Source organism: Pituophis catenifer, unplaced genomic scaffold, assembly GCF_029215685.1.
Source record: "Pituophis catenifer annectens isolate HBS135680 unplaced genomic scaffold, rPitCat1.0.hap2 SCAF_1, whole genome shotgun sequence".
Classification (NCBI taxonomy): domain Eukaryota; kingdom Metazoa; phylum Chordata; class Lepidosauria; order Squamata; family Colubridae; genus Pituophis; species Pituophis catenifer.
Genome location: NW_027256881.1, coordinates 21,854,566 through 21,965,635, shown reverse-complemented (window position 1 = coordinate 21,965,635; position 111,070 = coordinate 21,854,566). Strand labels below are relative to the sequence as shown.

Here is a 111,070-nt window from a genome sequence, read left to right as displayed (position 1 = left end):
TACTCATTCTGTGGGCGTGGCATGGCTTGGTGGGTGTGGCTTGGTGGGTGTGGCAGGGGAAGGATACTGCAAAATCTCCATTCCCACCCCATTCCAGGGGAAAGATACTGTAAAATCCCCATTCCCTCCTCACTCCTCAGGGAAGGGTATTGCAAAATCTCCATTCCCACCCCACTCTGGGGCCAGCTAGAGGTGGTATTTGCCGGTTCCCCGAACTACTCAAAATTTCCACTACCGTTTCTTTGAACTGCTCAAAAGTTCTGCTACCGGTTCTCCAGAACCTGTTAGAACCTGCTGGATTCACCCCTGCTGTATCAGCATAGATTTTAAACTTGGAAGGAAGTTCAAAACCTTGGGGGCTTAGTTGGCATCCATCCTTCAATCCATAGGGAAAGGAAAAGAAGAATACTGCAAGTCAATGATTTATGATGTTAATGGAGAAATTTAATTTTTGGGTCCCTGGTCTGAGTTAGTTAGATGAAAGACTGCTGGGAATGAGAACCATATAGCTAATTTGGCTAGGAGAGACATTTCCAAGAATTTACTTAATATTGTAACACTAGGCAATTTAAATCACAACAAATACAATGCTAAATCTGAATACTTCTACAAGATTATGGTAATGATTCTTTTGAAAAATTAAAAAGGTGCATCAAAGTTGAAATTTTTCAATAGCAAGATTGTTTAATTTAGATAAAAATGCTAATTTCAGATGACCTTTCTGAGCAATAAATATTATTTCATAGTTTCTAAACAACCCATCAACTGAATTTTAGTTATATTCTCCACATATTCCACTAAACCACATTCATAAACAAATCAGGCGTTTCAGAAGATTTAGTGATGGCAACAGTGCAATAGGAATTACGTACTACTTCTACAAGCAACCTTTAAGGATGTGGATTTCAACTCCCAGAGTTCCTCAGCCGTCTTACATTCTAAGGTTGAGAAAGACTGCTTTATAGGAACATATTTCCCATTATTTATCAAGGAATTTTATTTGTTTTTATTTATTTGCCCAAATCTATTTGCCCAAAGTCATCCAGCTGGCTTGCATGCTTAAGCCAGGACTAGAACACTGGTTTCTAGCTTGCTGCCTTAGATCAAATTGGTCAAAAATCCTAATGATTCTTGCAGACAGATGGTAATCTGCATCCTTTCAGAGGGTCGCTGAAGCACTTGGAGGTTTATCTGTGTCCTCAGGCTCACCTGAGTAGTACTCCTGGTTCCTGCAGTCTGCAATTTTTCCTGTGGAAATCCATTCCTACTCCCACACCACTCCAAGGGTGTTCATCCCAAATTGTATAGCTAAAAGTCTACAACCATCACCCGAAGGTGCTTTTTCAGGAGGCAACTAGAATTCCTTGTTTTTTGTTTTGAAGACGTTTTGCTTCTCCTGGATGCAAATTACCAGCTGTCTTCAAGAAATATAAATCCTTCCATTCCCCAGTATCCTGCCAGAGCTGAAGAAGCTTCTTGGATGAGAAGCGAAACGTCTTCAAAACAAAAAACAAAGTCCGGTTGCCTCCTGAAAAAGCATCTTTGGGACAACCATAACCTGGATCAGGGATCTCCAACCTTGACAACTTTGAGACTGGTGGACTTCAACTCCCAGAGTTCCTCAGCCAGCAAAGCTGCATGAGGAACTCTGGGAGTTGAAGTCCACCAATCTGAAAGTTGTCAAGGTTGGAGACCCCTGACCTGGATGACTGAGAAGCTCTAGAGGTCTCTTTAATTCGTAGTTCTACTCGGGTTGCGAGGTTGTGTATATTCTTCCCTCCGCCCCTCTGTTTCTTTCTACCAATAGGCGCTTCAGGAACGTTGTGCGTCATCTCTTGCCGCCTTGAGGTCGGTGGAGCCACGTGCCTTCCCGTACTGGGATTATTCAAAGCCGGGAAGGCGTGCGAAAAGTCTCTTTAAGTAATACGTGCGTGAGGTTGGGAAATATATATATATATATCCGGTGTCTGTGCGGCCTCCGGCGGCTGATTTTGCGAGGTGCGGAGTGGATGTTTTCCTTTGCCTAGCCGTCGCGGGTGGGTTTGTAGTCTGCCTTGTGATGGGTTAACTTTCTGAGCGGCGTAATGAAACTGGAAGGGAAATTAGAAGAGGCGATTGTGCACAGAAAAAAAGCATCCTAGTTGGCATGTTTCGGTGCAATGTATTAAAATAAGAATGGCGTGAGATGCTTTCTTTATTTTTTAAAGCCTGTTTGTGGGGTCCTTGGAGTTTGTTTTCTTGCCGACGTTTCACTACCCAACTAGGCACCTAGTATCAACATACCATCAACATGATTCCTGAGAACTAGTAACTAGGTACTTAGTCGGGTAGTGAAACATCGGCAATCAAACTCCGAGAGCACCAAAGGACCAGTGGTGAAATCCAATTTTTTTTTACTACTGGTTCTGTGGGCGTGGCAGGGGAAGGATACTGCAAAATCCCCATTCCCACCCCAATCCAGAGGAAGGATACTGCAAAATCCCCATTCCCTCCCCAATCCAGAGGAAGGATACTGCAAAATCCCCATTCCCTCCCCACTTCTGGGGGAAGGATATTGCAAAATCCCCATTCCCTCCCCACTCCTGGGGGAAGGATACTGCAAAATCCCCATTCCCACCCCAATCCAGAGGAAGGATACTGCAAAATCCCCATTCCCTCCCCACTCCTGGGGGAAGGATATTGCAAAATCCCCATTCCCTCCCCACTCCTGGGGGAAGGATACTGCAAAATCCCCATTCCCACCCCACTCCTGGGGAAGGATATTGCAAAATCTCCATTCCCTCCCCACTCCTGGGGAAAGGATACTGCAAAATCCCCATTCCCACCCCAATCCAGAGGAAGGATACTGCAAAATCCCCATTCCCTCCCCACTCCTGGGGGAAGGATATTGCAAAATCTCCATTCCCACCCCACTCTGGGACCAGCCAGAGGTGGTATTTGCCGGTTCTCTGAACTACTCAAAATTTCTGCTGCTGGTTCTCCAAACTACTCAAAATTTCCGCTACCGGTTCTCCAGAACCTGTCAGAACCTGCTGGATTTCACCTCTGCAAAGGACCCCAACAATTCTACTCTAAGCTACAACTAGTCTCTTCTATTGGTAAAGCCTGTTTGACAGCATGCAAAGGCAGAGCTGAGTTACTGAGGCAAGCCTGATGGAGAATCAGTGACAGGGTCGGTCAGCTGTTGCATGTTATAATTGTCTTTTTCCTATGGTAATTTATTTTCTAATAAACATATAATTATTCCCAGGAAAATACACATACCATCAACACGCTTCCTAAGAACAAGAATAACACTTTTTATGTATGCAGGCATGATAATCGTGCTCTTTAAACACATTTAATGTATGGAAAGTGGAGACACTCATAATATTTGAACTAGTGTAACTATTAGATAAATGTAAACCGCAACAGCATGGCATTACAGACAGAAGAAAAGCATTTCATAGAATCCTAGAGTTGGAAGGAGCCATTTGAGTCATTATAACAAATGTCATACTCAGTGAAGAATCAGAGTGAAGCTGTTTGGCTTCTGCTTGGGTCCTGCTTCATTGGTTGTGCTTGTTAGTTCCACTGTCATTTTACTGCTCCAACAATATGAAGTAAAATATATGACCTTCTGAAAAAAAGGCAGCTTTTTTAGGCCATTTTGATCATCTAATATTTCTTCAGTGCTATAGAGAATGGTACTGCTAATCATAATGCATTGTTGGGCAGAACTTGTGCTCCAATATCTTTTTCACTTCTCTGTACTACAGAAGCTGTGTTAGGTGATATGGCAACCTTTTGGAGAGCCTACCAGAGATTGATGGTCCAGCACCCCTGGAAGGTGCAAATCATCACAGCTGGTAAGGAGCTAAGGCATATTAGCCCTGGGAAAGGAATAGGGTGCTTCCCTACTTCTCTGGCTGCTTGCTGTCTTCCTTTGTTCCTCCAGTTGTTCACTACTGCTGGCTGATCACAGTCACTTCCTTTTGTGGTAGTTCTCATAACAAGAATCTAACATACATAAATGTGCCTCCAATGTATCAACTGAAAAGTTTGTATGCTTCTGTCTTCTAGAGGGTGACAGCAGCATAAACAACATTTTTGTTAGTTTCTACATTTATATTCAGTTTCGGAATGTCTTTCTCGCTAAATAAGTTACATAAGACACGTAATGTCTATGGAGGTTTTCAGCCATTCAGGTCATGGTTGTCCCATGTCTCATCCAAGAAGTGAAACGTCTTAAAAGAAAAAACAAAGTCCAGTTGCCTTTTGAAAAAAAGCACCTTTGGGTAAGACACATAAATGATTTAACAATTGCTAAAATGAAAAGCAGGCAATCATAATACAATAAAACAGTAACTGGTATATAATTAACCATTACATCAATAAACTGGGATCACAAACATAATATAACAGGAGGCAAATAAAATTCTTACAATTGTAAGCCAATAAAATGAACAATTTTCAAAAGTCATCTAATGACATCTACTGCAAAATATAGAAGAGGCTCGCAAACTATGAAGAGCCAGGAAAAAGACATTGCTATTGCAAAAACCTAAATAGTTTTTCCTCAGCCTTTTCTAAGGATGGGATCTCACTTCACTGCTTATTCAAGAGTTTAAAGATTGGCAGGGTTTGAAACTTGGAAATTAGGATCTTGAAATTGAGAAGGGTTCTCTAATTATTATACTGATTTTCTGCCATTCCTCTGAGGAATCATTCCTCTGAGGAGTCATTTTGTTACTACCACTTCAGGCATTTGCTAAAGTAAAATAATAATTATTTTTAAGATTATCCTACAATCCTGAAACTAAGATAACCCAAGAGGAATTTATTGTGGCTTCCGAAAGACTGATGTTAAGATTTTGCTGATTGTGCCTAAGAACATACTTAATCAGGTCATTTAAATCCTAGCAGATTTTTGTAAATAGCATGGAAGGCTTGGTTAGTTTTAACACTCTCCTTCTTTCGCATGCTGTGCTTCATAGGCTCATCATTCTTTAGTTTATGATTGCATGTATTGTATGAACACAGAAAATGAAAATTGCTGAATCATTAGGATTTGTCTCCTGAAAGAGTTTCTGATGCCTTTTGTTGGGGCTACATTTCTACAGTACATTGCATAAATGGCTTTGACCTATGTCAAGGATGCTGTTCTTCATATTCCTCTTGCAAAATCCCTTGCTACTCCTAGCAGAAAACGAACTGAGAGAAATATCCCCAATATGGATAATTTTTCAGAGACTTTCGTAATTCAGCATCCAAAGACCAAGTTCAGTGGCCTTCTCTGTCACATTCTGGACAGAGAAGGCCACTGGTTTGAAAGGGGAGTCATAGAGGCCATCTATATTAATATCCTCCCTCAACAGAGAGGGAAAAATACAATACTACCCGTCTCCTGTTTACCCATCTCCTGTTTACAACACAGTCCTTTCAGCAGTCCCAAAAAAATTCCACACTTGTTTGCACTCTGATTCAGGTGACCCTGAACCCCCAAGTGGCCTCAACAACTCTCAGAATGCTAATAACTGGATGATTGAAAAAAATATAAAACCATTTCCATTCCCCATCAATTAGTTAGAATGAAGAAGCTTCTTGGATGAGAAGTGAAATGTTTTCAAAGAGAAAAAAAAAGACAGTTCAGTTGCCCTTTGAAGAAAAACACCTGTGGGACGGATTTGGAGTTCCTTACAAAGCAGGGTCAGTCCTCAATACTAGTTTATTGCATTTGTTGGGCCCCAGTGGCTACGTACATGCAAACCTGGTTAATAAATTAATCCATTTTCTGAGTTGTATAATTCACTAAACTATAAACTAACCAGTGAACTGATTTCACACAGTATGCTAAGCAAAAAACAAGTAACCAAGGTTAACATTAACTTAAAAAATTAGCATTTTATAAAGCTATGTGCTTGGTCTTTTCCTACTCTGATTAGGTCTGAATTTGCACATTTAATTTACTACATTTAATTTCATTAAATTAGGTCTTTTCCTGATCTGATTAGCTTTGAATTTGCACATTTAATTTACTACATTTAATTTCATTAAATGTGAACATACCCAGCCATTGTGGATTTGCTTTTACTAAACAAGTTCTGGAAGCATTGTGCTAATGCTTGTGTTCCTGCATCTTTCCCCTCCCTAATTTTTCTTGCTGACAACTCCGTCCCAGAGCCATCCATCAGGTGTAATGGAATCTGCCTGTTTGTTGTAGGGGTGACTAGCAAGCAGAGTTGGCAGACCCCCAAAGTTCCATGTAGGTGAAGTCATCGCCCAGAGAGTCGTCAATCTCTGTGATATAGCTGGCGTTGAGAGAGACTCATCCCATTACACTCAGCAAGCTTGCCAACTGCATCATTCAGGTGCCAACCCCACCTTGTATAGAGGAATGAATGAATGGATCAGGGAAAGTGCATTTGCTTCCAGTAGCTGTGTATTTATCAATGAGTGAGTTAGAAGCTGAGCCAGCGCTATGATGTTTCTGATACTTCAGCCAGAGAAAGTGGTTCCTATCTTTTAGGGTGGAATATCTCAACCAAGGAAATTTGCGCACCTGAACAAGAGAATCTTAAATACCAAGAGTTAGTCCTTCATGTGGTCAATATTTGAAATACTGGTCGTTAGTTTCCTAGCAATAATCAAATTACCTTGTCTTCATTTTTTTTCACCCAACAGTATATGGCTTCTTCGTTAACTTAACTCCACTTCTTCATATGTTTCTACTGTGCAGGAGGAAACTTGCCCTGACTGTCTTGAATGGTTTCATAGCCATATGCATGGTGTTACTTCCCTGTGTGGTATAAATTGTGTGTGATGTTACATCCTCTGGACAAGGCTTTCTGAAGTATTACCCCAGCACCTAACAATTTTTCTCTGGGTTTGTTTTTCTGCAGTATGATGGCTCTCATTTAATGGAGCTGATCAGTAACTGAAACAGATGCATTCATCTGGAAAGCCAAGAAGTCACTTTGTATTTTTGGCAGATTCCTGAGAGTCTGGAAACTCATAGACGAAACTGAGACAGCTTCTGTACAAGTGGTACTCTAGCTGGATCTCCTCTTTTGCCCTTGACTCTTAGCACTTGCTGCACCTTTTCAGTCAGTTCCAAGGGAAGGAGAGACTGACAGCTCTTCCAAGCATTGTGGCTTATTTCTCTGCCAGCTGGCTGAGTCTTACCCAAGGAGGGAGGCTTGACGTCAAGAGTTGTTGGCAGAGACTTTTGGAAGTCAGTGGACCAAATGCTCTGCCCCCTTCCCCAGACTAGACTTCAGTAAAAAAAAAAAAAAAAGACGTGATTTGGACTCATGTTGTCTGTTGTCTTAATTTTTGCAATGAGTAGCTTCCCATATTTAGTTCTGGGTGTTAGCAAGAGCCTTTTAGTATCTCTTAGGTAAATCAAAAGGAGAGTTGCTTTAATCAGATACTCCTGCACATTTTTTGTGATAGGATCTCAAAACTCCCCCTGTCTCCAACTGACTGTCAAAGAGGAATTGCTTGAGCTACTCATTCCCATTTTCTTATTTAGACATAAGAATTCAGCTGTATCTGGGACTTAGAAACAGAGAGAGTAAAATATAGTTAGGAACTCACAAGAGTACTATTAGGAATCTTCTGTTAGGATTCAGGTTAGAAAGTTACTGGCAAATTCTGGTTTCCCTGAACAAGTAGCAACTAATTGAATTAGAGTACATGAAATGAGAAGACGGCAGAGATAATATAGATAAAGGAAAGGTCAGAGCCAATTTGGTGCAGTGACCCAGTTTGGTGTAGTGAAGGCAACAGGGCCAGTTGGGTGACTGTGGACCAGTCACTTCTTCTCAACCCTAGGAAGGAGGCAATGATAAACCATGTCCAAAATCTTGCCAAGAAAACTGCAGGAACTTGGCCAAGCAGTTGCCAGGAGTCAACACTGATTCAAAAGCATAGACACATGCATGCACTCACACATGCGTGGATGCACACACATTTAAAAAATGAAATCAGATATTACCTTAAGCTTTAAGGTTCTCTGGCATTCAGAATATTGATTGGATCAATACTGAATTAATGCTGTATTATAGGGACTCTCATGGGTGCTGGAGATGTGATTTCACAGCAGGTGATTGAAAGAAGAGGGCTGTCTGGGCACAGTGGCCTGCGGACCCTAAAAATGATGAGCATTGGTTTTTGCTTTGTGGTAAGTGAAAATTATGAGTACTGAGAGGGAGGGGCACTCATCTTAGAGCTCAGTTGGAAACATCTGCTCCAGCTGTTTTGATATACGTGCAATGACCAGACCTATTCCTTGAGCCAATAAAGTTGATTCTTCTGAGACATATGGAAAACAGAAATCGGATACTTACGCTCAGGATGGGAGCAGAAGCTGCTTTAATATCGTCTCTGATGGCTATCCATCAAACCTTTTCAGGGCCCAGTCATTGGAAGATGGTACCAGATCCTGGATCGTCTAGTGCTAGGCAAAACCAGAGTGGCTGCACTCCAGAAGATGCTGCTGGATCAGGTTAGGGAAACCCTCGTGAATTCAAGTGATGGGAGGGGCGTTCACAAGCATCCCTCAAAAAAATGGCTGCCTAACTGCTTGTTAATTCTTTTTCTGTAGATTTTGAGAATCGAAAGAGCAAACCATGACTGAATTGCAATCTCTGCATTTTTGCAACTTACCTTTTGCAGAATTTCCCTTCTTGCTTGATACGTGCACACGTAGCTCCATCCCCTATATTACAGTGTTTGTTTACTAAATGCTGTATGTCAAGCCAAACAATGTAGGCTGGTGACCCCCAGGGGGAGGGCCTTCTCTGTGGGGGCACCTACCCTCTGGAATCAGCTGCCCCCAGAGATAAGGAGAATCCAAGACCTCAGTGCCTTCCACTGTGCCCTTAAAAACCACTTTTTCCAGCAAGCCGGGCTGGCTTAGGAAGAAATTTTTTAAATTTTTAAATGTTTAATTGGTTTGTGGTTTTTTGTTTTTTTTTTTTATTTTGGGCCAAATTTATATAGATTTTAATTGTTTTTAATATTTGTATTTCATGTTTTTAATTCTGGCTGTGCACCGCTCTGAGTCCTCAGGGAGAAGGGCGGTATATAAATTGAAAAAAAAAAAATTAAGCTGCAGGTTCTCAGCTATCCATCATTCTGGGTCTGGTTTTCTTGTATTAAGTGGGGAAGACCAAGATCTACTGGAGCCCCATGGTATCTATATCTTCCACCTTGAGAGATCTTTTTTCCACTCCTTTTCTGTTTTATAGGCCAAGAATACTTCACTTATTTTCCTGAATCTCTCTTGTATTCCTATCTATATTTCACACAGGTTGGATTTGCACCCTGCTTCCTGGCCTGTTTTCTGACTCTGGCGGGAACACTCAACGGCCTGTCCTTGCAAGAGAACTGGAGCAAGCTCAAGGAGGTAAGTTCCAAATTTAGCATCAAGATAGATGTGTGGGTACGGAGATTTCAAAGAAGCAGAAGAAGCATTGCTTACTAGGTTTAAAACCTTTGCCATTTCTTCAGCCAATTTGCCTTAAAGAAACAGTGCAAAACATGCATGTTTATCCATTACACTGTTCCACTGCAAATAGACAGCATTACACAAAGTGCAGGAAAGGAGTAAGAAGTATGCAAAAGAAACTAAAGACTGGAGGTAAGAGGAAAGAAAAGAAAATATACTATAATTAAATCTAACCTTATACAAGCATTCCTTATGCATTTATCTGTATCTATAAATACATTCCAGCCAAGGTGTTATCACATATCTTTATCTTATGCTAAATGTACTTAGTGAATAGTTTTACTTATTTATTCATACATACATATTTATTTATCCAAGTTATTTGCTGCCCATCTCAAGTTCAAGGCATACATACATATTTTGGCACGACCTGACTCCAGGCCAACTCTGGCAGAGTCACAATATAAAACACAACAAATGCTAACACAACAAAATGACTAGCAATACAATATGGTAAAGGAATAAACAAATGACATATCCAGACAACTTATTTATTTTTATGCATGGTTTACTCACATTATATACTAATCTTACGTATTTAGCAACCAACCATCTGTTTTTGTGCAAAACATTCTATAATTCAAGCCTATTTATTTTCTCCAAATCAACAAACCTACAGTAGGCATCTGTGTCATATTCATACATTTTTCAGTGACTCTGAAAAGCAAAAATCTGATTTTCATAGTGTCCCTGTTGCAAAGCTACTTTGCAATTCCACAATGTTGTCTCATTGTCACTTTTCAGCTTCCCAAGAACATGTAATGTTCTTGGGAAGCTGAAAAGCTGTAGTTGTGTATTCACTTGGCTGAATGAATTAATTGGCCATCCATGCAAATTATTCTTTGAACGTAGCACAAAGTCAAAGTAGGACCCGGTTTGTGTGGGCAATAAGCTGACTTTGTATAAAATATACAAAAGTATGAAGGCTATTGCTTAACACATTGTAAGCCGCCCTGAGTCTCTGGAGAAGGGCGGCATATTAAAAATAAATAAAAATTTTAAAAAATAAAATAAAATAAAAAGTAAAGAAAGCTGCTGCTCTTAAATTTGCTACAAGAGCAGGTAAGCATTCTTGATCTGGAATATAGAAGAAATTCTCTTAAGCTGTGTGGATTTCGACTTCCAGAATTTCTCAGCTAGAAGTTGTCAAGTTTTTTTGTTTGTTTTTTTTTAAACTGTTCTAGGCCAATCTCCTTTTCAAAGACAACACTACCCAACATTTTGCAGAGTAGTCGCAAACAGAAATGTAGCAAGAAGAGGAAAACTGGGCCACCAGCTAGGCTTTTATGCACTCTCTCTCATAATATAGTACTTTATTATCCCATGTCATTGAATGGGGGAGATTTCAAATAGACAAAAGAAACTACTAATGAAATAGAGTATGATTAAATTATGGAATTCAATTCATAGAAAAGTAATTTAATTTTCCTCTACAACCATCAAATTGCTTTCTCCTTTATGAATTTCCAAATTCATAGTCAATAGTAACACATTCATCTCTTCATGATCTTTACCCTCTCATTCTAAAGTTGTTTAATTCATTAGTATGTAGAAGCAGAATGTTAGAGAAATATTTTGGTTTACATTGAAAATCTTTCTGGAGAATTTAAAAAAATATTGTTGCCAGTAATCACCATGTACTAACAGCCACAAAAAAAAAAAAGGTCACTTATGTACAATATTCTTTATATCTGATGGATAAAAATTCAAAAAAGACAGAGATGCACAGCTTCCATAGCAGCTTTCATTCCCACAAGGCTGCCCTCAGATACAAGATTCTGTCTTTTGAACTGTGCCAACTTCTGTCATACTCTTGAATGGCTTTTTTAATGTCTATTTTTGTTCCTTGGTTAGTGGTCCGTCATATTCTGCAGTGTGAGATGCCTGCCTGCCCCTCTCAGGGTGGCTGAGTCACACAGTGCAGGTTTGGTTAAGGGGCCACGCATCTTCCAGCATGTTATGACGATGCCTTAGCAAGATGCTTTCTGTTTGCTCTTCCTTGTTCATCAAAGAATTCTCATGTCTTATGTTTGCATGTACTATAACACTTTGTTTGCTAAGCAATGATGAGTCATGAAGAATACATTGTCAAGAAGTTTGATGGAACCCATTCTTAGAAAATAAAAGAGCTGATTGAGAAAGACCACCTATAGCTTAGAAATATTGAATCAAGGCAGGATCTTAAAGGAGTAATTACCCCCGATACATCTCTTACTTCTACTTTCCTGAATTCACTCCCAGTCACACAGGAATCTGTCTGAGATGTTTTGGATGATGGTGGAAAAGTGATAGGTAGAAACTCCAGCCATTGTAGTCTGTGGACATGTGGGTGGGGTTTTGTTTTTGTTGTTGTGAACACATTTGCATGGATTAGCGGTTATTTCTTCAAGACCATTTCATTTTGTAAAATAAAAATAGTAAAATAGTAAAAAAAAATACATAATGTGAGAATGAAAAAGTCCAGAAAAAAAAAACAATGTTATTTAAGCCACCAAACATCCCACGAAGGGGCATTATCTATTCTGGCCCAAAGACTGCGGTTGAATCAAGTTTTAAAGGCTTGTTTATGTTAGGGTGGAAACCATGTGAATTTCAGGGTGTTTTTTTCTAGAGAACAGGCACCATGACAAGAGAACAGGGCACATTCCTGGGGCCCATCAGATGACACAGTTTTATTGACGGGATACAATACATGCCTTGTCAGTATGTTGTATGAGTAAGGCCAGTGATTCCTTAAATCAAAGGAAACCCCAGCTTAACAAAGTGTGGGAATGCAATGCAATGTTTGAACTCAGGCAGTGAGAAACTAGATGGTTCAGGGAGGCAGATTTAGACTTGACTTTAGGAAGAACTATCATCTGGCCTTAGAGCAGGGATGTCAAACTCATGTCATCACGGCATCGTCATGTGATGTATTGGGACTTTTTCCCCCTTCACTAAACCGGGCATGGGTGTGGCCAGCGCATGACGCATTCAATGCCTTCCATTGAGGACCTGTATACTGCACGAGTCAAAAGGAGGGCTGTGAAAATATATACAGACCCCTCGCATCCTGGACATAAACTGTTTCAACTCCTACCCTCAAAACGACGCTATAGAGCACTGCACACCAGAACAACTAGACATAAGAACAGTTTTTCCCCGAACACCATCACTCTGCTAAACAAATAATTCCTTCAACACTGTCAAACTAGTTACTAAATCTGCATTACTATTAATCTTCTCATTGTTCCTATCACCCATCTCCTCCCACTTATGACTGTATGACTGTAACCTTGTTGTTGGTATCCTTAAGATTTATATTGACTGTTTCCCTATGACTATCATTAAGTGTTGTACCGTATGATTCTTGACGAATGTATCTTTTCTTTCATGTACTCCGAGAGCGTATGCACCAAGACAAATTCCTTGTGTGTCCAATCACACTTGGCCAATAAAGAATCTAGTCTAGTCTAGTCTAGTCTAGTCTACCCATGGGCCAGGAGTTTAACAGCCCTGCCTTAGAACTTCAAAAAACTTCTCCCTGGGATTTTTTTTCTCTTTCAGGACTGTCAGTATAAGGCCTTCAAAGCTGGACACATACAACAACCCTACCTACCTGTCTCTCCTCTGCTTTCTTGCAGGACTACCCTGATGCCCTGATCACCAACTACTATGTGAGTGGCCATCAGATACTATTGCTGGGACTTGACACCCTTCCTCTGGATAGCCTTGCAGAGAGATTGTCTAGGCAGATTGGTGGAAGAAAAGATTACCTCCATATTTTCCAGAGACCCTATAGACTTGTTTCGCCATACAGTTGATCCAGCCCTGTTAATGTTGCTTCAAACATCAGATTCTCCTTTCCTATTTGGTGGGTGGGATGAAGCAGATGTGGCTTCCTATTGGGTGGCTGTTCTTCATCAAACTTTTTTCCAATGGTGCTGTCTCTGTCTTTCAGATTTGGCCAGCAGTGCAGGTTGCCAACTTCTATTTCATCCCCTTGAACTACAGGTATAAACTGCCTTTCTTCCCTAAATTCCTTTACTTCTGACACCGCCTACATGCATATGCGCCAACAATCAAATCCATAATTGGCAATGTTGTTGTCCTTGACTTTTTCTTCTTTCTCCATCTCCAGACTTCCTGTGGTCCAGTGTGTTGCCATTATCTGGAACAGTTATCTTTCCTGGAAAGCCAATAAACTATAACCTGGCATGGGAAGACGTGAGAACTATGCTTAATCCTATTAGAACACCTGCAGCTTCTCTTTACTCTCTGTTCTTCATGAAATGCAAACAGATGAACAACCCAGAATGCATACCATATACCAACCACAAGGATGCCCAATCAACCAGCATATGCAACTGCACAAAGACATATTCGTGAAAAAGCTCCAAGTGTTTTCTGAAAAGGAGAATTGGGCAAAATAAACCTCTGCCCTGCATACTCTGCTATTAGCAGTTAAAGAATCAGACCAGCTATCACAGCTGCTTGATGGAACTGTAGATATACTGTGTTATAGAACACAAGAAATGCTGCAATCATCTAGGTACTTGACTGTAGAGTGTTTGGTAGGGCCTTGTAGGAAAACTACTAATTTCTCTGAGCTATGTTTACTATTCTTTAGGAACGTAAGAAGCTCATTTATACTTGCAGGCCCGGATACACTTGGCTCTAATGGATACACTTAGCATATGTAAACGTCAATGTTCTCTTTTCCAGTAGTTCTCGTTTAACAACTGCCTTATACAGTAACCATTAGCCATTATAACAATGATGAAAAAGTAACTTTGCAACCAATCCTTGAATTTATGAACTTCGCAGGTCTATAAAGCAAAGGAAAGCTGAAATAAGATCATAACTACAATTGCAGTTTCACTACCAACTGCTTTGCTTAATGATCAAATTGCCAGTCTCAGGTGTGGGACCAAATGAAAACTTTAGGTCTTTGGTAGCTTACTGTGTCATATAACTCAATTTTCAATTAGTTTATGGCTTAATGCATTATTTTAACTCAGTGAGAATTCAGTAACCAGGCCAAGCATCCTGTGTAACTGAGCCATGGAATAAGACATTTGGTCCATTTTGCCTATTACTGTGTAGTGGCTTTTTAGTGTTTTAAGGCTACTTTTCTGCTCTTGCTTTGGCATATCAAGAACTAGAACTGAGGCCACCTGAATGCAAAGCATGGGGTCTATTGCTGAACTAACTTTTGAAATATTGGGATGCTGGGAGCCCAACTGATACACAGCTAAGTTAATTTTTGGAAACAATTTGGAAAATTGTTCAAGGAGAGATCTATTAGTGGCAATTTGCTATGATAACTAGAGGGTATCTCCATATATTGAACCAGTCTCTTAGGAAGCTTCTATTGTTGATTTATTTATTTGTAATAGATGTGTATGGCATCTACAGAGATCATCAATCACCAATATATACAAATTAATTTATATATATATATATATATATATATATATATATATATATATATATATATATATATATATATGATATATGGACAGTGTTTTTTATTTAACAAGTTTTTTTAAGAACTCACTGATTAAATATATTGGACTCCAGATCCATATTTTGCAACTAAACATAGAAGGCTTAAGGAGAAGTAAATGTGAGTACTTAAGCAGACTGGCCATAGATAATAGGATTGATGTTATGACACTACAAGAGACTCATATGGCTGACAAGGAACAAATTAAAGCTCAAGGGAAAATCCAGGGACCACAGTTGTAGCCAAAATAATGTCCATTGTTGATGAGTAACATGTAAGAATGATTGACTTTTAGGTTCTGGTTGATTCTAAGGAATCAAAATGACTACTATGAAAAATAGGATGCTTGGTCCAATCCAACTGGAATTAGTTCTTACAAAGTAGGCAATCATATAGAATGCATATATGGTGCAGTAGTTAAGGTTTTGGACTAGGATCAAGGAGACCCATTTCTAATCTGATATCAGCCATGGAAGCTCACTAAGCGATATTTAGGTTGGTTACTTTCATTCAAGCCAATCTACTGATCAGGGTTGTGGTTATGGGAGAAAAGAGGAGGGAATACTATGTATGCTATAATGAGCTTCTGTACAAAAAGTGATATATAAATCAAATGAATAAACATAAAAGTTTGAATTTAAGTGAAGTCAGATCTAGTAAGCCCTGAGTATTATTGTTCCTCAAGAAGCAAAGACTGTTTGCAAGCTATGGAGCACTGAGTTACAAGCCTAAATTGGTGCATCTGCACTGGTAGCATAATGACAATTGCACTCCTAATTATTCAGTGTGAGAGATTCAAAACTGGTTCAGAATGAATTAATTTAATGTACTGTTGGTGTGGAAGTCCCTATCCTGCTGACAACAGGCTTTTAAAGAGAATGCAACAAATGCATGGAGAAAACCATATGACCAATGGCCGTTCACTTTTCATTCTGATAGATCAATATTTCTCAACCTCAGCAATTTCAAGATGGGTAGATATGAAGGCTGGGGGATTCTGGGAGTTGAAGCCCACAGGTTTTGAAGTGGCTGCGATTGAGAAACACTGCTGGCTGTACAGGTAGCCCTCAACTTACGACAATTGAGCCCAAGATTTATGTTGTTAAGTGAGAAGTGTATAAGCTTTGTCCCATTTTACGACTTTTCTTGCCACATTTGTTAAGTGAATCACTGCAATGGTTAAATTAATAACATGGTTGTTAAGTGAATCTGGTTTCCCTTTGACTTTGCTTGCTCAGAAGGTTGCAAAAGGGGATCACATGACTCCCGGACACTGCAACTCTGTCATAAATGTGAGTCAGTTTTCAAGCACCCAAATGTAAATCATGTGACCATGGGGATGCTACAATGGTTGTAAGTGTGAAAAAGGGTCATAAATCACTTTTGTCAGTGACGTAACTTTGAATGGTCACTAAGTGAACTATTGTAAGTCGAGGACTACCTGTATTTGGGGATAATAAAGGAAAGCCATATCTCTGCTGCTGGAACACTGGCCCTTTGCAAACTACTACATGGTGCTCGAACAGACCAAAATTCCAGAGGGCCTGCATTTAAACCATAATTGCCCAACTCAGCATTGAGGAGACCTTGACGCCCTCCCATGCAGCCCCTCTGCTTTGCCTGGTCTCCACAAGAGAGGAACAGGCTGCCTCCATGTTCTTGCACCATTGAGAGTGTCCTGACATATGGCATTCTTGCATGGTATGGGAGCAGCTCTGTAGTGGACAAAAAAGCTCTACAGAGAATCATTAAAACTGCCCAGAATATCATCGGACTCCAGCTACCAGCCCTGGACGATATCTTCGAATCTCACTGTTTGAGAAAACTGCATAACATTCTCAGAGACTCTTCCCATCCTGCTTGCAATCTTTTTGGACTGTCGTCTTCTGGCAGAAGATACAGAACAATTAAAACTTGGACCACACTTTTTCTGAATAGTTTTTATCCCAGAGCTATAATTGCATTCAACAATGAACTAAAGGGCCACCATCAGTGAGCTGTTGGATGGTATTACTTGGTCTGTTGTGTGGATGTTTGGGTGGTTTAGTGGGGAATTTGTCGTGGGTGGGGGTGTGTTTGGGGATTGTTATGTGTGTTGGACCTGGTCTTTGGGTGTTAAGTGAATTTCGTTGTATGGGTATACTGTGTATACATGTACAATGACAATAAAGTTATTATTATTCTTGAAATAACCGGCCTCTTCTGCTTTAGCGTCCAGAAAAAATAGGCTTCTCACTCCCCCCTTTTTTTTTTGCGGGGGGTGGATAGGTGGGTGCCAGGCTGCGCTTTACCCTCCGAGGATGAGGGGAAAGGCTGCTCAGCAGAGCCCCGTCTCTCCTCACAGAGCTGGAGTTTTAAGTCACAAGCGCGCTCTTTCTTATGCCCGCTATTTACGCAGGCTCAGAACACCGGACGCTCGCTCGTTCGCTCGCCCTCCCGCCGTCGAGCCTCTCTGCAGGGCCGCCCCGCCAGCCAATCATCGCCGCTTCCTCGCTTCGCGGCGGCGGACCTGGCCGGTGTTTGCCCAAAGAATGGCATTCGCTAGCGGATGTTTGTCTTCCTATTGGGGCCAAGTAGCACGAGGAGATGAATGGGAAGCGGAGAGGGGAAAGTAGAGAGAAGCTAATTCAGCTCGGATCGTCGGCTACCAAATCAGCCGTCTGTGTGCCCCAGCCAATGGAAGGCAGCCCGAAATAATAACTGGGGGTTGAAAATAAAATGTACAGGACCTGCCAATTTCTATAGCAGGACGGAGGCAATGGGTGCCTACTGTTGCAAGGCGATCACATCCGAGAATTGGGTCGCTTGTCAGATTTAACACAAAGTGTTAAAGTTCAAGCACAACAGCCTAACAAAATATAATTTTATTTTTAAAATGTTGAGATTCTAGAAAAAGTGCAGAGGAGAGCAACCAGGATGATTAGGGGACTGGAGACTAAAACATATGAAGAACAGGAACTGGGCATGGCTAGTCTAGTGAAGAGAAGGACCAGGGGAGACATGATAGCAGTCTTCCAATATTTGAGGGGCTACCACAGAGAGGAGGGGATCAAGCTGTTTTCCAAAGCACCTGAAGACCAGACATGGAATAATGGATGGAAACTGCCCAAGAAGAGATTCAACCTAGAAATGAGGAGGAACTCATTGAGAACAATCAATCAATGGAACAGAAGTTGCCTTCGGAAGTTGCGGGAGCTTCATCACTTGAGACTTTCAAGAAAAGATTGGACTGCCATTTGTCAGAAATGGTGTAGGGTCTTCTGCTTGAACAGGGGGTTGGACTAGATGACCTATAAGATCCCTTCCAACTCTGTTAATTGTTGTGTATGCATAACCAATATCCAAGCAAATAAACTATATTGTTGCTCAATTGTGTTAAGACATAATGACTAGATTCCCACAATATGCCCAACCACAATTTTGTGCACTTAAGGTGGTGTCAGCTCTTAGTGACATCAATAGATATTCTCCATGATATTCTGTCCCTAAACTGGTCCTTCAGCATTTCCAAAGGCATCCCCATCACTGTTGTAACTGAGTTTACCCACCTTGTTGTTTTTCATCCTCTTCTCTTTTCTTCCACCTTTGCCAGTATTAGAGCCTTCTAGTTATCTTCTAGATAACTAGAAGATCTAGTTATGTGAAACTAGATCTTCACATAAAGTGTCCACGGAAGGATAATTTGAGCTTCTGGACATGTATCTAGGTGGAATCCTTGGTGCTTTCTGAGCTTGGTTGTTTTCTTGCAGACATTTTATCACCAAACTAGATAATGTCATCAGTAATAGTAGACAGTGGGGTTTACTCTCATTTTATATACTAGTGGGTTGCCCTGTCAATGTTGGTGGAAGTAGTTTTAGTGGTTCCTTGATTGGACTGTTGTTTACTGTTAGCTTGTTTGGATAAATTGTCCGACTCACTGGACAATTGTTCTTGTACTTCCAAATCCTGATCAAGAAATGGGTAGCATTTATAGTCCAGGAGTGGTTTTGCCTTTAATCTTCAATTGATGTGTCAAATGATATGTCAATGATATCTGCCCCTGGATCAGGTATCTCTGCTCCTGATCATTTAGATCTTAGTACCTTCTGGTTAAATGACTGCAATGCACTTTAAATGGGGCTGCCCTAGAAGAATATCCAGAAACTAACTGGTTCAGAATGCAGTGGGTCAGATGTGTGCACCACGATATGCCGATTTAATATTACTATTTTGTGCACTGCACTATCTCTTAATAAGCTTCAATAATAATAATAACTTTATTGTCATTGTACATGTATACACAGTATACCCATACAATGAAATTCACTTAACACCCAAAGACCAGGTCCAACACACATAACAATCCCCAAACACACTTCCACCCACCACAGTTCCCCACCCCTAAACCACCCAAACATCCACACAACAGACAAGTAATGCTGTCCAACAGCTCACTGATAGTGGCCCTTTAGTTCATTGTTGAGTGCAATTATAGTTCCGGGATAAAAACTATTCAGAAAACGTGTGGTCCGAGTTTTAATTGTTCTATATCTTCTGCCAGAAGGCAACAGTCCAAAAAGATTGTAAGCAGGATGGGAAGAGTCTCTGAGAATGTTATGCAACTTCCTCAAACAGCGAGATTCGAAGATGTCATCCAGGGCTGGTAGCTGGAGCCCGATTTAATGATGAATGTTTTAATGATTCTCTGTAGAGCTTTTTTGTCTGCTACAGAGCTGCTCTCATACCATGCAAAATGCAATTCAAGGTCGTGGATGTACATTTTCCATAATAGTTCTTTTCTTCTGAAATAATCTCCCCTCTCCATCCTTATTACCTTCCATAAGATATTAAAAACGTTTTTTTCCTTTATAAATTTGGGGTGAGATGTTAGATGTGACTGTTTTGAAAAAACATGAAGTGGTTGATAACTGGATTGTATGTCTGTTTTTTTATTAGCTACCCAGAGTCACTCTGGCAAATGGATAGCCATATACATTTATTAATACATTTATTAAATAATTAAAATTTCAGACATAATTTGGAGTCTTTTTGTGTGTTTGTTTTCCTTCACCTCTTGCCCATTCCTATCTTACTGTCCCTCAAGAGATTTCAACTGGCTGGCCAAGTCTGCCCAGTTCTTCAGATCTGCTTACCAGTCACAACCTCTTCCTCCCTTGTATGGGCTGTGGTTGGTATATTAAGATCCTGTTTTTCAAAGATGCTGGACAGATTACCAGCTAAAGCTGACACATTCACCTCCATTCCTACCTATTGCTTCCTGATCCTTTCCTATGGAATTTTCTCAGTCTAATCAGAATTACTTGTCTGACAGTTTTGAACTTCATCGCAACTTCGGCTTATATTAATTCATTTAAGTGATAGAGACAGCATCTTCTAAACTCATCGAACCCAAGGTTGGGATTCATGCATGTTTGAAGACAGAGGCTTTGTATTAAGACTGATTATATGAAGAGAAAAAAAAACCATGAAAATATATTAAAAACCTGGTCTATATAATAGAGCTCACACACGGAGGGGGTAAGGAATCACAAACACTTTCAGGGATCTTGAGAATAATGGCTCCAGCATTCTTAGGACCAGAGTCTGAGAACCTGGGAAGCAGGTGAGAAAAACTAGGTCCTTAAAGAGTGAATTTACTCTGAGACGACTTGCAGGAGTGCTGAAATAATCCGGAGGTGGGGGGAAGCAGGAGGCCCCCAGTAACAAAGCACAAGGACACCTTCTCCCACCCAGACTCAGGTCCCAAGAGGGTCTATCGGGGGACACCGCCCGCACCATCAGCAATCAGTCCATGTTCCTCACTGACGTCAATGGATCTCCCGGCTTGCTATATATAAAGAACCCGCCAGCTACTCCGAGCACCCTTTTCCCGGCTCCGCAAGGACACATCGCGGTAAGTTGCTTCCCTTCCCACCTGAGGCTGAGGCAGGAGGGGAGCGGGTGGAAAGAGAAAAAGAAGCGGAGGCTAAGCCGATCCTCTAGGCAACCCCGTCAGCCCTCGGCTGCTGCGGCTACCAGCTCAGTGTCACCCCCTACTGTCACTGGATCGCCAAGAGAGGGCTGGAGATGTCCTGGGGATGCTGTCCTCCGTCCGGTTGCTTAGGAGAGCATCTCTCAAGTAGACCTTTTTTTTTCTTCTTTAATTTATATGCCACCCTTCTCCGGAGACTCAGGGCGGCTTACAATGCGTCAAGCAATAGCCTTCATACTTTTGTATATTTATACAAAGTCAGCTTATTGCCCCCACAATCTGGGTCCTCATTTCACCTACCTCGAAAAGATGGAAGGCTGAGTCAACCTTGAGCCTGGTGAGATTTAAACTTGCAGTAATTGCAAGCAGCAGATGTTAATAACAGTGCTTAGTCCACTGTACTACAGGCTCTTCCTTAGCCAGGTTAGACCTTAGCCAGGTTCCCCAGGTTCTCCTCAACTTTAGTGGGAAGGTCGGTGGCTTTATTTGCTCCCTTTCCTGGGTGACCCTGGCAGTACCAGCTGTCCGGGTCTCGCTCTCTCCAAGACCTCCCTGTCTCCTTTACCAGGCCCGGACCGCCTCAGCATGAGGCGGGCGCAGCTGCCCAGCCTCCTGGCCTCGCTGCTCCTTCTGGTCTTGCAAGTGTCCCTCGGAGCCAGACCAGCGGTCGACCTCGAGGGCAGCGCAGAAAGCGACCTGCGGCTGTGGTTCCCCGAGGAAAACCGCGCCGGATCCCGCCAGCCACTGCAACCTGTTCCCGAGCCAGACGTGGCGAGCCTGTTGCTGCGATCTCTGCACCGGCTCTCTCCGGAGGGAGAGCTGCGTCGACGCCTCGCCGAACTGAGCGACCGGCTCAAACGCCACGAGCCGCCGCTCTCCATCGACCTCACCTTCCACCTCCTCCGCCACATGATGGAGATCTCCCGGGCGCAGAGCCAGCAAGCCCAGGCAGAGTTGAACCGTCAACTCTTGGACTCGGTAGGCAAGTGAAGCCGACAGCGAGGGCGCGCAAGAGATCCTCGCTTTTCTGAGCCAAATCCAGCAACTGAATCGCCCCGCGTCGCTCGCCCCAATTCCGGCGCCTTCGCAGAAGACATTTGTTTATGAAATAAAACTTCTTGGGCGTCAAACGGTTTCCGAGTGCGGGCTGTTGATTTAGAGTGGGGAAGGGGTGAGGTTGCGTCCTGGGCTGCACTGGTGGTCCTACCTGAGCTGTGAGGTGTCAGGGGTTTGTCAGGGGTCTCGATATAAACTGTTGGATTCACTAGAGGGTCCCAAAGGTGCTTTTCCAAAAAGCAACTAGACTTTCTTGGTTCTTTTCCTTGAAAACCTTTCGCTTCTCATCCAAGAAGCTTCTTTAGTTCAGTAGAAGGGTTTACACTATAGTACTTTGCACTGATTTATTGAATTAAGGTGCTATCTGCGGACCGCACATTACATAACCGATGTAAATGAATCATCTGGGTTTGAATATGGCAAACCCAGCAATTAATCAAACCAAAATTAAATGAGCATGTATTATGAAGTTTAATTGATCTCCCGATACTGTAGGTCAACTCTACTAAAAGTTAATCAACTTTGGAGAAGTAAAGGAATGCTGATAAAGTAAAATGCTAGTCTTGCTAATGAAACTTCCCGCAGGTCTACAAATTCAGATGGGTCTCTATTTCAATCTGCTTTACAGGAAAGCAGGCAGAACTTGGGTGTTGAGGCCAAAGGAAGCCTGAATCGGATCGTTGATTCTCCAGGTCAACTTTGGTCAGACTCTATGCAAAGCTAAACTCAAGTAAAATCCAAATGCTTTCAGAACCAGGGTACTCTTTCCATCTAAGGGAACACTGTATTGCACCCCGAAATATAGGCTAGAATTGAGCATTTTCATGTCAACTAGACTGGGAGATTGAAGCACCATATATATTAGCTATAGGGGGTGTCTCAATTCCCCATTGATCTTCCCGCTCCACAAATTTCCTTGATTCCTTTGCTGTGGAGCACTCGTTGTACAGTACTAGAACTTCAAGAGTAGCACCATGGACAGCGACACTGCCCAGACCCGCTAAAAAGATCCAGTGCAAAAGATGGCTTCCAGGCCTGACACTTAAGCGCCTTCCAAACCAATTTTTTCACTGATGCTGTTGAGCTGGTTGCTGGTACTAACAATGAGTAATGTTTTAGTTGGAGGGTGCTCTGATTAGTTGAAAACAGCAGGTTAGAAAGGCAGATTAGACTTCCTAGTTTTTTTTTTAAATGTAAATAATGTAAATGGTCACTCATCTCACTAAAGTTGTATCTACAGAAGATGGAGTTCCACTTTTGATTTTTTCCTGCTCCAATGTACCTCCCATTCATGGAAGAATTGGACTTTTCCACCAATTCCTTCTGTCTAAAGCCAGGTAGAAGACATTTCAAGCAGAGCAGGACTTCTCTAGCAAAATGAGGTCTTTTTTCCCTTTGGCAGACTGCCAACTCCTTCTTCTTATGTTTGTTTTTTTATACTCCATCACTGTTTCCTTAGTCAGTTCCAGCCCAGTTACACAAGGAATTCTGTTGCTCTTCTGGTGTCCTAATTCTTTGTTTCTAGTTCTGTCCTCCCACCTCCAGTACATGCAGCCTAGAGTCAGTGCTCAAAATGTAGGGATGCCACTTTTCCTCACTCAGTGTAAATTTGCAACTGGTCAAAGTAATATTTAGATTCATCCAAGTTCAAAGGATGGGACAAGTTACCCCTTCCTTAACCCAGGAATAGGATGGGAGGGTTGAGAATGAAGTGTTTCTAAACCAGGCTAAAACCATGCCTATGGCTGACCCTCTTTTTCCCAACACGAGAAAACATTTTAGCCAGCCCTTGATGAATTGGGAAAAAGCTGCTGTTTGTGGTTTTTAAAAACAGTGAAGAACTAGTGCAGGTAGCCTCTGTGAATGATAAATGCAGAAGCTTATGAATGAGCACTCTATGGAAAATTTCACCAACCATGCCTATGGATCTCATTTTTTTTCCTCCAAAGAAAGGGGTCCAACAGAATCTCTTACCCAATGAACCTTGCCAGAATTGCTGTTAGCAAATAACTCACAACTTTATTATCTCCATAAATTAAAAAGCCAAATGGTACTATAGGAAGAAGAGGAGTGTAGAAGGAAGCAAGAAAAAGATGCACAGAGAAAGAAAACTTAGTGGGAAGCAAGAAAAACTTCTGCTGGAGAGGATGAAGCAGCACAGGATGAGGCTGACCAGAACATTCTCCAGTTGCTTCTGTCTTCAAAGTGACTTTTCAGTGTTGTCCTGATGAAAGAAATAAAGATACACATCTAGTGGGAAATAAAATGTGCCAGTGCTCCCCAGCTGATCCAGGTCTTGTGAATGTCTCAGTCAAAGCAGGAAAGCTCACTAATGGGCACACTATCCTTTCCTGGTAACAAATCCTCTTCTTTTAATTCCTTTATACACTCTGAAAGCTAAGAGTTGGGGGAGAGAACAAGAGGGTGAATGCTGGGAGAAACTTTGCCAGAGAAAACCCAGAAGCTCAGGAGGAAGAAAGAAGATCCAAAATAGCCAAAGATCAACATTCATAAGTTACCAGAATTCTGCCCACTTTTTCTGGGTTGGGAAGCTAAATTATTTCCTGCTGCTTTGGAAACAGTAGAACCTGCTCTATTCCCTTCCTCCAATTCTGGCTGACGGGTGTATTTCTTTTCATTGTGTTTCCACCTCACCCTTTTTCATGTCATTGAAAAAGATTGTGATAAAAGAAGCTAGGCTATTGTCTTCTCTATAGCACAGTGCCAGGTAAAGTGCACAAAAGAATCAACAGCATGGCAGAAAATTCCATTGAGATCATCCCTAGAAACTTTCAATGTAAGCATCCCATCAAGAGAACATCTGGTTGTTGGGACTCATTCCTGAAGATCCCTTTTCATATTCCTCCTGGTCCTCTCATTCTCTGCCAATTAAAGAAACTGTCCAGGAGAAGGGGGACTTACCCCGAGATGGTATATTAGGTGGCTTTGGTCTGAATCGAGACAGATTCTCTCCATCTAGAGAGAAAGAGATACATGACATTAGGATTCTACATTTCACAGCTAAGGCTGAAGTTAGCTCAATAGGAAAAGATAGAAGTAGGTACTCAGAACTGTGATTATAAAATCACGGGCAAAAATAACCCCACTTCCATTATATGTGACTCCATCCCTCAGGCATTATTTTAATCTATTAGCTCACTTGTGCTTAAGTGAGCTAAATATATTAAAATAATTTCTGAGGATGTTTTCTTCTGCAAGTTCTTAATATTGAGTAGATTGTAAGGAGGACATTTCTAAGAAAACTGTGGCTCAAACAGAGCAGGTGGGAAGAAAAAAATATTTGGACGTTCTGTTCAAGGTCTCGCAGTGGCAAAATCTCAATGCATCCCCAGCCAGGTCAGAGCTACTCATTACAACTCTACCCATCTCTCATTTCAGCTTTTCAACTCACCTTCTGCTCCTTCAGGCCCCTCCGATCCTTCTGGATGGTCTTCCTCTCCAGCTTCACCACTTCCTTCTGGGATAATTCCTTCAGACTCAGTTTCCTCTCCAGAAATATCTGAGAGGGAAGCAGAGTGGGTGGGTGGGAAGCAGGTATATGTGAAAATGACAAGTTTGTGTTATTCATCTATCTTGAATCTCTAAACACAGATTTTCCAACATACTTTCTGAATGTTATCATTATGTAGACAGACCTTTCAAAAATATGCTGCAGTTCCCCACACATGATGCATAATTCCTGTATAGGTTTTGTATTATTTCCTTCCTAAATCATACATGTTCTAAATACATTTTTCAGAAAACAACTCTAAGCTACAAGCAAAAGGGAAACCAAATCCTTTAATCTTTCTGAGTAAAGAAAGTCCTTGTTCTCCAAATTAATATTCTAACTAGCTCAATAATATCCTTTCACAACATGCAGGAATTCACTTTTAAGAGAGACTGGGGTACAAATTTCCCCCCAAAAAAGTTTAAAGTAAAATATTTTTTTTATATTTTTCCCAAATACACCAGCACTAAGGATTTAAACTGCATATATTACCTGGTTACTGATCCATTTTCTGGATTTGCATAATATGCTAGCTTCATATCTTGTGCAAATACTGTATAGACATTAGGCTTTTAGCTGACTCAGGTATGTTGTCTGAACAAGTCACAAAATTCTTTATTGGGCGGTGTGGTTGTTGATTTTTGCACCATGAGGCAAATATATATTTCCTTCAAACCCCAAACTATATAAATGTTGTGGATCTGCAGAATTACCTGATTACACATCAGTCTTGCTTTCAAATGCCTGCTATTTAACCACTGAATAGTCCAGACAATGACTTGTAATTTTATGCTATTTCTACTTAGGAGGCTGAGGGATTTTGTTGAGTCAAGTTCAGAATAGTTTGGGTCATTCTCTTTGAGATAATCTAAATAATTCCATCTATCCCCATCCACCAATAATATTATGGCTTCTTCTTCTCCACTCTTCAAATACCCTTCATTGCAATGCCCCCTTACAAGCTTTTCCACCCTACATAATTAAGTGTTAGGATTTCAGCTCCTCAGTGTCAAATTCCTTCTTAGACAGGGGACGTGTAAGTTAATGAAAAAAATTAAAGAGAATGGCACCCAAGAGCCTTGATAGTACAAGGGTTTAGTGCACCCTGTTATTAACACAGCTGCCTGCAATTTCTGCTGGTTCGAATCTCTCCAAGGCTCAAGGTTGACTCAGCCTTCCATCCTTTCTAAGGTAGGTGAAATGAGGACCCAGTTTGTGGGGGCAATAAGCTGACTTTGTATAAAATATACAAAAGAATGAAGGCTATTGCTTAAAGCATTGTAAGCCGCCCTGAGTCTCCGGAGAAGGGCGGCATATAAATCAAATTAAAAAAAAAAAAAAAATGGAGGAACAGCAGTGGATGCATCCTCTCCCTTCATTCCAGCAAGATGTTTCAGTCCAGCCACTCCTCACCTGTCTGAAATTCAATAGTTCTCAGCATTTCAGCAACGTGATCTACATTGAGAGAGAAATGGTCCATGTTTTCATAACCAGACTCAGGCCGGCTACTCATGGATACCTTGGACATGTCTGTGATCCTGCAGAAAATAAGATGCATGATGAAATCTATCTGATGCATGTCTCTTTTCACCAAAAAAAAAAAAATAGAGATGGGAACCGGCAGTCAGCAGGAGAAGATTCCTCTCTCTCCAAAATGAAACAACAGTGTGAATGTGTTTGGCTATTTTTGTCTCCTCCCTTCTTTGTCCATTCTGCTTCCAGCAAATAATGAATTAAAGACTGTCAGCTGAAATGGCTTCCAAAACTGTCCCCACCAAGATTCTGGAAAGTATGCATCCCAGCTGTGCATAGCATTTTTGGGGAATTGGGGAAAAGGCCAGGTATCATGGCTTACTGCTGCCAATTGTGACTTCCATCAAAATGTTCTATAAATCCAAGTAAAGTTAAACTGAGGTAGGGAAGAAGCACAAGCAAGAGCTCTCTATTATTTCAAAACATATATGTATATGTATATGTTTATGTGTTTGCGTAGGATACAAATATTTGAAAGCTGTAAGAAAATGTGTTTTCTGCTGTTGTTTTCATTGCTCTGTCCTATAGAGAAATTGTGTGGTTTGATCTAAATACTAACTTACAGTAGCATTTTACTGAAAGCAAACGAAGTTGTCTCTTCAGTTTTAGTTGACAAAATCTATGTTGAGAAAGACTCCTGTGTGACTCAGAAACTGGCTTCCACAATTCTAAGCATGGATATTATTTGGAATAACATTAACACATCAACCTGAAAAATCTACAGCATTGACAGTAATCCTAAATCCAGAAGGAATGCCACTGCTGTGGTTGCTTAAGAAGGAGAAGATCCTGTGAGCCTAAATAATAAATCACAAATTTGTGGGTTTTGGAGAAACAGACACCAGCCTAACTGGGTTAAAGAACCGAGTGAGAATAAATCAGAAGTGAATCTCTGTTTAACTTTGCTGTTGATTAACCTGTTAACTATTTTTTCTTCACGTACATAATGTATGACACATCAGATTGGGTTGCAAATAGATGCGGAAGTGTATAAATCTTCAACCTGTTTCACAAGAGGGAAAACTATTTCTGTTGCAATATATTTGTCAGGAAGGGATAATATGTAGTTTTGTTTTTCTGTCCATCTAACTCCCATTTTTAAAATGCTTTTGTCTAGTTTTGTTTTGACTTGGTTAATTTTGGGGGGGATTTTGTATTTTAATCTTCTGAATAAAATAAAAAATATGCAAGAAAAAGTGGATCGCTGATATCTCGAGTGCTGCTGTTGAATGCCGGTTGGGCCACTGAAGGCTGATATTAAGGCTCAAGGCCTGGACCTTTGCTCCTGTTGCTTCTACTCACTTTTTGATCAGCTCCTTTGACTGCTGCAGGAAAGAAAGAGAGAATCTTCAGCATCAACGAAGCAGAAAACAACTATATCCCCAAGTTTTAAACCACTGAATCTTCCATGTTGCAAGCAGGGTCCTGCTTCTCTCCTCTCCTTACTTATCCATCCTTAAGAAAGCTGACAGTATATCCTGCTTCTTGCTGATCGATTTAAACTGGTTCCAGGCTTACCCTGCTCCCCCACCCTGTCTTGTCACACCTGTATGCACCTGCAGATAGAGAGCCATCTGAGGTTCCTCCATGGACTGGATGGCTGACTCAACCAGCTTAGAGGAAACCTCAAGGTGGTCTCCATATTGCCGGATGAGCCCCCGCACCCTTTGGACTTTTTCTTCCTGCTCTCGTCCGATTTCTTGCAACAGCTCTTTTTTGCGTTCCTCCAGGATGCTGTACAAAGAGTCAAAGCGCAGGCAAAGATGCTGCTTCTGTCGCCGAGCATTATCCTGCCAGGGAGGGAATAGATGAGCTATTATTTTAAAAGTACTATTTCCATCAGAGATTAAAGTTAACTAAATGGCATAATGAGATCAATAAGTACTGCAGGTGTATGTTTCCATGTTTTTCCTCTTATTTGCTCTCAGAAGGCTCCAACTTTTCTCCAACTTTCATGTGGGAGAAAGAAGGAAGCTAGTAGTAGTCCTCAACTTATGACCACTGTTAGAAAATGGCTATTGTCTAATTAGTTGGTCAGGCAATATATAAACTATCAATACATGTTTGTCAAAAGGTATTATATTGCTTTAAGACTGTATTGCATCATTCTGTATCCTGATTGGCTAAGTTCTGTAGCCAATGTACTTAAGGGGAAACCTGAATCATGGCTTGCGGACACTACACCATTTTATCTGCTTATTTGCTGTTACTCTCTACCTGTTCTCTCTGTATGATCACTGTTTGATCATTGCTACTTGTTGCTTTCTACTATTTATTGAATGTTTTAATACTGACCTTGTTCCTGTTTGAAACTCAAGAAGAACTGTTTTATTGTGTAATGACAACAACTGGTAAGAAGACTTTGTACTTGGAATATCCCTGAACTGATATTTTAACTATCGCCTTATCTGTGTATGACTTGGATTGTTATTGGACTTTGCTTTACTTTTTTCTAAAAAGTAAAAGACTACCACACCTCAGTGTGTCAGTATATTAACTGTGGTTATTCACTCTCAGCCATTTTCATGTGCATACTCAAGGGGTTCTCTGCTCAATAACCCATAACATTGGTTATGAGCCAAGAATATCCTTAACAACCACAATTGAGTCCAACATTTTCATTGCTAAGCAAGGCTCTTGTTAAGTAAGCTGCACTCCATTTTTCAACCTTTTTTGCTAAAGTGAATCACGGCAGTTGTTAAGTGAATAAATAATACCAGTTGCCAAGCTCCTGAATTTTGACCATGTGGCCGTGGGGATGCTCCATAACCAATTGTAAGTCACTTTTTCAGTGCCATTGTAACTTTGAACAGTCACTAAATAAATAGTTGTAAGTCAAAGATTACCTGTATTGGCATATCCTGCAGAAATAAACATCGCTTGAGAGCATCCCCCCCAAAAAATTGAATGATTTTATGCTCACCTCAATAGTTTTACAGATTTCTTCCATCTGGGTGATGATGGCTTGGATACGGTCATTCCCTGCCACTAACATGGCAATGCCATCACTCAGCTCCCCCTGCAGAAATAGGAAGGCGAAACGTAATGGCTGGGCTCGCATTACTTAAGTCAATGCAATGGTGAAAACAGGTATTCATAAAGCCTGTCATGCCTTAGCAAATATACATTACACAGTATTACTCCACTACTCCAAACCACAAACTACTCAAATTCATTTGAGACTTGAAATGTCTCACTGGAAGATATACATAGAGGCTAGACTCTGAGGCTAAAGCTTGATGAGCCATAGACTCATATGCTGCATGAAATTATCTTATGGCTCATCAGGGCTTAGTCTCAAAATCCATTTCCTCCAAAGTCTAGCCTCTATGCAGGTCTTCAAGAAGAGAGGAAGGCTACAGTGCAGTGCCTGTGGACATGTTTCTGCTTCTATTGCATGATTGTGCAGCCAACATAATGACTAACCGGTCAGATGGAGTAATTCTAGGGAATCTAGATCAAGGAAGAGGATAATGCAAGTCATAAGGCAACTGAAAGCCCCACCCTGGATGGGCTCTTGTCCAAGAAAACAAGGAAGTAGCATGGAAGGGAAGCAGCAGAGAAGAGGAAAAACCCCAATCAATGCTACCTGGGTGCTCATGATCCAAGCATTTTCTTCCAGACCCATAAACACACCTGATACATGAATAGGTCAGTTGTGGTGCGGCAATTCCCCTGTGTGACAGCTGACTTGGAAACCAACATTCTAAGCTGTAATATCAGGCCAGGATCACAATGCTGTTGTTAAATTGGGCACCAGCATCTAACATGTGTAATGGTGTCTCCCCCACAAGATTCTGCACAACTCAAGTTTTTGCTCTAGTTGTCCAAAACAGAAACTATGAGTAGAAAGAAGACAGGATCTTCTTTCATTTCCATTTTTCCTCTCCCACCACCACTCCTTGTACCTTTTGGCGCTTATAAATGTTGGTCAGAGGAGCCACTTCACAGTCTTTGTGGGCTCCAAAGACTTTGCACATAGAGCAGGTTGGAACCTCACAGTTCAAGCAGTATATGTTGATTTTTTCCTCTTCATGTTCTTCACACATCAGCTGTTGCTCTGCCTTGGCATGGAGAGGCCTGGCCACAGCATAAACAAGAGATTGAGAAAGATGTTGAATTCCCCAGAAAATGATCCACCCTGGCTCAAAAACCTTTCTATTTTTCTTAAGGTCATCATGTCAAATGAGAACAGATGTGCTCTTTTTTGAAATATAGTGCAGCCTGCCAAGAGGCCCAATTTTTATTTCCAAAGGAAAATATTTTAGCTCCTTGTGTTCCAAACAGAAGTTTAGGTAAAGGTGGGCAGCAAGGAAGCCTTAGGATTTGAGATGGAGATGGATTCCAGCTTGGTTCCATGAAAGACTTGCAGTGACCAAGAGACAACCAAGCCTTTGGTTATACCATCAACACCTAGCTATCATGATCCTTCCTTTGGTTAATGATAGCAATGCAACATTAGTGTAACCAGCATATTTAATACCGTGTTTCCCTGAAAATAAAACCCTGTCTTATATTTTTTGAACCCTGAAATAAGCGCTTGGCCTTATTTTTGGGGATGTCTTATTATTTTGGGGTGTGTGGAGCAAGACGGGGCTCCTCTTGCTGTCCTTACCTGATTTCCAGCTCTGTCTCCCTAACCCTAGCCAGAGGAAATGGCGGGGACCGGTTGCACATGCGTTTAAATATTTTCAGGGAGGGCTTATTTTCAGGAATGGCTTATTTTGGGGGGGGACTTATTTTTGAGGGGGCTTATTTTAGTGCATGTGCTCAAAAGCCCGATTGGGCTTATTATCAGGGGATGTCTTATTTTCGGGGAAACACAGTAGCTTCATGCGATTCAAATTATTGATGAGACTAACCCAGTGGTGAAATCCAAATTTTTTTACTACCGGTTCTGTAGGCATGGCTTGGTGGGTATGGTGTGGTTTAGTGGGCATGGCTTGGTGGGCATGACAGGGGAAGGATACTGCAAAATCCCCATATCCTCCCCACTCCTGGGGGAAGGATATTACAAAATCTCCATTCCCACCCCACTCTGGGACCAGCCAGAGGTGGTATTTGCCAGTTCTCTGAACTGCTCAAAATTTCCGCTACCAGTTCTCCAGAAGCTGCTGGATTTCACCCCTGGATTAACCATTTTCTTGATACTGTGTTTAGATTAGGTTAAGCATTTAAAGAATTATGTTCTTTTTAAGTGCATAAAGAAGACCAAGTCCCAAGGCAATTTTGAAAATCACAACGTCTGGGGAACAGAGTCTTTTTGAAGGAGCATCCACAAACATGGGCTCTCTTCTCCTCCCTGCCCAGCATTTTATGTAAGCCTGGTGGTAGGCGATGAGTTCCATTGAGGACATCCCAAACTAGATATATATGAAGGATCGGAGATGATATTACAGATCAGCAGCCAGAGGTTGAATTCTAGCCAGCAAAATCTCCCTGGAGACAAAGAGATTGCCACATCAACCAATGTGGACAGCTGCTCCTCTTGAGTAAACTGCAGCAACTAAGACTTCTTCAGTTAGCTCACAAGTTGAGTGGCTGGGAATTGAGGATTTCCACCAAGCTCAGAACCACAATATAGTCTATATTATGGACACAAAGTTCTTAAACACTTATGGAAATTGTTTTTTTTTTTTTTTACTGCTTTTCAACTATTAAGAACCTTCCAGTGGACAGGTCTTATAACACGCACTGGGGAAGTTCCCTTTAATCCTCAGCAAAAAAAGTTTGAAAGATAAGTTTAAGAACATAAAAACTGGGCGGGGGGGAGGGATAATCAGCAGAACAGCAATTAGAATATTATACAGTGAATGGACTAAAGGTCCAGATGGATTTGAACTCAGATTTTGAAATTAGTTATCAGAATCCTTCCCATGAGAAAATACTGTTGTTTTAAATTCTTAAAAGAAAATATGATAAGATGGGAACTTGAGGGACACTAGAGGAAACCAAAGGCAACTAAAGATTATAATTAAAGGAGAAGAATACTTCAGTTTGACTTACTAACATAGAATAGCAATAGCACTTATATACCGCTTCCTACTGCGGTTTACAGAGTCAGCATATTGCCCCCAACAATCTGGGTCCTCATTTTACCAGCCTCAGAAGGATGGAAGGCTGAGTCAACCTTGAGCCTGGTGAGATTCGATCTGCCAAACTGCTGGCAGCCGGCGATCAGCAGAAGTAGCCTGCAGTACTGCACTCTAACCACTGTGCCACCACGGCTCAGAATGGAGTAAAATACAAAATAACATTAAACATATCAAAGGATATTTTTGAACAATGGGTGCAGAAGTTAATTTTAGAAGTGTCTGCCAGTATAGATAGACTGTGTTCAGATATTAAGGAAAAGGAACAAGTTGTACTGGACAAGATTGAGATCGATCTGAAAGTGGATTTTAAAATAATTTTAAAATAATTCAAGAAAGATATGGAAAAATATTACATTAGATATACAAATTAATTCAGTTTCTCAATAATTAAAAGGGATGTACAAATGGCAAATGAAAAACAACTTGGATAAATTTCTTATATTGGAATTACAAAACAGACCTGAAGGAGAAGCAACAAAGAAAAAGAAAACAAGCCATAGGACATTGTCTGATGGGATTATAGATTAAGATTGTTAAAAGTAAAAGGAATGGAATATAGGGTTTTATTTGATCAAAGTTAAAATAGATTTGTTATTTTTTGTAATTTTTAATGGACTTCTGCTGACAAGGACTGACTGACAAAGTTTAAGGATATGGTAAGGTTTAAGGATATGTTTATAAATAAAATGGATTTATCTGATCAAGAGATAAATTGTAATTTCTGGTAATTCTTGGTGGACTTTTGCTAACCGAGACTGAATGATGAGGCCAAAGGATTTGTTATAGGTATGAGATGAATTTTGGAATGAAGAGATTATTTGTTGTGTTTTAAGAGAAGGTGACAAATTATTAAAATTGTTTATACTGATTATGACAAGAGGGGAAGGCACTTTTTTCTTTGCTATATTCTTATTTTTTTTCTTTTTCTGCATTTTCTATTTTTTCACTCTTTTAAGTTCTGGTAGTCAGTTTTTATAGAATTGTAATGCTTAATGAAATTTTTAAAAAATAAAGCCTTGTAATACGTCATTAACATGACGAAAGGCTGACAGAAGCGTGCCTTCATTTTTTCAAAAATATCACATATTATGCTGTGTTATTATTACTGGTATCTCCCTTTTTTGGAATAGTGTATGAAAGAGAAAATATGTTTGCAAAAATGAGAGGAATATTTTGCTTGCCAGGAATGTGAGAGAAGCCTAACCTTTAAACTGGTCTTGCAGCCAGAGATTATGAATACAGTAATCCAATAATATTGAAATACTATGCAAATAAAGAACTGAGAAATGATATCAATTATTAGCATATTTTTCTGAAAAACAAGTTCTAGCTTTGGGGAGATGGCTCTATCTAACTTTCGCAGACTTTGAACTCTGCTCTAGAAAGACCCAACAGTGTGTTAGATGTACTGGTTGACACACATCTGGATCAGTGGTGGGTTGCTCCCGGTTCGGTCCGGTTCTTGCGAACCAGTAGCAAAAGCGGCGGGAGGCTCCGCCCACCTGCCCGGACGGAGATGATCTGCACATGTGCAGAAACTTCTGTGCATGCACAGAAGTGTGCACGTGTGAGCAAAGCAAGCACGCACGTACGTACGCACACTCCCGTTGCAAACTGGTAGTAAAGGTAAGTAGAACCCATCCCTGATCTGGATGTATTAAGTAGAAAAATGCACATGAAAGCAAGAAAAGCATTTAGGAAGGAAGATGATGAGAAAGTAGAAAGGATAAAACCTGAGAGGTCCAGGCAAGGATTCAATTTCTGATAGGCCTTGAAGGAGGAAAGAGAGTTGAAGTAATCAGAAGGAAAATTCTGGTTCTGCTTCTTCATTTGGAAAACAAAGATTTTGGAGCAACAGAAATGTGTGAGCACACATGCATGTCTTAGGTGCAGGATTACCAACCAACAAGTGTTGAAACAGAAATTATGGGAGTCTATACATAACTTACCGAGAGGATTCTTGTTTGTAGATATCAATTATGTTTTCCACCAAAAGGTTGCGTTGCAGGCCATAAACTCCATGCCGGTCCAGCACCACTTCATGCCGACAGGATGGGCACCGGAATCGGCCTCCTGAAGACACTGAAGTAGATCCACGAGATTGCCACAGGGGGTTGGAGGCCTGGCAAGGAGGTGATGGGAAAGTTGAGGTTTTTGCTGAAGTTCAGTACTGCTTACTTACCCATTTGTTAGAAATGTGGCTCTTCTAGGAAGCAGTAATAGAAACCCAGGAGGGCATTTTGAACTTCAATGACATTCCTCTGTCCCAGGACAGGTCATGCAAATAGGTCCTCTACCAGCTACTATTACAAGAGTTGGCAACCGCAGAGATCACTGCTATAGGCAGACATTGGCAAAGGATTATTCCCATCCATCCCATGTCCAACTTGCCAGAATAAATCACTATATGCATAGCACAGTAACTCATTCTCCAACTCACATATGAGTTCTAGGTTATATTCAGACAGCTGAACAATGGTCTAGTCTAGTGACTAAGAAGTGCAACAGTTAAATAGGACAACCTCACTCCTCCAATAGAGGTCTTAAAATTTTGGATAAGATGCAGCCACTTGAAGAGAGAGCTCCTCTAAGTAATAAATAAACATCTAAATTAGATAACATCCCATCTCCTCCCCATGAGCACTCTGCTCCCTTCTTTGCTCTCCATCTTGGTCACTTTAATTTTGGCTGAATTTTAAATTTAAAATATCTGTTTATTGTTTCAATGTTTTATATGGCATTTTTATTCATTGATTGTAAGCTGCCTAAAATCATCTTTGATGAGATGGGCAGCACATAAGATAAATAATAAATAATAAAAATTATAAAAACAAATAAACAAATAGAAACATCCTGAGAAACATTTTAATATAATTTTTATTTTCATTTTTTATATTTACGGGAGCTTTTGAAGAAATGTAATAAAATGTATTGTTTAAAAAAGAAAATCCTAGTCTGAAAATCACAACTGTTGTTGTTTACACTGAAAACTTTTGGATGCCATACCAGGCCTTCAGGGGTGAGTTGGATTCTACAGACTATCCTGCTCCAATATTAGAGCAAAGAGCATTGAAGTGAAACTTGAGCCACGAAACAGATTTCTTTGGAACAAAAGCATTGATTTGTCAACTTGAGGTCTGTAAGAATTTTTTTTAGGTAAAATGCATAGGACTCCATTTAATTAAAATTAATACATTTTCCTTCTGAGGGAAAGATATTGAAAGAGTGCTGTAGGACTTTCTCCTGGGCAATATGCAATTCAATCTTTTTTTTATAAATTCATGTGTTGAGGGCCTATTTAAGTGCAAGGAAACTTCGTGTGGATTTTTCTTACTTGTGAATGCTATAACAGGGACTGTCCTTGGGGGGAAAAAGCAGATAGTCAATTCATTGTATTTTAACACAATGTAGTTAAAAGTGAATTATATTCAATTTTCCCTTGTTACATTAAAAAAGGAACATTCAGGTGGTCTTTAACCTAGAGATTGAGCAAGAAGCTGTCATCAAAGTGGATCTTCACACAGATGAGAAGAACGGATGATACCAGGGAAACCAGAATTCTGATTCAAAGAGGTATTGCATAGACAAGGAATTAAGGTCCCAACTAACGGAGTGAAATTCACCAGATCTTTAAAGTACTGCATTTAGGTACAAATAAATAAAGTCATAATAAAATGGGGATTTGGTTTGGTAAAAGTACCAAAGATGAGTAGTAAAGTCACACAGCTGCTAAAAAAAAATGCTTTAAAAGATTATTGTGTGTCCAGATCACAGACCAGTTCGACTTTGCTCTGCATAGTCCACTTATGTTGCTTGGGATGCATTTCAAGCAGAAGGCAACATATTTGAATAGGTTAAAAAACAGAGACTAGAATACAGAAGTCAACTTTGAAAGAATTGGGCATATTAATATAAGGAAACAAATAAAACAAAAAAGCTAGCATTTCTTCCTCCAACACAGTGAATTTGGTTTATTTGTGGAGTGAACCCAACAAAAGTTAAAAATCTTACACAATATATTTTATTTGTGGCCTCTAGGTGGCACTAGTCGTGCACAGGTTATTCTTCGTCGGCAGAGAAGCAACCTTACTCTCATTCTAAATTTTTTTAAAAAAATTTGATTTATATGCCGCCCTTCTCCGGAGACTCAGGGCGGCTTACAATGCGTATTAACATCACTTCTTTCCTTCTTACTTTTGTAAAAGTGCAAAGCATGCACTTTTGTTAGTTTTGTTAAAGTTGTTTTGTTTCATGAACTTAAAGACTATATCTTGGTGTCTTGCCTCTAGAGATGGCCTAGATTGCTTAGTTTTCTCAAAAAAGGGTTTAATTCTTTAGCCTTAAAGGGATCCCACAACTCAGATGGTGTTGATGGGCATGTACACAACAGGTTTTAAAGAATCAAGATTTAGGTTTTCTAGAATTTGTCCAGAGAGATACAAAATCCTAGCAATTATGGAAAGGATGGCTTTTCCTTACTAGAATCTAGCCATAAACAATGCCAGCTAACCTCTTTTTCTGTTGTGTCCCCATAATGTTGCTTTCATCTCACACACCGCCCATACTCAAGGCAGATTTAAATTGTTGTTTGCTGCTTAAAGTAGAGTGTTCCCTTTTAAGTAAGGAAGAAAAGCCCTGGCTGTTTTACTGTGGGTACAATTGACTTGTAACCACAATTGGGACCATGATTGTTAAGTGAGTACACCCAACATTATGATCTTGTTTGCCACGGTTAGTAGGCAAATCACCTCAGTTGTTAAATGAATTGCATGGCCATTAAGCAAATCTGGCTTCCCCCATGGACTTTGCTTGTTGGAAGTCAACTGGGAAGGTGAGAAATGGTGATTACATGACCCTATGATGCTGCAACCATTGTGAATTAAGTGTCCAAAGTTTGATCACATGACCATAGAGATGTTGCGACGGCATAAGTGCAAGGACTGGTCATATATCACTTTTTTCAGTGATTTGTAACTCTGAACAGTTTCTAAACAAATGTTTGTAAACTAGGGCAGAGGTGGGCTGCTGCCAGTTCGGACCAGTTCGAGCAAACCAGTAGTTGTGACCTGTGGGTGGGCCTGCTCCCCCGCCGCCTTGGTGTTATTCTGTCTTATATCATTGTGTTTTTTAAGCTGCACGCATGCACGGAAGGCCATATGCATAAGCAGAAGGCATGCACGCATTTTCAATGCTGGGCAAACCGGTTGTTACAACCAGCAGCAGCCCACCACTGGCCAAGGGATATCTGTATTGCACAAAACATCCTAAATCTGATTTATCTTTAGAGATACAAGATGCCTTTAATCCTATACATAGCAGCTGAATCTGTTTAGATGGCTCTCTGTCTCTCCCAGTGAGCTACAGAAAGGTGTATTAATAAAAAACAGTACAGAACTCTGTTGGGATAGCAAATGCCAATTGTTAAGTACTAAGCCATCACTCCATCAACGCAGTATTACTTCCTAAAGACAGAGACAGCAGGAATCCTCCTCCTCCAACAATAGTAATTTTTGCAGGAAAGCAATGGGCAAGCTTGCTCCATTTGCCAGGCTTGGCTCAAATCAAAGAATCATCAGCCAAGCATATTTCTTCTTGACGAAAATGATCGCTTCCAGGAGTTTTACAACTAAATACATACTGGACTCAGAACTGACATCAATTGTCAGTGTCAAGCACGGGTGAAATGCTTCCGGTTCGGACCGGATTGCCCGATCCGCTAGCGATGGTGGCGGGTGGTTTGGAGAACTGGTACCAAAAATCCCTGTGCCCCCCCCCCCACCCATGACCAGCCGAGCCTTGCGATCATCAGAGGCTGTTTTTTTTACTTTTAAAAGCATTTTTTCTACAACCTCTTCTGCCGAAAAAATGCTTTTAAAAGTAAAAAAAACAGCCTCTGATGATCACGTGGCTCAGCTGGGATTGTCAGAGGCTTTTAAAAGCATTTTTTCTACAGAAAAATGCTTTTAAAAACCTCTGACGATCCCAGATGAGCCGCGTGATCGTCAGAGGCTTCTAAAAGCTCTTTTTTCTGGTTGTAAAAAAATGCTTTTAAAAGTAAAAAAAAAAAAAGTTGGCCACGCCCACCCAGTCACATTAACCCCCCCACCAAGCCATGCCCACAGAACCGGTAGTAACAAATTTTAGATTTCACCCCTGGTGTCAAGGCTGAGTTTTAAAACAAAATAAAGGCTCTCTGAGCTAGTGAAAAAATATCTTTCAGTGTAAAGTAACTACAGTGTCTTCCCCTCTTAAATATTTAGAACTGTTATCTTAGAAATCACTAAGTCTTGGGTAGCTTTCCATTAGGAAGCCATCTGGTTTAGATCAGTCCAATTATGGAATCCCTGACAAATGCTTGTCTTCGTTGAAAGAGAGCCTATCGCTATGAAATAACTCTTACTAGAACATTTCTCCTCAGGTTGAGATAAAAATCTATGACATCATAACAACCATCCCATTACTTCAAAAGGCCTGCTCCATTTTCTGTATGGTAAATCATTATACTATATTTGCAGACATTATAAATCTCCCCATAGCCTTTTCTTCTCCAAGCTACTCAGCACTTTCCATCATTCTTTGTAGGACATAGTTTCCAGATAAACCACCCTTTTTTCTCATCTGGAAGGGCAACAGTTGGTTATGGTCTTATTTTCCGTTCTGCTACTCTCTGGTAAAAGTGGCTGCATTTGCATAATATAGGCTAGTTTTAAGGGTTAGTTTCTTGTGGGTTAGCAAGATACAAAAACTTAATCCATCTGAGTGTAGAAAAGGGATTATAAATTTTTATCCTGTCTTTATTATTTTTATAAATAACTCAAGATGGCAAACATATCCAACACACTATCCTTCTATTTTCCCCAGAACAACTCTGGGAGATGAGTTGGGTTGAGAAAGAATGACTGACCCAAAGTCACCTAACTGGGTTTCACGGCTAAGGCATGACTTGAACCCAAGATGTCCTGCTTTTGAGCCTGGTGCTCTAACCACTAGACCAGGGGTGGGCAAATGTGGCCCTTTTACAACCTGTGGACTTCAACTCCCAGAATTCCTGAGACAGCCAAGCCAAACTGTCTCAGGAATTCTGGGAGTTGAAGTCCACAGGTTGTAAAAGGGCCACATTTGCCCACATTTGCCCACCCTTGCACTAGACCAAACTGTCTCCAAGTTCAGCATAGTTGTATAAATGTAATCAACATGTAACCAAATGAGACTGAAGATACTTCCTTTGGTTAAAACTTTCATTTCCCACCTCATGTTACACTTTAGCTCAAACTGCCAAACTGTGTAACAAAAAAAGTGATAACTGCAGCAGCCTCCTATTTAGACAACTCACAAAAATCGTCATACACAAATCCTACTTAAATCAGTAGGATATTTTCCTCCATATATGTTCCATTTCATCATCCAGCTCCATTTCTGTCTTCTTTTTCCTATTAGCCATGTGAGTACAGGGTAAATGGGAATATCTCATTGTTAATGTCTCCAGAAGGTTGGAATGTATAGAAAACGTTCTGTAGGAAGAGGCCTTTTCTTGAATCAATTTTATTCCCCTCACTGATGATACATATAAAGGCAAAAGATCCTCTCCTCCTTCAGGCCTGCTTGTAATGGCCTCTCCAGGCTAATACAATGTGTCGCCATCCTATCCTGAATCTCACAACCAGTCTCGTATTCCTCCCATTTTGGAGCGCCTGATCAACAGAACACACAATGTCCTTCCTATCTCCTGCCTTCCAAACCCTCCCTTAAACAACAAACACCTTGATACTTCAGTCCTTTTCCACGAAACAATATATAATTGGCATTGCAATTATTCATACTTTCAAATTCTCTATTGCTCCTCCATCCCTCTCTCATTGGCCTTTTTAAGTTTTGGGAGGCAGATATTCCCTTTATGTTACTCAAGAAGCGCGATGAATATTAATGGCTATCTATAAGCAGAGAATACATCATAACATTTATTATGTAATTATCATAAACTCCTTCACTCAGAAATGGCTCTGATTTTAGAAAGGCATCACCCAGACAGACCTGAATCCCTTTCATGTTATGCTTATCCAGAGCATTGATTCCTGGGCTTCTTGCTCACCTGAAAGATGTCGTTGGCACACTTACGACAGAGGTTGTGTTGGCAGGGCAGGATGACCACTGGTTTGGTGAACATCTCCAAACAGATGGGGCAGATAAGCTGCTTCTCCAGGTTATCCATGCTCTGTGAAGTCCCCAGCATCGGCTTGAAGCCCACGGCAAAGTTCATCCCCGCAGCACCGATTCTTGCCCACAGCACACTCTAATGGGCTTGATGGATGACTCCCTCAGCTTTCCCTAAGTCTCAATGCCTGCCTTGCCAATCTCTGCTCTCTCTGCCTTGTTCTGCCTGCCTGCTCCAGCTCTCCTGCCTTCGCAGTGTAGCTTCTCTCCTTCCTGGCTTTTACGCCTCTTCCTGTTTTATTTCCACTTGGGGAATTTTCCTCCGTCCACCAAGCTTGCTTTTTCTAATTTGCCTGTCCAGATCTTGACTTCTTTCTGACATCATTCCCTGTCCTGAGCCTACAAGGCTATTCTTAGTAGGTCACATGACCCCAATGGAATCCCAGCTGCCATTTTTGTCTCAGTAAAGGGTGCGGGGGCAAAGCAACAGCTGTCAACGGGATCAGGTGACACTTAGTCACTACTCCACAACAAGCTATGACACTTTCAAAAGATGGCTGTCAGACTGGGGGGGAAGCAGTCAGTGGCATACTCCTATGCTATATCCAAAACAGTAAGATTCAAGTATTGTTGAGGAAAAGAATTAAATCTTTTCACATATTGGATAAAAATAAAGACCTTCCACTAAAGTATAACTGGATGTTATGTAAGTGGCTGGAACCAGATAATTCGAATTGCAAGCATCTATTAAGGAATAAAATGAATTCTCTTATTTGCATTTCTTCAGACAGGTTCCATGAAATATTACAAACTGAGTTTGCAATTATGAAGTCAAGGAATGCTGTGAATATGTAAGTGGCTGTTCAGTCTTTCTTTCTTTTTTTTTTGCAAGTGCAATTAAGTTGTTGGCTTTTGGTTTGATTGTACTTGACACATTAAGCAGCATACTCTTCTCAACATTCAAAATGAATCATCAAAATATTAAGGAGAAACATGTAAAATTACATTAGACTTAAAGGTAACTTTTGTAAATACTTTGCAAAATAAACAAGTCTTACAACTTTGACATTCAAAGCAATTGATAGCCATTAGCCAAGGATACTTAAAAAGCCACTGCTTTGAATCACACCAACTAGTCTTAACAACATTAATATCTAAACCAGCTTTGCAGATCCTGGAGCCTTCCAAACAGGATTTCCTGCAGTCAAAATCCAGATCTGGATGGTTTCCAACTGGGGTTGGAGCGAGAAGGCTGCTTAAAAATAATTGGGATCTTTAGGATAAAGAAACAGAAATCAATATTGTGTGCTCCTACTCATTAAAATGGATGTTGTGTAGTTTGGGAGGAAAGTATTCTCTGCTAATTGCACAATACTTTTAAGCTTCTATCTGAATAAACTTTTTATTGGAGAGACCAACTGGAAAATTGGCTATATATTACTAATTATATTTCCCAAAGTTTTTATTACTAACTGGCTTAAATGTAAGCTGACTTCAATTGTAAAGCCTGATGGATGGATGGAATAAACATTTGAGTAATTATGTTTAGTATAGGACACTTTTATTTTTGTATAGGTTTTCTTCTTTCTGCATATATTTTTTTAAAAAACAAAACATTAATACCTATACAAACATTTGTTAATTGTATCAGGTTGAAACACATCATTTCCATCCATTGTTGCCTCTTCAGATGGATCATACTTCTCCAGGATTTCGGTTTTTCAGCCCTGCTACTTTATTATCCTTTTAAATGAAATGCCAAAAGATGGATTTGGTAGCTTCTGCAGGAAAAGCACTCACCCACTGACTGAATCCATCCCACTGAAATGCTACATGGGATTAGAATACTTGGAAAGGCTTCTTAGAAAAGATTTGTGTGGATTTAGTGCAGCAGCTAAAAGGCTTTTAGCTTACAACAGAAACAGAAGATTTTATCACAGATGTCCAGGACAGCACAAAAAAATCACCAATAATCTCTATTAAACACCGCAGGATATTGGTGCAATGGACAGAGGCTGGAGTATGCTTGGGATATGCAAGAAAAAGCTAGAAATGTTTGCATTAAAATACATACATCGATTAAGATAATCTTAAAAGATTAATGTACAATTGAAACCAGTGTTTTTTTTTTCTTTTGGGATTGATGGACAAAGGGTTGGAAAAGACATGGAACTTTATATATGCAGCAAGATTATTGTATGCATAAAGATGGGAAGAATTTGGCATTATCTCCAATGGAGGAATGGTTGGTAAAAATGATATAACTGACTAAGTTCACTTCTTTGGTTAGGGAAAAGAAATATCTACAATTATTGCTAACTGGAAATCCCTTACAGACTTTTTGCATGAAATAGAAAAAATGGACATGATTTATGGTTTTGATGATTAAACAGAATAGATATAGAAAGAAGAGAGGTATGTTGTAACCATACAGGTAAAGTTATAGCAATAGCACTTATATACTGCTTCACAGTGCTTTACAGCCTCTCTAAGCGTTTGCTTTACATTTTTTCTATGTGTTTTTTTCTTGCACCGCTCTTTGATTTCTTTTTCTTTCTTTATATTAGATTATGTTAGCTTTTTCTATTCTTTAAAAGATTGTTAATAAAAAGATATATAAAAGAAAACATTTTTTGGAATAGCTTGGACCTAGATCTGATTCTCAAAGCAAAAATGTGTATCTGATTATATCTTCCTGACCCATTTATTATTCTCCCAACTGTGAAGAATAGTCACTTCTTAATACTTATTTTTCTGCTAAAGCAGGGAGTCAAATTAGTTCCAAAGTAATTATTCTTAAGCCATATAATACCATTAAGACTGAAGAGACTATGCAGTTTTTAGGCAAGGCTGGGTCAAGCATGTTAGGTTCTAGAATAGCGCACATTTGTAATTAAATTATAAAAACATACAATTTCAAAAGTTCAAGTTCCTGTACATACATATATCCATTTGTTATACTTCTCTTGACAATAATTCAACCTCTGCTTCTATTCTATTGTCAAAGAGTTCATATGATTAAGATACATTCTTTGGAGCAGGATTTCTCAACTTGGCTATTTTTCAAAGTGTGGCATTCTGGGAGTTGAAGTTCACACATCTTAAAGTTGCCAAGGTTGAGAAATACTGCTCTGAGGCAATGAAACAAATTAGCTTCATCTCCTATGTGAGTGTCTTTTAAAATGATCTTGAAGTATTTAAAGAATAAAAGATGACTGCAGCAAAACAGGTCAGACATGGAAGAGTGGAAGTCAAACTTCTCCTCAGAAGCCTGAATTGTTACATACTGGTACTGGCTCACATATGATGGTTCCTGCTGCCATTATTTATCTGTTGTGGGCACCTTATTCCACCCCAATGTGTGCAAGAGAGAAAGGGCCCTTACAACTTGTGCTGTCTAATGACAAAAAATAAAAAAACCCAAAAAACAAATTTCTATAGTATCACTTGCTGATCTTATAGTTTATGACCATTCCTATCAGCTATATACATTTTGATCTATAGCTATGTATTTCTTGTAATTTGATTTAGAGCTCTTGATCATTTAAATATCAATATTTAAATATGGTTTTAAATATTGATTCTGTTTTCCAAGGTACCCCCCAACATTTATTCCTCTCTAGGGCCTAGTTATTTATAAAAATGTTGAATAGGATAGATCTAAGACAGAACTCAACATACATTCCCATCCAAGTTAATGTGCAAATTAAATATTAATTGTTGGTATGGTTTCAAGGCCAGCTATTGATCCTTAAATAGCATAATACAGCCCACAAATATATTAAAAATAATAATTTGTTACTTGCCTTGTTCTAATAAAAAATTCCAGCATACAGGGAAAACTAGGATGTCCTTGAAGGGCCAAGCAGATTGCATGCAAAGTACATAAGACCTACCCCAATATTCCCAGGAATGTATGAATGAATACATCCTAAGGAAACATGAATAAAAAACCGGCTCTTTCCTTCAGAAATATTTAATTGTGCTGATAAAATCCTAACAATTTTTTTTTTAAAATCACAGTGTGAAAAATGTCCTTGCCCAGTACTGCCCCACAGAAAAGGATTCAGGGCAGTTTAAGAGGCAGGATGCTACACAGCAACTAAAGTTCTCTGGAGCAGCAGTTCATCATGGGAGATGATGGGCAACACCAACTTACCAGGCAGGCACTCCAAATCCCACCATACTTCACACTACACCCTGAAATGCAGCTTGGCACCAATGCATAGGTCAGAAACAGCAGTCCCAGTTGCCAGGGGACAGCCCTAGCAGGGCAGTTTGCCTCCCTGGCACTGGGAGGCAGGGAGCCCAATATCCCCTCCTCCATCATGAGTTGGGCTTTGACAAGGGCACAATATGGCTGGCTTAAAAAGACAAAATACCAAGATTGGAAGGAGAAAGAATGACTGGGGATAAAAACTGCTAGGCTGGCAACATTCATCCATTTTCTTTTCCTTCATTGCTGTGGGAATATAGGCTAAACAAAGAAGTGTTCTGTTGCTGGAGAAGGGGAAGCTGTTCCTTGGGCCTAAAGAGGCGGAGCTAAAGTGTCTCTCTTTCCTTCAAACCAGCTCCTTGCAAGGTCTGAGTATGCCTGTGGCCACGTTCCCTGAGAAGATTTATGACTCTGAAGCAGGCATTCAGGCACCCTCACCAAAGTCACTGCACAGCATCACAACTGGAGAGGGAGCTCTCTGTCCAGAGTCCAAAGGATTGGTAATTCAGACCTGGGCAGGATGTCTCTGGAATGGTTGCTGGAATAGGAACTGTGCTGTGACTGGAAACCGAATTCTGATGGAGGGAAGAGAAAGTGAGGTTAGAAAAGAAGGAGCACGATAGAAAGCTTGGTCTGTGCACAGCACTCGTGATCTGGAGAAAAGGATGCCTCCTCTTCTTCTAAATAATCTCTTCCAGTGCTAACCAGTGGATCAGTCACCAAAATAAAAGAGAGAGCCAAAGCAACTACCGACACATAAAATGAGACAATTGTTCAGGGTGGCCTTAGCCATAGAGACTTGTCTAGAGTAGCATTTCCGCCCAAGCAGATATCAATATTGCTACTAATGAGGAATGACTGCATCTGCTGCAGGTATTTTTGGCCATGGCTCCCTCGCCTTCTACTTTGCCCATCTCCAATGCAGTCAGCTGCATCAATCCTCCAGGTAAATCTCAGGCATGTAACTATCACTTTGTGAACTGAGCAACAACTAGCCAACTCAATCTATCCACATGGCCTTTGATTGGCAAGGGATTTGTTCTCTGAAAATGTATTGAACAAGCCCAGTCATTACAATAGTAAGTTTCTGAGTGTGTATCCTCAGGTTGTAGTACAGGTAGTCCTCGACTTACAACAGCTCATTTAGCAACCATTCAGTTACAATAGCACTGGAAAAAGTGACTTATGATCACTTTTCACACTTACAACTAATGCAGCATCCCCATGGTCACATGATCAAAATTCAGATTCTTGGCACCTGACTCACATTTATGACACTTGCAGTGTCCTGGGGTCATGTGATGCCCTTTTGCAGACAAGCAAAGTCAATGCTGAAGCCAGATTCACTTAACAACCGTGTTACTAACTTAACTGCAATGACTCATTTAACAACGGTGGCAAGAAAGGTTGTAAAATGGAGCAAATCTCACTTAACACACGTCTCATTTAGCAATGGAAATGTTGGGCTCAGTTGTGGCTCTAAATTGAGGACTACCTGTATTAGTACAGAAAGCAGCAGAGTTCCATTCCACAGCAGATTTTAACCCACCAGCTCTTCCCCAGATCAGTGATGTTCTGGAAAAAGCTCGTCCTTGATGCAAAAAGATCCTAGATCTAGCCAAGGGTGTATTACATTTCAGAAAACAGAGGGGGTTCCACTGAAGGGACTGCTTCACAGTAGCAGATGATGGTGAGGAAAAGGGTCACAAACTCTAGTAGCAAAAAGCTTCTTTTAGACCCTTCTAAATCTAGACACCAGCTGCCAAAAGGCTCCTGTAGCTTCCCCATGACTTTCCCACCACACACCAGTGATCGAGCCGTGCTTACAAGGTCATGGCTTGCGGGACTGATTCTCATCTGTAGTGTGCAATGTTGTATTTGCTGTTGGCTGCATTCGGATAGCATCGCCACCTACGGAAGATAACATAGTCACTCAGCTTTGTGAGTTTGAAGCAGAGGAACAGGAGGAAAACACAACCCTCAACATTCCATTAACAGTAATCATTTGTCTGTGCCCTAGACCTGAGATTGGCTACCTTACAGGGGGAGGGGAGAGGGACTGAACTTAATAGAATGGGGGGACGGGGACAGGGGACTTACAGGTTGATTATTAATTATTGTATGGAACATTCACATTACATTTTGATACAAAAAAACCACGAGATAAAAATATGAAACATAAAATCTAAAACATTATAAACGTATGTCTAGATTAGATATAATTTTTTGCTTCATTTGTTGTAGCCAGAAAATCAGCAAAGTCTCCATTATAGGCTTTATTTTGGCACTCTGTCACTATGTTGGATAGACTGCACCCCGCTTTCGGCCTTGGTGACCTCCTGTACCACCCTGCCGGCCAAAATGGAGCACAGGGGGCCTTGCGCCCCACCCCTGCGTCCCGTTTTGGCTGGCAGAGTGCTGCAGGCCGCCCAGGCCGAAAATGGGGCATGGGGGGGCATGTGAGGACCCCCGTGCCCCATTTCGGCTGCCAGAGGCACCGCAGGCCAGTCCTTTGCTATTTCCAGGCTGGCCTTCTGGGCCAGATTTAAGCAAGAGCCTTGAGTTTGACACCCCTGATCTAGTCCAACCCTGTGCTGCGTGTAGGAAAACCAATTAAACTATATTTGGAAGATGACTATCCAGCCTCTTCTTTAAAATATTCAGGGATGGCACACCCACAATGTCAGTAGCCAAAGTGTTGTACTGTTGTACAGTTTTTACTCCCCCCCCCGATTTCTTTAAGTAAAAAAGAATATTTATCAACACATTCTGAGGAGATGTAAAAAGTATGAGCAAACCACATGAGGATTTACACTGCATTCATTACACTTCTGTCTTAATGCAGATACTTTTTGTGTACTTCCTGTTCAAATCACTGAAAAAGTTTGGGTCAGCATTGTATGCCATTTTCAGTCATACAAAGCATAGTCTGTGTAGAATATTTCCCATTTTTCCTATTAAATCAGAAAACTAGCAGAAAACCCAGCAGAAAAAGATTATTGATTTCTTCCTGTCATTAATTGCAGAAGTTAAATAATTTCTGCCTAATAGGCCCAGCCAGCTAAATACTTGATCTCCTGGAGATCAGAAGCTAGCAAGAAGTCAGTACTTGCAAGAGGTCCCTGGAGACAGGAAATGAGGGAACAAAAGGGCAGAGTTCATGTGAACATGCTCTGTGCATGTGAAGAGACATACAGGTTGCATCTGACATACCCTAGAAATAGCAATAGCAAATAGACTTATATACCGCTTCAGAGTGCTTTACAGCCCTCTCTAAGCTGTTTACACAGTCAGCATATTGCCCCCAACAATCTGGGTCCTCATTTTACCAACCTCAGAAGGATGGAAGGCTGAGTCAACCTTGAGCCTGATGAGATTTGAACTGCCAAATTGCAAGCAGCCAGCAGAATTAGCCTGCAGTACTGCATTCTAACCACTGCGCCACCGCGGCTCTGGAGGAGAAAGAGCTGCATATGCCAAAAACTCCACTAACATTTCCCTTGGCTCTGGGGGTCAGCAAGTGCATGAAACTGAAGTCCACCCTCATCCCAGTATTTGCCCTAACAATCTCACCATTGTCTTCTGCACGGATCTGGGCCTCCAGGTCTTCAGGATTGACATACTTGTAGGACTCATCATCTTCAGGTGGGCGGCATTTCCCACAACAGAAACAGCAGCAGCAGCAGCAGCAGCAACATGTAAAGATGCTACAGCACGCTACTATTGTCTGGAAAAGGGGTGCAAATGACAAAATTAGCCTCCTCTCAAAAGTAATCAATAACAGACACTCATTGTCAGAGTAATAGCTGGCAGAAAAAAAAATAGCTGGAGAAAGGAAAAAAAAACCTGTCTGTTCCTCTTCTATGAGCCACCTACCTTGAACCAACACTTGGACATGAGGAAGTAATACTTCACACTTTCTTCCCCAAACTGCTCGGACACGTAGAGTCCCATGGAGCCGTATTCATCATAAAGACGTCGCTTGTTCTCATCACTGAGAATTACATTGGCATTATTGATCTCCTTGAACTTCTCTGCTGCTTCTGGATTATCAGGATTCTTATCTGGGTGATATTTCAAAGCCAGTTTCCTGGGGAAGAAAGGTGTGGGAATACATATTTAAGCCACATCAGCAAACATCCTGATTATGAGCCATCAAAGCTCAGGGAAGTCAACAGCTCCTTCTATAGTAAGTGCTATTGATTGGGCTCATAGTCTTTCCTTCTGTCTTCTAGTAAGACCAGTAACAGGTCACAGAAAGAGGCTCTAGAATCAAATGGCTTAGAAAAAAGTGTTGTGGGCAACAGCAGAATCCTCAAATACCATCAGTAGACAGGGTGACTCAGTTTTAGCAACTCCATCTTCCATCTGGACCACTGCAATGTCCTCAACATGGGGCTGCTCTTGAAGAGCATTTGGAAGTTTCAAGTGGTGCAGAATGCAACAGCACAAGTTATTCGGTGGATTCAACATCTATTTTCTTTGAACTGCATTGGTTGCCAGTGTGGGTTTTGGTTCAATTCCAGGTGCTGGTTGTCACCTTTTGGAATTAGATTACTTGAGGAACCATCTCTCCCAAATGGTTTCTAGCTAACCAATTCTATTATGCAGGATGGGTATATTTAAGGTCCTTTTGGTTTCTTAGTGGACTTAATGATTATGTTATGTGATTTACTTTTGGTTGCTATGTATTTTAATTTTTGTACTATATACTTAATTTCTTTTTGATGCCTAGAATCAGTTGGTAAGATGGGCAGCCATACAAACTGAATGGTTGGTATGGAGTAAATGTATGGAGTAAAATGAAGTAAAAAAATAAATTTAAATAAACTTCCAGATGTATAGTCTTCAGTCCCAGAATTCTCACCAATGGCTGTGTTGGCTGTGGGAGTTGAACATAGATGCCCTAGTTGAGAAACACTGATCTACCAACTTAGTAGATCAATATGATCTACTAAGAGGACTCAGAAGTCTTTTATGGCTGTGATGTGTATGATTTGGAGGATGATTTTTAATTTTTTTTTATTTACAAATAATCCTCAATTTATGACAGCAATTGGGACCAGAATCTCAGTTGCAAAGCAAAACAGTTTTAAGAGAGACAACTGCCCACATGACTGCTTTGTTCAATGACCAAAATTTCACCATTCCTGTTTTTTTCATTAAATAGCTGCATGGTTCATTAAGGGGATTCCCAGGTAAGGAGTGCAGGGTGTTCACTTGGGAGCTGAATATCTTTCCTGTCAAAAGCCAAGTTAAGATTTTCAGCCCTTGAGCAAAAAGACACTTATGTGCAGCCTGCACAGGTCTCTGCCACCTGGCTGGGGCACTATACATTCCTTACCTTCTCACACTGACTCTCCATTCTCTGCATGGGTTTCAGCTGCTTCTGTCTCTGGGGGCTGCCTGAAAGAGCTGCCTGCCAAAGGAGTTGAGCTCGCCTCCATGCATGGAAGGAAACTTGAAAGACTGGGGCTGTTTCTGCATGCAGTTTGCAGAGCAAAGGTATAACATGTGCCATTCTAGGGGCACAGATGCATTTTGCATCATCATACAGCTGATACCCCAGGACTACTAGATGAAAGACTACCTTGCAGAAGTCCAGCCTGTAGAATAATGTAACTTGTCCTAAAGTGTAATCCTTAATAAGTAGAATAGCAGAAAATGCATTTTCTGCACCCCAGAAACTTGATTTTTATTTAACACCTTAACCAAGAGTATGGTAGTCAATTTTGTAAATTGTAAATATGTAAAATGTAAATTGTAAAATGCAAATATACCCACAGATTTTAGCAATGCTAGCTTGCTAACGGGTTATCAGAGACCTCTGATGCTAGATGATGGAAGTTTCCCTGCTTGGCTTCTTTCTTGAGCACTTTCTCTGTTTATGACTATCTGTTCATTGTTTTATATGCAGTTTTTTGGTTGCCTCCAACTATCAAAAGGACCAAAGCAAGGGGACTCATGTGAAGTCAAACTTCTTGGACATAAGGAAAGCTAACTTAAAACCCAATCCAAGTAACACAGAATAGGTACCCGACCTGTATGCTTTCTTGATGTCTTCTGGGGAAGCACCCTTTTCCAAACCCAGGATGTGGTATAAGCTCTCTCCAGCCCGTGACATCTTCCTCTGTGGCCGGCCTCCTTCCGCCATCTTGTTCTAAATTAAGCAGCAACACAAAGGGCTGAGTTATAGCACAAAAAGGGTGTCATTGTAAAAGAGAGTAAATGCCTATTGATCAGAATGTCTGTTGCTACACAGGGGTGCAGATAACTGCTCTACATCCCATTGTGAAGGAAGCAAAGAATCTGGGTAACATTCAGGGTATGTATCTTGTGCTGTGGAGAACTCTTGCTCATATCCTTTGCTTGAGGATTATATCTTAGTCTGCTAAAAGGATGAGAAAAGAAACCTTATTGCAACAGAACCTAATTCTATAACTCTTAGTAAACTGCCTTGGTATGAGGAGAAAAAATGGAAAAATTGCCAAGTAAACAGATAATAATAATAATAATAATAATAATAATAATAATAATAATAACTACTTTATTGTCATTGTACGTGTATACACAGTATACCCATACAACGAAATTCCCTTAACACCCAAAGACCAGGTCCAACACACATAACAATCCCCAAACACACTCCCACCCACCACAAATTCCCCACCCCTAAACCACCCAAACATCCACACAACAGACCAAGTAATGCTGTCCAACAGCTCACTGATGGTGGCCCTTTAGTTCATTGTTGAGTGCAATTATAGCAATTATATAAACTATTCAGAAAACGTGTGGTCTGAGTTTTAATTGTTCTGTATCTTCTGCCAGAAGGCAACAGTCCAAAAAAGATTGTAAGCAGGATGGAAAGAAGATACCTTATTCATCAGAAAGTGAAGAAAAATATGAAGCAATAACCATGCCAGGTTTTGCCCTGCTGGTTGTACAAAGCAATGCAGGCCAACAGGAGGGAAGGTATGTATGTTTTGTCCTCCCTCTTTGGTAAATAAAAACTTTGCCTTAAGTCACTGAACCTGTGCATTTTGAAACCCATTTCATTCAGCTATAAGAATAGAAACCTTCAATTCATTGCCTAATCCTCAAATAAGGCTTCAGATCTTCTTGGTGCTTTGAGGGTGCTTATTCGTAGAACCAGATGACAAAACTGGGCAAGGTTCAGTTTTGGTTCTAACCTTGGTCTTTCTGCCTCAGTTGAACTGGCTCAACGGAGAAAATAATGACATGGCCATCTGAATCAACAGAAGCAGCTGATCTGATTTATGGCAATGGTTATTATTTGGGGCCAAAATGGATATTGTTTCTTAACCCTGCAGGGCAGTGGCTCAGCTTTTCTCCAAGTACTGTGTTGCAGTTTCACCTGGTTTAAATCAGGATTTTCTTCTGAGCCCAGCCTCCCTCGTAGTACACAGCAAGGCCCTTCTGTTGTGCTACCAAGCCAGCAAAGTTAAGACAGTCTGAGCAGGCTCTGCAAGACTGAATGTCTTAGTCAGATTAATCCCCCAAAGGCTGAGTCATTTCATTTGAAATGCCAATGGAATGAGGCTGTCCTGTACCAGGTATAGGGTTGGGTGAGTTTTCTGCAATAGCCATTAGCCAGCATTGAATTCTGCTAGTAGTTCCTGGGAAATAGGTATCCTTTCTTCTTCAAACCAAAGTTATAAAATGTTGGTGCTCGGTTTCAAAAGCTTGTGGAGAGAGAAAATCAAGATCTGCAAGTTACAAGCTTTCCAATTGACTTCATTTTCCAGAACAGCTCCAGTTTCAAAACTCAAAGAAGGAAGTAATACACCTTTAGGTCCATCCTGTGTGTGTTTTCAACCTCAAGAGCTTACTTTATCTTAACAACCTCTTTAAGAAAAGATACAGCACAACTCAAATTGTTCCCTGCCACCACAAACAAAAACACAACTAGCAATGTGACAAGGCATTCTCTGTTTGGAGGCTTTAGTGTGTCCCGAACAGATACAATCAATCCTATCACTCGAGGGGTCTCACTTGAGAAACATCATCATCATAATCATCCTACTGCATGAGATCTCCACATAGGGCTATGGAGCTTCCTTCCTTCCTCCTCCTCCTCCTCATTTATTCCAGAGCAGTCAATATACAGTAAACCTCTACTAAAAATCCCATAGTTTTATTTAATAAAAGTATACATTACAGTAGATCACATTGGTGAGAACTTGTACAAATCCCCAAATGAGACTTATGCAAAAAGCTGCACTCTATATTCGAAATGTTATTTCTGTAAAGCTGCCTAAATAAATAGAGGTGTCCTCAATAACAATTCAAAAAATTATGTTTGCATCCTGCATGCCAAAAACATTTCCTGTCTCCTGTTAAACAATTCACATTTACTCCTGGAGAAGGCCCTGTCTATTTAGGAAATAAAATAATCTACTTTCCGTATCTAGACTGAATTGCAAACTTAAATTTCTAGCACTTAAACAAATTTGCTAGGTTGCACCTAAACAATAGCAAGTTCCCACTAAGTGGGGATTCTGCATATCACACTTTCCAAAACCATTACATTCTCAATATACATAGATTTTTTAAAACCCAAAACTGACAAACAGCAACCTCTCCAGAAGATATTTTCTTCCATTATTCCCTGTGTAAGATTACAAAGAATAGAAATAAGCACATCATAAACCAACCTTCAATGATCTAAACAGTGCCCAATTTACCTAATAAAGATGCTGAAAGAGATTATGTTTGATAGCTGAATTTCTTAAAGGAACAAATTAACACAAAATAAAACATCCATCGTTCTGTTATCAGCCCTCCTTAGTTTGGTAAGAAAAGGGGATGCACCAAAACAGCCGAATCTTTATTTCCTTTCTTGCTGGCACTACCCAAAGGAATCAGACATTTCCATGAGTAACCTGCTTGTTCAGGATATCTCAAATTGATTAGTTATTATGTAGCCTTTATAATTAAACTGCAATTAGCTTCTAAATTGTAATTACAGACTGGAAAGTTTTATCCATTACACTGATAAAAATATGCAAAGTTCCCCATTTGCTACACCAACTCCATAGAGAGCTCAATATTTTGGTTGCAAGATAGGCAATGGCTTGACTCATAATAGGTTGAAAATAAAAAAAAGAAAAGAAAAGAAAATAGATGAGCTATAAAACTGTTCTTCTTAAAGTAAATTATACAGCAATGGAAAGTCTCAGTGCCTGTTCCTCCTGGACAACCTGCTTCCTGGCTCATTCTCCATGTCAAGAACTATTTAAATTATGCTCCAAGGCATAATTTATGGTACAGTTTTTCAAACTTATGTTCCATGGCATTTCCACTGGAGAATAAAGTAACAAAAAGAAAAGTTTACCAAAACAGGCAATTTTCTATCACAGGAGCTTTGCTTTTTTTGATCAGGAGTTCTGGGGTTTTTTGTTTTCCAAAACAGGTTCCACAGTCTTTTAAAAAAGTCTTGGAAAACCCCTCATTTACCAGACTCTATTCTTCCGCCACCAGGTCATCTTAAACTTCTGTTGTTTGCAGCTTCAATAACTTTTGGTATCCGATTCCTGTTTTTATGCTCTGGCAGGTCGCCTTCCTCCTTGCATTTCACTTTCACAACATCTGACCTGTTAAATCCGTTCTTTCAGCGTCAAGTCATCGCGATAGAAATCAAGCAAATAAATAAACTTTTCATATCCAATTCCTATTTTTTTATGCTCTGGCAGGTTCTCCTTGCACGGCACCAGAAATGTTGGGCTCAATTGTGGTCATAAATAGAGGACTACCTGCACCTTCCTCTTTGCATGGCACCATTTCATCTTCACAACATCTGACCTGTTAAATCCGTTCTTTCAGCACCAAGTTATCGCAATAGAAATCAAGCAAATAAATAAACTTTTCATATCCAATTCCTGTTTTTTTATGATCTGGCAGGTTCTCCTTGCATGGCACCAGAAATGTTGGGCTCAATTGTGGTCATAAATCGAGGACTACCTGCACCTTCCTCCTCTTTGCATGGCACCATTTCGTTTTCACAACATCTGACCTGTTAAATCCGTTCTTTCAGTTCCAAGTTATCGCAATAGAAATCAAGCAAATAAATAAACTTTTCATATCTGATTCCTGTTTTTTTATGCTCTGGCAGGGTCTCCTTGCACAGCACCAGAAATGTTGGGGGCTCAATTGTGGTCATAAAACGAGGACTACCTGCACCTTCCTCCATTTCACTTTCACAACATCTGACCTGTTAAATCCGTTCTTTCAGCGCCAAGTTATTGCGATAGAAATCAAGTAAATCAAACAATCCATCAGTAGAAGCGGCATTTTCCCACTTTCGCTTTCGTCAGCCATAGGGTGGGGAAGCCACAATCCCTCATCCTACTACAAACCTGGGTTTCCTGGGTTTTCGCCCTGGATCCGCCTCTCCTCTCTCCTCAGTCGCGTCCTTTAAAAGCCTACTGTTACCTTTTACCTACAGCCCAGAAGCCGCTATACCGTCACTCCTTCGTAAGGCGCTCGCTTAATCTCTTGGGCCTAACGCTGCCAGAAAATCCTATTATTTCCGCCCGTCAACCAAACCCCACGGACTCAGTTTGCAACTCCCTAAACTGCACGGCGCGCGTCCCGCGGCGGACAAGGGGGAAAAAAAGTAATAATAATTAAAAAAAAAAACAGGTCCTCCTCCCCCCCGGAGATTCAGAGAAGGCCCAGCGGGACGCTCAAGCCACCTCTCCCTCCGCCACTCGCTGATTAACAACCCCCCCACACACAACCCCACCCCGCCCGCCCGCGCGCGCGCGCCGGCCGGCCCTCGAGCCCACCTACCCGCTGGCTCGTTTCTTCCGCTCACGGAAAGCGACCGGCCCGACCGGCCTTCAGGGTGCTCAGTGCGCAAACGCGGAAGTGCTTGGATGAAAGACGTGCCAAGCGTTGAGTTTGCGCCGCGGGAGGAATTCCGCTGGAGCTCGTACGTCGTAGACGTCGGGTAAGAAGCTCGCACGCTCTTCGTATAGTCAGTGTTTCTCAACCTTGGTAGCTTGAAGATGGATGGACTTCAACTCCCAGAATCCCCCAGCCAGCAACGCTGGCTGGGGGATTCTGGGAGTTGAAGTCCATCCATCTTCAAGCTTCCAAGGTTGAGAAACACTGGTATAGCTGAAGTCTTTTTTGAGATTTTTTTTTCTTGCTTCAAGCTGAGAGAGAGAGAGAGACTGTTCTTGGTAGCTTGGCATTTTATTATAGTTCAGCCTGACTAGGTGGCTCAGTGGCTAAGACACTAAGTTTGTCAATCAGGAAGGCTGGCGGTTCGAATCCCCCTAGTACAGGTCTCCTGTGTGAGCAGGGGGTTGGACTAGATGACCTCCAAGGTCCCTCCCAACTCCTGTTACTGTTATAGGTATTTGATTTTGGCTGACCACAGTGTATGAATTCAACCAATCGTGGTTTATTCAGTCGTGGTTAAAACCCTGGTTTAACATGGGTGGACAATCAAAACTACTACCCTGTTTCCCCTAAAAATAAGACCTCCCCGGATAATAAGCCCAATTGGGCTTTTGAGCACATGCACTAAAATAAGCCCCCCCCCCATGAAAAGAAGCCCTTACTGAAAATATTAAACCGCATGCGCAGCTGGTCCCCGCCATTTCCTCTGGTTAGGGTTAGGGAGACAGAGCTGCAAATCAGGTAAGATGGCAAGAGGAGCCCCTTCTTGCTCCAAGCGCCCCAGAATGATAATACCTCCCCAAAAATAAGGCCAAGTTCTCATTTCAGGGTTTAAAAAAATATAAGACAGGGTCTTATTTTCAGGGAAACATGGTAACAGCCTTCGTCCCAAAGCAGGGGTGAAATCCAGCAGGTTCTGACAGGTTCTGGAGAACCGGTAGAGGAAATTTTGAGTAGTTCGGAGAACCAGCAAATACCACCTCTGACTGGTCCCGGAGTGGGATGGGAATGGAGATTTTGCAATATCCTTCCTCCAGGAGTGGGGTGAGAATGGAGATTTTGCAATACCCTTCCCCCAGGAGTGGGGAGGGAATGGGGATTTTGCAGTATCCTTCCCCTGGAATGGGGTGGGAATGGAGATTTTGCAACATCCTTCCCCCAGGAGTGGGGTGGGAATGGAGATTTTGCAGTATCCTTCCCCTGGAGTTGGATGGGAATGGAGATTTTGCAATACCCTTCCCCCAGGAGTGGGGAGGGAATGGGGATTTGCAGTATCCTTCCCCTGGAGTGGGGTGGGAATGGAGATTTTGCAGTATCCTTCCCCTGGACTGGTGTGGGAATGGAGATTTTGCAATATCCTTCCCCTAGGAGTGGGGTAGGAATGGAGATTTTGCAATGTCCTTCCCCTAGGAGTGGTGTGGGAATGGAGATTTTGCAGTATCCTTCCCCTGGAGTGGTGTGGGAATGATTTTGCAGTATCCTTCCCCTGCCTTGCCCACCAAGCCACACCCACCAGGCCACACCACATCCACCAACCCACGCCCACAGAACCAGTAATAAAAAAAATTTGAATTTCACCACTGTCCCAAAGGTGCTTTTTCAAGAGGCGACTGGATTTTCTGGGTTTTTTTTTTAAAAGACGTTTAGCTTCTCATCTTAAAGAAGCTGAAGAAACATCTTTGGGATAACCATGACCTGGATGACTGGATGTATCATGTCTCCATGGATATTTAACAGCCTTTGGATTTGACAAATTGCAAATCCAAACCAGGTGAACTTTCAGTTTACTCCAGAGAGCAGCTTCCCTAGTTTATAACAGAAATGTTGGGCTCAATTGTGGTCATAAATCGAGGACTACCTGCACCAACCTTTTTACTGTATGTTAAGAGATCTCCTATAAGCAAAATAAATCAGACATCAAAACCCAAAGGAAACAATTATCTGCAATAAACTATAATTGCAGGTATATTTGCTTGGTATCAAAGCATGAGGTTAAACCATCTTCACTATGTTGTGGATTCAGTCTGTTGAAGGAGCACAACATTGAGAACTACTGTATGTTTATTGTAAGGATCATTGGGAAGCACCTTTACAAGAGGAAGATTCTGAATAATGGAAATTTTTGATTTGTATAGGTGGTGAGGAAATCTCAGAAGCTGAGATCTGGTTGGCTGTCCAGTTTGGAAAACTAGGTAGATCCTTATCCTGTCTGTGGGGTTAGATCTTCTATTAGACAGTGGGCCTTTCAGGAGGGGAACATAGCTGGGGAAGTCCATTGGGAAGGAGATTGAATGCTGAGGTCATTAGCAGCTAAAATGGCAAGTTGGGATTTTTCTACCTTGCAATTCCCTTGTTAAGGGTTACTCCTGGGAGTTGGTTCTATTCTTTGGTTAAATGGGATTGCAGGGGGCTTTTATCTGGGACAAGGTGGGTCAATTTGGGTCTGATGGAATTGGGCAAAGAGAGGAAACGGGTTTGACTTTTATTATATCCATTTTATCAGTTATCACTGGCTTCACAAGGGCAGATTGAAGATGAATAACTTGTTCTAGTCACTTTATGGATTTTTTTAAAAAAAAAATATACGCCTGGGAATTATCCCATAAAATTTGGGCAGTTCCATCACAAGATTTGTCAGTCACTAGAATGTGGTTATGAGGACGTCAGATGCAACTGCCCCCAAGTGGCCTCTCAACTGCAGATCTTAGAAGGTTCCATGTTTTACTAAGCAGCTCTGGGATACATAGCAGCAGAAGTGATGCATTGAACATTGCTGGCAGAAACTGGAATTTGATGAAACACACATATAGGTCAGGGGTGAAATGTAAAATTTGTTACTACCGGTTCTGTGGGCGTGGCTTGGTGGTGGGGTAATGTGACTGGGTGGGCATGGCCAACTTTTTTTTTTTTAACTTTTCAAAGCATTTTTTCTAATGCTTTGAAAAGCCTCTGCCATCAGGCAACTCAGCTGGGATCGTCAGAGACTTTTCAAAGCATTTTTTTTAACCACCTCTTCGGCCAAGATGTTGCAGAAAAAAATGCTTTGAAAAGCCTCTGACTATCCCAGCTGAGCCGCAGGATAATCAGAGGCTTTTTTTTTTTTTTACTTTTAAAAGCATTTTTTCTTCGGAAGAGGTTGTAGCCTCCGATCGTGCGCCTCAGCTGGGCATGGTGGGGGGCGCAGGGATTTTTGCTACTGGTTCTCCGAACCACCCGCCGCCATCGCTACTGGATCAGGCGATTCGGTCTGAACCGGGAGCATTTCACCCGATATAGGTATAGGCCTATACTGTAGAGGTAAGAGCAATTGAATACCCATACTTCTCCATTTACTGCGCTGGTAGAATGCCATCTGATCACTTTAAGATCCCTCATACCTTACTAGAAAAGAATGGGTGGTGACCAATCTCTCTTCAAGATGCTTTGACATTTTTGCATGCCGTTTGCTGATAAGACCACTTGTTTTACATCGGCAGGAACAAGTGGCATAACTGGGACATCTTGAAGGGTTACTTTGGCTTCTTTAGATCTTATGGACAAGATTCTTAGTAGTAGCAGCTCTGCTACTGCGGGATGGACCTGTGCTGCTCTTGGCTTTTCAGGCAGCTAAGATGTGTGGGTTGAAATTGAGAGGTGGTTAAGTACCTCAGTTTGAAAGCAAGCAAATGCAAGTAGACAAATAAGTACCACTTTGGTGGGAAAGTAGCAACTTTCTGTGTACCTTGTCATATACTCATGTCAGTCACATGATCACAGAAGCATCTTTGGATAATGCTGGCTCCCTCAGCTAGGAAATGGAGATGAGCACCGCACTCCAGAGTCAGACACAACTGGACACAACTTTACCTTTTTTTTAACCTTAAATATCTGAGCATTTACTTCTGTCTTGAGAACAACAGTGATGAATCCCTCACCCTCTTTTGAAGACAGGTTTGAAAGTCTCTTTTTTTGCTTTATTTGAAAGTCTCTCTTTTTGAGGTCATAAAGATTGCATGTGTAAATAATCCTGAAGTGGACTGTTTTGGTCCTTTCCCAATTTGGATATGGAATTGAAAATATTTGTTGCTCCAATGAATTACCCGTCTGTACTTGAATAGAGGGTATTGCCTTCCTGGCACTTCATACAATGATTTCCTTCTAGACCAAGAGGGTAGGGATTGGAGACATTGTTTTGCAACGGTTTGTTCCTACTGAACAACAGATCCTGCCAGTGTCAATCTAGTAACCAAGTGCTTGTGTCCTTCTCTCCTCAGTTTACCAAACCTTGAATATTGGCAGCAATGTTAGATGACATAGAGCTGAGCTCAACTCCTGGTCACTGGATAACAGTAAAACACCTCACCCAGGCACTAATTATAATTTGTAGCTCTTCTAAAATATTCTATAATTCAGTTGTATTGCATGATTTAATTTTTATTCTGCAACTATGATTTTTTCAATCTTTTTGTGAAATTAAATAGATTGAGCAAATAGGATGCAAATGACATCCCCGTATTTCCCACTCTTCACCTGAAAGACATCCAGCTAAGAGATCCTAATTACAAAGAGATAAAGCCAAGTTGCGCTGTAAATCTTTTATTATGGCATTTAAAAAAAAAAAAACAAGTCAGCTGGGTACAGTACTGAAAAACAGATCAGGATAAGGGAATGCAGGTTGGGGGCCTAATGTTAGGCCAGTAGCTACTTTTGGTTTGGAAGGCAAACGTAGCTCTGGCTTTCACTAATAGTACTATTGACTTTAGGCGTAGAGCACTTGCCTCTAGCATGAAGTCCCTTATAGCAACACTATGGTCCCAAATGCTTGTGCAGTCACGAATTAGGGAGGACAAGTGCAGTTTATACACAGCTGTCAACGATCACAGGATCCTGAATAAGTCAGCATCAAATTATTTTAGAGAGGAACCCCAGGCCAACGTGCAGAAGCCTGCTTGCATTGCACATCAGCCAGTGAGGAAACACATATAAAAGGGCACAAGTAGCTCACCGGGTCAGTGAAAAAATCCAATGGATTTGCAGGGATACACTTTCTTACAACATCCTTGATAGGGGAACAAGATGCTGCTGAAGCTACACATGGAAGCTGGATGAAAGCAACCAGGTGACCCAAAGAGATCCTTTCGTGGAGCCTCCTGAAGTCAAATCCAGGAGAAAGGTCCCTGAAGGAAGAATGGAGCCGGACACCTTGGAAGCCTCCCAGAACAACGCCTCATCTCACTTCCACCGCTTGCGCCTATGATGCTGCTGCCCACAGTGAAGTCACATTTCAAACGAATTCTTATATTCTTTATACTATTTTATAATAAAGGTATTGCATTTTTTTTAAAAAAAGAAAGCATGGGAAGCAGTACTAGAGTGGAGTAAATGCCGCAATAAATACCAATAAATATGAAGGAGACTGTGAATGGGAAGGTAGTAGTAGCAGCAGCAGCAGCAGCAGCAGCAATGTTTCCATTCGTTACTGTTATAGGTATTTATAGGTATTATAGCAGGAAGTGCTATCAAAATTGCACCACTGCTGAGAAGTCTAGTAAAGCTTGTACTGATGAAAAGAAAGGACCAGGGCAATAGCATTATGCCTGTAGTCAAGCCAAGAAGAGACACCCAATACTCAAGAAATAAAGCCTTGTCCAGCAGAATCAGGTCAGCAATCCATGTCATCATTCTCATACCAGGGGATGGTGGCATCTGTGCCAAAATAACGGTCTCCAAAGTTCCCTAATAAAACATGAATTACATGCTTGTAATAGTTGCATTCTAGCCCACGGAAATACCCACAATGCTTCATCAAACAATAAGTGTTAATCTTGCAGACTACGGTGTCCTCACCTAAGACAAAAAGGATTGCTAAATCAGCCGAACCAAATCACTTATCAAAACATGAACGCTACAGGTAGACAATGCCTGATCTGTGCCACTCAAGCTCACCAAACCAGCCAGAGCAAAACAGAGGGTCAGAAAACCACAATGCAATGCTTACCAATGCCAGGGATGATGTGGAATTCCTCATTGACTCTCTTGTCCACAGCTGTGGTGATGATACGCACACGGGGAAAAGCATAAGCCACAGAATGGACTCCCATCTCTGCCATCAGCAGAGACAGTAAGAAGATCCTATCCTCTTGTACATCATGATCCTGCGGGATACAGCACTTGTGAGAAGTCCCTATATGACTCCATCCAGACTGCAGGTCAAATTGTTTTCCAAACCCATTTTCAGTGACACCTTTAATCATCAATCTCATGTATGCAATCCATATTAGCTGTATTCATCAGTCTGTCTTGGCTTACAACATCAAGAACAGAAGAATTCCAACCAACCAACCACTCATCTCATGTAACGGGGCCTCAACATACCAATAGCACCCGAATGGCCATCATGGCAGCAGCTCCCGTAGACACAGTGCTATCCATCAGGATGACGTAGTCTTCACTGATCTCTTTGGGCAGCCTGAGATAATGCAGCTGGCAAGAGCAGAAAAGAATTCAGAAGAAGAATCTTATCCACAACTCGGCCCCATCTCAAAACTATCTCACTCCCTCCTCCCAAAAGACCCCATTCCATTTTTTCACCTCAGGTTCCCCTGTGTCATGGTTGGTTTGGATGAGAATTTTTCCCAGGCGAATATCTTTGCAGACAGCTGTAAGAGCCTGCTCCATGGTCTCACCTGCTCGCAGGATGGAGATTCCAGTGATCTATAAAAGGGGAAAACATCTTTCTTTCAAGATCCTTGTCAATAAGCAACCATTTAAATCTAATGCTGCAAAAAAACTGCTATGTGTTTGTAACACAGTGACGGAGGCCTTGATTGCATGAAGAACATCCCAGCTGCATTTCCAGCAGCTACTAACCAAAGTAGACTTTTCTAAGCAAGACTTGCTGAAAGGCCTAATCTGTAGAAAACAGACTGATCTTCACTAGTTTAATGAAAAGAAGGACTGGGCTGACATGATAGTGATGTTCCAATATCTAAGGGGCTGCCACAAAGAAGAAGGGGTCAACCTATTCTCCAAAGCACCTGAAGGCAGGACAAGAAGCAATTCCTTGAAACTAATCAAGGAGAGAACCAACCTAGAACTAAGGAGACATTTCCTGACAAAACAATGAGTAGAACAACTTGCCTCCAGAAGTTGTAGGTGCTCCAACACCGGATGTTTTTAAGAAGAGATTGGCCAATCATTTGTATGAAATGGTATAGGGCAGTGATGGTGAACCTACACGTGCCAGAGGTTGCACGCTGCGCCCTCTGTGGGCATGCAAGCCATTCCCCCAGCTCAGCTCCGCCGCGCATGTGCACGTGCCTCCTGTCAGCCAGCTGGTCTTTGGGTCTCTGCTGCGTATGCGCAGGGGGCGGGGCATGCATGCGTGCAGGGGTGGGGTGCATGCAGGGGGGCCCACACGGGCATTGCATTTTGGGGGTTTGCGCACACGCATTCACACGCACATGCGCGCTCTTTGGGCACTCGGTCTGGAAAAGGTTCGCCATCACTGGTATAGGGTTTCCTGCTTGAGCAAGAGGTTGGATTGGAAGACCTTCAAGGTCCTTTCGAATTATTCTATTATTATTCTATTAGTCTATTCACCACCTTTTCCTTATTCTGTCCTACAAAGATACTACCTCTTTGAGGCAATAAAAAGAAAAATCACTCACCCGCTGCCTGTGAAATCTCTTTCCATCATAAATTGTCCCCTGTGGTGTCTCTACAGTTACCGGCTGAAAAAGTCAAGACAATTGTCGGTAGGAGCAGTAGGAGCTGACAAGGCCAAATCGGCAACCACACAAGGCTACTTGCTGAGGCATGCTTGAACCAAAAAACACAAGAATCACCCCATATGCAGATAGAAGGTTAGACGGTCTGTGGCATCTCTGTTGGCAATTGTAAGATAAGCATTTGTGTGTGATCTTAAATGAGTGGGAGAAGCACATACCTTGAGTGGTAGAAAGGAAAGGGCGTGTTCAATCAGCAGCCGCATGAGGCGCTTGGAATAGAATATGAATTCATCCCTGCTGGTGTCCTTGTTCCTGCAAAGCAAACAGAAGTAAAAGTAATATTATTCCATGCTAGGCTTCCATCCCAGAAAACGACTTTATCTAAAGCAAGCCTGTCCCCATTGACTTTTGATAGGTCTGCATTCGCCCATGAAACCCGTCTTTTCCTTAAGCAGCTCTCATGTTCCTCTGTAGCTGCTGAAACACAAACTGTTGGATTTTTCCCTCTCCAAAGGCCTATAGCCTGTCTCAGAGACAAGCATACCCCCACTGATATATCTTGCCTAGTACCTGATAATAGTGTGCATCCCCCGAACCTGCGGTGTGCTCTCCAAGACACTTAAGGTTGTTGGCAATGGTTGTCCCTGATGAGCAGAGGCCAAGGCTGCTCTGTGCAAAAATAAGAATGATGAGTCACATGGAAGAAAAAAACAAATATATCTGCTGGCCCTACAATAACAGCTCTGCATGCAAAATATCGTTTCTGCTCATATGGTCCCTCCCGCCTCCCAACATTTGTGCACAAAGAAACAAAATTGGATCCAAAATAAATTCTGAAAATTCAGGTTCCCCTCCCTGCTTCTAATAAGACAAATAGTGTAACCTAGGAGTGAAACCGCTTATGAGCAATTATAAATTGCTCTAACTTCACTCAGCAATAACAGCACACCAAAGTCTCCAATGCCCACTCTTGAAAGTCAGGCACAGCTAAGTTATCTTTCTACTACTGGATTAAAAAACAGGAGCACAGGAGCAGAAAGACACCCCCCCCAGCCTTGTTCCATTCCCACCATCCCCTCAAAATGGAACACAGTACACAAGGAGAGGAAGGTGCAGCAGGAAATAGCCAAAGGAGACCAAGTGTCCTCACATATGCCAGCGTAGCTTCCTCTGATGCAGGTGCCCAGGCCCAGCAGGACAGAAGAGAGACAGATAGACAGAGTGCGTTAGGAGGGGCAACAAGGCAGCAGCTTCCTGCCTGAGACATGGGGCAGAGGAACAGCAGAACGCTCCCACAGTACCAAAACAGGGAGAGCAGCTGGGATCCAGTAGCTCACTGCAAGTAGTCTTAAACAACTGAATGAACTTCCTCTTTCTCCATCTCAACCTTGCTAGAAAGGTATACCATTTTGGTATGCAAATTACACTTGTGGAAATGTGACTGGAATGTAAAATGTATTGAAACCCCATTCAATGCAGCCCCATATATTATTGTGTATATTATTATAATACACAAAATAATAGCAATTTGCATTTTGGTATGCAAATTACACTTGTGGAAATGTGACTGGAATGTAAAATGTATTGAAACCCCATTCAATGCAGCCCCATATATTATTGTGTATATTATTATAATACACAAAATAATAGCGTTGGCAATGAATATTTCCTTGCCACGGAGGAGAAAGTGAGACTATCAAGCAGCACCCTTCCTGAGAGCTCTACTTAGAAGTCTGATTCTAAAGAAAGACAGCAAAGTTGAACTGTCAGTAAAAAGAGCACAAATCTAACATGCTCTAGTGAGATTCCAAAGCGGCCAGAGATTTGCACATGCCCATTAGCGAATCTTCAGCCTAAACAATTGCCTGTATTGACCTCCTTGCCTATTCCCACCAGATACTGCCAGCAATTCTTCCCCAACACCCAGCTGCTCTCCCACTGGCTGGCTTGATGGGTGTCAGAGAACAATACTAAGATGAAGAAGGTGGGGGAGAGAAGAGAAGAGGAGGAAGGATCTAGCTCTATTTCTTTAAGGGTGCCACCATACCTGACTGTGATTTCACGCTGGGCGGTAGGAGGAGGAGCCCACACCGGGAGGCAGTATTACAAGGCAGGGAGTAGTGGGAAGTGAAACAAAACAGAACAGCCGGTCACTGCACACAGCAACATTTGCCCCAAGGCCAAGCCTAAAATAATAAAATGGTGGCGCCATTCTTCCCCAACTCCCTATTGCTTACTAATTTGGGGACAAAAACCATGTGGTAGGTGGGGCCATCGGGAGTGGAAGAATTCTAGGGACACCCATGAGCCACGGCCAGGAATTGGATGCCTTTCCAGGATATGGGGAAAGGATAAATTCTTGGCAGGGAGTGAATAATCCTTTGGGCTATAATAACAAAAAGCAGATACTGGGCAACAAGGAGGAGTAACCATGTGGGAATGGGGCTTTCTGCAGTAGTGATGTTTTCTCCCTCCCCAAGACTACTTCTCCTCACCTTTTCCAATTGGCTATGAACATGCTGAACAATCAAGTCCAGAGCCACAAAGTTCTCTCCACCTGAAAGAAAAAAAAAAGGAAGTTTGAAAAACCAAAGAGGTTCTGAAGTATTGATATCTGCACTTTAGGTCAGGGGTCTCCAGCTGAGGAATTCTGGAAGTTGAAGTCCACAAGTCTTAAAGTTGCCAAGGTTGGAGACCCCTGCTTTAGGTAATATTTCACCATTCCCATTCATAGCTCAATGGCAGGTCTCATCTTTTTTTAATTTCCTATATGCCATAAATCAGTCTGGTTTTTTAAACACTCCTTAAAGGTCTTTAAGGTGCAAACGGTTCCCTTGGTCATAGAGATTAATATTTGTTTTTAACCTCGTTAATTTTCAGACCTTTTATGAGAACCATTTTTGGTGTGGTGGCTAAGTTATTGGGCTAGAAACCAGGAGACTAAATTGTAGTCATATTTAGACTCTGTCTGTGTTCATACTCAAAATTCCTGAGTATCCTACAGTGAGTATTGGCACATAACACAGCCCTATGTTGCACCTTGAACAAATCAACAGCCATTCCTCTTCCTCCTCTCACCTCGAGGCACCACAATGTCTGCTGCCTGCATTGTAGGCTCAATGTACTGCTCAAAGGCTGGCTTCACAAACTTGCTGTACTGCTTGATGACGCCTGCCACGTCCCGCCCACGTTCCATGATGTCCCGCTTCAACCGCCGCACAAGCCGGATATCTGAATCTGTGTCCACAAAAACTTTCATGTCCAGGAGCTGCAGGAGTCACAAGGAAGGGAAAAACTAGAGACACAGGCATCTGGGCAAAGCCTTATCTTAGAACTTATTCAAATGCCTGCATCTTTGAGGGACTCATTTACAAGTTGCTTCCCACAAATAGATGCATTTATGATACAAATTAAATAAGGAGCCCATCTACCCAAGTTGGTCCATGTCCTACTCATGTGTGTTATCTTTGCCCTATGTAGTACCTGTAGAAGCTCCTTATTGGCAAATGACATGATACCTTCAAATACAATTACATTGGCCCCATAGATAGTTTTCTGCAAAGAAAAGAGAAATAATGTGTCAAAGCCAGGGAGAGAAATCAGAACCCAGAAGTAAGTCAGATCTAAGACACTCTTCCTGGGTACAGGGAAACTTCTTACTTACAAGGAACCAAGCTCAATTCCAATACGATGCCCTCCCTTTCACACTAAGTTCTTTCTTGTACCGCAAGACTCCACAATTTCAAATGTAATAGTTGCTAATGGAGTAGAGATACAGCCCTCAAATCAACTACAGAGACAAAACCTCTAGCAGCACCATTTTCATCCTGTGATCATCAGGTTTCAGGAAAGGGTGATAGTCATTTCTCCTAAACAAAAATGGAATAGTCCACTGTATTCCAGAAATATTATCTATTGGCCACCTTTCTTGTAGTGAATGAAATATATTCATCCTCAGATTGCTAACTTCCTCCACCTACAGACCCCCTACACTAGCAAGTAGGTGAAATAAGACTGATGAGCAGAAATATAATTCTATTAGCTGTCTTCAGTCCCCAAAATGAAATGGATCAGGCATTCAATGAATACTACATTACCATACCAAAAACAGCATAACCTACTCCAGATGAACTCAGAAAATCAACTAATGACATCAGAAAAATATTGGTGAGCTTTCTTTTCAGATCATATTACAATTCTATTCTTCTATTTTGATTTTACTTAGAAACTGCTTTAGAAAAACTTGCATTTCAAAAACCAAGATGGAATTCATTTCGTGAACTAGAACAGAAAATACAAAGTGAGACATTCTGTGATTAGGTAAAGGTAAAGGTTCCCCTCGCACATATGTGCTAGTCATTCCTGACTCTAGGGGTCGGTGCTCATCTCCGTTTCAAAGCCGAAGAGCCAGCACTGTCCGAAGACGTTTCCGTGATCATATGGCCGGCATGACTAAATGCCAAAGGCGCACGGAACGCTGTTACCTTCCCATTAAAGGTGGTCCCTATTTTTCTACTTGCATTTTTAACATGCTTTTGAGCTGCTAGGTTGGCAGAAGCTGGGACAAGTAACGGGAGCTCACTCTGTTACGCGGCACTAGGGATTCGAACTGCTGAACTGCCGACCTTTCGATCAACAAGCTCAGTGTCTTAGCCACTGAGCCACCGCATCCCTACTGTGCTGCGTACACCACATCCCTACTGTATTCTGTGAATAGAGTTAGTCAAATGCAGTTTTCCTTCCAAAGGATCCTGCAGCATTTGAACCTCATCAGGCTCCAAAAGCAGAAATGTCTGCCAATTCAGGGAAACGTAGTAGCTAAGATAAAGAACATCTTTTTAATTTAAACACTACATTATTTTCATCGACTGAAAGAAGTTGTAATGAAATAAATGGGAAGTGCACAAATAGTCCTTTTTATAAAAACAGGGATAGAATCAGGTTGCATTATTTTTCCTGATTGTGAGAAACTCCTTTTTCCCATAGCCAAAGAAACTAAACTGATAAGGTAGAGCAAGAGTTTCTCAACCTCAGCAGTTTGAAAATATGTGGAATGAATGGGGAATTCTAGGAGATGAAGTCCGCACAGTTGAGAAACATTGAGGCAGATCAATTCAATGTCTTTATGTAAAAAATATACAGTCATTTTAGGGAGATATTTCAGTTCCACGTTAGAACAGAAAACCTACCTCACAAATGAGGAATCTAAGGCTTCCACATGTGAACCACTCCTAGAAATTTTCACTATTGGTGATCCTTGGAGCCATGATTCTGCACTCTCTAAAGGAGCTTGGGTGACTTGCATCTGGCCTATAACAACCCTTCCAACCAAAATTCTATGTATTCGTGCAGTTTTAGCCAATTACAGGATACCAGGTCACGAATACCTTATGGGGCTAATTCAGCCTCAGAGAAAAGAGTGGAGGGGAAGCCTTTTAATTTCTAAAAATTGCTAGGAATAGCGGGACATCCTCCTGCATCTACATACCCACTCCTTGCTTCGGCTATGTGTGGTAAAATCGTAAACAGGAACTTTAACGCTCTTGCCCTCTTTCAGCTTCTGTAGGACACTGATGAGCAGGTCAAAATCAAAGGCATCAGGATGGTCAAAGTTGTATTCATTACAAGCAGCTTGCTCTTGCTGTTCTTTGTTCAGCACCTGGAAGAGCACCAGAGACATCAGAAAACAGGGAAGAGAACAGACTGGATCAGTACTATAGAAGTGGTTTCCTAGACTTCAATTTTCTCAGTTCCTCCCATCTCTGCCTTTGAGAGGGGTGGAGTTGAGGGAGTTGGGCCAAGATATTTTAACCAGCCCACCTTGTAGAAGCTATCCATGGAGAGGAGCACCACCCAAGGCACATCTAGTGCTTCAATGATTTTGTTGGCCACTGTAGTCTTGCCAGACGCACTGCCACCACACAAGCCTGGGAAAGACGAAAACACCACTAACGCAAGCTAACGAGAAGAGGACAATCTGGAGGAACCGCCCTAAGACCTCTTATTCTTTACTGTCTAGTGTGCCTGGATTTCCAATGATCTCCACTTCAACCTCCCTAGTGGGAAAGAAGCCAGCATGCAGATCTCACCAACAGCCTTACTCAGAGTGGCAAGCATAGATGTGGCCCACATAGCACATTACAACTAAACCCAGCAGGCGTGGTACTACCAATATGGCCAAAACCAGCAGAGTACCCGATTTAAATAAATAAATAAAAAAACCTTATTTCAGTATAATACTCTCATTCTATGCAAGAAGCTGCAACTTTTCAAGGCGGGAGGGGAAATATGGTACAGAAAATTAGAAACCAGTAGGGGAAACTGGCACTTCCAGTTGTCAGCTCCCAGTTGCTGGATAAATTTCGTAAGGATTTTCAAGCAGATCCTCCCCCCACCTAACAGGACAAAAGGAGCAGCCAGAAAAGGATTCCCCTACCAATGACAAAGGCTTCTTTGAAAGGAGTGCCAGTCTCGTTGTACCAGGGCGGCCGCCCAGCCGTGTAGATGGTGCGCTTGCTGGTCCGAAGCAGCGGTGGCTCCGTTTTCGACTGGCTGGTGGTCCTTTTCCGTGGGGAAAGCGCCGGCGTGAGCGGCAAGCGGCCGACAAGGCTGTTGAGGGCGGCTCCTCTGCTCCCGCTGAGCCGGAGGGAAAAACCGACACATTGTTAGGGAAGACTATCTCGCCCCCGCCCGATCGCGCACGGTGCAAGCTTCTCCTGCACTTCATTTAATTTAATTTAATTTAATTTAATTTATATGCCGCCCCTCTCCGAAGACTCAGGACGGCTCACAATACATTTAAAAAAATCATTATAAAAAGACATTGAAAAATTAAAAACATTAAAAACTCATTCACACCATTCATCCCAGCCACCTGCAATCCGCCCCACCCTGTCATGCCCCACGTCTCCGGAAGCATCCGGGGCTCCGCTCTCCCAACGTGTCTCTCCGAGCTTAGGAAGGGCTACTAAGGCAATGCAACGAGAGGCGGAAGAAGTACGTGGCCGTGACTGTGGAGAGGAAATTTTAAACCGGGAGGTGGCGGACGGGACTTTCCAAGGGGAGGCGGACAAGGGACGGCACCGAACTCGCTCGGGATCCGCCTGAGATGCCCGCCTGTGCTCGCTCTACCCGCCCTTGATTCCTTCTCACCTGCTGCGCCGCGCAGCCGGAACAGCTTCCTCGACCACGCCGTCCGCAGACGCCATCTCGGCCACGCTCCCGCCAGTCCTCTGCCTGCAGCCGCACAGCTTGCCGGGAGAAGGCCGAGGCGTGGCTCGCCTTTTTTGGCACTGCCGACGCCGCCCCTGCACTGCGAAACGTCAAGGTCCAGGAAGACCATAGAGAAGAAAAGACCAGAGAGACAGAGAGACAGAGGGGCGGATCTTATTGTCGAGGCTCCGAGCTTTCCCCCTTGGGGACGCCATTTTCCAGATCTGTGCGGATGGCAGGTCGCTCCTTAGGGAGGGGGATTGAAATAAGCGACCCTTTTTTCATCTGCCGACTATCTGAGTGACAGCCAAAATGAACACCTAGACACATGGTGTAACTTTCATCGTCCGCTTCGTCTAATAATTCACGGAATAAACATTTTTTAAAAAAGTGTAATGTCACAGCTAGGTGTTCAAAGGGAGGGGGAAGAAGGCATGTCACAGCTAGGTATGAAAGAGGGAAGGGAAGGGACCGAAGGTTATCTGTCGTGGCAGCCATAAGTGATGTAGTTATTAGTAAAATAAATATTCACTATTCTCTCCATTTTAACTGCTTTCCTGAAAGGTGGGATTGTGCCATCCAAATCTCCATTGGAAAAATGTCCCATATGGTAGTTGCTAGGGGAAATTATAAATTAGGGGAAAGTATAAACGTCCCCTCTCTCCCCTGATTATTTGAGGCAGATAGTCCTGCAGGTAGATTAGATTGATAGCTCTTTATAGAAATGACTTGTTCATATTATTATGGAAAAACCAAAAGCTGTGATTTGATGATAATTATATAAATTTCTAACAATGTAACTAAGGCTATTTCCCTACTGGCAACTTATGGTGTCTTCATAGCACCATCCAGTCATATAGAGCAGTGTTGGTGAACCTTTTCAGCACTGAGTGCCAAAAGGGGAGCAGGGGGGTGCGCCATAAACCAGAAGAGCAGCTCTGCAGTGTGCACGCACAGGAGCGCCGTAAAACGGAAGAGCAGTTTCCCAACAGGCATGTGTGCACCAGGAAGCTGAGCTTCCATCTTCCAGCGTGTGCATGCGCACTGGCAACATGATGTTCTAGTTTCTGGTGCGCATGTGCACACGAAGATAGTTGGCCAGTGCACAAGCGCATGCAAGAAACTGGAAGGTCAGCTTCCTGCTGCATCCATGCATGCCGGGGAGCTGCTCTTCCGGTTTCCGGCACTCCCACATGTGCAAAGACCAGCTGGCTGGCACGCATGTACACACCGGAACCCAGAAGAGCAACGGGCGACAGCTGGCGTGCCTGGAGAGATGGCTCTGTGTGCCACTTCTGGCACACATGCCATAGGTTCGCCATCACAGATAAAGAGTGTTATAAAGTCTCCCCTCACTTTGGCACAACAACAAAGTATTCTTTCAAACATTGAATCACTAATGGGAGAATGTCCTAAGTTACACAACATTTAAACTATCATCAAGTAAATGTATTAGGGCACTGTTTCTCTACCTCAGCAACTTTAAGATGTGTCATCTCCCAGAATCCCTCAGCCAGCACTGCATTATGGCATAGCACAGTGTATGATCCTATCCAATACCATTTTTGTTAATATTTCAATTGATTAAAAGAAAATATACTTTTGGAAAAATCATGTTCATTCTTCTTAAGCAAGACTTGAGCTTCCATATCATTACATACTAGCCATGATGAAGCAGGGCAAGACCTATCTAAGTCCAGTGGTTTGATTCTCAACCAAATGACCTCTGGAGTATCTGCAAGCAGCAGACAGATATATCCCTATCCACCAATTGTTCTCTTGCAATTAATTGTTTAAGGCAGAAGTGTCAAACTCATGTCGTCACGCCATCGTCATGTGATGTATCTGTTAGAAACTGGATCTAGCCCAATAACTCAAAGACATAGACTAGTTCTTTTCAGTAGTTTTATTGTTGATCTGTTGGTACTGGAGGTCACTGACCTTGTACCTTTCTCTTTCAGGTATACATCTGGAATCAGCTGTGGAACATGTGGTTGGCCCTTTTGTACCCAGGAGGAGGGGTCAAGAGGTAAGGAGTGGTTACAGGGATTATGGGATATGTGGTTAGTTAACCCTTGAAGGACCGGGTGGTCAGGGAGAAGTAATAGTTAGGCATTTATCATGACAAAACCCCCTCTAAATGCCTAACTGGATACCAGGGGTAATGTATGCGTACATACAGGAAATACACAAGTACAGACATGAATTACAAGCAAACACGCATTTTTGACATTAGGTAAGCATGTTGTTTATGTGGTAGGGGTTTAGTGAGAATATCTGCTGTTTGCTCCTCTGTGTCACAGTGTACTGCTCTAATGAAGCCTATCTCTGAAAACTGCCTGACGTGTTTGTATTTAATGTCAATGTGCCTAGAACGCTGACCTATGGCATCGGCCCTAGAGATCTCTATTGCTGCTTTGTTGTCTTCGTGGATAACTATTGGATATGAGGGTTCAGCCCAGATGTCGCAGAGCAGGTCATCGAACCATACTAAATTGTTTGCGGCCTTTGATAGGCAAACAAATTCTGCTTCCGTGGTTGATGTGGCCACCAGTTTTTGCTTTCCAGTGTACCAATGGATGGGGCAATTGTTGAGTAGTAGCACGTAGCCAGAGGTGCTTTTTCTGCACCCTATGTCCCCAGCCCAGTCAGCGTCAGCATAGCAGGTTAGCTTTGGTTTCTCGGATGTTTCTGGTTCTAGGCAGAGTAGGGCATCCGCACTGAATTTTAAGTATCTGAGTAGTCTTTTGATGGCGTTCCAGTGTATTAACGTGGGCTTGCTTACATGCCTGGACAGAAGATTGACGGCTAAGGCGATGTCGGGCCTGGTCCAGTTGGATATGTATAGCAGTGACCCTATCGTTGACCTATACAATTTGTTGTCTGTGAAAGGTTCAGATTCCTCGTACATGGTCTTCAGGAACTCAGGCTGCATGGGGGTCTCGCTGGGTTTCGCTTCGGACATGTTGCATTTGGACAGCAGCTCGATGATCTTTTCTCTCTGGGAGAGGCGGAAGCCCTTGTTGGTTTTTATCACTTGGACCCCTAGGTATCTGTCAATCTTCCCGAGTGACTTTAGGGAGAAGTGGCTACCCAGGTCGGTGGCGAACTTGTCACATCTGTCCTTGTGTTTGCTGATGTACAAGATGTCGTCCACGTAAACGAGCACACCCTCGAATGTGTTGTTTTCTCTCCTCGTAAAGAAACATTTGTCGGCTGAGGTGGCCTCGAAGCCCATGGATCTGAGGGCCTTGGCCAGGCAGTCATACCACCTTTTGCCTGACTGCTTGAGTCCGTACAGGCTTTTGTTCAGCAGCCAGGTTTGGTCCTCGCCTTTGTTGTACCCAGGCGGCGCTTTGACGTATATTTCTTTATCCAGCTCGGCGTGTAAGTACGCTGTTTGCACGTCGAACTGGAAGACCTCCAAGCCTAGGATGGTGGCCACCACCAGGGCGCTTTTGACGCTTTCCGCCCTGACGGTTGGCGAGTAGGTGTCTGTATAGTCTTCGGGGTATCTTTGGGCGAAACCCTGCGCGACTAATCTTGCCTTGTATAGGACCTTGTTGTCCTCTAATGTCTTGACCCTGAACACCCATTTGGTTCCTATTGGCTTTTTGTCCTCTGGAACTTGGGCAGGTGAGTATACCTGGAGGTTCCTTAGGCTTTCCATCTCCTTCTCCATGGCAGACATCCATTTTTCTTTTTCTTCCTGGGGGAGCCCGAGGATGTCCTCATATGAGCTGGGCGTGAAATGGGTGTTGTGGATGGTCATAACGTAGTCCTCTAACTTCTTTGGTAGCTTGTTTCTGGTTTCTCTGATTGGCCTCCTGGGGGTTGGTTCGGTTTCCTGCATGTTGTCTGCCTCATTATCCGTTAGGTCATCTATCTTCAGTGAGGGGTGCCCTTCTTTCCAACCTTTGACGCTTGCCTTGCGATGGTTGGTTTTGTGCCCTGTGACCTCTCTGACCTCCCTTTCCCCTTGGTCATGCTCGAACGTGACCCTATTGGTTGGGATGTCATTGGAGTGTACCCTCGACCAGTTTGCGTTTTCGTGGAAACTGGCTGATCTGGAAACCACAAAACGGTTATTGTTGTCGACAAATCTGTAGCCCTTTGTGCCCGGTTCGTAACCCACGAACCTTAACCTTTTTGATAATTTTTCCCCCTTTCTTCTTAGCTGCCTGGGAATGTGGACATCAGCTGGGGCGCCGAATATGTGTAAGTGAGCAATGTTGGGCTTTCTGTTGTATAGCATCTCGTATGGCGTCTTATTGATAGAGCTTGACCACAGTCTATTCAGGGTGTAATTGGCGTAGTGTAATGCCTCTGACCAGAAATGCTGCCCCATCCCAGCATCCTCCAAGGCGCATCTCATCATGGTTTGCAACATCCCGTTTTTTCTCTCTGAGACTCCATTTTGGAAGGGGGAGAAAGGTGAAGAGGTGTAATGCGCTATGCCCTGCTCCCTCAGCCACCTTGTGAACTCTTTGGCCATGAACTCTGAGCCCCTATCGGTCATTATCTGCCTTATTCTCATGTTGTGTTGCATATCTACTCTCCTGTGGAATTCTTTAAACCTTTGGAATACTTCATTTTTGTGTCTCAGGGAGTAGACATACCCGTACCTGGTGTAGTCATCTACAATCGTGAGGAAGAACCGCTTCCTATGTCCTACAGAGGGTTTCATTGGCCCTACCAAGTCCATATGCACCAATTGAAAGGGGTATTCCGTGGTTCGTTTGGATCCCCTGGGGATGGCCTTAACCTTGATCTTAGAACGCTTACAAACTGAACACTCCAAGTAGTTTTCGCAGTTCTTTACTTTGAGACCCTCGGTACATTCCGTCATTTTCTTTACAATGGGGAAGCTTATGTGTCCCAGTCTCCTGTGGAGGAGATGGGCGCAGTTATCATGTAGTGGCTTGCCGATAGATACGGACTTGCTTGCCTTCTCATGGCTACTTCCTGCCTCCTGCTGCACCCCCTCTGTTTCTGGATACTTATCTATCCTGTGGTTTGTGCTGGTATCAATGCCTTCTTCCTCTCTTGCATTGGGTGTGAAGTAGGGGAGTCCCTCGTGTATGGTTACCTTTCCTATCTCTTTCCCCTGCTTGATCAAGTGTGCCTTTCCATCTTTAAACTTTATTTCTATATTTGTGTCTCGAGTTAGCCTCGTGATGGCTAGCACATTGTGGGGAATCTCTGGTATGTACAGTACCTCCTTTAAGTCCCCTAGCTGCGTGATGTGTACGTTTCCTTTCCCCACTACTCTGACCTTGCTTTGGTTTGCCACCTTTATTTCTGAGTCTATTTTTGTGAGTGAGTCTAGCAGCTCTGGGTTACAGGTAGTGTGACTTGTGGCCCCTGAATCTAGAAGCCATGAGTTTCTCTCTATCTTGTGTTTGTCATTTGGGTCATCGTACCTGATCCCGTACATGGAGCCAGAGCTACTCTCCCTGGAGTGGTCTCTGCGCTCGTGGTGTTTCTTGGGGTTGGGTGACCATCCTCGCCCCCTTTCCTTTGGGTACCTGCGTTCAGGTGACCTTCCCCCTCTACTGTCGTGCTGCCCCCTATCCCTATGGTTCCTGGGGCAATCCTTCTTTAAGTGGTTCCTCGATCCACAAGAATAACATTCTGAGGTATCCCTGGCCCTATCCTGGAAATCCACCCTCTTTGTGGGTCTGGGGTCCCCTTTGGCTAGTTGGCGTTCCCTCCTCAGGGTGTCCTCTGCTACGAGCTGACTGGTCAGTGAGCCTAGTGTGAGGTATTGCATGTTGAGACTATTTAGTTGGGTCATGAAGATGTCCCAGCTGCTATCAAGAGAGTTTATGATTATGCTTATCATGCTCTCTTCAGTGATGATTTCCCCCCTCTGCATGAGTTCTGTCCTTGCAGCGTTCATCTTTAAGATGTGTTCACTCATGGGGACCCCTGCCTTATGCTTGGTGGAGTGGAACTCCCTAGATAGTCTGGTGGTGGTGGCTCTGCTTTGGCTATAAAACAGGTTACATAGTTTTTGCATAATATCATAAACAGTTAGGTTGTCCTCAATAGATGGATACATAGCAGATGGAATGGAGGTTAACATGATGCAAAATGCCCTGTGATGAATGCAGTCAATTTCCAGTGACCAGGGCTTTTGGGGAGGTTTGTTAGCTAGGAACAGTGCATTCTCTCTCATGAGAGCAACTCTTAATTGTTGGCTCCATTCTATAATATTACCCCCATCTAACTGCAGTTTTGGCAAATTGGCATAATTTGCCCCAGAAATGTTAGTAAGGTTACTTACTGGGGGGAGCTGTCCATGGTCCAAGTTGTGATTAAACTCGCAATAAGGCTTTGGGATGTCTGTGGCCATTCTGTACTTGCTTGGATCTATGTAACTTGCTTCTCTTATTACAGGCAGGTACTGGGCATGCGCGAAGCTCATTCCGCGCTGGAGTCCATCGGGTGAGGTTCCTGTTGCTGGAGCTCCCAGGCCTAGGCCTAGGCCTGTCGGTGGGAGGCTGGACCCGCCTCCGGTGGGTCCGAAGATCCCTCCCTGAGGTGGACACCACTGCTGGATGGCCGGATCCCCGGCGAAGAAGGGCAGAAGGTGAGGGGGCGACGCGGTCGCAAGTCGAGGACTTTCGCGGGTCGGCGGCGCGGCAGCAGCGGAGGTCGTAGGTTGAGGACTTCCTGCTCCCAGCGGCTCGGCGGCAATGGCGGCGGCGGCGGCTGATCCTCCCTCGTGGTCGCTGGTCCCTGGTCGCGTGGACTGGCCTGATGGGTGTCGTGGCGTTGGTGAGTAGCCGGTTCTTCTCTTCTGCCTCGGGCCTCGCGTTGCCGGTGTAGCGGGTGGTGAGTTCGAGTTCTGCGGTTGACTTTTCCTGCAGGCGGGCGGTCTTTTGTGCCGGTTGCTGGTGCGCGCGGAGTTTTTTGTGGGCTGTGCCTCGGTTGCCTGGTCTCTGTTGGTTGTCCTGGTCTTCTTGTGCCCCCTGGGATTTTTCTTCGATTTATTGAGTGCCGCAGGAGGCTCGAAAGCAGAGCCTAGGGCAGCGGTGATGGTCTTGATTGCCTTTTGCAACTCGAGATCGGTGGGCGTTTTTCTTTTTGTTATTGCGATCTCTTCGTGGTCGCTTTCAGAGCTGGGCTCTTCGTAGTCACTTTCTGAGTCCCCCTCGTCTGTTTCGGGGTTCGGGCATTTTCGCGCCAAGGGATTCAAATCCTGGCTTCCCATTGGCTGGTGCTCGTCCCAAGATGGCCGCCGGGAAGGGGGCGCGGAGATGGATTCTGCCGGCTCAGGATCATCGGGTTGGGGTGGCTTACCCTTTTTTGCTGGCTTTTCTTTCTCGGTGGTCTTTGGGGCCTCGATCGCTGCTTCTTGTTGCTCGAAGAGGCTTTGAAGGTCCGCGATGAGGTTTTCTTTGTCGCTGTTTCCCTCCATCAGTTTCAGGATGGAGAGTTTGAATTTATTCATTTTCTGTGCTGTTTCTTCTTCCGGGGCGATGATTTCCTTGGATGGCCCCTCTTCATCTGATTGTGAGTCCAGGCTGGAGTCCTGTTCGCTTCCAGCTTCTGTCTCCTCCATGGCTGTGGCTTCGGTCGCAAGCTTCTCAGCCATCTTCTTGGTAAGAGCTCTGGTCTGTGCTCTGTTCGCTTCTTCAGGATAGGTGTTGGGTTCAGTCATTGTCTGGAGTTATGGGCAACCGACCTCTGCTACCATTTTGTTAGAAACTGGATCTAGCCCAATAACTCAAAGACATAGACTAGTTCTTTTCAGTAGTTTTATTGTTGATCTGTTGGTACTGGAGGTCACTGACCTTGTACCTTTCTCTTTCAGGTATACATCTGGAATCAGCTGTGGAACATGTGGTTGGCCCTTTTGTACCCAGGAGGAGGGGTCAAGAGGTAAGGAGTGGTTACAGGGATTATGGGATATGTGGTTAGTTAACCCTTGAAGGACCGGGTGGTCAGGGAGAAGTAATAGTTAGGCATTTATCATGACAGTATCGGAACTTTTTTCCCCTTTGCTAAACCAGGAGTGGGCATGGCCAGTATATGACGATCCAGTCCGCAGGCCATGAGTTTGACACCTCTGGTTTAAGGCATGCTGACCTCAAACTAGAGACAAATTGAATTTTCAGTAACAATAATTATTCCATATATATATTCCTGGGAATGGTTTCAAAACATTCTAAATCTAAAGGTTGGTGAGAAGATTTTTTCCTTCCTGGATACAATTCCAATTTTCTTTCAGCAAAGCTTATTTCTCTGGATGTCTAATTACCATTTTATATAATTCTCATACACTGTCTTGAGCTGGATATTGAAAGTGCAGCTTTGTTTTTGTTTTACTCCTATCTCAAAGGTTGTTTCCTGAACAGTGTCTTGAATATTATTTATTTATTTATTTATTTATTTATTTATTTATTTATTTATTTATTTTATTTTATTTTATTTTTATATGCCGCCCTTCTCCGGAGACTCAGGGCGGCTTACAATATTGAGCTGTTAAGTGTCACAAGGTTTATTTCTATCCTCTATATTTTTAATAGTGAAATTAAGTTATTAAGATTGATTGGGATCCTAATGGTGCTGTTCAAAAGACAACCGGACTTTTTTTTGTTTTTTCTTTGAAAATGTTGTGAACTTGGATGAGAAGCGAAACATTTTCAAGGAAAAAAACAAAAAAGCCCAGTTGCCTTTTGAAAAACACATTTGTGACAACCATGATCTGTTGGATGCTTCTCAACATTTTCATTTATTTTGGCAAAACTATATTGCTTACACATATTTTTCCAAATTAAATTCAAGGTGCTTGCTTTGATATACAAATCTCTAAAAAGATTGTGTTTTTTTTTACTAGAAGAAGTGGCTTTTCCTATATGTGATGAACAATAATCTTCCAAAGATTTCTTCTACGTGTCAATACAGAAAGAGGCTTAGCTAGAATTTACTAAGGTAATGAACTTCTTGGTAAATGCTTGCAAACCATTTGGACTTGCAACTTCCTGCTAGCCTCCCCACTGATTTTGATTCTTGGAAAATGGCAAGAAGTTGTGAGATAGTTATTGCTTAATGAACCACGATCCTCGCTTAATTTGCTTAATGGTAGCACAGAAACTGCAGGGATTGTCATTTGTAAGCAAAGCGATCACACAACACCACATTTTAGGACTGCATTGGAAATATCTGTCTCAACTGCTGTTGTCCTGTATTCCTGCCTTAGGCACAAAGCCAGCTGTGTAATCTTGGGCCTGTTATTCTCTCACAGGCCTAGGAAGGAGGCAGTGACAAACCACTTCTGAAATCTTGCAACAAAACTGCAGTGACTTGTACAGGCAGTCACCAGCATTCAGCACTGACTTGAAGGCACAGGCAGCATCTAGTATCTAACTAGTTTTTCTGCCTAGTTTTATGCTTTAAATATATTGAAATAAGTTGTTATTCCTCTAATGTTGAAGCTGATTAGGTAGAAATCTCTAATTTTCACACCAGTGACAACCATTTTGTAAATAAGGGACAGATGGCACTAGAACGAGTCTTCGAGGTTGGTAAACTAGTAGCCACGTTTATTGACTCAGAAAAATAGGAGTGGGGGTGAGATCCAGAGAAGAAGACATAATTTCAAGGATAAAAGAGGTTCTTGCAGAAGGAATTGGGCTTTGGGGGATAAACCCATTTGCATTTATACTGTTGCAAACTCAGAATGGAGTGAAGAACTTTTGTTGTGAATGGTTTGATCATCAACATAAATGGATCTTTGGGTCTGTGACTGAATAGGGTTCAATGTGTTACGAGAAGGTTAAAGTGAAGAAAAGATACAATGCAAATACAATTATTAGGTTTTGTATTGGTCTGATTAAGTGTATTATCTGAACCTAGTCACTAGATATGAGTTTTTTGAGGACCAAATAAGATTAATAAACATTGATAGGCGACATTTTTAAATACTGTATTAAAAAAGCATTTCTGGACAAAAATATTTACCATATCATATATATTCAAAGCACATTCAAATCCTTTTGTCTAGCAACCGAGTGCTATTGTTATTAATGGTATTCTATTAAGTATTTACCTATGCTTAATACCTATACATAAAGTACCAGGAAAAAAAATACAAGAGGTCATGTCACTCTCAGGTACAATGCCTAGTCGGGGAAACTTGATCTTTAATACTAGGGGATTGGTGATGCTATTCTAAAGTTTACTTTGGCTGTCACTGTATAATGAACTTAAATAAATAACAGTATTTCTGAGCAAGATCATGGTAATGCAACAAATCAGTGGGGTCTTCCTCAAAGTCAGATTAGCGTGGTTTTTTCCATGTTTCATTCAAAAGAAAACTATATCGGTATAAATTGCCGTGCCTCAGAATCTTTACTGCACCTCAGCACCAAGCCAAGTAGTGTTTCTTGACTCACATAATTTAATTTCACAGTGGTAATTGATAGATTCACTGCTGTCCTCTACCCTCCAACCCTGCATTACTTGCCAAAGGGAAAACCAGTCATTAATTGCTCCTTTCAATGAGGGTTCAACTCTTTAAAAAATTTATCTAGCTTTAAGAAATTAGTTGCTGTCTGCTGCTTCTGATAGGACTCCTGGGATTTCACAGATTACTGTATTTTATTTTCTTTGAGCCTTGGTTTTGGCCAATTCAAGGCATACTATATATATTTGGTGCATTATATTTTGAGATGGGTGGCCATATACATTTGATAAATAATAAAATGCTCCCATCTCTTAATTTACGCACAACAATCTTCTGAGATGCGTTAGGCTGAGAAAGCATGACTGGCCCAAAATCACCCAGCTGACTGCTGCCAATGATAGATTCCTGCTGGTTTCATTCATATGATAGTCCAATCAGAAAAATAGAAGATTAATATATTTGTTCTGAATGCCACCCTGCCACCCCAAAAGCCCTAATGATTGTAAAGCATAGGAAGCTCTCAGTGTTCTCTGGATCTTTGATTTTGGTCAGGAAAATAGCCCTCACCCATCCACTCACATTTTGCATCTCTGTGTATGCCTCAAACACTCTTCACACTTTACTTTCTCCAGCTTTCATATATAATCTCCCACTTAACACCACAAAACTAAAGAACTTATAATTGACTTCAGGAGGAAGAGAGATGTACATTTACCATTGTACATAAATTGTGAAGAGGTGGAGAGGGTGGGTAGTTTTAAATTTCTGGGCATTTATATCTCGAGGGACCTCTCATGGACTATGAATGCTAACATGCTTGTGAAGAAGGCACAGAAGAGGCTGTATTTCCTGAGAATGCTCAGGAAGATAAATCTATCTCAGCATCTACTTCTGTCCTACTATCACAGCACCATTGAGAGTGTCCTGACATACCGCATGCTTGCATGGTATGGGAGCAGCTCTGTAGCGGACAAAAAGGCTCTACAGAGAATCATTAAAACTGCCCAGAATATCATCAGACTCCAGCCCTGGATGACATCTTCAAATCTCGCTGTTTGAGAAAGTTGCATAACGTTCTCAGAGACTCTTCCCATCCTGCTTACAATTTTTTTGGACTGTTGCCTTCTGGCAGGAGATATAGAACAATTAAAACTCGGACCACATGTTTTCTGAATAGTTTTTATCCTGGAGCTATAATTGCACTCAACAATGAACTAAAGGGCCACCATCAGTGAGCTGTTGGACGGTATTACTTGGTCTGTTGTGTGAATGTTTGGGTGGTTTAGGGGTGGGGAATTGTGGTGGGTGGGAGTGTGTTTGGGGATTGTTATGTATGTTGGACCTGGTCTCTGGGTGTTAAGTGAATTTCGTATAGGTATACTGTGTATACACGTACAATGACAATAAAATTATTATTAATTATTTTTATTATTATTATATAACACACATACACACACACACCAAAGAGCTGAATTCCTTGATGACAGATGTATCTGGGAGTTTGATATTGTAGTGCAAAGAGAACAAGGCTAGATCTCTCCTGCCCAAAGCTAAAAGGGGCATAGGACTACAGTGTTCAGCAACTAGACAGGTTGAAGGCATTTCTGCCACAGTCTTGGCTACTTATATTTGAAGGATTGTCTCTTTCCAATTACATCTGCCCATCCCATTAGGTCTAACAGAAAAGGTAAGTTGCAAGCCCCATCTGTTAAAGAGTTACATCTGATGAGACAGAGGAGATGGACCTTCTCTGCCATGGCACCTACCCTGTAAAACATCTTTCTCCCCATCTACTACGGTCTACTACCATCCTTAGTAACATTCCAGAAGTCCCTCAAAACATTGCTGTGTCAACAGGATTGGGGGTCTCAAGGAAGTGATGAATTGATGAGATGGTTAATATGTTCTCTGCTAGCTTTTTAATAATATTGATAGTTTTTTTAATTATGGATTTTTAAAAAGATTGTTCTTTCTTTGGTTTGATTTTATTGTATGCCACCCAGAGTCACATTTGTGAGATAGGCAGCCATATAAATATCAAATAAATGCATAAATAAGAGCTGAACACATCTCTGTCCATGGCTTCAACACCCTCAAGTTCATCCCTGAAACATCCTAAATGCTTTGCATGGAAGGTTTTGTGTTGGGAGAAGAAGGGAAAACAGGGTTCCAGAGTGGAAAAACTAAATGCAACTCTTTACTGACTCTGCAGCTGGCTAAGAATGAGAAGGAGGCAACATCACAAGGATGGGTCCCTCAGAAATTTTTAGTAAAGTCTCTTTGTGCCATAGCAGACAGGACACAGTAAGTAAGCAGACAGTAAGTCAATTGTGATGTTTTTAATTTAATTTAATATATAACAGAATAATAGAGTTGGAAGGGACTGTGGAGGTCTTCTAGTCTAGCGCCTTGTCCAAGCAGGAAACCCTATACATTTTCGGATAAATAGTTGTCCAATCTCTTCTTAAAAACCTCCAGTGTTTGAGCACCAACAACTTCTGGAGGCAAGTCATTCTAATTAATTGTTCTAACTGTCAGGAAATTTCCCCTTCTAGGCTGGTTCTCTCTCCTTGATTAGTTTCCATCCATTGCTTCTTGTCTTGCCTTCTGGTACTTTGGAGAATAAGTTGACCTCCTCTCTTCTTCGTGGCAGCCCCTTAGGTATTGGAACACTGTTATCATGTCACCCCTAGTCCTAGACTTTTTTATTTTAACTGATTCATTCATGTTTTGATTCTTCTTGCAAACATCATGATTAATTTACTTGGGCTTTTGTTTGATATCTCTGGATCTATATTTCTGTCATTTGTCAGTTGTTTACTTAGAAAGTGCTCACCCATCTTGGCATTTGTTACTTTAAATACATAATTGTTAAAGTTTATTTTAAATATATAAAACTCCATGAGTTATCTATCTGGTATCTGGCAGGTTTTATCCCTGCAGAAGGGAGAATAACTTTAATCTAAATCTGTCAATAGATCTTTCTGTAGAATTGAGCATTGACTGAGTTGCATTGCCTAGGTAGATCTGTCATTATTGTCCAAAGTTTGGAAACTGTTACCAGCCTTCTGCTGTCCCGTGTTGACCTTTCCCAAATGAATTATTATCCACAGCCGGTTTGTATATTAAAAAGTATTTTGAAAGCCTTCCTCCAATAAGATTAGGCAGCCAGCCATGAACGGGTGTGAACTATAATTTTGATCTGAAATGCCCTCCTCCTTTGCTTTATGCTTATTTTGTCTTTACAGTATGCTGACTATTGTTTGGAACAAGACAAAGTAATTCTATTAACCATTAAAGGAGCAGGCATCATGTAATAAGTAGGAGCTTGCATCAACATAAATTGATTTGGTAGTCCAACACTCCTTTAATATCCCATGTAACCAGTGTAATGGATATAAGTTTTGCCCTTCATTCATAACAGAATTCACTCTGCTCCTTTTATTGTATTAAATTCTTCCTTCCTGATTTCAGTGTTCAAATGAATGTACACACAAATCAGGGGAATATTTAAAGTGGATAATTTCAAGGGATTTTTAAAAATACAATACATTTTGTTTTAGTATTTTCATATTTATGAGAAGGCAGGATGTAACATAAAAATATGTCTACTTGTATAGTATCTTTGATTACAAACCAGATATTTTCAGCAAGCTTTCTGGATATAAATAATAGGAAAATCTAAAAGATCACCTATTAAGATGGGTGTTTGTAAGAGAACAATCCAGAGATTGGCATCTTAAATGCAGGTGTTTAGAATGGGTTTATTTAATTTTTTTCCTAGCATTCTCTATCATTGGGATAAATATTTCTTAGTTATTTTAAACTATGATCCCATGAATCCCAATAAAAGTGCTCCTGAAAACATTTATATTTCTCTTACACAGCTTTTCACAAAGACATTGAATGAAGCCCAGTCAAATACTACTGCTTAGGTATTGAACTTTAAAATCCTGAATTCCAATTCCAAAGTCACGGACAGAAAACATTCAGGGATAAGAGAAAAATACCAAATATAATATTGTCTTATGCTTCAAATTGGGTGGAATAGCTTACCTATATCAAACTATCACTACAGAAGAGATGTGACTAGATATAGTAAAATGGCCAGATGTTTAAAGGCTTCAAATTAATGAGATGAAAAATATAATTGCAATCAATTTGCTAAAGCACAAAGAATATAATTGCCAGGCATTCCCCTTGTGTCACTAATACTCTATGTCAGACCTGGAAGCCATCTTTTGAATTGGAAAAGAGTTTCAAAGAATAAGATATCAAGGAGGTTTCAATAACTGGAGAAAAGAATTGTCATTATCTTTTTTTAGGAAGCTCATAGTCTAAGATATAATTTTATCATATAACCAGAATATATATCAATTTATTTTGCAATGTAAAAAGTAGGTATTTTATGAAAATATTGCATAAAGTATAAATATAAGTAGATTACTGATATTTTTTAAAAAGATTGAATTTCTAGATAAATGTAAACTAGTACTAATATCAGTATATAAAATAACTATAGGAACTACAACAGATTCTCCAGGGAGCTGCTCCCCATTAGATATAAAAATATCCAAAAGTATTAAAAAAAAACTAAAAGAGGTTCATTTCCTTGCTAAAAGTATTCCCAGGCTGAACAATAGTCTTAAATTAATTTAATATCCCTAACAAATGTTAGGACAAAAAAATTAAAATTACTTCTGGAATTATGTCATAGACTTCAACAATATTTTAAGTTAAAATATATATAAATTATGTTCTATCTTTTATCAGCAAAAGCATGGAAATTTCTCATGGTCTCTCAGGGGGAAAAGATTATCTGAAACTGGCTTGTAAGGAACAAGATCTGTGTCTAGAACATTTATGGAAAAGAAGAATTAAACTAAAATTGTTTAAATAGATTGGGGTTTATTTAAATAAAGGTATGATTTTTGTCACCCCTTTGAAAGGAGTTGGGTTAAATTATTCTTTTACAGATGAACTATAATAATTTATGCTTGTAGGTTTTTATTCATTAACCAAAAAAAAGTGTTACAGATAAAAACCCTACGTTATTCGGTCGCAAGAAAAAAAGACTCGCTTTAAAAGGGGCAGGACATTCCTCTTCGGAGAAATCTCTTTTCGCTCTTTTCCTCATTTATAAAGAATGATTATCCGATGGCGACGGACGTCGGGTTTCCCCAGGTAGGGAGGAGGACAAAGGCTGCTGTGCTGAAGCCGAGCCCCGGCGGTTGCAATCCAGAGCTGGCGCAGGGAGTCACCATGGCTTTCGTGCCAAAGACAATGCGCTCGTTCTCCGAGACGCTTCTGCAACCCAGTCGCCCGTGACCGCAGCAGAGGTGGCCCGGATCGTTCGCTCCACACGGGCTCTGGAAAGGCCTCCCCTCCCTGGCCAGCCAGGTCTCCAGGCGCTCGGGCTTCCTCGATTGCGGCTGTACTTCTAGTCCCCAGCGGCATTTGGCTCTCTCCAATGTGAAGTCTCTCTCTCTTTTTTTTAATTTGATTTATATGCCGCCCTTCTCTGGAGACTCAGGGCGGCTTACAGTGCGTTAAGCAATAGCCTTCATACTTTTGTATATTTATACAAAGTCAGCTTATTGCCCCCACAATCTGGGTCCTCATTTTACCTACCTTTGAAAGGATGGAAGGCTGAGTCAACCTTGAGCCTGGCGAGATTCGATCTTACTTTAATTGCAGACAGCTGGTATTAAATTACAGTGCTTAGTCTGTTGAGCTATTCAGGCTCCTCTTTTAGACGGGCGGCCTTAAAAAAAAGCCCCTTATTGCAGGAATCTTCCTGGCATTTGCTCCTGAAGTGCAATCGGACTGAGGGTTGTAGACCCCCCGAGAAGAATCAGCCGAAACCCCTTAAAAGCCTTGGATTTGGGCACCGCTGCCCGGAGATATCCAAAGGTTTCTGTCTGCCAAGCTGGGTCAACTTTCAACCGCTGGTCTTGTTTGAGTCCCAACCTTGAAGGAGGGTCGGCCTCTTTGGAGGGGCGGGGGGGGGGGGGAAAGAGAGAGAGTGTAGAGAAATGCGGGACCGGTCTGCCTTAAAAATCGCTGTAGAAAAAGGAAGCCGTCTTTCCTGCCTGCTATCATGGGGTGCGGTGGCATAATGCGATCTTCCTGCTTATTGCATCTACTGAACCTCTGGATTTGCTCAAGGCGTTGCTCGAACCATTAAAAAACATTACACACACTAGATTCGCACCCCACTCCAAGTACCGACGATGACAATAAATAATTAAAAATAAAAATAAAAATAACTGGCTTATGCCAATCAAGTTCAGCATATTCTGCCAGTAAGGCTGCTAAGTCTTTCCTGGGCTGGGTTAAGCCTGCTGTGGGAATGCAGTGCCACCCAGGAGGCATCGACTGCTCAGCTTCATCCAGCGCGGCTGCCTCACCAAAGAAGTGGAAGATTTCTTGGTCCATTAATTCGACCAACCAACGGAGCAATGCCTTCCGAGAAAGAGATCGCGCCATCTCCCACAGCAGCCATGCAGAACTGGGGGGGAGGCTTAACCGAAAAACAACGCCCCCCTGATTATCAGGCCCTCCCCACCGCCACAGCCCCACCGCTTCTTCCGTCAATGGCTTCGGTTGCGGTACCACACTGCTGCCTTTCCATCAGCAAACCCTTCTCTGTCGCGCCCGTCTGGTCCTCGCCCGAGTCCGATCTTTTCAGAAACTGCTCGTCAAAACATCTCGGCCCCAAGTGCCAGCAACCGCTCAGCAACTTCCCAGCAAGATCGGCTGGCTCTATTTGCAGCAAGAATCCTTTACTCACCTCGGATGCTCGGCTCTTCTCCCAGCGCTCGGCGTTCCTACTCAACCTCCCGACGCTCCAAGTCCTGGAAGAAGGGCTTCGTGGCTCCGAGCGGAATGACAGGATTGATGGAAATCCTGCTCGTGGGTGCCCGATGATCCGTGCCCCCTTGTTCGCAGCTGGGAAGGGAGACCACCGAGCAACTTTGCATCTGCCAGCACCCCCACTGCCAAAATGCTCCCTTCATCTCAGCCTTCCTCCAGAGAGCAAACGAAGCCTTGCTCATCCACCGCCTGCCCTTCTCGCGTCCCACCGTAACCGATCCAGCTGGGGGGGCTTCTGGATCGACTAAGCTGGAAATAGAGGATTTAAGAGGGCCCATGGGGAAGGGAAGCCCAGCCGGGCAGCTCTGTTTCCTGGAGAGGAAGGGCTACTGCCCCAGCCGCCTGATGCAGAGAACCACAGAAACGATCCTGGAGTAGTTGTAAATATGCAGAGACGTTAGAGAAACAAAAGCAGATTTAAGCCCCGAAAATAGAAATTAGTTTCACACTAATTCACTGGGGTATCAGAGGTAGGAAAGGCAAACGCAGTCAAGCTTTCATGATTCTGTTACTATCATCTACTGCTCTATAGTTCTAGTCAAACTTGTGCAGACCGTTTCCTGTCTTGGTCTACCTCGCAGGGCTGACACCCGGAATGCTTAGAGGCAAGAGAAGTTGAATCTTCCTGTATCCTAAGGCACCTCCGGCGAATTCCTCTTTGGCTCAGGGAGAACTCTCGCTTTGTGAATTTGAAGAAATCCCGATCCCCTTGATTAATCTACTACACAAAATGTGATCTGCTTCTCACTCCCCAGAGCGATCCTCGGCTGGTTTCCAACTTCGCCCTAGCTTTTCCCTTGGCTTTTCCTTCGACAGCGACCTATGGTGGGTCTCGTTGCGGTTCCAATGAAAGTGAGAAGACACGTCTGTTAATAGCTGATCCTATCCAGCCGGCACTCCTCGTGTTCTCCGCTATTTTTGGGGAAGACGGCGGCCACGACTTTTCCCATCCCACCATCCCTCTAAGATAGGCGGCCGTCCGTCGCCGAGGAAAAGCTGCGATGATTGTTTTGCATCTGTCTGGAGGGCTGCGTCCACCTAAGGGATCGGGGTATGGCTTTAAAGGCTCTCCGTGCGATCCCGGATGGCCTTCGGCTGAATCGAACAGGAGCGCTTTTCCAGGGAAGCCTTTTCGCAGCCGGGCTGCTCTCATCCTGCAGAGGAGTCGACACGAGATTGCTCGGTTTTGCCCCACAAACCACGGAAGGTCGGCTTAGAGGATAGTCCGGGAGCAGGAAGGCACCGAGTGGTGCCAACCCGGCGTCGGAAACTTCCTCCTCTTCCTCGATCGCTCGGTCTGGCAGGCTCAGTGGGAATCACCTGCGCTAGATGGGAAACGGCAGGTCCGGAGTGTGTATGTGTGGGGGTGAGCAGAGGACTGCCTGCAGGGGGAGGAGTTTGCGGGCGTAGGGCGGGGCCAGCCCCAGCCCTCCTTTCCACCCACCTGTGTCTGCTGTAGTCCGGACCTCTCGACGGCGAAAACAGCGGCAGCGGCAGCCCAAGCCAGAAGAGGCGTCGTTGAGGGGCCCATCCAGTTCAGCTGGCCTGCAGCCCACCTTCCTGGCGATGGAGCCCCCTACTTTAGCCAGTGGGGACCCCTCCGAGACCGCCCGCCTGGTGGGCAGCCAAAGCGGCCGCAGCTCCAGTAGTCTTCGCCTGAAGAGGTGAGGCAGCCCTTCCCCTTCTGCCCCCGATTCTCCTCCCCCGCTATGCCCCCACCTCCCCCTGCCGAGTCCTGCCCTGCCAGAGAGCCCTGGACTCCGCGGGGGCCCATCGGAGCCAAGCCCTTGATCTTTAGGCAGGGCCGGAGTTCTCTGAAGGACGTTCCGTTTCCTTCTTGTTTGGAGGGTCGTGATTTCCAACAAGCGGCCGGTTAACGAAGCCTGGCTTCCTCCTGTCCCCCTCCCGCCCCGTGCGTGCATCACCCTCACTCTGAGCCCCCCTCCACTCTTCCAGCCTCTACGGTGCGGTTGGTCCCCTCCGCTTTTTTTTTTTTTTTTGCTTTAATTTATATGCCGCCCTTCTCCGGAGACTCAGGACGGCTTACAATGCGTTAAGCAATAACCTTCATACTTTTGTATATTTATACAAAGTCAGCTTATTGCCCCCACAATCTGGGTCTGCATTTCACCTACCTTTGAAAGGATGGAAGGCTGAGTCAACCTTTTCCTCGATGGCTAAACACAACTTTGCTGGCCCAGAGCTTTTTCTTCTCTTGCCTGGCAGCTGACTTTTCCCCCTCCCCCACCCTCTCCGCTTGCTCTCTTTCCTCTCCTCCTCTGAGATCCCTGCAGCCCTCCGAAGCCAGGAGGTGCTTTTCGATTCCTGCTGATCCAATCCACCCACTCCCCTCCTTCCTTGATGGCTTCCTACTTGTGGGATACAGGGGAAGGGAGCGTCATTTCATTACAGGTGGAAGAAGAACTGGTCCAGGCAGTGAGAAGGGAAGAGATCCAAGGGAAGAGGGCTTTGGAGATGAAGGCGGCTTTGGGTGGATGTTTTGGTCTGCAGCTTGCGTTTCTATTTATTTATTTATTTATTTATTTATTTATTGGTTCGATTTATACGCTGCCCTTCTCCGGAGACTCAGGGCGGCTTACAATGCGTTAAGCAATAGCCTTCATACTTTTGTATATACCCGCTTAGTAGGGATTTCGAACCCCCATAAGCAGTGTTTTATATATACATACATATATATATACATACATATATATATATATATATATATATATATATATATATATATATATATATATATATATATAGTATATATGTATGTATATGTATATGTACATGTTTTTCTTTTAGCCAGGTTTTTCCTACCTAACCAAGATTCTTCTGCAAGATTTTATGTAGGAAAAACCTGGCTAAAAGAAAAACACACATAAAACCTACGAAGAGTAAAATATATATATATATACAAAGTCAGCTTATTGCCCTCACAATTTGGGTCCTCATTTTACCTACCTTGAAAGGATGGAAGGCTGAGTCAACCTTGAGCCTTTCCCCTCCTGCCTGCCTTTTCTCTGCTTCTTAATGTGCCCCTGGAAAGGCAGGGGCAAAATAAATCTGCTCCTAGCGTGGGGTCAAGAAGCTCCAAGGGGCTTTTTCTTACAGTTGCTGCAGTAATGTCCCCTCATTCTTCCTGCCCTGGCTGCTGCACCAAAAACAGTTGATTATTGCTCAGTGGAACCGGCAGTGGGGTGGGTGGGAGGAAGGAATGGATTCTCCCTGCCCCTCTGCCGTCACTTCAGTGGACAAGACCCCCTTTCAAAAAAAACTCACCTAAGATTTTGGCAGGCACAGCTCCAGAACTGAGCTGCTGACTAAACTGGGGTGAGGGTGAGGGAGGAAAGGAGGAATCCTGTTTGCATGCTGCTCAGTACAGAAGAGGAACCACTGACTAGCTGGACCAGCTGAAATGACCCATTTTCTGAATCACACAATACTAGAAGCATAAAGGGGCTATAGAGCCTGTAGTACAGTGGACTAAAGCACTGTTATTAACAGATTAACATCTGCTGCTTGCAATTACTGCAAGTTCAAATCTCACCAGGCTTAAGGTTGACTCAGCCTTCCATCCTTTCAAAGGTAGGTGAAATGAGGACCCAGTTTATGGGGGCAATAAGCTGACTGTATAAATATACAAAAGTATGAAGGCTATTGCTTAACGCATTGTAAGCCGCCCTGAGTCTCCGGAGAAGGGCGGCATATAAATTAAAGCAAAAAAAATAATAATTGCATAATACACTAAAACTGCACAAAACAAAAACAAAAGCAACATTAACATCAAGTTTAAAGTAACCAAGCTCCATAGGTTGCACAAATGCAGTCATTCTCTTTTAATTCAATCTGCTTCGGCTACTGTAAACACAGACCTTCAGTGTAACTACTTTGGAATGGAAGGCCACCTGGAAAGGCTTGCAGGGATAAATTTGGGGAGGAGGTTAGTGAGTTGGACCCTTACTTGTTATCCCTTCTTTTGCTGTTCTGGTTGCTCCTTTGGCAGGCGGCGTGGCTGTTTAGCTTTCTACCCATCTGCCTCCATATTTCTGTTGGATGCCAGGCACAGCTGAGCAGTGGGCTGATAAAGTCTGCTCTTTGGGACTGTCACTGTTTCCCTTCTGCCTTCTTTTGTTGCTTGCATATGAGGAGGGGCAGGCACTTGAACCCAACAACAACTTTCATCCTTTCTTCAGATTTGCCGGGCCTAATCAGAGAAAAAAGCTCTGAAGGTCATTGGGGTCATTGGGGTCAATTGTCCTGGAAAGACAGGACCATCTCTTCCATCTCCTCAGTGAATCTCATTTGGAGGCAGAAAAATGGACTGTGGCTCAGGCTGAGGAGGCAAATTGTGTAGGCCACATCACACACATGGACATTTTCTGTTTTCAGGGTGTTCTGAGGAAAATGCTATGGATTTCTAAATCCTTGAATAGCTAATGCCATTTTTGTAACTTCCTGCCTCAAAGTAGGGGCAAGTTGAATGGTTGGTTTTCAACAATAATGACTACAGGGAGCCACAAAAAAGGAAGCTCTACAAAACATGAAGGTAATGGTTTGTATATTGAACTACCAGCTATCCAACCCCTTTAGGGGAGACAGCCACAATGATTCCATGATATAAAATTCATTATTTTCCCATTGTTATAAGCTATGCAGAACATGTTATAAGCTATGCAGAACATTAACAACATTATAGTTGGAAAGAACCCATTAGGAACCTAGGATTTCCTGCAAAAAGTGACTTTCTGCCGTCTTTTCCCTCTTCCAATTGTACTAAAATCCCAGACTGGATGTGCTCCCTTCTACTGGGGGAAAATGTTGAATATTTTCTATCCCTTATGGATGTCTTGAGCCACTGACATAATTGCAACAGAATGTGACCAATTTGCAAGCCACGGCCTTTAATTAGATGCTGAGAAGTTATGCTTCACAGCTCTCATCCCGATTAATGCATAGGGCCAATTGGATAATTAGAGTCTAGGCACATTGGAGATGTTGGGGGGGGGGTTGAAAAAACTTTTTTTTTAAAACAACAATGTCTACAAGTGTAGCTCCCCTTGATTATCACCTCAAATAATATTTTTTCTTTCCCTCCCCCATACACAATCATATGAATTTTTCACAGGTCATGCTTAACCTAATCAGGCAACTTCAAGGGCTACATTTAATTACTTCTAACCTTGGTTAATTTATTGTTAAAACTCCCTGGGCATTATTTATTTATTTATTTATTTATCAGATTTATATGCCGCCCTTCTCCCGTAGGACTCGGGGCGGCTCACAACAATAAAACAATCCGATAATAGATAAAAATTAAATAATATTAAAAACCAATTTAAAATCCCCAAATCCCCAAGTTAAAATCCACAGCAGATCAGGGAAGTTGCTGAAAGAGCCATGTCTTTAGGTCGGCGCGGAAAGTGCGGAGGTCGGGGGCTGTCCGGAGCCCGGTGGGCAACCCATTCCAGAGGGTCGGTGCGACCACAGAGAACGCCCTCATCCTGGGGACCGCCAGCCGACACTGTCTGGCCGAGGGGACCCAGAGGAGGGCAGCCCTATGTGAGCACACTGGGCGGTGGGAGGCCAGTAGGAGGTGTTCCTGCAAATACCCCGGGCCCATACCATGAAGGGCTTTATAGGTGAGTACCAGCACCTTGAAGCGGATCCAGAGGACCACCGGCAACCAGTGCAGCTCGCACAATAGTGGTGTTATATGGGAGTAGCGGGACGCACCCATAACTACTTGCACGTTCACTAAATTGTGAACTCAGCCAACTGAGCTCAGTTATGGTCCAATATATGAGGCTGTCCCCAAAAATAAATTAATTCAGGAACAGGTTAATTGGTGCATTTCTTTATTTGAATTTATTACGTCCAGGAAGCTATGAGGAAAAACTAAACTATGGATTTGGAAGTAACCCGAATGAGGCCTTTTAAACTGTTCTGGTGCTTTGAAGGGAATGGAATTTTGATACCTTAGGCACTATGTACTTCTACTACTTTTTGGCCTCAGACACACAACCAACAATGGAATTCATCTACTGTATGCGTGTATGTGAACCCTAAATTAGCGAATTTTAAGTTTAAATTTAAGCGGAACTTAAAAATGAACGACCGCTGTCATGCACAAAACTAACCAAAACTAATCCTATTAAACCCTTTCCTATTTAGTTTAATATGCTGATGCAGCTGATGCCAGGTCTTTAGCTGGCCTTAGAGAAACAGGAGGGCCTCGCTAGTTACCCGCCAGTTATTCATTTTTTGGAGCGGTCTCGCAGAGTTGAGCAATGAACCAGGACCGGGAGGGGAGGGGGTTCATCTTTTAACTTCAGCTGGTATGCACTGAAACCGGTGATGGAGCTTTTCCAGTCCCCAAGCCAGGCTTCTTCTGCCCATTGGATGTTCAGCTTCGATGCAAAAGAAGCTCTCTTGCGCAGGAGGACGGAGCGCAACTGGGCTAACCAGCCACTGAGATTTCTGAGCATTTGTGAGAGCGAGGATAGGATTTGAACCTGGACTTCCAGCTCCCTTCACTAGGCCACTCTGCCTGCGAACGCAGGGCCTGGGCCCTGCTGGGCCCATGAAAACTTCCGAGCCCAAGTTGCGAAGCCTGAGGGAACAAAAGGGATGATCTTGCTCCAGGGTTACTCGGGGAGGAGGCCTTTTCCGAAGTATAATTATCTGAAATAATCCGAGGGAATGGGATCAATTAAAAAAAAACATTAAGATCAAATGACAAGATTCATTTCAGTATTTCTCCACAGATTCCCTGCTATTGGACCATGACAATGAGGGGCAAAAGAGGTGAAGGAAAAAATGTGCCTGCTGAAGGGCAAGAAGCCCCCAGCAACCAATACAAGCAGGACAGTTTTGGTCTTTGTTACTGATCTATTTCCCAGCTCCCTTTAAAGCAAGGGTCTCCAAACTTGGGAACTTTAAGACTTGTGGACTTCAACTCCCAGAATTCCCCAACCAGCCATGGGGAGTTGAAGTCCACAAGCTGAACTCCACAAGGTGAAATCCACATGCTGGCTATGGAATTCTGGGAGTTGAAGTCCACAAGTCTTAAAGTTCCCAAGTTTGGGGACCCCTGCTTTAAAGTGTATGTGTACAGCATGTGCCTCCATGTTAGTGTTGACTCCTAGTGATTGCCTGGATTGGTCCCTGCAGTTTTCTTGGAACATTTTCTGAAGTTGTTTGCCATTGCCTGCTTGAAAGTGATCAGCTCAAAATCACCCATTTGGCTTTGTGCCCAAGCACTGGATCTAGCCTGGTGCCTTAACCTCTACAAACTGGTTCTCTCCCTCTAAAGTCCTGGGCAAACAAATCCTAGCAGATACTATGCCTTGAGTCTAATTTTTTAAGTTGTTTAAACAACGGAGAAAATACTCCTTTAATTTGTTCCAGCTAAAGATTACTGTCTTACTGAGGAGAAAAGAAAGCAAAGTTATGGGGACAGGGCAAAAAGAAAGAGGAAAAAAATTGCATACTAAGCATATTTTCATCCTTCTCAATGCAAGTAAAGGAGTTGGAGCTAATCCAAAGCCTACCCTAAGAGTCAACAAGAAGAAAGTGGGGAGGGGTGGGAGAAGTGACCAAACTAACATTAACTGAATCAGGTCCACCTAAGCCTGATTCGTGGCCATAGAAAGTCCTGGGCAGAAGACAGTCTCTACTGTCATGATGCAAATATGCTGTTGGAGCTAATCCAAAACCTATCTGAGCTACACATCTTCTAATTCTTGATTTCTAAGTGACACACCTGAAATGTGAATCTTCTGACTGCATAGGTATTATGAGATGGGATCCCTCAGATGTTACCCCTTAGTACAGGAGCATGTGAGTTGCAGTTCCTTATGCAGGTTGCCTAGAACTTCCTGTGGCATGAAAGTGATTGGATAGAGTAGACAGAGGAATGCAAAATGTGTGGTTTCTGTTAAGGATTGGCTTGAGTCCTTCCATGCCTTCTTGACTGCGCAGGTGGCCTGCTGGTGAAGCATGTCCAGCTGAGACTTTTGCTGGAGGCTTGCTTGCATCTGCTCCTGAGTCAAACAAACTATCTTTAAAAGAGCCCTTGCCATGTGCAGCTGCTATGGCAAAACCTCATGAGATGTATTAGGGATTTTCATCTCTTGTTGGGGACAGAACTTGAGTTGGCTCAAAATTGATAGAAGATGCTCAGTGCTTACTGAGCCATCCCTTACTATTAATTATCCATCTGGGTGACTGAAATGTATTATTAGCATCTGTTTTCACTGGCTGAGTGCTTATGAAAGACACTGCCAAGTTCCAAATAAATATAGGGTGGTGAATATCAGAGCTGAGTTACACTTGTGTTATATCACTGTTTCTGCAGGGATCGGGCCAAAATCATTCCATGTTATCCAGCATTCTGCCTCCTGCAGTGGTCAGGCTAATATCTCCAAGAGACTCACAAATAGGGCAGAAAGTCAAGAACCCTCCCTCACTCTTTGTTCCTTGCAAGCAACTCAAAACCAAGAGCAAATTTGCTGTGCTCAGAAACCAGTTCAGTAAAGATCTAAGATGCAAGCACACATTTCATAAATATGAATAGTATTTATTTTTTGTTGTAGATTAGTATAGTGATCAAACCTAATCCATTTGGTTAGTTTAAATTTCAATATATTGTGTGACCAAATTGAATTAACTGAGAAGTAGGGATTAGCAAATTGCAATCATTACCATAACAGGTTTGTTTTAACTGTCACAATGAGTTTTAGACTGCATTAAAAATATGTTGTTGATAGACTCCTCCTTGGTCACTCCACTGCCAAAGATGGATGGTCAGGAAGGTCAGTCTCAGTAAATTTGTTTCTGGTGTGCATCCATCTCCTTCCTAATTGTTTCAATTTGCTTGGTACCTTAACTAGGGCAGTTCAAGATCTAATATAGTTTGTAGAACATTTTAACTTATAAACTTGTTGTATATGTATCTGTGGATGGAGGGAGGAAGGAAAGGGGGTAGTATGTTATTCAAACCCACCCGTTTAGCTAGTTTATTTCATGTATTATACAATCTCATAAAATAAGTTAATTCTATCAACAGGTCAGCCTGTGCAGCCTGTGCTCATTTGTTTATGGTTTGTTCTTGGTTTTAATTGACACAGCTATTTCTCCATAAAACCAAAATGTGAACATGTATCTTTACTGCTCTCATCAGAATCCAGTGGGCTGCACCTTCATGATTTCTGCTCAAGCCTTTATCATATTTTCCTTGCTATTTTTCTATTCTTGCTGGATATTGGATTAACACCATTGCAACATTGGAGGGGGCAGGAATTGATGTGGACTGTTGGCATCAGGGTTCCTTGGTGCTCTTTGAGCTTGCTTGTTTTCTTCCAGACGTTTCATGTCAACCCTCAGCTACAAATATTCTCCTTTATTAGTACTTCTGGCATCTGACCCAGATGGAAGGTTCTTCTGATGGCCCAATATTTTTTCAGTTTGTTTGCAGGTTCTCAAGATGTCTTTCCCAACCTGCCCTCAGAAAATGGCCATGCAAATATATCCATGGTGGGACTCAAGATGGAGCCATGTGTGGTCCCCCACTGTCATCTTATGCCATGCTCCACCACTCAAAGTCAACAGAAACGTCAGGCTCAGCGGAAACTCAGCATTGCCTGTCTGGTCTGCTTTCTCTTCATGGTTGGAGAAGTTATAGGTCAGTTTTGTCAAAATATATAATAGATCTGCCCTATTTATTAATTTATTAATCATCTGCATCCATCTAAACACACTTAACCTGGTTGTTTAATTAACTCCTTTTCTGGATTCATCCAACTCATTAAACCATAAACTGACTAAAAGGCTTCTGTCTGTATAATATATGAAGTGATATACAATAAAAAATGATTATCTTATCATCAACCAGTTTAACAAGTTGTGCACATATTTATGCTAGGTTTTAATTGCTCTGTCTCCATCTATGCTTTTAAAATCCCCAGGGGTCTGTCTGTTTGCTTTCCAGGTGGATACCTGGCACATAGCCTGGCCATCATGACAGATGCAGCCCACCTGTTGACAGATATGGGCAGCATGGGTGTCAGCCTCTTTTCACTCTGGGTCTCTACTCGCCCAGCCACCAAAACCATGAGCTTCGGCTGGCACCGCTCAGGTAGGTTCTTTCAATAGCTGACCAATGAAAACATTCCTATAGTATAAGAAGCCTGAGTGGCATTAAGGAGCCTGAGTGGCGTAGGAGACTAATGCCTCCTAAGGCAGCATTTAACATCCATCTGCCTGCAATTACTGCAATTCTCACCAGGCTCAAGGTTGACTCAGCCTTCCATCCTTTCTAAGGTGGGTAAATTGAGGACCCAGTTTGTGGGGGCAATAAGCTGACTTTGTATAAATATACAAAAGTATGAAGGCTATTGCTTAACGCATTGTAAGACGCCCTGAGTCTCCGGAGAAGGGCGGCATATAAATTAAATTAATAATATAATTAATAATATAACTTCCCAACATTCAAACAGGCTACAACCCTTCTCTGACATTAGCAGAAAGCTGAAGCATGTTTTTTACACTGGAAGCTAGAGTCCTTCTCCACAAATTGACACATAATCTAGAATAATTTGTTTAGATTTAACCAGAGTCATGGAGAGATGGTTGCATTAATAAGCAGCTACACATAGCTTTCAACACATGTCCTGAGAATTAAGGTTACAATTTTGTCTGAAGAGATTAGAGAGAACATTAGAATAACTAAATTGGCCTTTTACAGGAAATGGATAGAATGTACATTTCTAGAAAACTCTAAAAGATTTGTTCTTGAAAAGTCCTTAGACAACATGACATTTATTCCTGATTTCATTTGTGCTACATCCAAGGGCTATTCACACCAACCTGTGCCTGTTTTCTATTGACAAAATGAATGAATGCTGAAAGATAATCCTTCTGATCTTGTGATATAAGATTTTCCTCTGATCAGAGTCTTTTTTTAAGATTGGCATTGGTTTGGGACAGAATATTTGCTCTATTCCTTCCTTCTCATGATAGCCTATGCTAAGGTAACTCCATTTTATCTATTGAAGTTAATAGTCTCTAGCATATATTTACATTTATTTGTTTTACTTCCTTGAACAATAATAGAAATCCATTTGAAACATACTTTTGGTGAGTACTGCCCTCCCATGTGTGGTGTCTGAGATTATTGTCCTCTTCTTAAAAAATACATGTCAATACAGTGTCTCAATATATGCAATTATGACTTTTCTGTGAATGCTTTTTTCCCTATTGTCCCCTCTGCTTTTCTCTGTTTTCTGACAAAATAATTACATCAATTAAAATAAAAAACAGCATTTGAACATACTGTGAGACATCTTCAAAACATATCTTTGTGTGAAAGACTAGAAGGAATGAATTTCTTCTCCCTTTGAACCATTGCAAAGTAATGTGAGGGCAAAACGCATAAAAAAAAACTAGAGCTATGTGCACTGTGATTAAGGTCTCTAGAGATATTATAGGACCTACAGCATGTTATAATTGCTGTATTTGTATGTGGCAATACTTCTTACAATGTTTTAAAGTTTGGGGTCCTCTCCTCTAGCCTAAGGCTTGGGTTTAGCATTTAAGTGCTTGTCTGAATGCTGCATGCAGAGAACTCCAAGAGGGAAGGGAGTAAGGAAGCAGAATGGCTGACTGAAGATAAAAGATTTATGTACCTGTTTACTTTTTAGATCTTTGATGACAATCAGAAGGTTTCTTTGGATTTGCAGGGGACTTGTGGAGTCTCTTTTGATGCAGAGAATCAGGTGCAAAACTAAACAAGAATATCCTTTAGCATCCATTTTCAGGGCTGCCTATTTTGAAGATTTGATCTGGTATCTGTGAGGTGTACTTGTCCATTGCCTAAGACTTCCCTACAGTTTGCTTTTCCGTCCCTTCCTTCAACTTTACTCTGGGTACTCTGATGGCAGTTAGAAGAACTTCTAGGAATGGATAGGCATATCATCTTTGATGAGGAAAGGGAGGAAGGCAAGAAACTCATTATCAGAGCTGCTGAATTCCTTTGATCTGCTCACAAGATCATTACCATCAGTTACCCTACAGTTTGGTTATTTGTAATTAAGTAATTATTACTTTGTTTTTGTTTACAATTGTATAAATTACTTATTGAGAACCAGTTGGTTAAGACATCAGGTTAAAAACAGGAGACTGTGAGTTGTAGCCTTGCCTCAGGAACAAAATGTCAATGGATATTCTCATTCTGGTCATGGTTGTTCCAAAAGTGCCTTTTTTCCCCAAATGACAACTGGATTTTCTTGTTTTTTCCTTTGAAAACTTTTGCTTCTCATCCAATAAGCTTCTTTAGTTCTGAAGAGACAAAGGCTCACAGCTAGATGGATGACCTTGGACCAATCACTTTCTCTTAGCCCTAGGAAGGAGGCAATTGCAAACCATTTCTTAAAAACCTTGCCACATAAACTGCAGGGACTTTTCCAGGTAATCTCCAAGAATCAGTCATGATTGAACAGAAGAAGGGAAAAGGCTTACCTACTGTATAAGCTGCTTGAGAGACTTGTTATCCTGAAAGGCAGGATTTAAAATTAATAAATTTAAGTTGAAGAAAAGTGATTTCTATTTTATCTCACATCAACTTTATAGGCTGAAGAAAATGGATGGGCTCAATTTCACCCAATTAGATTTATAATAAATGTTATTTCTCCGCTATTCCCCACTGTTGTGTCAGTACAAAACAATGACATCATAAACTTGGCTTCCTCACCAATCCATTTTCTATTTCTATTATCTCTATTTCTATTTGTCAAATTTATCAAACCACCCATCTCAGAGAGTGACTCTGTTATGGCAATAGAGTAAATTCTGAAATATGCTGCCCAATTGTGGGAGTGTGTCTGTTATAGGCCCTCAGAATTATTTTCTCCTCAGATTTTTATTGTTCCTTTTTGGCACATCATCTACTAACTCATGTTAGGCATGGATAGGGTAGATCTGGTGTCACTGTGCCCTATTGCAGTTTGGGGACTCTGTAGTGGCTTCTCTAAAATTACTAATAACTGCTTCTTTAAGTTATTGCAAGTATATAGTTATATCAGTGATAGTATCTAGATAACTTATTTTCTCTTGGTTTGTTTTTTCTTATTGTCTTTGATTTTTCCAACTATCAGGATTTTCTCCAGTATGAGAAAGGTCTTTTCACATTGTGTTATCTGTTTCAACATTAATTTTCTTAATCTGTGTCCAGCATTCAGTCTGATTTTACTTCCTGTGGTATTGAATGATGTGTTCTTGCTACTCAAAGTATTCCCAATCAATTTTTACAGCTTTCATAGCCATATCACTGGAGAGCTATGGGCTTGATAATGCAAACTTGTTATCTCTTCACATTAATATTTTGCCTAAACTTGTCTTTTTCCCAAGCAGGTTACAGTATATCTCTTGATTTCATGGCTATAGTCACCATCTCTGTACATTTTTGAGCCTAGGAAAGTAATATGCTATTACTTCAGCTTCTTCTCTATTTTCAGTGTGTTAGCATTGCCTCTTGACAAAACCTTAGGGGTTTCATATATTGAGCATCGAGATAGCTTTTGCATTTCTTTTTTTTCATCTTTAACAAGAGATTTAAGAAGAGATGGCTTCCTCACTTCAAGACCTCAAGGTATCATTAACATTTCTAACACTGTTGATGTTTCTCCCAACAATTTGAATTTCAATTTCTATTGCAACTGGTCCAGCATTTGTCATGATATATTCTGCATGAAAATTAAATAAAATCTAGTACTTCGTACACTTCTTTCTCCATTATTCCAATATTGAATCATTTACTTGCACCTTATTCTATTTTAATTTTACTACCTAATCATCAAATAAATTCTGAAATAGCCAAGTGAGATGGCTGAATACATCTATATTTTTAAAATCTATATATACATTTTGTTATGAACTGTGCAGTTAAAAGCCTGAATATAATAAAAATGCCAAAATGGTTATCTTTTTGGAGCTCCTTTGCCTTTTTTGCTATCTATCAGTTATTATCCATGTAAATTCAAGTATCCCTGCCTCTTCTGAATTATACATCTGGCAGTTCTCGTTCCATATATTGTTGAAACTCAGATTTCAAATCTTGAACATTACCTAATAAATGCAATTGTTCACTAAATACAACTGCTTAGAGAATGTAAGGTTAAAGAGGAAAATCACAACACAAGGCTGTTTAAATCTTCAACTATGGGTAGTAATGAAATGAGAGGTCATTTTTATACTTGTGATTATACTGGTAGCATCACCCAGCCATTGTAGAAATGATATAAAGCCTGTCTACTTCACTGTTATGTTGACATTGCGACTAGGTGACACTAAAATATCATGCAAAATTAATGATCTATAAGGAGAGCATGGCAATTGTCAGGGCACTATAAAACATTTCTAAATGCAAGTAGGGAAAGGGCCACTGTGAAAATTTAAACTAGCCTGTAGCTTCTCCCCAAATTTTCTCCAAATAATTTTGAACAGAGCCAAGATGAGATCTAGGTTTTGCCCTTTTGGTGTGCAATTAATGCCAGTCTAATGCTAGTCTGCATTACTATTCCCTGAGCAACTTACAGAAAGATCAGGAGGAAAATTGTCAAGATAGTTAGGGAACCTGAACAGCAGCTTTCTTTTTTCTCACAGAAACCCTGGGTGCCTTGGCTTCTGTCTTCTCTATCTGGATCGTTACAGGAGTGCTGGTCTACTTAGCTTCAGCCCGCATAATTAGCAACGACTATGAGATTGAAGCTTCTGTGATGCTGGGCACTTCAGCCTGTGCAGTGGGAGTGAACATCATGTAAGGATTATTAGGATGGGGAAAATATGTGAATATTAATTCTGAGGAGGTAATTTTAATTATCAAGTAGAGTGTCTATGTGGGACCGATTAAGCAAGCTAACTTCTATTGCAAGCTGTCAGCCATATACTTCCACTGATCGCATGTTGAAGGGGTCTGTTATGAGCAGACAGGTCCTGTTTGTGGCCATAAGAAATTTGTTCTACTTCTCTTTAAGATGCCACTGTATTTGAGGGGTTTTGTTGATATTTCCAGAATTATTTGGCTGGTTTGATTGAAAATAAACTTCTACTTCAGGCGGTCTTTTGATTTGATTTTGCTAGAATCCACTTCCCTTCACTGGTCATCTTTACAAAATGACTTTTCCCAAAGCTCTTGCTTTTTAATCTTTCAAGATGCTGGAGATTATGTGGAAACCATTGCTGATCCTATCAGGCAGGATTCTATCTAGCCTGTCTGTCTTCCTGTAGAGCAATTCAAATAAAATATGTGCATATTTGAAAGATTTCCTATTTTGCTTGGTTGCCGTAAAAGCACTGATTAGGAGATGCCCTTAACGATCTATACTATTGCTGCTATATTTTGGCTATGATTATTTTGTAATTAAAGTATATCACCTCTATGAATATGATATATATGCTAGTCCAGTTGTCTGTACCGATTGGTGAAGGAATAGGAACTATGGGTAGAAGAAGGTTTGCTGTGATGGATGGGATTTTTATAATTGTTTGGTGAGAAATAGAGACAAAGATGATTTTAATTACCACTCTCGAAATTCTCCACAGCATGGCCTACCTTCTGCATCAGTCAGGCTCTGCACACAGTCATGGATTCAGCACAAGAGGCTATGAACAGATTGAGGACAGCCCTCGTGGCCCCTCCATTCCCACCCATGACAACACCAGTGTCCGAGCGGCTTTTGTACATGTGGTGGGGGACCTACTTCAAAGCATTGGGGTCTTTGTTGCTGCCACTGTCATCTATTTCAAGGTATGAAGGATCAGGGTATGATACTTATTTAATACAATACGTCGTTTCTCTTGTTCTCTAAATGAAGACCTCCCTTATGAGCATTTCCCTCCATTACTTCTACTTTCCCCCCAGCCTGAGGCAGTAGTTGTGCAGAAAAGTAGATGTGGAATCCCAGCACAACAAAAGTCACCAAGGAGTTAAATATTGTGAATAAACAACTGATGGAAGAAGTAGCTCTTCCTCACACATTGTAAAAGAAATTATGGTTAGGCCAGATATCTTTGCCCTAATGGTGGGTCTGATTGGGAGATCAAGCTTGGGGAAACGAGGTGCAGGTGTCTGATTGTTAGAACAAGACACATTTTTCTTCCAAAACTTACCTCCATTTCATTTGCTGTACATGCAAATGTTCAGTGGAAGAGATACTAAGTTCCTATTCAGACTTTTTGGGAGAAGATGGACCCAGAAACTTCTAGAATTATACTCATTGACATATAATGGCAATACTTTCTCTGTGTGTGTAGAAAACACTTTTGGAATTTTAAAGTACTCCCACAAAATGTGCATCCATGATTGGCTGGCCAGTAACAGAATATCAAATTGCAGAAAAGAAATCTAGAAGAAAACAAGCTTACCAATGAATTTAATGATGGAGGTGTGTTTAAAGAGAGCAAAATATTTTTAACCAGAATTAAAATAACCATAAAACAAAATTTAAATATAGCATAGAAAACCAGGTTACCTTCAGAGGAATTGTCTGTGTTAAGTTTAGGCCTACTGTATTCTATCTGGGCTACCAGTCCATCAGAATGGCAGCTATTTAATGGTCATATGAGTTTTTATAGCTCAGATATAACAATGTTAACAAGGATCAAAATATATAAACATTCTACTGAGAACCTTGGCTATAAAAAAAGTGGGATTGTGTGACTACTTGTCCTTTTCCTTTGCAAAACCAACTCAGGGTGCGAAAATTGGGAATTAAGTACCAGGATGCTTCATACTATCTGCCATTCCCTCTCCTTTTTTGCAGCCCCAATGTAAGATTGCTGACCCAGTGAGTACTTTCCTCTTCTCAGTCTTTGTGCTGGGCTCCACTTTAACCATCCTTCGTGATGTCTTTCGAGTACTGATGGAAGGTAAGTTGTCTTTCACAGCTGCAAGGGGGCTACATTACAGGGGGACGGACATTGTTAAAATAATTCTACAATGATTCTTGCAAATAATCTGTTTTATTATAGGAAGTTATTAATTAACAATGGTTTATGTATAATTAACAGTGTAAGTGGATGGTATAAATGCATTTAAAGCTATGGGCAATGATGGCAAGAGCAAAGGAATTTTCCTTTGTACATTGTACACAAGTACATTGAGGAAGAAAATAATGACACAAATTTCTTTAGTTATGTATATCAAAAGGTGAAGAAATGAGAAACCACCAGAGGGTCTGCTCATAAATTGGCCTTTAGATATCTTGCCTCAAGTGGCAAATGTTTAGAAATAAACTATTATTTTGAAATAAGAAAATAACCTAGACAGAGTCTGTGTTGATCAAAGTAATAAGATGAAATTATCTTGATGATGATGGTGATCAACTACCTACAGTTAGTTACCATATGATAAGTGGGATAATTTCCAGTGGGATGTATAACAAAACATTGCATCTGTGCTGCACAGAGTCCAATTGAAATGCTCCACTTTAGAGCTCTTGGCAATTAGCCCTACTTACTGCAAGATATTATAGACTGCAAAAAACAAACAAACTGGCAGTCTATTCCTGCTTCCTGATTTTTTAATTTTCCACCTGGCATTTGACATTCTGAGGTACCAAAGGATATTCAGTCCTTGCTGTGCTGTTCTTTAGTTGGTTTGTCCATTTAAATATTGCTGGAGATTCTCAGTCATCCAGGTCATAGTTGTTTCAAAGGTGCTTTTTCAAAAGGCAACTGGACTGTTTTTTTCCTTGAGGAAGAAGAACAAAATGTTTTGTTTCTCATCCAAAAAACATCATTTGTGATGGCGGTGGGGGCAGGAATAGAAAGACAGGTACTGACAGTTGAGACTGCCCATTTAAATAAAAAATCCTTTATCCTTCTGCAAACCTTGAAGTTTCTCAAGGGCTCCTCTTATCTTACATTTGTCCTGATTTGGCTCAAATCCTGTTTACACTTGCCACTCATGTTTGCACTTAGATGGCATTGATTTGATTGATTGGTTAGATGCCATCAAGTCAGTGTCGACTCTTAGCAACCACATAGATAGTTTTCTCCATAATGATCTGTCCCTAGCCTGATTTTTCAGGTTTTCCAGTGGTACATCCATAACTGAGTCCATCTGGATTGCAGATGGCATGATTACAGCTAAAAATTCTGAAAGCATTATGCAATTTATTGGAAATGGCCAAGACTCCATATCAGGGTAAGGGAGGCTCACATATGTCTTGGGTTTTTTTTTAATAAAAAGTTTTTTATTAAACAAACGAACAATACATCATTAATCATTCAGTGTGTCATCTGGGTACATATTTTGTGTCCTCTACTTCCTCCTCCATCATTTTCTTACTATATTTCTATCATACCTTTAAAAAAAACAACCAAACATATGGCTTGGGTTTCAAGGAAACACTAAGAGTCTGACTATTAGCCATGGCTTTTTTCAAACTGCAGTAACAAACCAAGAATTGTATAATGGCTTTTAGATTAGTAACAGCATCAATGTGCCTCTGTTCAGGAACAGTGTTTTTAGATAAAAGGATCATCACAGATCATGATACCCTACTGGAATGCTTTCCCAACATATACTTATGATTACCACAGTTAGAATATGCAAGCTGTTTATGGGAGCTCTGTTAAAATGTGTATAAGCCACAATTTTTTAAATACAGGCAATAGCATACCTGAGGCTTGTTATGCTATCCAAACCTATGCAGCCAGCATTAGTTCATGGAAACTAGAATTTGAAACAAAGATTTCTAATATCCACAATTCAGCAATGCTGGATGCTCAGTGTCTCAGGTAACTACCGGTACTTGTCTTTGATAAAAGAGCCACATAGAACCAGGTGTGTGTTTTAGATAGTATCATTCACACACTCATTAATCATTTATTCAGTTTTAATCATTCACACACTCATTAATCATTTATTCAGTTTTAATCATTCACACACTCATTAATGTGAAACCAACCTAAGTTGGACTCAACAAATTTTGACTAAAGCAAAGCTCTGTGCAATTTGTATATATAGAAAGTGGTTATGTTCTCCATTGTGGGGGGCGGGCAGAACTGGAAAGTGATTTTTCTGATCAAGGCAAAAAAATAAAATGATGTACCAGGTATACTAGTACTATACTCTCAAATTTCAGTACAAAAATAAATGGAACTGTGCTTTCTCAAGACTGGTTTTGGAATAATGTCTCCATGCTGAGCTGCACAGTTGATGTGACATGGGGTGGGTTCTACTTACCTTTACTACCGGTTCGCAACGGGAGCGTGCTTCACTCGCACAGATCGTACCTTATGACGTCTGGGCAGGTGGGCGGAGCCTCCTGCCGCTTTTACTACCTGTTCTCAAGAACCAGACAGAACCACGAGCAACCCACTACTGATGTGACAGTGCTTTCCTTAGCTCAGGGGGAAATTGCATAGAAGATACCTCTCTTCTGCATCTTGCGTCTTCCTCCCAGGATCTGTACATAAAATGACTGCTTTATGGTACGTTTGGCTTACATAAGAGGCAGTCACTTTGCACAATTCAAGCAGGGATCAGAGGCTTCTAAATGGGGATTGAATTGGGCCCAGTTAAATGTGTGCCTTTTTCTCTGTCCTTCAGGGACACCACGAGGTGTGGAGTTCCAAGCAGTGAAGGAAACTCTGCTCTCTGTCAAAGGTGTGAAGCAGGTCCACAATCTGCACCTTTGGGCTTTAACGCTCAGCCATCATGTTGTGGCTGTACACTTAGCTGTTGGTAAGTACTTTTTTCCTCCATTCTGAGCAGCTGTAGATCATGCAGGAAATCTGCAGTGTTTCATGGGCTTTCAGACTTGGCTTATAAGGAGCATACAGGCTTAAAAACAGACAGATTGTGGCAGAATCACATTTCTGGACCCTGGAAAGACAAAGAGTGGAAGAAACCCCATTGTTTTTTTTTTAAAAAGGCATGACTAAGAATACACTGGACAGAGCAGGGGTGGGTTCTACTTACCTTTACTACTGGTTCGCAAAGGGGCCATGTGCGCGTGCTCGCTTCACTTGCACGCGCTCTTCTGCGCATACGCAGAAGCATTTTGATGACGGCGGGGTCAGTGGGCAGAGCCTCCCGCTGGTTTTACTACCAGTTCTATAGAATCGGTGCGAACCGGGGGCAACCCACCACTGGGACAGAGCCTTTAAGATTTTTTCTCCTAGTGTGGGTGGTTACAGTAGTGTTATTGCTACTATTGTCATTACCTCCAGGAAAACCAAATATCTTAATACTTTAGGGGTTCTTTTTCAAGTTTTGAAACTATCTCAAATCTTTAAAAAGTTCAACAACAACCCCCCCCTTTGGTGGTTCCTGGCCTTGTAAAATGGAACCCTTTACTGTATATTTTATCCCAAGCCTGTGGTGTCCTTGACCTTTTTCAGAAAATTGTCTTTTGTAGTCTTACTTGGAGATGCAGAGGATTGAACTCGGGATGTGAAATAGGATCTCTGCTATTCTGACCTGGGAACTACAAATAGTAGCTTTTATTTCCCCTGTAGGGGAATGCATGAGATAGACTGAGCCAATTTACAACTGACCCTACTTTGACCTTTGCTTTCAGAATCTGATGCTGACATGGAGGTTGTGCTACAAGAAGCCACAGCTCTGCTACAAAGCAAGTTTGGCTTCTTCTCATGCACCATTCAGGTGGAGCACTACCTGGATGACATGGTCACCTGCCACCAGTGCCAGGACCCACAGGACTAAGGGGAAAGTGCTACCCTGCCTACTTTTCTTCAACTGCCAGTCCCAGGAGGTGCCTGGAAATCCAGGGCCAGAAGCAGGGACCAGCCTCTTTTGCCATTCATAGCAAAAGCCTCCTCCCAATGCATGTTTAACCAGCATATGCAGGAAATGGCAGAGCACCAGGGATAATTGTCTGCCCAGCCAAGGAAGTCTCCATGGAAGAGTTGCTGGTGGTTGAGCATCGTTCCAAGCTCAGCCTTGCCTCTTCATACTGCATTCCAGTCATGTGGGGCCACAACGGTTTCCCATGTTCATTTGCTAATTGTATTGATGTACAAATCCAACAGAAATGGGGAACTGGTGCCAAGGCCTTTAAACATCTTTGCTCTGAGATGAAAAGCTGTCATTTTTTTCAATCTGGGTAGCTTGGTGCTTGTTCAGGGCTTTTATTGTGACCATCTCTGTGTTTGCATGTGCTGCAGGAATAACAAAACTTTTCAAAATGAATGTGAATGATGAAAGCATGGGTGGAGCAACATTATTCCACTCCACCGCCTATTGTGACTAATGCCGCAAAAGTAGAGCAAGCCCAATTTTGCCTGCAGAACAAAGGAGCAACAAAATTAGTCACAAAAATGTCTTCTGTCCCAATGTTCTCACCATCTTACCACAGCTGAAGTTATCTTTATTCCTTTTCCTGGAGAAAAGTTGATATTTGCAGAGCTTTGCTGTCTAAACCAAGTTTTAAAAAGTCAGTTCTCATGGAAGTCAATCTCAACTCCTGGTGACTCCATGGATCCATCTGTGTCATTTTCTTAGCCACAGTATAGAAATGTGTTTTCTTTCAGGATTTTTTTTTCATGTTCTCTATGGTATTCACAGGTGGTTTCTCATCTAAATAACGAACAGAACTGACCTCAAAACCTATGCACATATACACTACCATGCTATGACAGCAGGATGCTGAATTCGCTTACAGATTATGGTGACCCAAGCCTTACTTGGAGGAGCAAAAGTGTAGATTCTCAAAACTATTCTATTGGATTTGTTGTTCTATTGATCTGAACAAGAAAAATAGGAATTAAGTGCAGACTGGTGATAATGTTAATATAATATTAATATACCAAATGAAAGGATGCCTGAAGAACCATTTGACTTGGAAGGCTACAGTTACTATCCATTTTTAAGATTCAGGGAAGATTGTGGGGGGAATGGAAAAAAAATATTAAGGTCATTGCAGCTGCTCTTTAACAGGCAGGCACATCTCAGCAGCAAGGGTACAGATAGTTCAGTGAAATCACCTACCTCCAGACTCCATCTAGCATGACAGAGTAAAGTAGCTGGTTAGTTGAGAATGTTTACTTTAGTCCCCATGGCAGTTTGTTTTTTCTGCAAAGTAGCTCAAGGTACCCATGTGTTCTCCAGGCAGCTACCACTAGAGCTTCTCTTGAACCTCCAAAAACCTTGCTGAAGAGACCAACCCTCCCTCCCTCCCATAGTCCAAAGTTAAAGCAAATTGCAGGATACATTAATATTGAAAAGATGTCAATGTTCTATTCCCAACCTAATAGTGGAGTCTAAAAGTATCCTTTTGACTGCTCACTAGCAATTGGTATCAGAAACATACTGTTTTCCGATACCGGTGGTTAAAGAAGTTAAAGCTGCTCCTCACAGCTACTGTTCCAGAGGCC

The 111,070-nt window shown here is 41.9% G+C and overlaps 6 protein-coding genes across 8 annotated transcripts; 3 read left to right on the top strand and 3 right to left on the bottom strand.

Moving 5' to 3' along the window:
• The first annotated feature begins 1,929 nt into the window (after window positions 1–1,929).
• MPV17 (mitochondrial inner membrane protein MPV17) lies at window positions 1,930–14,070 on the top strand. The gene is made up of 8 exons (XM_070946708.1): window positions 1,930–1,998; window positions 3,759–3,848; window positions 8,049–8,164; window positions 8,396–8,488; window positions 9,296–9,391; window positions 13,117–13,149; window positions 13,434–13,486; window positions 13,614–14,070. The coding sequence occupies exons 2-8, from the start codon at window positions 3,776–3,778 to the stop codon at window positions 13,681–13,683; spliced, it is 534 nt and encodes a 177-aa protein (XP_070802809.1). The 5' UTR covers window positions 1,930–1,998; window positions 3,759–3,775; the 3' UTR covers window positions 13,684–14,070.
• A 6,797-nt stretch (window positions 14,071–20,867) lies between these two features.
• On the top strand, window positions 20,868–21,945 carry UCN (urocortin). The gene is made up of 2 exons (XM_070946697.1): window positions 20,868–20,877; window positions 21,524–21,945. Exon 2 carries the CDS (start codon window positions 21,541–21,543, stop codon window positions 21,943–21,945), a length of 405 nt encoding a protein of 134 aa, XP_070802798.1. The 5' UTR covers window positions 20,868–20,877; window positions 21,524–21,540.
• Window positions 21,946–24,004: 2,059 nt separating this feature from the next.
• TRIM54 (tripartite motif containing 54) lies at window positions 24,005–41,693 on the bottom strand. The gene is made up of 10 exons (XM_070932165.1): window positions 41,240–41,693; window positions 35,100–35,272; window positions 30,964–31,135; window positions 29,979–30,074; window positions 28,612–28,845; window positions 28,358–28,380; window positions 26,936–27,060; window positions 25,424–25,531; window positions 24,934–24,987; window positions 24,005–24,235 (listed from the first exon to the last, which is right to left on the bottom strand). Exons 1-10 carry the CDS (start codon window positions 41,405–41,407, stop codon window positions 24,225–24,227), a joined length of 1,164 nt encoding a protein of 387 aa, XP_070788266.1. The 5' UTR covers window positions 41,408–41,693; the 3' UTR covers window positions 24,005–24,224.
• A 3,568-nt stretch (window positions 41,694–45,261) lies between these two features.
• DNAJC5G (DnaJ heat shock protein family (Hsp40) member C5 gamma) lies at window positions 45,262–56,397 on the bottom strand. Of its 2 annotated transcripts, none has more exons than XM_070932163.1 (6): window positions 56,333–56,397; window positions 51,559–51,677; window positions 49,394–49,607; window positions 49,091–49,244; window positions 47,345–47,428; window positions 45,262–46,092 (listed from the first exon to the last, which is right to left on the bottom strand). In XM_070932163.1, exons 2-5 carry the CDS (start codon window positions 51,669–51,671, stop codon window positions 47,349–47,351), a joined length of 561 nt encoding a protein of 186 aa, XP_070788264.1. In that variant the 5' UTR covers window positions 51,672–51,677; window positions 56,333–56,397; the 3' UTR covers window positions 45,262–46,092; window positions 47,345–47,348. The 2 variants fall into 2 exon arrangements, with proteins under 2 accessions (XP_070788264.1, XP_070788265.1); XM_070932164.1 differs by lacking the exon at window positions 56,333–56,397 and adding an exon at window positions 55,897–56,184.
• A 4,611-nt stretch (window positions 56,398–61,008) lies between these two features.
• Window positions 61,009–71,375, bottom strand: LOC139308564 (uridine-cytidine kinase-like 1). Of its 2 annotated transcripts, XM_070932161.1 has the most exons (15): window positions 71,311–71,375; window positions 70,595–70,794; window positions 69,979–70,085; window positions 69,647–69,817; window positions 67,642–67,713; window positions 67,237–67,426; window positions 66,654–66,715; window positions 66,206–66,222; window positions 64,729–64,827; window positions 64,377–64,470; window positions 64,099–64,161; window positions 63,020–63,142; window positions 62,804–62,911; window positions 62,427–62,583; window positions 61,009–62,164 (listed from the first exon to the last, which is right to left on the bottom strand). In XM_070932161.1, exons 1-15 carry the CDS (start codon window positions 71,364–71,366, stop codon window positions 62,091–62,093), a joined length of 1,593 nt encoding a protein of 530 aa, XP_070788262.1. In that variant the 5' UTR covers window positions 71,367–71,375; the 3' UTR covers window positions 61,009–62,090. The 2 variants fall into 2 exon arrangements, with proteins under 2 accessions (XP_070788262.1, XP_070788263.1); XM_070932162.1 differs by lacking the exon at window positions 69,979–70,085.
• Window positions 71,376–90,229: 18,854 nt separating this feature from the next.
• Window positions 90,230–109,400, top strand: LOC139319042 (probable proton-coupled zinc antiporter SLC30A3). Its single transcript, XM_070946684.1, has 8 exons — window positions 90,230–90,327; window positions 98,134–98,351; window positions 98,658–98,804; window positions 103,328–103,481; window positions 104,267–104,471; window positions 105,487–105,592; window positions 108,282–108,416; window positions 109,255–109,400. Exons 1-8 carry the CDS (start codon window positions 90,230–90,232, stop codon window positions 109,398–109,400), a joined length of 1,209 nt encoding a protein of 402 aa, XP_070802785.1.
• Window positions 109,401–111,070: the final 1,670 nt, after the last annotated feature.

Coding starts and splice junctions, on each gene's coding strand:
- MPV17 (XM_070946708.1), top strand. CDS start 3,776: ATGGCAACCTTTTGGAGAGCCTACCAGAGATTGATGGTCCAGCACCCC. Junction 3,849..8,048: donor GGTGCAAATCATCACAGCTG/GTAAGGAGCTAA, acceptor GCTGTATTATAG/GGACTCTCATGGGTGCTGGA. Junction 13,150..13,433: donor CCCTGATCACCAACTACTAT/GTGAGTGGCCAT, acceptor TCTGTCTTTCAG/ATTTGGCCAGCAGTGCAGGT.
- UCN (XM_070946697.1), top strand. CDS start 21,541: ATGAGGCGGGCGCAGCTGCCCAGCCTCCTGGCCTCGCTGCTCCTTCTG.
- TRIM54 (XM_070932165.1), bottom strand. CDS start 41,407: ATGAACTTTGCCGTGGGCTTCAAGCCGATGCTGGGGACTTCACAGAGC. Junction 27,061..28,357: donor TCAAAGGAGCTGATCAAAAA/GTGAGTAGAAGC, acceptor TATTTTCTGCAG/GATCACAGACATGTCCAAGG. Junction 24,988..25,423: donor GGGGCCTGAAGGAGCAGAAG/GTGAGTTGAAAA, acceptor CTTTCTCTCTAG/ATGGAGAGAATCTGTCTCGA.
- DNAJC5G (XM_070932163.1), bottom strand. CDS start 51,671: ATGGCGGAAGGAGGCCGGCCACAGAGGAAGATGTCACGGGCTGGAGAG. Junction 49,608..51,558: donor GACATCAAGAAAGCATACAG/GTCGGGTACCTA, acceptor TTTCTTCCCCAG/GAAACTGGCTTTGAAATATC. Junction 47,429..49,090: donor GATCCGTGCAGAAGACAATG/GTGAGATTGTTA, acceptor TATCTTCCGTAG/GTGGCGATGCTATCCGAATG.
- LOC139308564 (XM_070932161.1), bottom strand. CDS start 71,366: ATGGCGTCTGCGGACGGCGTGGTCGAGGAAGCTGTTCCGGCTGCGCGG. Junction 67,714..69,646: donor ATAGCCGAAGCAAGGAGTGG/GTATGTAGATGC, acceptor TTTTCTTTGCAG/AAAACTATCTATGGGGCCAA. Junction 64,471..64,728: donor GGGATGCACACTATTATCAG/GTACTAGGCAAG, acceptor TTTGCTTTGCAG/GAACAAGGACACCAGCAGGG.
- LOC139319042 (XM_070946684.1), top strand. CDS start 90,230: ATGGAGCCCCCTACTTTAGCCAGTGGGGACCCCTCCGAGACCGCCCGC. Junction 98,805..103,327: donor CTTCGGCTGGCACCGCTCAG/GTAGGTTCTTTC, acceptor TTTTTCTCACAG/AAACCCTGGGTGCCTTGGCT. Junction 103,482..104,266: donor GCAGTGGGAGTGAACATCAT/GTAAGGATTATT, acceptor AATTCTCCACAG/CATGGCCTACCTTCTGCATC.